This window comes from Acomys minous (assembly GCF_964271855.1).
Source record: "Acomys minous genome assembly, chromosome: 14".
In the NCBI taxonomy this organism is placed as follows: Eukaryota; Metazoa; Chordata; class Mammalia; order Rodentia; family Muridae; genus Acomys; species Acomys minous.
Genome location: NC_140496.1, coordinates 71435251 through 71579429, shown reverse-complemented (window position 1 = coordinate 71579429; position 144179 = coordinate 71435251).

Here is a 144179-nt window from a genome sequence, read left to right as displayed (position 1 = left end):
ATCTTTTCACTTACTTTTTATGACACCCAGCATAGTTTTAAGTTTTCCTTAGAATGTAGTAGCATATCTTAGGAATTTAAAAATTTCTCCTGGAGACAATATCTTCCCATATAGCCCAGGCTAGGCTCAAATTTCTGATCCTTCCACCTGACCCTCAGGAGTGTTGGAATTACAGGTGTTCATCACTGTGTGCAGTTTGTCTTGGAAACACTTAGCAGATAACCTGCCATGGGCTTGGACATATAGACTGTACGGCCATGAGACAGATATAATTTTTCCCATTTTACAGATTGAGAAATAAGGCTTAGGAAACTTGCATGATTACCATAAACTGACTCAGTAAGTCATAGTTAGGATATTTATTTATTTATTTATTTATTTATTTATTTATTTATGTAAGGCAGAGTTTTCCTATGTAGTTTAGGCTGATCTTAAGCTTGTGGCCTACTCACATTCCTGTGTGCTGGAATCAGAGTGTGCACCAGCACTCCTTGCTTTCTGGTAAAGCCCAAGATTTCATCACTTCCCCTTGGTGGGGCAGCCTTGAGGGCCACAGAGGAAGGGGGTGCAGGCTATCCTGATGAGACCTGATAGGCTGTGGTCAGATGGTGGGGGAGGAGGGCCACCCTTGCCAGAGGACTAGGGGAGGGGAATAGGGCAGAAAAGGGAGGGAGGGTGAGAAGGGGGGGAGGCATAAGAACAACAGGCCAACAATCATGATATAGTGTGAATAAATTATAAAAAATTAAAAGTTAAAATAAAAAAGCAGCTTTAAAAAGATTTTGAGAGACGTGCAATATGTTTGCATTTTAACACAAGTTCCTTATCTTAAAGAAGTTGCTAAAACAAAACAAAACAAAACAAAACAACAACAACAATAACAAAACCCAAAACTAATGGAGTACTGCCATAGGCCTAAAAATTGCCCTTATACCAAGAATAGCTTGGGTAATGCTGCTTAAGTTAGAACCTTGTTTCTTCAACCCTTGGTGACTTATACTGTGAATTACTGAGGAAGCTTCTCAGCTGGCTTGTTTGTACACAGTCTTGTCTTCAGTCAATTCTCCATCGTTCAGCTGTAGAACTCTTTCTCACATGAATATCTGTCTGTGGTACTCCCCTAGTTAAAATCTTTAACGACTCTCACAGTCTGTGAGATAAATATCTTCACAGGGTCCAGAGCTCCTGCACAGCATTATTTATTTCTCTCTCCCATGCTTCTGTGTCTTGAGGCTTGCTAGGCCATATGCAGTTCCACAAGTGGACTATGTTATCCCACAAGGACATCTTGATGCTGTAATGGTGTCCTTGGGCTGCCACTGTACTCTGATCTTTGATCTTATACACACACACACACATACACACACACACACACACACACACACACACACACACACACACACACACATTTACTTCCTGGTTGATACCATCTGATCTTTGAAACAAGTAACATCCAAGAGGATGTTGGAATAAAGGTGGAATTTGAAAGATTTTATTGCAGAATGAGGGTTTGATTATGCTAAAATGCCAAAGCCAAAAACAACCTCAGGAGGAAAGGCTTTATTTCACCTTATAGGCTGTGGTCGTAAAGGTAAGTTAGGGCAGAAGTTCCAGGCAAGAACCTAGATACAGGAACTGGAGCATACATCATGGAGGAATGCTGCCTACTGGCTTGCTTCCCATGGCTCACCCAGCCTGTTTTTATATACCACACAGGACCATTTTCTGAGGGGCAGCACCATTCACAGTGGATTGGGCCCCCCCACACTAATCATTAATCATGAAAACGCTCCACAGGCTTACCTATAGGTAGCCTGGTGGTTGTAATTCTTCAATTACAAATCTGTGTTCCCAGAGAACTTGTGTCAAGCTGATAAAAACAAAAAGCAAAAGACAACAAGAAGACAAACTAACCAGCAGAGACTTAGGAGGAGAGAAACAAAGAGGAGTCCGCAGGATGCAGAGCAGGGCAGAATGAGGGATCATCTGGAGGATCATAGTGATTGCCAAGTAAGGAAACGGTGTGGGGAGAGCAGGACTGGTGCTCGATGGCCCACGCAGAGTGGCTAACATTCAGCAAAGAGGTCATGCATCACCATAAACTGGCAGCGTCTGCTGAGAAACTTCTTAGAGTGTTTTGGAAGTAGTCCTTGGAGAAGGGCTTTTCACCGTAGCTGCTAAGTACTTGTAACTCGGAAAGGCTTTGTCCTAGTTTTATCTCTGTTATTGTGATAAAATGCCCAGACAGCAAGCAATTTAGGGCAGAAAAGGGTATATATTTCAGCTTACAATTCCAAGCCGCCATCCATCATTGTGACTAAGTTAGTGCAGGGACTTCGAACAGTTATTCACATCACAGTCAAGAGTGGAGAGAAAGGCACGCACGCACGCATGCTCATTTGCTCACTTGCTCTCACCTTGATTTCTCCAGTCTTATACAGTCCAGGATCTTTTGCCTAGGGATGTGATCTGTCCACACTGGGATGGGTCTTCTCGAATTAATTTAATCATGACAATCTCCCCCAGACATCTCCCATGAGCCAACCTAATGTAAAGAAAGTTTTTCATTAAGAGACTCTTTTTCTAAGTGAGCCTAGGTCATGTCAGGTTGGCAATTAAAGTCAAACACCACGGGTTTTAAAATAAAGTGCCCCCTCTCCTTTTTGAAACAGATTCTTGATATGCAGCCCAGGCTGGCCTCAACCTGGAAATCCTCCTGCTTCAGCTCGCAGAAGATCATGATTGTGGGTTTATACCACCATGCCTAGCTAAAACCTATTTTCTTTTGAAATGGGGTCTTACTGTGTAGCTTTGACTGCCTGGAAGTCACTATGTAGACCAGCCTGACCTCACACCCACAGAGATTTGATGCATCTGCCTCCTGAGTGGTAGGATTAAAAACATGTCTCATTATACACAGGCCTAAAACACTATCATTAAATAAGAAATGGTTCCTTGTTAGTCCAGGGAAGTGATGGTGGGCTAGATAAACAAACATTATTCCTTCTTTGGAGTAAAAGGCTGTGGACAACCAGAATCCTGGAATCTTAAGAAATACTCTGTGAGGTATAATGGTGCAGACTTTTAATCCCACACTTTGGCAGGCTGATCACTATGATTTCAAAGGCCTGGTCTACGTAGTGAGACTCTGTCTCATACAAACAAGTAACAAAAGAAATACTCAAGCGCCTTGCCTGGTGGCTGAAGAATGTGACCTCAGAATTCAGGATGTAGAGACAGGAGGGTTAACATACGCTTGAGGCTAGCCTGGGCAATATTGTTACATAAGAGAAGATGAGACCCTGTGAAAGAGAGGGGGGAGGGTGGGAAGGGAGGAGAGAGGAATAAAGAGAGAAGAAAGCCAGCCCGTCCTGAGGAAGGAAACTCAGTGTCAGTGCATGTCACAGCTTCAGCTTCTTTCTCGCCTCTGTCAGCCTGTGGTACACACACACACACACACACACACACACACACACACACACACACACACTCAAAACAAAACAAAAAAAAGCAAAAACAAACAAAACAAAACAAATGAACAACAAAAGCAAAAAACCAAAACTCCTCAAATCACAAATTTCAATGAGGAGAATTCTTTTGGCTTTCAACTTAGACACAGCAACGTGTGTCCTTTACTCATCTCTAAGAAGATAAGATTTATTAAACCTTCACATTTTCACCTTCAAGTAAAACTTAGATAAGCAAGAGGCCAGTTTCCTAGCATGTGCTTCATCTGTGGGTGAGTTCAAGGAAGAAATGAATGGGAATTTGCTTGCACAGTTTATGTTATCCAAATACTCTATAAAAAGCATCTCACTAATCCCCATTGCTTCCCTGGGAGGACTGTTATCCTCATTTCCCAGCTGTGCTACTCAGTGGGGTCTAGCCCAGGGGTATGCACCGGTTGATGGCGAAATCAGTAGCGGACTCACACGCAGCCTTTCTCTTTGAGGCAAGGAAAAGCCCTGGGCATTGTTCAGCATAGTTGCTATAACCAGAAGACAGGCTCAAAATCCCCGTGCTTCTTAGAAAGGCAAAAAGAACTCCAAGCAAAGCTCAGTATGGGTGCCAGTCACTGAGGATGTGTGATAGCACAGGTGGGCTAAGGGGAAGTTGGCCTTCCAATGATCAGTGGCAGCTATGGAATGGGAGTCAAATTTGCAATGCTAAGAGCATCATATGGGAACGCTTAAGCCATTTGTGCAGAGAGCATGTAGATGGTTATCAAGAGTATCGAGCGGCGAATTTGTGTGGTACTCTCCAGTTGTAAGTGTCCTCTTACATGTATAGTCATTTCACAATAGCTCTTCGACATAAATAAAAATAAGTGAATTGTGCCTCATTCCTCAAATCTGTAAATCGAAGCCTGCACCCTGCCTGCCACCAGTATTGTGACTGTGTTTGAAGATAGCAGCACTGAAAGACGTGATTAAAACGAAGCCCTCAGGGTGGGCCCTCACCCAGGCTGACTGGCTGATAGAAAGAAATTAGATATACCGAGGAAAGACTATGTAAGGACATAGAGAAAAGAACGAGGTCTCAGGAGAAACCAAACCTGTCCCCACCATGACTTTGGACTATGAGGAAATAAATTGCAGTTGTTTAAGCCACCCACATTATTATCAATTGAGTTATATAGCAGACCTCTTAGGAGCATCTGTAAGTAGTTTAGATCTATTCATTCCTAACCAGAACATTTCTTTGCCAGTTAGATTACTTTTACAGGCTCAACAATAACAGCTATAATAACAATGATGGATTATGGCTTACACTTACTCAACTTTCACCATGGCCTAAGAACTGTTGTATCTCTTTTTATTCCTTGTGAGACTCCTCCAATAGTAAATGAGGGGTAGAAACAAGTCTTTTATTTTCATTTATTTTTTGAGCCAGGGTTTCTCTGGGTAGCCTTGACTGTCCTGGACTTGAATTGTAGACCAGGCTGGCCTCAAACACAGAGATCCACCTGTCTCTGCCTCCTTGAGTGCTGGGATTAAAGGTGTGCACCGCCACACCCAGCTAAACCTGTCCTAGTAGAATCCCAATGTGTGAATGTTGAAGAATAAGAGAAATAGATTTCTGTGGGACCAACACTTGTAATAATTAGCGTGGATAAGCACCATTGAAATGCACTAAAATTAGCTAGTAAAAGTATCAGAAGTAGGGCACTTGTATTTGTCTCAATGTGTCTTCCTAAAAGTTGTCTATTATTATCAAAGAGGAAAAAAAAGTAACTTTGCAAATCCAGCAGATGCCTGTCACCCAAAGGGTCATGGTTAATGCAATCAGTAATAATAAAAACATAACAAATATATATGGATATATATATACATGGATATATATACATCCAAAGATCTGATGTACTAAGATGGCATAACATGGATAACCACATTTACTTCTGAAAAAACGTGAGAGGCATTTTGAAAATAAGTAGTCTTTACTTTTCTATAGTACCATAGACTGAAGGAGGATGCAGAAGAGGAGGAGCAGAAGGAGGATGAGGAGGAAGAGGAGGAGGAGGAGGAGGAGGAGGAGGAGGAGGAGGAGGAGGAGGAAGAGGTGTGCTTTGAATGAGAAATGTATTATCCCTGGATTCATCTATTTCAATCCTTAGTTCTCAGTTGGTGCTGTTTCTGATGGAGAATGGATTTGACTTAATAAAAAATGTGTGACCCAATAGTAATGGGCTGAGGGACAAAACTCAATAAATAGTTCAGGTTCTTCAAACTGTTCTTAGCCTTCTGTGTAGCTTTCCTTCTTTCTAGGAAGAGGCAGGGCTCTTGGAAAGATGTATTTCAAGAAAGATGGGTTCCTGGGATTTATGCTCTGTCTCTATCTCCTTGCCTTTCTGTCTCTGTCTCTTTGCCTTTGTCTCTCTGTGTCTCTATCTCTGTCCCACCCTCCCTCCCTCCTTCCCTCCCTCCCTCCCTCCTTCCCTCCCTTCCTCCCTTCCTCCTTCCCTCCCTCCCACCCTCCCTGTCTGGCAACTGAAATACATAGTTGCATATGATGTTGAATCCCCAAATCTCCCTGTTTCTACCTTACTAGTACTCAAGCAAGTGGCTTCTGAAAGGCAGACACTTTCCAATCTGAACTATATCCCCAGTACCTTACTTCTGATGTCCATCAATTGTTTAGGAAGAATGTCAGGCAAAAAGACAAGGAGACAGGAGAAAGTCAGGGAATCCTTGCTTCTGAAGCCTTTCGACACCCTCCAATTAAAAACACTCAGCGTGTCCACGAGCTGTGCTTTGGGATATCATGTTCTGAGTTCCAACATTGAATTTAGAAGGTTTTTAAGGGAAGAGGTACCATGTCAGATTCTTTTACAACTAAAAAGGCAAATGCAAATCCCCATGAGTTAGGTGACATTAATATTTGCTTATTTTTAAAGTGAATTGATATTCTTAATGTAAATGAACACAGCAAAACTACCACGGAATGAAACCACTCTCTGGATAGAAAAACAGCGTGTTGGGGACAAACTGCCAAGCTGCTCAGAGAGTAGAGAGCAGCGGCTTGGTGGGAAAATGAGCAAATTTGTATGGTAGTCAGAAGGGTGGGGGTTTTTGAGCTGATGCAGGGTGTCTAGGATAACTGGCACTTTGCCCAAGGCAGTTGACTGTTGAGACTAAAGAAGAAAAGTGGCCACTGTCCTGCCAAACAGAAACCCACACCATGAGGCTTCTGAGGGATGCTGAGTTTAAGTTTCTGTTTCCTTGATAAGAATCTGGTCTGAATTGGGCCTGGGCCATCATCTTCTGACTCTGCCAGCAGCACTGTCATTTGGGGGCCTGTTTTGGACTCAACACTTAGGACAACCGGCTTGTTAAGGATGGGAAAATATATTTTCCAATCTGTCCTACTGTACAGCTTAGGCAAGGCCATGCAATCTGTTCCTCAGTAGCTTTATGAGACAATGCTATAGTTGTCTCCTTTTAAATTTTCTTATTCCTTCATTGATTGTCTGTAAGATGTTTGTTCCTCCAAACCATAATTAGTCCATATTAAAATGGTAATGGTATAGTTTTTGAGTTGGAAGAAATAAAAACACAAAGAGGACACTATATTAGATACCACTGAAAACTATCAAAGAATCACAGAGGCTCCTTCCTTACCTTGAGAGAATTTGAAATGAGCTGATGCATACAAAAGTAGCTTCAACACAGAATAAGAAAAAAAAAAAGTATGTGGTAGAGGCTCTTTGTACTGTGGGTGGTCAGTGGGTAGACCAGCATTGTTGCATGATGTAACTAAGGAAGATGCTGATACTGCTCTTTTTGCCTTCAAAAATAAAGAATGAATAGAAAAAGGAAATGCAAGGAAACATTTAAATATTAATACATAGAAGTATATGGACTCCGTGTGTGCATTTAAGAAAAGGATATGTAAGCTGGGATTCCAGTGCCTTTGTTAGCCAGGCAAATGGGTAGCAGTCTCTGAAGGATGATTTCATATGCAATTTCAGTGCTTGATAGACTGATGCAGGGAAGGCTATGTTGAGTTTGAGGTCAGCTGGGGTAACCTGCTGATTCCTTGACAGTCTGGGCTCTATCATGATCCCTCTCTCAAAACAAAGCCCAGCACCCCCTCCATCAATTCACTACTATTATAGTGAGGATCTAGCCAACCAATTGTGATCTAGCCAAGCAGAGTGAATTGCTTGGAGCCTGTTCTATGGCTGTGAGTCAGGCTGGACAATGATTTGGGAGTTTGTTCATTCTACCCTTTTTAGGAGCATTCGCCTTGTTTTTTTGGTTGCTGTTGCCACCTAGTGGCCATCGGGCCTGTGCCAGCACCAAGAAAGAAAGAATTGCAGGCTTACTTCTACATGGTGGAGCTTTCATTGTGTAAATCCTTGTCTCTGAACTTAGCTGAAAAACAACTCAAATGAGTAAGCTGCAGAATGCTTCGTATAGTGAGGTCATTAGTAACTCTGTCTTTTACAAAGGGTGAGACTTTCTATTGTCCTTTTGTACAATGAGTCTGAGGCTTGGGCTTGTTTAGGTAGTGCATTTCCTGTGCCACTGATGAGAGTCTGTAGTCATGGTATCTATTTGGCCATGGTTGTAGAAATTCCACCAGGGCCCAAGGCTCCATGTGGGAGAGATGAAGTGTTTGAGTGATCAGGAAACCGTCGAAAGCCCACGGGAGATTTTTATAGGTTTAGTGGCCTCCATTGTGGTTGTTAAACACTGCAGGTTTGTGCAGTATGTGAAACATGCACTCATGGACGTGCCTGGACTATGTAGTGCAGAAAAATAAATAAAATAAAAGCAAGTAGGGTTAAAACAGCTCAGCGTTTCTCCAGTAAAATCTTCTGAGGTGGCGGTTAAGCTCAGGAATTTCATGCGATTGTACATAGCAAAGTGTACTCGCCTGAGTGTGGAGCTTTGGGCTAGGGGGACAGGTAACACTATCTAGAGATATTTTCCTATATTGTACTGATTCCTTTATCAACAGAAAAAATAATGCATAACTGTAGTGCTCTTGTGCCTCCTTTTCCGTGTTTTATTTTGGCATTTCATGTAAATGTTTACTTATACTTTACCCAGATGAGTCAATAAATACTTATGTATATTTGTTTAGGTGGTCTACAGATCTCTTTGGAAGGACATTCCATTACAGTTGTGGTTTTGTTTGTTTAGTCATGTATTTATTTTTGATTTTTTTAAAAATAAGATTTATTTCTTTTTATATGCATTGGTGTTTTGCTTGCATGTAAGTCTGTGTGAGGGTGCTGGATCCCCTGGCAGTGGAGCTATAGACAGTTGTGAGCTGCCATGTAGGATCTGGGATTTGAACCTGGGCCCTCTGGAAGAGCAACTAGTGCTGCTAAGCACTAAGTTATCTCTCCAGCCCTATGTTTGATATTTTGTAATTGAGTCTTTAACAATTTTTTTTTTTTTTAGACAAGGTTTCTCTGTGTAGCCATGACTGTTCTGGACTCGCTTTGTAGACCAGGCTGGCCTTGAACTCACAGAGATCCATCTGCCTCTGCCTCCCAAGTGCTGGGATGTAATGGAATCTTATGTAGCCAGGCTAGCCTTAAACTGGCCATGTAGTAAAAACGGCTGTGAATTCCTGATCCTCCTGCTTCTGTGTCCCAAGTGTTGTGATTACAGATGTGGACAACATACCTAGCTGCTCTTGCCTCTCAAACTCACATTTTTGGAGGTTTAAAAAAATCATTCTTTGAGAATTTTGTGCATGTACTCTCTGTGTTATGACTATATTCATTTCCTATATCAGGCTTTCAAATCCCCATGGACTACTACTATGTGTCTCTGTGTCAACTTTATTGCAATTTATTGTCCTCCTCCTCCTCCTCCCTCCTCCTCCTCCTCCTCCCTCCTCCTCCTCCTCCTCCCTCCTCCTCCTCCTCCTCCTCCTCCTCCTCCTCCTCCTCTTCTTCTTCTTCTTCTTCTTCTTCTTCTTCTTCTTCTTCTTCTTCTTCTTCTTCTTCTTCTTCTTCTTCTTCTTCATCTCAGATAGGTCCTTAGGTCACTGTACAGTCACTGCAGCCTGCTGATCAAACAGGGTGTTTTTTTCGGTGCCGCCATCTTGGATTCCCCTACCCCCACTCCCTCCTTCAATACCTCATTCCCTCTGTGTTGCTTTAGTTTTGTTTTTGAGGCAGAGTCTCACCCCATAACCCAGGCTGACCTAAAACCATGGCTTGTGCTGACTTCAAACTCATGGTGCTTTTCCTGTCTCAGCCACCTTAGTGCTGAGTTTATGAGCATGAGCTACCTGCCCACATTTTGGTACCACACAAAGTAAATGACACAGAGACTTGCAGCTACTCAGAAACAAATCCCTTTGAACTTCCCCTTAGCATGAGACCTTGAGGAGACAGGGTGAGAGCAACCCCAGGAGAAGGGTGTTCGCTGTTCTATCAGGGAAGGCTTGTTGGGCTGAGATTGAGAGAAGTCCATAATCATGATCCACAGCTGGCAAATAACACAAGGGACTGCGCATGCTCAACTCTGGATAGCCCCACAGTAACAGATGAACTTGATGGACAGCAAGGAGGTAAGGACCAATCATATATTAAATTTTAAGATGGCAGGGCCACTCCTCTAATAGATTACAGCATTTCTCTTTCTAATAAACAGGATCCAGCTTTCTTTAGATTTGTAAACTTCATTTCTAATTGTGCATGCAAATTAATTAAGTTCTTTAAAAAAAAAGAGAACCCCACTTTCAGGGCTCAGCTGCAGCGATTCTGCCTTACTCTGTGGATGGGACTCAACACCTGGCATTTTTGGAAATCTCAATCAAGGCTGTAGAGTAGACGGACCTTCTTTCTTGGTTTCTCTGCCTTGTAGCTTCACAGGGCTCTGTACTGGGCTCTTCCCATACTGAGATCACGCACTCCAGCTCCAGCCCATCTCATCCCCACATTCCTTTGATCTTGGAAGAGAAGACTTCAACTGCTTACGCTAGAGACAGAGTTTCCCAATGTGCTTTCTTGGAAGAGTTTGCCTTCCTACTTAGCAGTCTCATTTGACCAACTGGCCAACATGACTGAGCCTCCTCCTCTGTGGGTACGCCTATGTCATTTTGTGGTCTGAAGCCTGATTTCTCAACTCATTGGTGCTGGGTTTTCTTCTACAGAGATTCTAAGATTATCATTGCGATTATCAAGTAGTATGAACTAATTTGGTTTTAAGTTGTCTGAGAGCTTAAGCATCGTAGCTGATGCTATCCTTCAAAGCAGACTCAGGAAGCCACCTACTTATTCCGATGAGGTTGTCATTGGTCAGGAATGTGACTCTGGGTTGGCTACCATTCCAGAGTCTTAGATTCGTGCTTCTCCATAGTCTGGTTTCATCTTCCACTACCATCTCCCTAGTGCCCACTGCTCCAACCACAGAAATGATTTGCTAGTTCTTCAATTTAACCCTGTACTTTTGCATCTCATTGCTCTGTTAGTATTATTCAGTTTGCAATGCTCTTGTTGCGTCTTAAAATTCAATTGATCTTTTAATTGCCAGATAAGATGCTGTTCTTTCCACAAAATCATTTCTTTTCTCAAGTCAAAATCATGGCTTTCTCTCTCCTCACATGGCATGGTGTTTTGTTTTGTTGGCTTTAAACTTGTTTGCTTAAGTAAGTATTTCCCTCACAGGTCAGGAGGGACTGTGGAAAAATCCGTTCCATCTGAACATCCAACAAAGAATCAGAGATCAGTAGCTCTCTGTAAAGAAGCACCCTGGGAGAAATAAATGCATTTAGTTTATTATACTAATGACATTATACTCAGTTTGATCACACATCTTAATCACCTGTGCTATAACTGAAATGTTTGTAGCTATTTTACATAATAATCCACTCCAGAGGTAAAGATTCAATGCACCTTAGGAATAAGAAGATGCACACCTGAGTCCTAGCAACTATAACCAAGCACCAGACCCCTCAGTGAAGTTCACCACTGTGACATTAATGCTGTGTATCTATCCTATGTCTTTAATAATTTTATGTGTGTGGGTGTGTTGCCTGCATGTATGTCTGTGCACATGTGTGCAGTGCCTATGCCTGTAGCGGGTATCAGATGCTCTGGAAGTGGAGTAATATGGTTGTGAGCAGGCACGAGGTTACTGGGACTTGAACCCTGTCCTTCGGAAGAGCTACCAGTGGTCTTAACCACTGAGCCACCTTATTCATTTTAAGAGTTTTTTTTAACTCCCCAGGTAAAGAAGTGTTTTCAAGTATGGTATCATGGTAGAACACTGGGATAGTTGGCTTCAGGGTTTTCTTTGTCACCGACTCTCTGTGTACACACTTATGGCTAGGCTGAAGGAGAAATTGGATTTGGCAAATGCAGTGACTGAAGTATTCTGGGTGAACAATACACTGAAAATCTTATGTTTCAGTTGGAACAGAGAACTCAATACCAGCATTTATGATTGTTCACTGTGGTATTTGGTCTTCTTTTTCCTTTGGGGATCATTTACCAATTCTTCATGAGAGCATTTTAATTCCTGATTTCTCTTCCCAGAATCTAAGCTGGCGTTGACTCATTCGTGATGTGCTTGGGTTTCCAGAAGAACTCTCCACACCATAAATTTGTCTTTCTGCCATGCTGTGGAACATCCTGTATGTGGTGTCCCACATCTTGACCTTCCAGCTCTTCTTCCCAATACATGACTCACCGCTTCCTGATTGTATGCCCTCTCTTGTTCCCCTGTGATATACCATTGAGAGAGTTGGCCCTTCTTTGTTGGGAAGTTTCTATCTTTCTCTATTGGTTTGAAGCATCATTCAAAATCCACTACTTATTACAGAAACACTTCTCTGATAACTTCTACTCCATTGAATCAAGTCTCAACTTTGTATTGTCTTTAAATTTGTACATTTAGTTTAGAAATTTTATTATAATTTTTTTTGAGACAACATATTGCTATAAAGGCCAGGCTGGCTTCCAACTCATGATCTTCTTGTCCCACCTTTCGCTGTGCTGGCATCACAGGCATAAGCCATAATGCTCTACTTGATTGTGTTTTCGGTATGATATTTACATATCTATGTATGTATGTATTTATGTATGTGTATATATGTATGCATTTATTTATTTATTTATTTATTTATTTATATGTATGTATGTATGCATTTATTTGACAGGGTCTCACTGTGTAGCTTTGGCTAGCCTTGAACTCACAGAGATTTACCTACCCCTAAGACCTCTCAAGTGCTGAGATCAAAGATATTCACTGCCAAGCCAGCCATGTTACTATTAGACTCAGATTATCAGAATATATTCATGGAAGCCCAAACTGAGAGTCAGAGCCCAGAGTCGATGCAAAAGCAGAGGAATTTTATTAAGCTGACTTGCCGGGGTCCAACAAGCTCAGAAGAGTTGGAAGACCTCCTTCTATAAAAGCAGAGAGTTTAAATACCCTTTACAGAAGGGGAACTCAGCCACCATGGTATGTTATCAAGTGGTAGACTAACAATAGGCCACCTTTTAGGTGAATGGGGGTCTGAGGTAGTAAATTACAAGTAGGGTGAGATAAGGACAGTAAATTCCGAGGGCATGGTGGAGTTGGAGGCTAGAGGAGATTTTTAAGTTCAGCTTGCAATTCTTAACTTGCTTAACAATGTTATTATTATGATGGCTAAGCCCAAGCCACCTGGACTCTCATATGACTTAGCTAACACTGTTACTGTTATGATGGCTGAGTTCAGGGTACCTGAAATCTTACATTATAATCATTCTTGAAGTTAAGTTTTTACCTTATATATTTTATTTCAAATTAAAAAAAGAAGTAGATTAGATCCGTACTGTTACATAGAATATGTTCTCTCTCTCCTCCTCTCTCTTACACATAAACACACACCATTCACGCTGGACTTATAAATCTTCAGAATTCAGGACGATGGAGGAGGAAGGATCACAAATTGTCATTGTTTTAAAGAAGAGTGACCCCATAAAGCAGGAGATACCTATATATGTAAGAAGGTTAATTGGTTGTAGGAAAAAATTTTGTAACTCACGCTCCCCTTGAATTCTTTCTGATTATTGGAAGGTTCCTGAGTGTACAGGTCATGTATCAGAGCACCTGGATGTAGTAGACATCTATAGAGAGATGAATTATTCTTTCTGTATTAATCAGTACAGTAAATTATTAAGGTGGTAGTTTTCTTTAACCAGCTAGTTCTGCAGTGACTGACACAGAAAGACTACCATTTATTTTTAAGATGTAAGCACAATGCTGGGCAGATTCTGAGCTACTCTAATCCTAGTACCTTTAAAACCCACATAAAAATTTACCAATCTGATGACTCCCAGGGTAGTTTCTGCTCTATCAGTTTGTTCCTATAGCCGTGTGCTCAGTGCTATTTTGCCTTCTCCTGACTCCTTTCTCTCTCTCTCTCTCTCTCTCTCTCTCTCTCTCTCTCTCTCTCTCTCTCTCTCTCCTCTTCTCCTTTTCCTCTTCCATTTCCTCCTCCCTCAAACCCAAACCTTGGCACCTAAAACTTCACCTCCATCTCTTCTACCCAGTCATAGGCTTCAGCATCTTTATTGAGCCAATCAGGGATAATTGGGAAACGTTCCTTACAGGGATACAGGGAATAGTTCAACATTCATAACAATGCCCATGGAACTAAATTAGCATTTAAAAACACAGTTGCACCCTCCTCCAACAGACATGTCTAAGGTGTCATGTACCTGTGTCAATTTTTCTCCCAATACTGGGTTGATAGGACTGCTGACGGTGCCAAAGTGGATGAAGCATGAAATTTGACCTTGGAACTCAGCACAGAAAATCTCAATTCATGCTTAGTTGCAGAGGAGTAAAATAAATTGATTGAATTTGATTTAAAGACAGAAAATACACACACACACAAAACAAAACAACAAAACAAAAACAAAAACAAACAACAAAACTATAATAAAGACCTCAAACAAAGAAAAAAAAAGCAGCAACATGACATTTCTTGCACCTGAGTATAGTGGAGTAAATAATGCATACCCCATGTAAATTCTTGGGAGAGCAACCAAACCATTCTCTGCCTGATCCCCAGGAATTTGTTTATTTAGCTGAAGAGCTGACTCTCTGATGTTCATCTGCTTGTGGGAAGTGTTAAGTAGGCACTATGTGTGGGTCCAACACCATCAGAATAGATTACAAATTGTCATTGTTTCAAAAAAGATGGACCCCATAAAGTAAGAGATACCCATACATGTAAGAAGGTTAATTGGTTGTAGGAAAAATTTTGTAACCCAGGCTGCAGATGAATTTTCACAATGTTTCTGTACTTTAAATGTGTCACTTCAGGTACTTACTGCTTCTGTTTCCTTATAATAAGCTATGCATCAACAAATATTTATTGAATGTCTACAGATTGCAAAGATGGGTGTGGGTTTTCCAAAGAAGCTTTCATTCTACTAGGATAAACAAAAATAAAACAAGCATGAGTAACAGCAAACACACACACACACACACACACACACACACACACACACACACTCACACACACACATACTTCACTCGCACCCACCCACCCACCCACAAACACCCTCTCATCACACACACTGCTGTGTATCATCTTCTCTGAAATGAAAGATAATATTCTGAAGCAAATGTCATGAAGACTCAGAAAGTTCTAAAGGGAGGCTTTTTAAGACTCAGGAAAAAACAACTCAGAAGTCTCAGGATGTCCATGATACTTTCTAGATTTATAAGTCCCCACCCTTCCGAAACGTTGTATAAGAAGCAAAAACCATTGAGAAGAGAAGATTCTCAAACATGTCCTGCTTCCTATAAGTTGTGCAGAGAGCTCCAGGGTTCTACCTTTGAACAGTTGCCATCCATGCTGGGGTGGTATTTAATATGGTTGTCTTTGAGTTGTCTATGCTCCTGTAAATAACCCTGTGTTCACACTGTTACCATATAAGCAGCTTCACAAGCCTGTCTCCCAGGCTGCCTAGAGAGTTATGATGTCATTGCCTGCCACCACCATTATAAAAGGAACAACTTACCACCTCATCATTCTCTTACTCTTGCACTTCTCTCTTGCATTTTCTCTAAGGGAGCACCCATCCCCACCCCATCGCTCTATCCTCATAGCCCACTTAAGTTCCAACTCCTTTCTCCTTCCCTTCTCCCCAAATAAATCTCTCAATATCATATTGATTGCATGGTATGTCATTTTTAATAAGAGCAATACTTCTATAAAGAATGCCAATAAATTCATTGGTTTTCCAAGTTAGAGTTTGGTGATATCATTACTTTGGTGATGTCCTTAGTTCCCTCTCTGGATTTGGTAGGTATTTGTTCACATCTCCCTAGGAATAGTCTCCTCATGCCCTAAATACACACACAAAGAGAGTAAACAAGTTAACTATGACATGTTATAAAATACCTCACAGACAGGGTATGATCTATCAATTCTTTATCTATCTGTCTGTCTGTCTGTCTGTCTGTCTGTCTGTCTATCATCTATCTACCATCTTTCTATCTATCATCTACCCACTCTATATCTATTGATACAAGGTATCATTTGTTCCAGAAACTTCCAAGATGACAAATATGGCTGACACAGAGAGTAGTAAGACAGGAAGTAGGAAAGATAGTGTCATTGTCATCTCATGTCTGATATGCTGCTGTAAGGACTTTGTTTTTGTTTTTTTTCCCCTGATATGGGAATTTACAAAAGAGTATTGAGCAGAAAACATGACACAATCTGACCAGTGTATTTTTTAGTCCTCCTACTCCACTCTGAGATAAAGCTTTTTTTGTGTGTAAGTTTGGCTGTCCTGGTTTTGTAGACCAGGTTGGCCTCGAACTCACAGATATCTGCCTGCCTCTGCCTCGCGAGTGATGGGATTGCAGGTGTGCTCTACCGTACCTGTCTCTGATCAGTGAGTGTATTAAAGGATGATACTTTTTTGTTGTGGATAAAAATGAGAGTGGTGTGAGGAAGAGAGGCAAGGGGAGGCTTATGGAGGCCAGTCAGGAGTCTAATGCTGTCAGCACAGGCATGGACACTGCAATACTCGTGGGGACTTTCAGAAGCTGTGGGTTTCTTGATTTGCTTTATGGAAGATTCCATAGGACCTGTCATATCAGGTGTAGAATTTGCAAGAAATAGAGAAAGCAGAATGAACTCAAAAAATTATTTTGAGATAGAGTCTCACTGTATAGCCTTGGCTGTATTGAACTCGCTAATTTATCAAGCTGGACTCAAACTTGCAGAGATTCATCTGCCTATGGCTCCTAAGAACTGGGGTTTCAGGCACGTGCCACCACAACCGGCCTGAAAATGTTCTTTGTTTTGAGATGGATGTGTCTCACTACCCGGGATGGCATCAAATTTTTGGGCCAAAGCGATACCTTCGTTTTATCCTCTTGAATATCTGGGACTATAAATTCACATGAGGAAAAATCCAATCCTAGGGACTGAGAAGCTGGAGGGACAGAATTGACTTCAGGTGAGATGAGGGAGAGTGTGGGCTGGAGTATGCGATTTGGCTTGAAGATGTTGTCATTTTATGCTGTCCCCATTTTGCTCACATGTCTGATATTTACACACGTCCTTATATACATATAAACAGTGCTTGTACTGCAGGCAGAGACAGACAGCCTTATTTACTCCCGGAGCAGTATTCCCCTGGTACATGCAGCAGGCACATAATAATACTAAATAGAGTTGGGCACGTCATCCCCTAAGTATTATCTGGTTTGAAACTCAAGGCTTGAAGTCACGTTTAGCCATTTAGGAGAAGCTTTCAGAGAAGGAAACACCCTTTTAATCTTATGAACTTTTAGGCAAACTGATGCTACCAACCCGAGGAAGCCATGATTAAGTCTCAGGAAGTAGGAAAGGAAAACATTGTTTCATTTAAGGAGTCCGGATGGGTGGGCCTGACGTTAAAGGCTTCTGATGTCAACACTAGCCTGACTCATGAACTGTGCATGGAATAATATCCTTTTACTGCTCGGAGTTTGTCCAAAGAACCTACCTTGATGTCCTCTCTCCACACCAACTTCCATGCCTTGTGATGTTTTTAAGGGTTTGTAGAATCGCTCCTCAGATTCTTCAAAAATGGCTGTATGGTAGCCTCTTACAGTACCCAGATAAATGTACTTGATTCTGGAAGCTATTCCAGTTTCTAAGGGGCAAATACCTACCATTCATATTTTATATATATATATATATATATATATATATGTGTGTGTGTGTGTGTGTGTGTGTGTGTGTGTGTGTGTGTGTGTCTGTATGTTGCATGTGTGTGAGTATTAGTATATAGGACAGAGGTTAATTGTGGACACCATTCTTTAGACACTAGCCATTTTGTATTTTGAACCAGGGTCTCTCAGTTGACCTAGAACTTGCCAAGTGACATAGGCTGACAGGCTACCGACTTATGACTTGAGCTCCTAGATTGTAAGCACAGGCCACCATGTCCAGATATTTTACATGGACTCTAAGGCTCAACTCAAGCTCCTGACATGTATGTGCCAAGCACTCTACAGACAGTCATCACTCCACACCGCCATTCATATTTTAAGGCTGTAGACTGTAGATGAATATATATTTGCCCTACTCTACCCAGGGGTTCTTTTGTCTATGTACTTAACTAGATGTGAATTGAAAATAAGTCATAAAAATTGCATCTGTATAAACAGGATAGAGAAAAGAAGCCAAGCAGTTACACATGCCTTAACTCAGCCTCTTTCTTTAGCATGTGACCAATGTGTTTGGCTTCATAAATAAGTTGGTCTAGATAGTTTCTGTTTCCTTAGTCAATTCTTCTGAAATTAACCACCCCAACAACTTTGCAAAAGTGTGAGAATACACAGTGGGCTCTTTGACTTTTTAGGTGTTTTTTGGGCAAACATGGGAGGGATTGGAAGAATGAATAGTCTATATGGAGAGAGAGAGAGAGAGAGAGAGAGAGAGAGAGAGAGAGAGAGAGAGAGAGAGAGAGAGAGAGAGAGAGGTATGCCTGTTTGTGTGTGAAGGCCAGAGGTGCTAAGTGGATTCCTTATTTGTTTTACACCTTTTTTTTTTCTTTTAAAGACTCTTTGTCAGGGACTCCCCCTGACCCTAGAGACATGTCAGTGAATAATAATAAAAAACAACGAGGCAAGGTGGCACACGCCTTTAATCCCAGCACTCAGGGAGGCAGAGGCAGGAGGATCTCTGTGAGTTTGAGGCCAGCATGGACCATGAACCGGAGTCCAGGACAACCAAGGTTATACAGAGAGACCTTGTCTCAAAAAACAAATAAAACAAAACAAAAAGCCCAGCCCTGTCCTGAGGGATCATATACTGTAATTGGGAAATGCCTCCTGTTACCCATTTCTGACTCCTTTACCAACAAGAGACAGACTGTCCAGACAAACATGAAAAAGAAAGAGATTTACTCCCTCCTTTGCCTCAGGGTCTATCACCCTTTTCTCTTCCATCCACTATCCAAAAGCCCATCATTTCCATAGACAGTACCCCTGTGTGTGAATAACAGAGAAAGCCATTCCTACCTCTGCAATTTCAAATGGGTCCTCAGAAATGGCATACTATTATAGCTTGTTCAGAAAGATAAACAAAAGGCATAATTTTCTCTCTCTCTCTCTTGTTCCTTTCTGCACTCCTCTTTCCTTTCCCTAACATCTACCACCCTCTTTCTTTTTCAGACAGGGTCTCATGTAGCCAGGGCTGGCTTTGAACTCATTAAGCAGCAGAGAATGATCATTCGATCCTCCTTCATCTACCTCCAAAGAACTGGGATTTCAAGCTTGTACCATCACACTTAGCTTTCATAATTTCTTGGAAGAGCCAGGGTTTTTTTTTTGTTTTTGTTTTTGTTGTTTTTTGTTTTTTTTGTTTTTTTTGTTTTTTTGGTAAGCAACTTGGTACAAGATCTTTCAAATTGAGGGCTAGTTAATTTCTTTTCACATCCAAATCAAATCACTGATCAAGATTTGTACATTTTACATCTAATGTCTTTCCTATTCTGCTCCAATAGTAACTTAATTTCTCATCTATCCTATTAGGTATTCCTTCTAGCTTCTTTGTTTCAGTCTCAGCTTTTATATATTGTCAGGTTTACCACTCAGGAACAGCATCACTTAGGCTATTTTATTACCGTCCATTTAGCTTTTCTGGTTTTCTCCTTTATTTATTCTAATCATCTCCCAGCTCTTTTCTAAATATCTTCAATTAAAAATTTTTTTTCAAATCTTAACCTCCTCTCCCTCCCCTCTCTCCCTCCCCTCTCTCTCTCCCCTACCCCAAGTTTCTCAGTTTCTCTCTCTCTCTCTCTCTCTCTCTCTCTCTCTCTCTCTCTCTCTCTCTCTCTCTCTCTCTCCACCTCTGTGTGTGTGTGTGTGTGTGTGTGTGTGTGTGTGTGTGTGTGTGTGTGCATGTGTGATATCCAGAGCTTTGTGTGTGCTAAGTAAGTAGGAGCTCAGGAGCTGAGATAACCACAGCCCCAGCCTCTGTATTAATTTTTTTTTTTGTCCTAAGTTCTAGCTTGGGAAGATGACACACGTTTCCTGGTATTATGTCCTGTGCTTTCTAGAAGGTAAATCTTTGCTCTCACATTTCCTTCCTCCTAGAATTCCCCTTCCACATTCTTGCCATGTGATACTCTGCTCATTAATTAATTTGAGGTTAAAGTTATTTTCTTTCCCCAAACCTTTCCTGCTTTTCCCACTGACTTGTATTTAGGGCTGAGCGCTTGCTCCCTCCTAGCAACTATCAGATGATAGCTTTTCTTCCTCCTACTCCTTGAAGCAAAATCCAGGACCTCATTTTTCCCCTTCTCTTACAGCTTCATATGCCAGATTTAAACCGACTGCTTCTGAGGCTATTATTGGACACATCTGAGGGGCCAGTGGGGTGAGGGTGTAGCTCTCATTTGAGGAGAGTAAGTTGAAAGACTATATTTTTGTCATGAGGTTTTAGAAGTTCCTTCTGCTAGGATTAGGGTCAGCCAATCTGAAACAGTTCCACTGGGAAATCAAACGCAAGTGTCAGTATCTGTGGAGATAACAGAACAGTCTTTTGTAGTAATCCTGATTTATGAGGAAGACTGGCAAATGAGCGGTATTAAATAATACTGTCTAACATTTCCCTGGGAGTCTGCCAATAGAATAGTGGAGAGAGAAAAACGAGAGGGTATGTGTATCATGCTACACGTCTAGACTGTTCAATGTACATAGCTCTTACCATATAAAAGCAAAACCAACACTATTGAAGGTTTGAACACACACACACTTCTACCTGTGTTCACGCATTCATTTTTCATGAGGACACTGTAGGTAGATGGGATCACTTATTTATTTTTTGCAGACTAGAGTTCCTGTATTCCAAGTTAGCCTCAAACTCCTTCTGTAGCCAAGGATAATCTCAAACTCCTGTGTGTGTGTGTGTGTGTGTGTGTGTGTGTGTGTGTGTGTGTGTGTGTACACTACATGTGTGTATGTGTGTTCTCATGTATAGTATACAGATGCACGTGTGCATTTCTTGAGAGCTCTCCACCTCATTTATTGAGGCAAGGTCTCTTTTTGAACCCTCGTTAATCTAGATAGTAAATTTTCTTTGTGGGGATCTGTCTTTGCCTCCTGACAGTTGGGGTCCCAAGTGGCTGCCCTAGTAGATGTTGGAATCTAAACTCCAATTCTCAAGCTTGTGTAGCAAGCTCCTCATTCCCTGAGCCATTTCCTCTGCCCTGATTTTGAACTTCTAATCCTCCTATCTTGACCCTCTGAGTCCTGGGATTACTGGGGTGCACCAGCATAGCCAGGTAATGTGGTGCTGCAGATGGGTGCCAGGCTTTTGCAGGCCAAGAACTACTCCAACCACTGAGATACATCCTAGTCTCTAGATATAACCATTGTGGGGGAATTTGTAGCGCAGGGAAGAAGGTGATTAACCCATCTGGACACATCGACCTGTGTAACTGTTGGAAAGGTAGATGACACTGGTATCACTTACAGTGAGAAAACTAAGTCTCCAAAAAGTTAGACAGTGCAGATGAGATGACTCAACGTGTCTAAGCGTGTGCTGTGTAAGCCTGACAACCTCAGGTCTATCTTCAGGACACACATTTTAAAAAAAATCTGATGTGCTAGAAAACATGCATCTGTAATCTCAACCCTCCTACAGCAAGACGGAAGAATTGCCTAGAAGCTTGACGAGCAGCTAGCCTGGAGAACACAGGTCGGCAGAAACACATGAACGTGCTCCAATAAGGTGGGAGGATTGAACTGAAGAAAGAGCCTGCCTCAGTCAGACGGGAGGAGAGAACCGACTCCCCAAAGTTGTCCTCAGAACTCCATGTGTACCCCCCAACAACAAAATAATAAACCAAAAGACGGAAACCTTAGACAACTTTCCCAGATACGGTCATGTAGTAAAGCAATCAATCTGGGATTCCAGTTCAATGATATCAATTACCATTGGAACGACACACGGTTCTCTTCACTCCCAGTATTGTCAGTAGCAAACCAAGGGTCTTTTTGAGAAGTTATGAAGAAAGGGAGACAGCTCTTCAAGGTTGATGCCTGGCAAATAACTCCAGAACCGGGCAAATTAAGTTTCATCTGTAGAGTCTCATGCCCTTTTCTTTTAAACTTATTATAGTGACTGTGATTCAAGCTTGATACATTTCCTGGAAATGAGTGTCTGTCTTTGAGTTAATTGTATGACATGTATAATTGGGTCAGAGAGTGGCCTGGCTGGCTGTAAATCCCCAGAAATTCTTTGGGAATTGATCATAGCTGCTCAGAGGATGCCCCCCTGGTCATGTTTCTATGTGTGTTCCCAGAGGACTTTGGAAAGTCAGTTTGATTCATTTCTTAAGCTGGGAAATGCTCCATAGCTTCTGCCCCATTAGGCACATGTCTCCTGATAATGTGTCCCAGATGACATCACACACCTATGTGTAGCACTCCTGTGCAACACAACTGAATGGCCATTACTTATTAGATAATGAAAAAACCTCTTCTACTCACTCAGGAGCTTGAGAGTTGTTTTTAAATATAGTTTCTCCTCTGTTAGGAAGGCGGCAGCACATCCCTGATTAAAGGTGGCCCATGAAGTCCGTGCTCTGTTAGCTGTCCTTAGAGCCCCAGAGCTCTATAGAAGCCTAGGGACATAAAGAATAGACCTCATTCTAAGCTGTGTGTGACAGAAGGAGCTAAAACAGAGTTACTGTCTAGTTCAATGTACACCCCTCAGTCTGCTTTGATTAAAACCTTTTGCTTCCGGAGCCAGATGGAGTAACACATGGGCATTTCGGCACAAGTCAGAAATCCTATGATGCAAGAAACATTGGCGACCTGGACCTTATAGAGAAATCTTCACTCAAAATAATGAGTGTTTGGCTTTCTCTTTTGGGGATTCTTTGAAAGCTATAGGGACATATCTGCGGATAGACATCTCTTTGCTATTTGGGCTAGTTAACAAGTTGGATTTCCAGTTGGCAATGTGGCTAATGTTTATAATCCCAGCACGTGTGAGGTTGAGTTAGGATGATTGTCATGTGTTGGCAGGCTGGAGTGGGCTACATAGTGAGTTCCAGGGACAGACTCTGTCTTAAGAATATATAAATTCAAATCTGAAACAATTTGGACTGTAACTCTGCAGGGTGGATTGGGGCCATCGGGAACATGTAACGTAGGGTGGGTTTCAGGGTTCGATTCCTTGGTTATTCTCAAGGGCCCCTTTGAGTGACAAGAACTACTCTGTTCTTGCCTGGGATGAGCTTGTTTCTCCTGAACTTTGTTTTGTGTGACATATGTGTATATGTGTGATCAGTTGGCTGGTTGTTTTGAGACAGAATCTTTGTAGCTTAGTTTAGTTTGAAATGTACTTTGTAGGCCAGGCTGGTTTTGAACTTACAGCAATCCTCCTGACTCCACCTTCCAAATATTTTATTTACAGACATAAGCTTCCACTTCTGGGTTATCATGGGAATCTTGAAAGGGTCTCCACTTTGGAGGCTGAAGCTGGAGAAAAACAAGGGGTACAGTTGTCATCTCCTGTCATAAGCATTGTATGTGACTTGCTAGAGGACAGACTGCAGGAATGTTTGGAAGATATTCAAGAAGGTTTTCCCCCAACTCCTTTAACCTTGAGGGTATATTATGTCATGGGTGCTGTACTAAAAGTGAAAGGACAAAAGCGAAAAGGTCAGAGATCCTGGAGGGGGGGGCAGGCTTATGGTTCCTGGGGTCAGGTTTAGAGAAGGCACTGCCATGAACTAGGCAGTGCCAGAATGAATTGCCATAAACTCAGCCGCTGTGGAGGTTGGTTGTCTCTGGGCATTCCACTCTGGAAGACAGCATCTTGACATCTTGGAAAAACAACAGAAACAGGTCATGGACTCTAGAACGGATTCCTCTCTCACTCCTGCCTCTACCTCCTGAGTACTCTATAAGTCCAACTGGCTAGCCCTTAAAATAGTTCATAAAACCCTCGTGACAGAGTGGGTCTCCTTTGGTCTAGAGGGATGCAATATTGTTATCTCCAGAGACACAGAAGAGCACAAAAATGTCTGAGTAAACAGGCCTGGCTAAGCTCCCTACAGTTTACCATCAGCTCACACTCCTTTATCCTCTAATTACACTTCTGCATAATTGTTCATAAGAACACACAGATTTTCCTGTTCTGAGGACTCTTACTTTCCTTCCCTTCCTCCTTTCCTCCTGCCTTCCCTTCAGTCTTCCTTGCCCCATCTCTCTCCCAGGTCACATATAGCCCAGGCTGACCCTGAATCCTCTATGTAGTTGAGGATGACTTGGGTGACCTTGCACTCTGGATGCCACTGCCTCTATCTCCCAAGTAGTGGGGATGTAGGCTACAGTGCCCTCTGGAGTCTTAGTTTCTGATGTCTCCTGTGCCACACAAAACTTTCTTTAAATAAATTTGTATTCATCTCTCTAATTAATCTGTCTTTCATTGTAGGGTTTTTTAGTCATGAAATTGATGATGGTGAAGAAAATGGTCCCACCCCCCAAAATCTAAGCTGAATCCTGATGGATGAGTCCAAGTCGTTCAAAGTGGTGATGGTGAGGGGCTTCAGAGGCTGGGGTAGATGACACAAAAGGTGCAAAGGTCAGAGAGAGAGAGAGAGAGAGAGAGAGAGAGAGAGGATATAATTAGAGTAGGCAAAGGAAATAATAAGAAAGGGGAAGTTAAGGGGTGTGACTGCACTGCAGTGCCAAACCCAAAGAGCCTTCCCTCAGGCCCATAGAAGGCACCAGATGGTTGAGAGCAATAACAAAAGGTCTCGCTTTCCTGCAGTTGCCGCTGCCCACTGCGCAATCCTTCCAACCATCAGAGTCTCATAGGCCATGCTTGTACCACTGGGCGTTTGTGCCTAGCTACTTGTCTGGGTGATGAGTGATGCTGAGTGGATGAAATCAGAAGGCAGTGGAGGACTGCTTGCTGAGTCAGCCATCTCAGCAGTGTTCAGAGGAGCCTTGCTTTCCCTCCTAGGTGGCCATACAGGAGTGACTGGCATCTGCCTTGTATTAGGATTAAAGCTCAAAACATTGTAAAGGAAAGTGCACTGGCTTCTGGGTAAGAGACGTGTTCATGACCTTGATTGGAGTTCAGGACACATTCCCTAAATATGGGCAGCTGGGCATTTGATAAAACAGAAGCCCGTTGTCCATTCTCACCTCTCTCGATAAAGATCCCAAAACCTACAAAGACTACTCCGGCCTTTCTCCCAGGCAGGGTATGGGATAAGTCTTCATTGTTTACTGGGAACAAAGAAGCTGAAGATGCAGAGGTCTCAATGAGAATCCCAACGAGACTTGCTGAGTTTCCCCTAGTTTATTATTAGAACAGAGCTCCTGTCCCGCTCTTCTCCCCTCCACTGTCCACTCTTTTTCATACCTACACATTAAAACACACACAGGTTTTGGGATCTGCGGGGGATGATCATCGAGAGGTTAAGAGTGCACATTTGCTCTTTTAGAGGACCAGAGTTTGATTCCCAGCACCCACATCGGGTGGCTCACAACCACCCGTATCTCCAGCTCCAGGCCATCTGAATTTCCTGCACACAGACATACATAATTTAGAAAATCAATTAAAAAAACAATTCTTTAAATAACACACAGGTTTCCCACTCTTGTGGATTGCCATCTCTGAAGATTCTCAGGCCACACAGACCCATATCATATAAACGGGTATGTTTTCTCCTTAATCTTTGTTAAATGGGCCCCACTCATGAGCTTAGTGGTGTTTGAGGGGACACTTCTCTTGTTACAATACCCTGGCCAGAGCAACGTTTTTCATTTTGCTCATCTCCCAGTGTCCTTCTACTACAGAATAAGGGCCACCTGGCGCCCGATTTAGTAAAGTGCTCTCTTGTCCTGCCCAGTGACTTGTGTACAAGGAAGTGGTTCTGAGAGGAGCACCTTTGCCAGGCTTCCTGGGAACGGCGCTAGAAATGCAAACTACTGGGCTCCACCCAAGACCCAGTAAATCAGAAACTCTGTGGGTGGAACCCAGGTTTTTAGTATTACGGGCTCCTCCCAGAGATGCTGGCTAAGGTTGAAGTTTAATGACTGTACCTAAGGGGGTAAACTTGAATAAAAATTGCTGAACCAAATGAACTTCATCTTCTCAGACCTCCTTGCCAAAGTTCCACGGAATCACCAGGAGATGGCGCCCACGGTCCTGCCTTCTCCCTTCCCAAACTGCAGAGCCCTACGTGAAGGTAAACAGCAGCCACAGCAAGTTCTACCCGCTGCCCAAGTAAATCACAAATATATAAAAAGATACTTCAAAAGGCCGTGGTATCAAAGCGTCAGTTAAAGAGAAGGCGACATTCAAAGTCACAGCTGCGTCGACGCAGGCTGCATCAGCACCTCAGATTCCGAAGTATTTAGGGCTGAAACATTTTCCCCCCAGTATTTCTTCGAGTCCTTTTCCTTTGATATACATGAGCCTCTCGACTTTCCTTTGTTCTTTTTCCACGCGTCAGGTTTCCGTGCCATTTTCGAGCTGATGAGCTTCCCCCGCAAAGACGTTAGATCTGCAGCATCATCTGTTGGGGGATCCGCAAAGCTCTGCAGCCCTAGCTGGATTCACCACCAAGGGCAAGCAGGGACTGTCCCTCCTCCGCATTTCCCCCACAGGACCCAGCCACCTTCTACACAGTCAACATTTTGACCTCTGTGTGGCCTGTGGGCCCAGCTCCTTTCTCCCCCTACTCTGAGCTGCCATTGTTTCCAGGTCTAGTTTCTGCACCGGGGGACTTTTTGCAAGAGCCAAGCTACACTGGGGCCGAATCAGTCACTGAGTGATGGGACAGTAAGTGGCAGGAAGTCTGAGTGAGACCTCCCTTTTTTTTCTCTCTGCCTGGCCAGTATATCTGGCATTCGGACCAAGCCATACTACCCCCACCCCCCACCTCCGGGTAAGGTGTACAGGATGACTTGAAGGTTTGCATTTGCCTTAACCCATCTCCAAACGAAATGCGTAACTTCTCAGAAGAATGAGCTGCACTGGTATCTTACAGCGCGGGCTCATGGAATGCAGTTTAGGGAATCCTAAGCAATTACATTCTGCACATTTCAGGCCAACACAAGTCAAAAGATTCTCCCTTCTGAAAAGTGTAATTAAAATAACAGCAACAACAGCGAGGTTTCATTAGTTTAAATTTACTTTAAAAATTTTAATTAAGTTTTTTTGACAGATCATTTTTATATTTTTTTCTCTAAGGTTCAGGAAACACCCAGGAAGAAGGAACAGAACGAGTTCAGGCAGGAGAGGCGGGGAAGGGCCGCAAAAACTCTATCTCCAGGGCACCAGAATGCCACTGCGAACATGATCGCACTGCAGAGGAGGCTGCATGTACCTGGCCTGCACAGGACTGGGCTTATCAATAGCCAGCTATGCATAGGAAAAGGTCCATGGGGGCCTACTGTCTCTGCCAACTACTAGCTACGGATGGATTCTGGGTAAGGGATAGTCATTGTCTTCAGTCCTGTACCTAAGGTGAGCCAGCTAGGCTACGGTGGATAGTTCTGCAGTCACACAGATAGCCCTGGTTAAAAATCAACGGGTCAAACAAAACAAAAATGCATGAGCTGATAAAAAAAGAAAAACTTGTAGGGAGAAGGAGGGATGAGAGAGATAAGAAGATATGGGGGAGGGGATGCAAATAATCAGGATGAATTGTGTACATGTACACAACTGTCAGAAAACCAGTTCAACCAAGAGAAAAGGGAGAAGGAAGACACCAGATGGTATGCTTGGGGGTAGAAGGAAAATAAGAAAGGAGTGTTGTGTGACGGTCTTTTCTTGTAGAGACCTGAGCAAACATTTATGCACCCCGATAGGGAACAAACAACAGATCAAAGTTCGGATACCAGTAAAGCCCAACTTGATGAACCAGTGGTTTTTATTAAGGTTCCTTATTGGAGTATGGTAAGCAGTTATTTACAGAAAGAAGTGACTCAAAGATGGCTGCATCACTAAAGCCCATCTCAGCATGGGAGTCAGCTTTGGAAAGCTGGAGCACACTGCAGCTCAATAGGTTAGGGGGCGTCCCTTCGGGTGGCTCTGGTGGTTGTTTTGAGCCTCTTCCTTCCAGACAGCTAGGCTTGTCTGAGCATGACTTTTAGTAGTCTTTACTATTTCTATACTTGGGGTGGAAGGGGAGCAGTGAATCTGGTCAGTTTCAGGAGCTTCCTAAAGCTATTTGAGTTGCTTACTTTCTGTCTTAATGAGTTTCCATGCAGGATGGAATGGTTCAATTTTGAGGACACTGCTATACAGCAAAGGGGAAGGGAAAGGGGCAAGATGGGAGAAGACAATGGGAATGGAAAACACACACACACACACACACACACACACACACACACACACACACGTGCACAAATATACGCAAATATATACATGCATATATGTATAAATGTGGGAATATCGCAATGAAAATAATTTATTTGTATGCTAATAAAATCAATTTAAAAACCTTAAAATGATAAAATAAAATACCACTAATAGCGCCAGGTGTGGTGGCACACACCTTTAGTCGCAGCACTCTGGAGGCAGAGGCAGGTGGATCTCTTTGAGTTCAAGGCCAGCCTGGTCTACAAAGCAAGTCCAGGACAGCTAAGTCTACACAGAGAGACCCTGTCTTGAAAAACAAAAACAAAAACAAAAACAAAAATAAAAAATACCACTAATATATATGGACTTGGTTTCTCTATGTAGCCTGGCTTGAAATGGCCTTTTAGGCCAGGCGTACTTCCTGGGCACCTGCTTTTTCATTCATTTTTAGCATTAGCATACAAAGTAATGTATTTCATTACCATTTTCAATGTAAATGTTCAGAGCAATTCCTGCTCTGGGGATGCCGCGGTGGGAAAGGGGTCTGCCTGTCAATATAGGAAGGGTAAGAAGACATGTTTTACAGCTTTAAGCCTGTGTGAGAGTTTTCTATATTTATAGTGAGATCTTCACACATCTCTTCTAAACCCAAGTTCAGACGGAAATGGTCCACAGCTCCCAGCCAGTGGAGGACGGAGAGGAAGGAAGAATAAAATCATTTAAGCCTGTTTCTGTGCTGACAGCTCTGAGGCAGTAGGCGCACAGGAAGCTTTTTGCCTCTTAGGGCCAGGTTGCTTACAGTTTGTAAGGGCTCATCGTAAAATGATGGTTTGCAACTGCTGAGTTGTCATCCTGACTTTCAAACAACAAGGGAGAAAACACAGACAACGCGCTCAAGGACGCCCCACAGCTGCCTTGATTTGTCATTATGATACAATCGGGTTTTCTTTTTTTTTTTTTTTCCTTTTGGAGGTGGTTTGTCTACTGTTCTGCTTTGTTTCGTTTTCTGCTGTTTCCTTGGAATGATCTGAAATTCTGAGCCTGTCTGAGTATCTGAGGGCGGGATTAAAATGCAGGGAAAACTGGGGGGATATGAAAAGAGAGACAGGGGAGCCCCACATGGAGGCATCTGTTTGAAACCTTTCACCAGGATCTGATGCTCAAGGTCTGTTAGCCTTCCCAGGAACATAGCCGAAAACTCCTAGCAATCACCCCAGAAGCCAATTTACAGAAAAAGGACAGGTATTGCCTCTATTGTGCAACCTAGTTGGTTTCTGGGTGTATCTTATCAGATTATATTTCCATCCAAGGCATCTTTGGAGTCACCTCTTACCAAAGGGAGAGAGGGGGTAGTTCTTAACAACAATATGAAGTGTAGCTTTAGGGGCACCAACATGGCCTCTACAGCTAATGATAAGACAATCATGGCTTCTCTCCCCTTGAGAAACCCATTCTTATACTAGGCACTGGTTACTTTCCCCTTTGACCCCTTGGGAAGCACATGACCTCACTTGGGCATGTCATACTTTCTTTTGAGAGCCTGGCCTTTTCTTAACCCTTATGTGCAATTAAAACATCCTTAATGAAATCATCACGTTGTTTCCTAACCTGACTAGTCCTGAAATTCTCTTCACTCTCAAGGCTACCAAACCGTGCTTGGCTGGAGTTGAGGTTCTCAAGAGTTAGGAAACCTCCTCAGCCTCCTAAGGGTCCCAGTGTCGAGCCATGTCTCTGTTCCCTCACTGCCCTGCCGACAGGTCTCTTTCTTTTCTAGATAACAGAGACTTTTATCTCTTTATCTTTCACTTTGCTGGGTCTCTGCAAACTCCATGGCAAGCAGTGGCCATCCAGGAAAGGCAAGAAGGCTGTTCAGTACAACAGGATGCAGCCGTGTTGGTACGAACTTCAAAAGTCTGACTTCCAGTACTTTAACTTTAATTATATACATGTATTTTGAGATTTATTTATTTATGTATATAAGCACTCTATTTGCATACCTGCCTGCATGCCAGAAGACAGCATTGGACAGAAGAGGGCATCAGATCCTACTGTAGATGGTTGTGAGCCACCATGTGGTTGCTGGGAATTGGACTCAGGACTTCTAGATGAGCAGCTAGTGCTCTTAGCCTCTGAGCCATCTCTCCAGGCCCTATTTTAATGATATTTAAGCACAGCACACTTTGGAAAAAATTTCCTGGTGATAATTATTAGTTCAATGTCACGTGCACAGCAAAGCTTTAGATATGACTACGTTAAAACTCTTGCAAAGTGCAACTGGCATCTTCCAGAAAGACTGGTTGTATAGGTTAACTGAGAGAGCAGGCTCAAGGTAGGGGTCTGAGGGAAAGGGAGGGATATAGACTAACAGAGATGAACAAGCTCAAGTCAAGGTTCTGTTTGGAGGATCTGGTGTGGTCTGGCCACACAGCACAAAGGTCACCAGGATAGTTACCGAGTCGCCTCCCAGCCTTCCAGGTAGAAAACAGGTTATATATCACTCCCTCTGGAGAGACATCCTGTGTGTTTAACGTTTTCGGTTCTCCAAGGCCTTATCTGTGAGCACAAGGCCTGACATGCCTCCTACACTATTTCATGTTCACTTCTAAGATCTGAGGGTCAAGATACTTTCCATCTCAAGCCAATAAAATAGCATATTCTGTAGTATGTGCAAAAAAAAAAAAGGTGGTGTCTAGTTGTAGCTGCTAAGGGGTTGGGGACGTTTAGGCAAAAACTACAGTTGTGTGTGTGTGTGTGTGTGTGTGTGTGTGTGTGTGTATGTGAGTGTGAGGGGAGCTATTTAAAACAGTGTTAATGTACCTATTGATGTCTTGTTTCTGTTATTTTGGGTAAGATTCTTTGTAGAATGCTACAATGAAGGGTTGAGTATGTGTCTCAGTTGGTAGGATTCTTGCCTAGCAAGCAGGAAGCCCTAGATTGATAAACCTGGTGTGGTGGCACAGGTCTGTAGTCCCACAATCCAGGAAGTACAGTTGGGAACATCAGAAGCTCAAGGTCATCTTTGCCTATACAGGGACCTCAGTCTGGGCCAAAGACACTGTCAAAGGAATGGAAAGAAGGAAGGAAGAACCAAATAAAGGAAGGAAAGAAAGCAGAAAGAAGGAACTTCATGAGAAGCCGGCTAGGGTCTGGAGAAGCCCCGTTCATTCTTTGCTCATTATCACAATTAATTTGTGGAGAAGCACCCCTGTGTGCCACTTTTCCTTTTAAGCCTGATTTTGACTAACAGTTTCAGAGGGTCTCACGACATCCTTGTTTACATCATGGTAGACTGGGAAGTGGACAGTAGACAGGGCTCCGGGCTAGGCTATTAACCTTCAAAGCCTCTCCCCCTAGAGAACTACCTCCACCTTGAAGCACCCCATACTGTCTAAACAGTGCCTCCAGCTGCAACGGAAACATTGAAAAACACGAGTTCATGGGCAGAGAATTTCAGGACAGTCCTTACTGCGGCATGTGCTTTCCTCTACAGATATACATATTCATACCAATAAAAACCCAAGCCAGTTCCCTTGTTTCACAAGGAACGCTAGTGCACTCCGTAGTTGTTGTAAGTAATAAATCTCTTCCCACACTTTTATCTTCAGGTTGTGCTCATTGGCTTTGCACTCCCTGAGATGCCGTCCCAATTGCACTATTACAGTAGAGGCTAAGAAATACTTGCTAAAAAAAAACAAGCCCCAAACTTGTGATGCTTCTTGTGTCCTCGGCTCTGTCGTTGCTGCTTGCCTTTCTGAGTAGGAGTGGAGTCTGACCCTCACTAATCTCTCACCTGAGCTTCAAACTCAAGCCTAAAGGCTGAGGCCCCTACTTACCGTATCAAGGTGGATCTCAGCCCTTACCTGTTACAGGGTCCTCCTGGCTGCCATACCCTGCCCTCTACCCTAAATGTCCCTACATAAAACAGACATTTTCATTCCTGTTACCACTATCTTTGTACCTTTGGGCCTCTTTCTCCTGTCTCCCTTCCCAGTCTCTCCATATGGCACAGCTCAGTCGGGTCAGGACCACTCTGGGCTCCTCCAAATGTTCCTGCTCCTAACTATGCTCTCCCTTTCATCTACGATAAACAGTTTCCTCCACCATACCTAGGAGCAGCCATGATCTTTCTCTCTCTCTCTCTCTCTCTCTCTCTCTCTCTCTCTCTCTCTCTCTCTCTCTCTCTCTCTCTCTCTCTCTCTCTCTCTCTCTCTCTCTCTCTCTCTCTCTTCTCTCTGTGTCTCTGTCTCTGTCTCTGTCTCTGTCTCTCTCTCTCTCTGTCTCAATGACGAGACCATGCTGTTTGACTGAGGAGCTCTTACGCGCTTGCTCCACACTCTCTAGCTGTCATAGTCCCTGTGGGACACTGTCCACTCTGGACTTCTTCCCCCAGCCGACATGTTATAGCCTGGATGCCGGGGGTCTCTTTGCTCATGTTGAATGGAGGAAGATATGACTCTCAGTGGCTTCCTGGTCTTGAGGAAAGCCAGAAGAAACTACTTCCCTTAGCACAGGAGCAGGCACAAGAATGGCTGCTTGGCAAGGCAATACTAAAACCCCGTTTCCTGGCTTTAAGGTCTTTAATAGTTAATTTCACGTGTCAATGTGACTAGGTATCCTGAAATTCAAGACTCATTATTTATGGTTGTACCAGGGAGAGTGTTTCCAGAAGAGACCAGCATTCAGAGCAGTAGACTGAGCAAAAGCCTCCCTTTCAACACAGGTAGGCATTGCCAATCCTGCCAGGGCCTGGACACAACACAACAAACAGTTGTAGGAAGGTGAGTCTGCTCCCTGCTTGGATATCATATCCAGTTGCCTTTTGATATTAAAATGTCTGAACTTGGGCTTGAGCCCTTGAGTCGGAACCAGGTCACCATCTTCCCTAGCGTTCAGCTCACCGTGGCTTTCCTTGGCCTCTGTGATGCTGTGAGCAGATTTTCCACAAGAACCCCTCTGTGCATGCTCCTGTTTCTCAGCAGAACTCTTTCCCAAGATGCTTGGGCCCAGATGTTCCACTCTTTCCAGCGGTCTCTCTCAGATACTTGTATTTGAGCTATTGTTTCAAGTGTCTAGGCCCTGAAAACATGTGAGTGTGGCATTTCAGGGCGCTTATGCTTCTGATTGTGCTAGGATTCTGGACCATGGACCTCTCCTTCAACTCAATCAAGACCCTGAGCTTCAGCATAATTTCAAATGCCTGTGGAGAACCGAAGGCCAGTGGGAGCTTCAGGCTGGACGTTCAGTGCTACTGCACAGTCAGTCTCTGGTGCTTTTGCTGTCTCTCATACGAATCTAAAACCTCTCTGGAGGGAATGCGTTCTTCCTTTCCTCAGGGTCATAGCCTCTGTTTGGGTGACCCAGTCCTTTATTTTCTGCAGGGCCTGAGCTCCAGATGTTTTGCCTTGCTCAGGAAATACAACCCTTCATAGCTATTCTGGGATCAGGGTTTTGCTGCAGAACACAGGACACTGCTCTGGTTTCCCTCATCCCCTCCATGCACGTTGCAGCTCTGCTTACTCCGTGCTCCCTGATAGTGCTCCAGGTGCCCAGTTGCCCTGTTGGGGGCAGCTGGACTTCGTCACATTGACTTTCTCAGGTATCTGCTCCTGGTAGGGACTTCAGGCAGAGGTTTGTGTGCTGCCAGGGACCAGCTGTCCCTAGTTTTTGCACATCACTCTTATTTCACTCTCTCCAGGTTTCTTTACAGCCAGCCACACACCTCAAGAGAAACCATCTAAGGACAAATGTGTTCTTGTCATCATTCAGCTTAAGCTCAAAATCCTTGAAGCTCTCTGTGCTGCCCTTGGTGTTCTATCATAAGAACGTATCCGAGCTTGCTTCGGACTCTTTTGAAAACTCCAGCTCAAGGTCCTTGGCCTCTGGCAGTCTGTCTTTTCAGTGAGCTCACTCAGATTATTTCTAGATTCCAATTGAGTCGCTGTGTCCTAGGTCCTTTGGTACAAAATGCCAATGCCTAGTTGTAGCTGTCCTTTGCCAGTCTGTAGCATAGAATAGTGCCACACCATGGGTAAAAAAGCTCAGAATGCAGAGTGTGACCACCTGCATTCAAACACTGGCTCTAGTGAAAATTAGCTGTGGGACCTCTCTTTCTGGCCTTCAATTTCTTTGTCTGTGGAAAGGTCATATTTACTCAGAGTTATAGTGAGGATTAAAGACGCTAATGTGCCTAACACATTTAGGACACGATTTGGCACACAGTCGTCATCATTTAAATGTTACAAGTTATTAGTTGTCAAGCTTGAGTCTCCAAGACTGAGGGTTACCACATAGTCTGTTCGGGCCGCAGTGTCAATGTTCCCTGGTAACATTTTGTATTATATTTACATCTGTGCCAGACTCTTCCCAATCATGAGGTGCATTTTCTGTTTCTGAAGCTAGCCTGAGTTCTTCCTGAATGTCAAAACTTAGCAGGACTTTTCCTTCCTCCTTGGTGATTCAGAGGAGTCCTTTACCATACACCAGCAACAGCGACACCTCCTGTCACATGTTCTCCTACCCGCTAGCTCCCACATTGTTTCTCTTATACCACGGGAGCCTCATCTGAGGATGCACAGGAGTCCCAGCCTTTCAATCTCTAGGCTGCAGAACAGCCTTTGCAGAGAGTAAACATTCATTGATGGGCCTCACTGTTTGAGATGTGGCTATTGCTTTACCGTCACAAGAGGCCATGGAAGCCAAGGTTGACCACTTAAATTTCAATGTGGTGGCAGTCTTGACTGGTTCCAGCCCCCAGCCACTCTGACATGGATGCAGACCCTTGGTTGTGATGATACACTGTAGGAGAGGGAAGCATGCACTCTTGTTTCTCTATTTTGCTATTTGGAGTGTGTTGTGATGGCTATAGCTACCATAGGCACGGCAGGCCATGAGGCCAAGACCCTCCACCTAGAATAGGATGTAAAGTAGAAAGGGACTTAGATAAAAAGCCTTGCTACCATCCTTGGCCTTGGCCTGGGTTCTTTTTCAGCTTTCTGTCTCATGCATCTCAACTGAGTCCAGCTGGCTTAGTCCTTGCAGGAGCACAAGGGATGCTTCTGGATGCATTTTAGACCAGGTCTCAGAACCCAGCCTCGGATCAACACCTCTGCTATTTTAGGCTCTGTTGACTCTCCAGGTCTACAGAAACCTATCTCACCCCTCCTTCTCTTCTGTGATACCTGACATCTTTCCTATACTCTTTAGTTTCTTTTAACCCTTCATTTGGACTTGATAAATTTCAATAGCATCACACCCGCTTTTCAACTTGTACCATCGTGGCTTTGCAATCAAAGCCTGAGTCTCTAATCCTGGCTTGCTCATTTGTGTCTATAACTTCCGGACACTCTCATTCTTGGTGCCCAAGAGAAGAGACTGTACCCAGGAAGGTGAGAATCCTGGGAAATGAGCTAAAGGCAACTTGTATGGGAGCCATGGGAACTGGGTTTAAATGATTTAAGGTAGCTGTGCACCATCTCTCAGGCAGATAATTTCTGCTCTAGGTGATCCACCCGGGACTGCTAGGCCCTGAGAACCCACTGTGGAAAGGTGCCAGCTATTGATTTGTGATGGAAACCATTTTGAAGTAGTCTTAAAGAGGCCATCAGCTGAGGGAAAGCCACAGCCACCTGGCCTTCTACTCCAACAGTGTGGTTCCCAGCAGCTCGGTCTCCCCCTTGGGATATGTTCATTTCCCAGTGTTAATCTTAATTGCCAGCTTAATTGTCATTTCTTAAAGATGATTATGGCTTTCTCTGATGAGATCAGATCCCATCAGACCAAGGGCTTAGCCTCCTGTACCCTGTTGCTCCCCATGGGATGACCCCTATCTATAAAGGTTACAGATGCCTCATTAGATCTCAGAGAGGTGAATCTTGGGTTGAGTAACCTGTCTTTCTCAAAGTGGTTCTCCATCTGGGACTGTACTTTAATTAGCCTTCAATTCCCTGCAAATATTTGACATCACACTTGAAGGGTGCAGATTTGCACGCATGGTCAAAACTTGGGGCTCCCTTTTAAGCTGACGTTTCTCAGTCTGGGCCTTTGGACAATGGTCTAGCAGCAGCAGCAAGCCTGTCTTCTATACTTGCACAAAGGTGGCACAAATTGCTATTGTTTCTATGACAACTGATGGCTTTTTTTCTTTCTTTTCTTTCTTCTTCATCTTCTTTTTTTTCTTCCTTTCTTTTCATTTCCTAAGAGCTGCCTGTGTGATGGACAGCATAGTGTGGAGGAGGCTCTAGTTTACTAGATTGCCCAAGCACATCAACACAGCGATTTTATTGTCTTCAACAGCCATGGCTCTTTGTCTCTTTGTTCTGTTCCTTTATTTGCCATGCAAGTCACACAGAGGCTGGGACAATAGCAACTAGGCTGAGAGCAGAGAGACCTCTGCAGTCTCAATTGAACTCAGGGGGCTGGAGAAGGCAGCTCTTGCCCCCTCCCCTTACTTTTCTAACTGCTGTTCAGCTTCTTGTGCTTAATGAGGCTTTTCCAAAAGGAAAACCAGCAAACACACAAAACACAAGTTCTGCCCTTTAAGCAATTGCATTCTACATTCTTCATCAGAATACAGCTGTACAATGAAGGTGAGTTTAAGGATGTCTGTGTTGCAGTCGACAGCACCCATGGCAAACGAGTCAGACTGGGTGCTTTCCTTAGCAGACACACTGTTTAATATCTCCTTCCATTAACTGAGAAAACTATTGGACAAATTAACTTTCTGAGGCTAATGATTACTCAGTTAATTAGATACCTTTTTGGTTAATGGTTCCTGGTCTGGAGACTGAATATCTTTGGAAGAGCCTTAGTATCAAGGCAGGGCATGCTATGTCTCACAGCCTCAATGGACAGAGTAGACTCCACAGCCTGAGGCTTTTCATTTTTTGTATGTGTAAGGATGCTGCTTCAGATAGTGAAGTGAAATTCCACCACCAAAAGGTAGCTAGATGGGTCCTAGGGAGATGTCTCGTGAACAAGCTACTGCACAAGCACCGAGTTCAGATCTCCAGCACCCAGGTAAAAATGTAGCTGTGCATACCTCTAACCGCAGTGCATGCTGGGGAGTGGAGACCAGCAGGTCACAGAGGTCTCAGTGGCCAGCCAGTCTAGTTAGAACACTGAGCTCCAGATTCGGTGCAAAACTCTGTTTCCAAAGTTCAAGCACTCTGTAATGGAGGAAGACCCCCACATTGTGTGTTCTTCCACACAAGCACATGCACCCACTCACACACACGTTTATTTGTATAACACCTTTGTATAAGTGCGCATGCACGCACACACCCTTACCTAAGTTAGTGGCAGCTTTTGGGCATATTTTCACTCAGCAGATACTAAACAAACATCTATCATAATTAGGGTGGAGTCTCAACTTTTTATTTTGTTTTGTTCTGTTTTGGCTTCTTGAGATAAGGTCTCCATGTGAGTCCTGGGATTGGTCTGGAACTCCTGATTCTGTCTCAGTCTCTTGGCTGCTGAGATTCTAGGTGTATGCCCTACGCCCGGCCCTCAGTGCTTTCGTGTATTATCTGAGAGCTCTTTGGGGCAAATGCTTTGTAAAAATCTCTGTATGTTTTTTTCCCCATTACTCAGAGACGTTCCAGGAGCATTTGGGTGCTGGACTAATGGATACTGAATGGATCCTAGAGACGGCATGTGTTAATGGGCGGCAAACCTTAGAGATCTATATGGAAAGATTTAGGCACATCGAGGGCAAGTTCTGGGTTCAAGGTCCCAAGTCCAAGATGGCTATGTACATTCTTGCATTACAATCTTGCCTCTTTTTGGGTGACGTAGAAGTTGGTGTGAAGCAGAGAAAAGTGCTGTGGACAGAGCCTGACTTTAAAGGGTCGCCCTGAGTTGAGTTTGATACGCCGAGCTTTGCACCATACCGTGAGTGCTGCCTTGCAGTTACTCCTCATTCTTTTTCAAGCAAAAGCAACCCCAGGAAGCCGAGAGGGCGAGAAGGTAATTTGACCGTGCTGTATGTTTGTCCTCCAGCACAGGTTTGTAAAGATTTCCGGGTTTGCCTTCCCTGAACAAGGTGGTAGGACTCTTGTTCCATACAGGCACTAACATTACATGCAGGGTTTATTGTGACTGCCGAGCAGAGCTTGCTAGGTCCCCAGCCCATCATCGCCATTGGATCACACCCTTTGCCTCTAATCACACTGCTACCCAGTGCCTGTAAACATTGCCCTTTCCTTATTTCTGAAGGCTTCCGTGTCACATTCATTTTTAATTATATAAATCTGATACACTTTCCTCTTGCTCTCTATTATTTGTTAGAGCCCCCAGCTTTGTGACGATGGAGGAAATGATACCATTTTCTTCTCTGTTGCAGAAGAAACAATGGCAAGCTTTCCCAGGCTAAACAGCCTCTGTTCCTGACTAGAAAATCTATGGCTTGGGAGCGGACCAGGGGTTTCATTCATTACGATGTGTCAGGATCTGCTCAAGAGCCACCTTCCTCTCCTTTGTATTCATAACTGTATGAAGCAATGTTTGAGGCCTCTGGGCTTGAGACAACCCTCAGTTCCAAGAATGGAAGGTAGACATTGCAAAGTATAGGGTAGAGATGCTGAGGGACTGATCATAAATCATCCAAAATGGCCTTGGCATGTATGCCTGTAAAGAGCTCCTGAAGCCAGAGGCTCCTGCTTAGGTTACTGGTGGTGAGTGATATTTTGACACTTAGAAGCATTTTACCCAATAAGTGACAGCCTTTAAAATGTAGTCATAAGTGTGTAGAACAAATTTGTTCTAAAATATATAGAAAGTAAGATGGTTAAGAAAATTAATGGCTATGTTGTTTAGTTTTATGTCCACTTGACACAGGCTAGAGTCCTCAGAGAGAAGAGGGAGCCTCAATTGAGAAACTATCTCAATAGGACTGGGCTGCCAAGAACACTGTAGGGCATTTATGAAATTAGTGATTGATAGGGAATGACCCAGTCCATTTTGAGTGGGGGCCATGCCCTAGGCTGGTGGTCCTGCATTTTATAAGAAAGCAGGCTGTGAGGAGCAAGCCAATAAGCAGCACCTTTCATGGCTTCTGCCTCCAGGTTCCTGCCCTGTTTGAGTTTCTGTCCAGACTTCCTACAACAATGTGATACGGAAGTGTAAGCCAAATAAAGCCTTCCCTTCCCAACCTGCTTTTGATCATGGTGTTACTCACAGCAATAGTGACCCTAAGTAAGACAACTACTTGCCCCTCCCTCTCAAGGGGACAATATCTCACTATGTAGACTAGGCTGGCCTGGAACTTATAGAAATTTCCCTCCCTTTGCCTCCTGAGTGCTGGGATTAAAGGTGTGTACCACTGCAGTGCTCTTAAATTACAAATTTTATTGATTTCTTTTTCTTCAAATGAAAACTTTTCATATTAGTATCAAACTCACATCCTTCATATTATTCACAAGAATTGACATAAAAGTATTGCTAGTTTGTCTATTGAGTTGCTAACCTTTAATTTACCCAGCATTCCCTTATAATTAAGAGAATTTGCCTTTAGTGGGCAAATGTTTGCAATGAGAACTATATAATCACTAATTCCAACTGAAATTAAATTCAGTTTTGTCAGTGTTCACACATATATAATTATTCACAAGTCCATGAATACAATAATAACATGCATGCCTTCTAAAAGTGAAATCACTTTTCTTTTTATTTGGCTTTTCTCTGCTCTATATTCACCTCCGTGTCAACAACTTCATAAGTTATCTTTTTTTTTTCCTAATTTTTCTACTGACACAAGGTCTCATGTAGTCCAGACTGGTGGTTAAGTAACCAAGGATGACTTTGAACTTCTGATCCTCTTGGTTTTATCTCCTGAGTGCTGGGATTATAGGTGGTGCTGCCCTGTCCCATTCACTCAGTGCTGAGGCTGAACTCAAGGCTTTGTGTGTATTACCAAACATTCTACTAACTGAGCTAGCTGCTCAGTTCCTTATATACCTCCTTCCGTTCTACATACACAGAAATCCAACTCTATCCGTGGGCATTTATGTCTGTGTGGATTTTTAGAGCACTCACTTTCCCATTGGAGACAGCTCTTGCCTTCTTTTTCCTTTCTACTGAGTCAGGGCCCCATGTTGCTTAGGGTGCCCTCAAACTTGACTTACTGCCAAGGCTGTCCTTGAGCTTTTGCTCTTTCTGCCCCTGCCTCCCAAGTGCTCAGGTTACAGGTCATACATCACCTCATCTGGCTTGCGCTTTACTTTTTTTTGTTGTTTTGTTTTTTGGTTTTGTTTTGGTTTTTTGGGGGGGGGGGTTTCAAGACAGGGTTTCTCTGTGTAACCTTGGCTGTCCTGGACTCATTTTCTAGACCAGGCTGGCCTTGAACTCACAGAGATCCACTTGCCTCTGCCTCCCAAGTGCTGGGATTAAAGGCGTGCACCACCACTCCCGGCTGTGCTTTACTTTTTTTAAATGACCTCTGCCTACAAGCAACAGTGCTTAATTTTGTAGTTCAGTTTCTGTGAGATCTCCATCGATAAGGAAAGCAACTGCTGCTGCCAGTAGAACTTGTATCATACGTTCTAAAATACAAAAATACAACAAAGAAAAACTTAAGTACTCTAATTTCAGGGTGAAGCACTTATGGACCCCTTTATAGATCATCCAGTGAACAAATGCCGTGATGTTTTTCAAATGTATGAGTGCATGATCTTGTCCAATGGCATTAACTTAAAGACATAGGTTCCATCTTCATTTTTAGCGCATTTTCAGTTTTAATATAGTTCCTGGGGTGAGGATTGGCCTTATGCTGTTTCATTCACTTAAAAAAAACTGCTTCTAGAGCAGTGCGAAGGTGAGGTGACCCCAGAATCAAGTGTTCTTACATTCTGCATGACATTCAGTCTTTGTTAAAAGCCATGCTGGGTGTGAGTGCACATATTTGTAATCCCAACAATTTGGGTAGCTGAGGCAGGAGGATATCAAGTTTGATAGAAGATTGGGTCACTTAGTAAGACCCTCCCTGTCTCTGGATAGGCTGGGGCTCCACAATAGAGAGGACCTAACATTCGCAGGGCTCTGGCTTTGGGCCAGAGTTGTTGTGTGTTGTGTGTTAGGCTCTGCTCCACTGGCCCTCATGAATATGAAGCTGCACTGCATTGCTTCAATCTCCTTGTCTGCATTCAGGTTGCTCTGTCTTCTTGCCTCCTTCTTCTTTCTTTTTTTTCAATTCAGGTTTTCTTTATGTACCTTTGGCTGTCCTGGACTCCCTGGATTTGTAGATCAGGCTGGCCTTGAACTCACAGAGATCTTCTTGTCTCCTGTCTCTGCCTCTCTGAGTATTGGGATTACAGGTGTACACCACCACACCTGGCACTTCCTTTTTTTTTTTTTTTAACTGTTGGGAGCTCATGCCCTCCCACAACATTACATTAGCTATGAGGGTGTGTGTGTGTGTGTGTGTGTGTGTGTGTGTGTGTGTGTGTACTTCTAAATATTTATGTCTACCCTTCTCTATGTTTCCCACATGAGCTATGCAGCAGACATTTCCGTTCAGAGCCTCCTCTTTTGTCTTTTCTTTGACAGGTTGTAAGGAAAAATTGTCAATTAATTAATACTCCTGCCGCTTACCTCCTCTCCTCCCCGCTCCTTGTTAGCAATGATTATTCCCAGAACTGAAATACAAATTGTGAGAATTACTCTTCCTGTATCGTCTCATCTCTACATCTGACCCTTTACTTTGTTAGTTAAGATAATACCAACTGATGTGAAAATAAACGAGAGCACGACTAATAAATAGCCCCTGCTAGCAGTGCACTTCTCAGTTATTGAAGCTACCAAGCCCATTCTCCTTTCTTGGTCAGTGGGAATCTCGGCTGCGTATCAGGGGAACGGACTGAAGCCGAACCTATGCCTCACCTCTACCGTGCCATAGGCTGTGTTTTCACCACAGATGAGGAAAAGAATATGCAGTGAGGTGTAGGAGGTTTCTGGTCTGATCTGGAAGTGCTTTCTGGATTCTTACTTAATCTTAGTCTCCTTTGGCTGGAACTCTTGGCACTTGGCCTGTGTCACTGTCGAGGTGGCTGGGAGACACAGCTTGGGATGGGTGGCCTGAGAAGAAGTAGTTGCAGAAAAGGTGGCCGTTATATACCAGCTTCTGCTCTCGGCTGATGGCTTTCTTTGGCAGTGTTTCTTACGGTAATTTCTTTTGCTGTTTTTCACTGTTGCTGCCCTAGGGTAAGCCACTGTCCCAATGAGTACAGATCACTGCACTGTGTATTGAATTATTTATCTCAATTTAACTTCTAACTTTTAGGCATCCTTTCTCTAGTACATCATTATTATGATAGTTTAGATTTTACGTTTAATCACATGTATATGCATGTAGTCTCTGTTTAGTGCAGTGGCTTCAGAGTCCAGACGTGTTAGATCCATTTAGAGCTGTTGTGAGTCAGTTGTGAGTCATTTGACCTAAGTGCTGGGAATAAAACCTGGGTCTTTTGCAAAAGCTCTTAGCCATAAAGCCACCTATCCATCCTTATTTCATGACGTATGTAAAAAACAATGCGTGTGACAAATTCACGTGAGTATTATTGTTCTCATCTTTTCATCGTCCTTTCTTGTCTTCTCTGATGGTTCCTCTCTCTTTCTAAAATAGCAGAACTTCTGTTTTCATGTTTCCTATATATGTGTGTTGCCAAATCTATCTTCTGTATATGACAAAACATGTGGATGCTGGTCTTCTTTTTCCTTGTATTATTCTTTCTTACTTTCCTTACCTTCTTTCCTCCCAGTTGTCCTTTTTATTTTTATTCTCTCTCTCTCTCTCTCTCTCTCTCTCTCTCTCTCTCTCTCTCTGTGTGTGTGTGTGTGTGTGTTTACTCATGCACACATTTTAAATTAATCATTTTTTTGGTTTGCATATAAACAAACAGGTTTCACAAGCAACCAAGCAAAAAGAAAAGTATATTAAATCAGGAGGAAAACTGGCAGGAAGTAGTGGTAGACAGACATGATCAAATCACTTTGTACAAATGTGTGAATATTTCAAAGCAGAAAAACGGTTTTCATTGTGGTATTTTCATATGGTATTGATTTGAAACATGTACACATAACATTATACATTGTTCTTATATACTCCTTCTGCTTCCTTCCATGCTTCTTCTAACCCTCCAACATTTTAAACTTTAGATTCTTTATACACATAAGAGAAAATGAGATGTTTGTTTTTTGTGTGTCTGGCTTGATGATCTCTGGTTCCACTCCTTTCTCTGTAAATGATATAGTGGCATTCTTCTCCACAGTTTAAAAGTACTCCACTGTGTATACACTGGTGAATTGTACCCTATATCCAATGGGCATTTTCATTCACTATATGCTTCATGATGTGTAAAGCCTCAAATGTATCCATAAACCCTCATACCTTTTGGTTCATTTCCTCAGTTCCTTTATGTGCTCAAACTGAAAAAATTCCTGACACAAACCATCCAAGAAATTAAGGATTCCCTGAAAAAAAACTAAGCCTAAGAATAATAAGAAGAGAAGAAAGAGAATATTCCTGACTCCAAAGACCAGAACATATTTTCAAGAAAATCATAGAAGAAAATAAAATAGATTTTCAACAAAAAATTAATCAAAAGAGATGGGGAAGGACACTTTATTCTCATCAAAGCAAAATCCACCAAGAGGACACCTCAATTCTGAACACCCAAATACAAGGGCATCCCCATTAATTAAAAAACATTATTGAAGCTTAAATCACACATTGATCTCCACACATTAATAGGGGAGAATTCAACACCCTACTCTCACCAATGGATACATCATTGAGACAGAAATTAAATAGAGAAATAATGAAACTAACAGATGTCATGAATCAAATGGACCTAATAGGTGTCTACAGAACTTTGCACCCAAATACAAAAGAACATATTTTTTTCTCGGCACTGCCAAGAACCTTCTCCAAAATCAATCATATAGTTGGTCACAAAGCAAGCCTCAACTGATACAAAAAAATTGAATTAACCCATTGCTTTTCATCAGATCATTGTAGATTAAAGCTGGACTTCAACAACAAAATAAATAACAAAAAGTCTACACATTCATGGAAACTGAATGACTTTCTGCTCAATGATTACTGTGTCAGGGAAGAAATAAAGAAAAAAATTATTAAAATTCAATGAAAATGAAGGCAGAACATAGCCAAAGTTATGGGACTCCATAAAAACAGTGCTAAGAGGAAAGTTCAGAGCACTAAGTCCCTTCATACAGAATTTGGAGAGATCCGTATTAACAACTTAGCAGCACATCTGAAAGCTTTAGAACAAAAAAGAAGCAAACACAGCCAAGAGGAATAAACTGCAGGAAATAATCAAACTCAGGACTGAAATCAATAACTTAGAAACAAAGAGAACAGTACAAAGAATCAATGAAACCAGAGCTGGTTCTTTGAGAAAATCAACAAGATAGACAAACCACTAGCCAAGCTAACTAAGAGGCAGCTAGAACATAAATGAAAAGGGGGCATACCAACAGATACTAAGGAAATCCAAAGAATCATTAAGCCTTATTTTAAAAGCCTGTATTCCACAAAATTTGAAAATATAAAGGAAATGGATGACTTTCTTGATAGATTTCACTTTTCAAAGTTAAATCAAGATCAGGTAAACAGTTTAAACAATCCTATATCCTCTAAAAAATAGAAGCAGTCATCAAAAGTTTCCCAACCAAACTTTTAGCACAGAATTCAACCAGAATTCTAAAGAAAAGCTAATACTAATCAATACTCCTCAAACTATTCCACAAAATAGAAATAGAAGGAACATTGCCAAACTCATTCTATGAAGCCACTGTCACTCTGATACCTAAACCAAACAAAGACTCAACAACAACAACAACAACAACAACAACAACAAAAAAGAATTTCAGACCAATTTCACTCATGAATTGCAAAAATATTCAATAAAATACTGGCAAACCAAATCCAAGAACACATAAAATACATCATCTATCATGATCAAATAGGCTTCATCCAAAGGATGCAGCGATGGTTCAACATATAAAAATTCATCTATGTAATATACCATATAAACAAACTGAAGGAAAAAAAATCACAGAATCATTTCATTAGATGCAGAAAAAGCATTTGACAAAATCCAACACCTCTTCATGATAAAAGTCTTGGAGAGATCAGGAATACAAGGCCTATGCCAAACATAATAAAGGCCACATGGAACAAGCCAATAGCCAACATCAAACTAAATGGAGAAAAACCAAAAACAATTCCACTAAAATCAGGACAAGACAAGACTGGCCACTCTCTCCATATCGCTTTAATATAGTACTTGAAGTTGTAGCCAGAACAATAAGACAACTTAAGGAGACCAAGGGTATACAAATTGGAAAGAAGTCAAAGTATTGCTGTGAGCAGATGACATAATAATATAACTTAGTGACCCCAAACATCTACCAGAGAGCTCCTACAGCTGATAAACACCTTCAGAAAAACAGCTGGATAGAAAATTAACTTAAAAAAAATAAACACCCAGTAGACCTCCTGTATACAAATGACAAATGGGCTAAGAAAGAAATTAGGGAAACTAAACCTTCACAATAGTCACACATATTATAAAATATTTTGGTATAACTCTAACCAAGCAAGTCAAAGACCTGTATAACAAGATTTTCACATTTCTGAAGAAAGAAATTGAAGAAGATATTAGAAGATGGAAAGATCTCCCATGTTCATGGATTGGTAGTATTAATATAATAAAAATGGCCATCTTATCAAAAGCAATCTACAGAGTCAATGCAATTCCCATCAAAATACCAATGTAATTCTTACAGACTTTGAAAGGACAAATTTCAACTTCATATGGAAAAACATCATCATCATCATCATCATCAACAACAACAACAAAACCCAAAATAACTAAAAAAACAATCCAATACAATAAAAGAACTTCTGGAGGTATCGCCATCCCTCATTCAGGCTGTACTACAGAGCAATAGTAATGAAAACTGCATGCTATTGCCATAGAAACAGACTAATTGATCAATGGAATCAAATTAAAGACCTATAAATAATCCTACACACTTACAGAAACTTGGTTTTAGACAAAGAAGCCAAAATCATACAATGGAAAAAAAAAAAAAGAAAACATCTTCAACAAATGGTGATGGTCTAACTGGCTATCTACATATAGAAAAAATGAAAATAGATCTACATTTATCACCCTGCACAAAACTCAAGTCCAAGTATTTCAAAGGGCTCAATATAACACCAGATACACTAAAACTATTAGAAAAGAAAGTGAGGAAGAGCCTTGAACTCATTGTCATAGAACACCAATAGCTCAGGCCCTTGGATCAATAATTAATAAATGGGACATCTTGAAACTGAAAAGCTCTATAAGGCAAAGGACACTGTCAATCAAATGAAAGGGCAGTCTACAGATTGGGAGAAGATTGTCACCAATCTTACATCTGATAAAGGGCTTTTATATATATATATATATATATATATATATATATATATATATATATATATATATATATAAACATTAAACCCAACAAGAAAAATAATCCAATTAAAAAATGGGATGCAGAGCTAAAGAGATAATTCTTAACTTAAGAATCCTGAATGGCCAAGAAGTACTTAATGAAATCCTTAATGTCCTTAGTCATCAGGGAAATACAAATCAAAATGACTCTGAGATTCCATTTTACACGAGTCAGAATGGCTAAGATCAAAATTCAAGTGATAGCATATGATGTCAAGGTGTGAGTAAGGGCAAGTACAGGCTTGTACATCACTTTGGATATCAATCTGGTGTTTTCTCAGAAAGTTGGCAATAGTGATCCCTCAACACCCAGCTATACTTCCTGGGCTTATACTGAATAGATGCTCCACTACACAAGGAGATTTGCTCAACTATGTTCATAGCAGCTTTATTTGTAAGAGCCAGAGTCTGGAAATAACCTAGATGCCCATCTACTGAAGAATGGATAAAGAAATGGTGGCACATTTATACAAGAAAATACCACTCAACTATTAAAAGCTAGGAAATTGTGAAATTTGTAGGCAAATGGAAGGAACTAGAAGAGATCGTTGTAAGTGAGGTAACCCAAATGCAGAAAGGCACACATTGTATGCTCTAAGTTATAAGAGGATTTTAGCCAGATAGTACAGGATAAAAATACTACAACGCAGAGACCCAAAGAAGATAAGTAATAAGGAGGACCTAAGAGAGAATGCTTAAATCTCACTCAAAAGGGGGAATTGAATAGATAGCAGTAGTAGATGAAGACAGGGAACAGTGTAGGAGAGGGAGCACAGACATAATGAGGTGCACATCAGACTTGGGAAGAGTAGATGAGGGAGGACAGAGGCCTCAGAGGAAGGAGAAACTGCAGGCAGGGACATCTCTGGGACAAGTTGGAGACCTAAGTCAGGGTAGGCTTCTGGGAGGAAACGAGGGGCACTCTAGCTGAGACTTCTAGTATCAGGAGCCAAGGAGGCTGAAGACGGACACCCTCTAAATAGACAAGACAAGTGTAGAGAGAGAAACACCAACTCACCCACAAAAACTTTGACCCAAAAATTACCCTGCCTACAAGATGAGTCAGGATAAAAATAGAGCAGCTAGAGCAGAGATTGAGGGAATGTCCAATCAATGCCTAGCCCAACCCAAGACCCACCCCATGGAAGAGAGCCAACCCCCTGATACTATTAATGCTCTTCTGTGATGCTTGCAGATGGGAGCCTAGCAAAGTTGTTGTCCTCTGAGAGGCTCCACCCATCAGTGCCTTGAAACAGATGTTGAGACTCACAATCAAACATTGTGGCAAAGAGCAGAGAGTCTTCTGGAAAAGTGGGGGGAAGAAGATAAGGACCTGGAGGTGACAGGAGCTCCACAAAAAAAGACCAACAGAGCCAACTGACCAGGGCCTAGAGGGGCTTGTGGAGTCTGAAGCACCAATCAAGGACTATTGTTTTTTTAAAAATTATCTGTATTACCTGTAGGCCCGGCTAGCGATCAATCAAGACACAGACACTTGTTATATTTTAAAATAGCCTTAGTTAACCTGGGGCAGGGCCGATATCTATCTTCTAAACTACCTCCCATGATGTGGCAGGCATGGGATCCTTTTCTCAATCCCATGCCATCTGCTTCCAATAACTTTTATCAAGCTACCTCTCATCTATAATCCCAAATACTTGTTCATGTTCTTCATCTGGGCTGGATTCTCTATTCATGCTGTGGGTCATGTGCTTCAGCTATCCCATGGTGGCCTTCCTGTCTTCACTTTAGGTCTCCTTCTCCTGGTGGCAGTCCTTCTTCTTCCCAGAATTCCTCTCTCTCTAAGCCCCACCTATCTCCTGCCCTGCCCTGGTGGGATAGCTTTTTATTAAGCAAAAGGTGGGTCACAGTAAAAACAAAACAAAACAGAACAAAAACAGTAATTAACATTAAAATACATCAAACCATCCCCCAACAAAGGACCATGCATGGACTAGACCTTGGCCCCCTATGCAGATGTAGCCAATGGGTAGATCAGGTTTCATGTGGGTCCTCTAGTAAGGGAAACTGGGGCTCTCTCTGACATGGACTCCATTGCTAGCTTTTTGATCACTTCCTCTTGTCAGGACTGCCTCACCTGGCCACAGGGGATGGGGGAAAGTGTTCTGACATGACTTGATGAGCTGGGCAGGCGGGGCTTCCTTTTTCTGAGGAATAGGGGAGGTGCTAGAGTGGAGGAGGGAGTGAGTGTGGAAGTGGGAGGGGAGGAGGAAGGGAGATATGAATAGGATGTTAAGTGAGTAAATTAATTAATTTGAGAGAGAGACAGAGGGAGAGAGAGAGAGAGAGAGAAAAGAAGAAGAAGAAGAAGAAGAAGAAGAAGAAGAAGAAGAAGAAGAAGAAGAAGAAGAAGAAGTAGGAGGAGGGGGAGGGGGAGGGGGAGGGGGAGGAGGAGGGGGAGGGGGAGGGGGAGGAGGAGGGGGAGGAGGAGGAAGAGGAGGAGGAGGAGGAGGAGGAGGAATGGTAGAATGGAGACTGACTTTGGAGTTACAGTATTGCCAAATTATGACTTTGTCACCAAATAACTGTGTGGCTTTCTCTACCTATGCCTATACATTTTTCCCTCGGGTGAAAACAAAGATATAAAAGCTACTTGTTGCAGACTGGAAGTTAAACAAGGTATCATAACGACCAGCCCAGATTGATTGGTTCTCCCATAATTGCTACCCAGCATCCTGGTGGCTTGTAATTATTGAGAACACCGTCTTCCATCGGTAACTGCTCAACCTCCCCTCTTTCATCACGATTTGGCTTAAGTATCTTTAAAATTGTGAAGTCTGCTCAGCTCACTCCAGCCTAATGCCATTTCTTACTGTTCTGAACTGTCGAGTCTACTTATGTGGCAATTAATCTTGTAGTAGCTTATGATTTTTGTGTGTGTGTGTGTGTGCATAGAACTTTTAATGATATCTTTTGTTAGAAATCACTTTCCCGTGGAGTTTCTGCTGCTTGCCTGTGAGATTTGGAAACTTGTGACTGTGTCTTATGTATCCTTTAATCTCCACAGCCCTTCTCAGTGATGGATGGCTTCTTTGGAGGCCTATCAATCAAAGCCGCTTGATTTAATAAACATATTTCCAGAGCTGACTGCTATAGTCCTAGCCAGGGAGTGAAGGGGACCGGTTTGCAACATGTAAACATTTGATGTGACAGGTTTTAAAGTGCCCATTAGGAAGGAGGACTGCTCAGCATAGAAGCTTACATTTAAGAAGCAATTGATGAGATGGTGAATATGGAGCCTGCTGGCATCCGGCCCCCCCCCCCCCTGCCACTGGGACCATTTGAACACTTGCTATTAGTTATAAGTTCCTTGCAGGGTAGTGTGGGCTCCCCATGAACAGTTAATTATGGGGAACAGGTTCATTACTGCAAAGTGGTTGAGTTTAGAACAAGCTAAATGAGAAGATTAAAATCATTTTAGAAGGAACATTTCATGGGATATTAATACATGGGCCGTAAATAGTGAAGGGTAATGAGAACATTGGATTCCAGCAACAGTGTATGAACTGCAAGGGGACTAATTTGTAAATGAATGTTTTGCTTCTCTCAGGGACAGGTTTTCATTTACAGAGAGGGATGCTGAGAAGGACCACCTTTGAGATCCCTTTGGTGCGATTCGCGTGCAGCTCTTAACAGCTGAGTTCTTGTGGGTCCGTTGCAATGTTTGGACTTGGATTTTCCCCCTTGTGCTGAGAATCAAACTCAGGGCATTGCGAGAATATTAAACAAGTGCTTTACTACTGAACTGGGGCTTGGATTCTTCAACAGTAGTGAGAGGAAAAAAAAACAAAACAAAACAAAAAAAAAAAAAGAAAGAAAGAAAGAAAGAAAGAAAAAAGAAAAAGAAACCTAGAATGTAAAAAGAGTTTTTATAAAAATTATAGTTCTTTAAAAGAGTATAAAAATTCACTGGGTGCTTTCTGAAAGTTTGTTTTTTTTTTCAAGCATTTTAATTTTATTTTTTAAAAAATTTCTGTTTTAAATTGAAAATAATTTTCCTCTCATCTTGACCACAGTCTTTCCTCCCTCCACTCCTCCCAGGCCCTGCCCCAAGTCACCCCCTCTTTCCCTCAGATTCACTCCCTTTCCATTTCTCTTTTCAGACAGTTTATCTTTATGCTATTTGGGAAGGGGCCAGGAGAGAGGGCCAGGGGTGCTTTTATTCCCCACATTATAATGTTACATTAGTACTCCATGCTGCAGAAGGGAATCTGCACAAACATGCTGTTAAATAGCCTAGCATGCTCATACCTACTTAGCCTCACCCTCATCCCAGATGCCCTTGGTGGAGAAAAAGGGCTGATAGTAGCAGACACTGACTAGACCAAGCATTTCCAGAAGTACCTGAGCCCAAACATCCAGACACAGGGTAGAGTGCAAGTGAAAGACATAAGGACAGCACATGTCTCAGAGAGAAGTGTGGGTGGCCTCTAGTTCAGAGGGAGAAGAATGAACCATGCAATTACTGGCTGAAACTTGTCTCTTCTCTCCCACTAGAGCCTGCTTGCTAGAGATGAGAGGGAAGCTGGTATACTTTTGAAAACTGGTTTATGTCAGGCATGGTGGCACATGCCTTTGATCTCAGTGCTCAGGATACAGAGGCAGGAGGATTTTTATGAGTTCAAGGCTACTCTGGTTTACATAGTGAGTTCTAGGCCAGCCAAGGCTACATAGTGAGACCTTATCCCATATAAATAGTGTGTGTACATATGTGTGTGTGTGCACATGCATGCGCTTGTGTGTGTGTGTGTGTGTGTGTGTGTGTGTGTGTGTACATGCATATGGAGGTCAGAGGACAATTTTATAGAATTTGTTCTTCTCTTCTACCTTTTCATGAGTTTCAGGGATTGCACTCAGGTCTTCAGCCTGCACAGCAAGGGCTTAGCCCATTGAGCTATCTTGCCAGTCATTTAACTATTTACTTATTTATTCACTTATCTATTTATTTATTGTTGTCACTCTGCTGCTTTCCTAGGTTACTCTTTAAAATGCACCTTACAGATTCAGTTCCTGTTTTTTCTTTTTGGTGACAGGCATCATGAGCTATGTTTTAGCTACGATTCCCAAGAACAGATGCGAAATGCTCTGCTCTTTGATGGTGGTTGGGTGTGGCACAGAAGAGGCACTAGCGATGGCAGTTTTCTAGGAGGTAGCCTACCCTCCTTAAGATAGAGTGGTATAGAGAATGGGAGGATATTTAGAGATGAGGACCTGGGTGGACAATGGACATGACACTAGAGTCTTCTCCATTTCACCTTTCACCTTATATTTTTTGATATTATCTCACCAGGAATGCAAAAGAAAGTAAGAAAATAAAGTGAACAAGGATAATGAATGGAGGAGAAAAGCAAACTATTTCTTTGTGGGGCTAGCCTTTGATAGCTTTCCTTTCCTCCCTCCCACGTCTCCCTCCATCCCTGCCTCCTTTGCTTTCTTCTTTCTTTCCACTAACATTTTAGGCCAAGATGACCTTGACATCTAGTTAACAGTTCTTTGTAATGAGAAGGCAGAGGCTGGTCCCTGGGGATTGCCCAAAGACAAATAGTGTTGCAGGAAATGCTGTATTGGTAACTAAGGGCAGTCTGAGCCCTTTTGACATTGGCCTTTCTTCCTTCCTTCCTTCCTTCCTTCCTTCCTTCCTTCCTTTCTTTCTTTTTCTGGTATTTGAAATTTTTAATTATTTAATTAATTTATTCCGATTACATCTAAATTGTTATCCCACCCCTTGAATCCTCCCATTCCTCCCTCCCTCCTGCTTTCAGCTTTCATCCTATTCCTCTCCCCTAGGTCTGTGACCAAGAGGGACCTCCTTCCCCACTATATGGTCATAGGCCATCAAGTCTCACTTTGGTAGCCTGCTTAAGGATTGGGTATTTCCTGTTTCTCAGCCTAGTCTGACCCTTTGCTCCTCTTGCTAAAATCCCACATTTCCTTTAATGCTGTGGAAAGACAGCTGGAGTCAAGAAGGTGTACAGTGATTTACCAGGACTATAAATTAGTAGCAGAGACAAGAATAGAATACAAAAAGGGGAGAACAGCTATTTCCTTTAACTGCTATTGCTCTTTGTCATTGGTGAAGCACTGTTATGTTGCTAGGATACCTGTGGCCACTGCTGAGGGGCATTGTTCTTCATACAATGAAGATGCTTGCCTTGATTCACAGCCTCTTGGTCTTAATAATCAAGTAATTACTTTCTCCAATTCACAAAATTTTATAATTTATTCTAGGAGTTTTAGCCAGGTACAGATTAGAAAGCTCCAGTGGACTTCAAATAGTTTCTTACAGCAACTGCTTTGGTAATTACGAATCCATTTTCAGAAAATGTTGGGGATTTTTTTTTGTTTGTTTGCTTGCTTTTGTTCTGTGTTGTTTTTAGACAAGATCTTGCTATGTAGCCCAGGCATTCTCTGGTTTCCTGATCCTTCTGTTTCTGCCTCTTAAGTGCTGAAATGATAGGTTTAGGCTACCATGCCTGGCTTTAGTTTTAGGAAATCATAAGAATAAAGAAGTTACAAAAAAATCATAGAAAACCTCACATTTTTTCTCAGCTTCTGATATTCATTTATTTGCGTGCGCTAGGACACTTACATGGAGACCAGAGTACAATCTGCTGGAGAGGGTGATCAAACTCAGCTGTCAGTCTTGGGGGCACGTCCTTTACCTTGAGCCATCTCACTGCCCATATTTTGCTCATTTAAAAACTATCACTGGTATAAGCAGGCAAATGTCTATTATCCCAGCACTCTGAAGATGCAAGCAGCAGCAGCAGCAGCAGCAGCAGAAGGAATTCAAGGCCAGATTGGCTTCATACAACATCCAAAATTGACCTTAAACTCTTAAAACGACAACCAAAAATTGCCTGGTGAATTACAGACTCCAATACACCCAGGTAGCATCAGAAACACAGAAAAGTGATCTCTAAAGAAATGGATGGGACTAGAAATGATCATAATGAGTGAGTTAACCCAGAAGCAGAAAGACTCACATGGTATATACTCACTTATAATTGGGCACTACCCCAAAAGGCATGGCCCTTGAACGTCTTTACTTACCAGGAGATTGGGATAGAAGTGAGGACATCCTACTGAGACTCTAGGTTAGAGAAATATTGGAGATGGGGAAATAGAAGGACCCAGAGGGTCCTAGAAACCTGCAAGAAGAACATCGTTATGGGTGGATAGGCGCCCTGGAGGCTCTGCTCAAACTATTGCACTAACCAAGGACAATACATGTAGTAAACATCGAACCCCTACTCTGATCTACCCAATGGAAAGGACATTCTCCACAGTTACGTGGAGAGCAGGGACTGACTCTGACATGAACTCTGGTGCTCCAAATTTGACCACCTCCCCTTGGTGGGGAGGTCTGATGGCACTCAAAGAAAGAATAAGCAGGCTACCAAATGAGACTTGATAACCTATGACCATATAGTGAGGGAGGAGGTCCCCCTTGGTCTTATCCCTAGGGGAGGAGAATAGGGTGAAAGCGGGAGGGAGGGAGGAATGGGAGGATACAAGTGATAAGATAACAATTGAGTTGTAATCTGAATAAATTAATAAAATTAAAATTAAAAAGAAAACAAAAGGAGAAGTTTTGGCAATAAATTTTGAGGCTCTTTTGGTCAAAGTTTCTATTAAAATGCCATTTTTCCTCCTCAAATTCTCAGACATTGGCTTTATGTTTTAACAAATGTCCAGACATTATATCAATTGGTTACTCTTCATTAATTATCTTTTGGAGAATTGTGGATCAAATACAGTTTCTTGAGTGTACTACCTTCATTTCCAGAAGCAGAGAGAGAGAGAGAGAGAGAGATAGATAGAGAGATAGAGATAGAGATAGAGATAGAGATAGAGATAGAGAGAGAGAGAGAGAGAGAGAGAGAGAGAGAGAGAGAGAGAGAGAGAGAGAGAGAGAGAGATGTGTAGCCCTGAACCTTTCCTTTGCATCTTGAATCTCAGGCATTGCAAACTGGCAAAAGAACATCTGACATCACAACTTTTACAGGCGACATCACAGCTTATTTCCTGGCAAGAAATCCAAATGTAGATCTGTTTTGTAATCAGATTTTATTAAAATCTATCACATCTTGATTTACAGTATTTCAAAAATAGTATTAACTATTTCTGAATTTTTATTTTTGAGGTAGGGTAGCCAAGGCTGGACTTGAACTCTCGGCAATCTTGTTGCATCTGGTTTCTGAGTGCTGAGATGACAGGCAAGAGCTAGCATGCCCTGCTACTCTTTCTGGTTTTGATCTCCCCATTTGTTAAGTAAGGACCAGCAGACAGTGTTTTCTCTCCCTGTGAAGTACAGAATAGATCCTTACAAACACATACAATTATTAGTATCATTTAGAATCTAAGATGTGAAGGGTTTGATATAATTAACAGACATGAGCTGCACCAGAGTTTCCCAAAGTGACATACCATGGATGGTGTATCACCCCCCCCCCCACCAGTTTGGTAACATTAATAAACAAGTGCTTTTAATTTAAGAGTAATTATGAATCCATCCATGTGTGATTTTTCTAACGAAGTCAAATAAAGAAATCAGCAGTTGGGAGACATTTTTCAGTTCTTAATTAGGAAACTAGCAGCACATTTAATGGTCTTAATTGTCATCTGAGCCTTCCCAGAACACTGCTCTTGTGTAACACTATGATAAACTCAGAGCGTGCCGAGCTCAGTTTGACAACACAGTTCTCAGAGTGATGAAATTCCTTCTTCTGCCAGTTCCAGAAGTGGTGTTGTTAATCACATAATGTACAGGCTCTTGGCAGAAATAAAATGCACTGGGATCCTCAGAAAGAGTGAGCTGTATAGACTGTGAGGAAAACTTGTGACATAAACATCCCTTCATTTGCTTAATATTGAGGAGGGACCTTTGACAACATGACTGATGTCAAAGCTACATTGTAAGGGAGTGATTCTCAACACTTTTAATGCTTTGACCCTTTAATACAGTTCCTCATATTGTGGTGACCTCCTCCAACCATAGAGCTATTTGATTGCTACTTCATGGTTGTAATAGTACAGCTACATTTCATTGTGATATAAATATTTGATATGCAGGATATCTGTTATGTGACCCCTGTGAAAGGGTTGTTTGACTCCTTGCCCCAAAAGGGAAGGCAACCTACAGGCTGAGAACTACTGCTTTCAGGTGAGAAAAGAACACAAGCGTTGACCCTTAACACTCCTTAAAGACCACTTACTCAAAGCTGAGATTATTGCTGACATTGGGAGCATATTCCTTTAATAATGACAAATATCTTCAGAGAGATAAACTAGGGGCAGAAGCTATGATGGGTTGCAGGTCTAAGGAAGGTAAGTGGAGTTTCCATGTGTGTTGGGGTAGCAGAGAGATCCTAACTGAGATCAGGGAAAGGCTTTAGCTTATTGGATACAGGCACCATTCTTATCTTCCTGGGTAGGAACTTTCTGGAACATATCAACATAAGAGCTGTTGTTGTTTTTTTTATTCCTGATGATTTAACCATGAAGTACTCAGATTGGCTCAGAATTATACCCACAAGCTAGATCCCCAGGTGATTCTCTCATTTCTCTTTCCATACATTTATCTATCTTCCTTTTCAGTCAACACCCCTGCAGCATTTGCTATTCCTTAAGCACTGTACTTGACAGTTATGGGTACAGAGATGAATAGCAGAGTTTTGCCTTTAACAGGCTTCCAGGTCTAACAAGGATAAGAAATACCTCCAGACTCTGTTATAATAACTAATATTTTATTGGTAAAAGTAAAAAATAGAAAGATATGAGGCAGGAGGTATAGATTGTTGCCTGATTGAAAATGGATTTAAATACAATCCTAAAAGGATTCACCTTTACGAGGCAGACAGGAGATTTATTTCAGCTTTGGTTGCACATTAACATCACTTGGAAACTGGGGAAAAATGGTGGCTCCATCAAAAGCGATGAGTGTCCAAATATCTGGGATAGAGCTTGCTTTGGTCATTCTACTGTTTGATAAGGAGTTTAGATCCCTGCCAGGGTGATTGGGTGCCATTGTAGTTTTCAGTGATGACATTGACAAATACTGTATAAATGACGGGGGGTGGTGGAAGCAAGTGGAGACAGAGATCACTTGTGGGGTTCTTACAACATGTGAGTGAGTCTTAACTGAGTCAGCAAGAGAAACTGCAGAAATAGGCAGATTCAAGTGACATTTTTGAGTAATTTTGGTGGTCCTTGTATTGTATTACTTCCACTAGTCCTGAATTTTCACCATCGTATCTGTTGAATACTTAGTGAGTCTCAGGCTTGTCTACACTATGTAAGTAAAGACCAGACTAAAAATATAAATAGAGAAACCGGAGAAAAGCTGGGTAGGGAAGTGTCAAGGGATTTTCTCTAGATCCAATATAGGGCTCTCCTAATATTCATCTATTGGTTCTTTATTCATAAGGTAGTGGTGGTAAGAGTTGGATCTCTCTGGAAATGTTGAGCAGAGTCCTCATGGGTGGGACCAATGTCTTTGTAAAAGGCTTGAGGAAGCTAGCTAGTTTTCCCCATCCCTTCCTCACAGGAAGATTCAATTTCCATCTATTCTGTAGCATACAGCAGACATCATCTTAAAAACAGAAAGCAAGAATTCGCCAGATACCATCAGATTTGCTAATGCCTTAGTTGGAGGAGAAAAAATTTGATGCATGCAATAGTCTCTGGTCAGACATAGCGGTATACACTTTTCTAACACATGAGAGATGGAGGCAACAGGGTGAGGAGTTGGCAGTCATTGTCAGCCACACACGGCTCTTAAGGCCAGCCTGGGCCACATGCTGTCCTGTCTCAGAAAACCAAAATTCAAATGACAAAAGCAAAAATGAAAACAAGACAATAACACCAATGCCAATACTGCCTTGTTTAAGCTTGTCTGAGATAGTTGGTTGGAAAGTCATGGGTCAGGCAGGCTGAACTCTAAACATATTCTTTGGATTTATTGACATATAATTCAGATGCTGAAAGGCACACTGGCCACAGAGGCCACAGAAGTGTGACTTACTGAGTGGAAGGCGAGAAGTGGAAACCGTTGGTTTAGGAAGCTATTTTAGGAGAATTGCTATAAAGGGCAGTAGAAAAACTGAGTGTTTCAGAGCGACAGATTTTTTTTTTATTGGTAAGGTGAGATAATGTTTAGAACGTATTACTGTTTACAGGACAGATCCAACTGAAACAGAGATGTTGGCCGTGATGGGAGACAGAAAGTTCCATAACAGGGGTACACAAGTTGGCCTGGGGAGAGGGTTATTTCTCCATGAAGAATGATATAATATAATATATAGAATGCAGATGTAGGAATTCATTGTTTATTTCTTTTCCATATCTATTTATTGGGTGTAGCTCTTCCAGTCATAGGCCTCAGGGAAGAAGAATATTTCCCCCCGGTTCTTTTGCTTTTCTTTTCCCCCTTTCCTCTTTTGAAGTCCACTTTCAGGCTCCAAACCTCCTCACAGCTGCTATGACCCTCATTTTGATCCCAGCAGCTTCATTAACAGTTTCCTTTATTTGAATTCTCACTCATGACCTTTCGTATGGAACTGCGGTAAATTGCTTAGCACCTCAGAATTAACCTTTCTAACAAAATATTTATACAATTTCAAAGAAGGTACGGAGTAAGAGAGGTGTGTTTAAAATGTAAGGAACTTGTGGTTATGACAGGAGATTAAAATACAGGTAAATTATTAACATCAGTTCCTACATTGAGATGTGGTCTTGCAGGTTACCTATCAAAACTAATGCCCTGCACAGCATTACTGAAAACAGTCATGTATACGGAGACAGGACACATGAGTTAGAAAATTGAGTAATTTGAAATACATGGCACCTTGATCCTTTCTCTGTATCTGTGAGGTCTCCTTGATTTTCTGTGATAGGTGCTTCTGCCTAGAATTTTTAATAACTTTGTATCCATAAGCTGCCATTTGCAATCTAGTCAAATTACGATTTTCAATTTGAATCTTGAGCCATTAGTAAGCTCTATTCAAAGGTGAGTCACTCTGCTTCTAAGACAATATAGAACAGGACTTTAAAATTACTATTTATCGTTTCACAATTTCTCACACACATACATACACACACACACACACAATATACATATATACACACATATATGTATACACACGCACACATTTTGATGACTCCCCACTCTCTTCTTTTGGCTCATTCCACATATGCTCAACCCCTTCTGCTTCCCAACAAATTCCCCTCCTACTTTCATATCTGTCTGTTTTTAAAGGCTCCACAACATTTAAGTAGGTTTGCTTGCATGAGTAGGGGTGGGAGCTATTTACTTGAGCAAGAACAATTACTGGAGGCCACACAACTGAGCAATATGAACAACCGTTCACTGCCTATGCTCCTTGGAGAGAGGGTGGGGCCTCATGAGCCCTTTCTCCACTCTTAATGGACTACTGATGGGTGAGTTTTGCATATGCTTTGTGCAGTTACAATTTCTGTTTCAAGTTCATAGGGGACAATTCCTTGCCATCCTTTCATTCATTCTGCCCCTTTCTGCCACATTCCCTGAATGTTGGAGGGGGCGATACAGATCTGTTATTCAGGCCTGAGCACTACTTACTCTTAGCAATTTGATCAGTTGTGAGTGTCTGCACTAAACATGGTCCCGTGAAACAGAAGCTTCTTGAGAAAGGCTGCAGCAGCACTAATCTGTAGGTATAAGCATAAACATTTCGAAGGCTGTTTGACACTATTGACCTTTAACATCATTGATCCAGTTGTTTTGTCTACTGTAATGGTGAAAGTAGATTGAGATGATCACGAATGCTTGTTTGGTCTTGTTCCAGCGGAGGCTCTAAGCTTTTTCAGCCAAGGAGACGTCACAGGCTGCCTTTACATAGAAAACACGTGAACTCCAGTGTAATTTCCTTTCTGAATTTCAGAATCTGAAAAGTAGGCTGAGAAACAGGCCTCAGGTTGCTGACATGTTCTGTCTCAAGTGCTCTTTTTTTTTTTTTAATTCTATATGGTTTCCTTAAAAAAAAAATCACCCAACTGCAAAAAACCGATTACTCAAGGAGGCACCTGATTTCATCTCCTTTCTGCTCTTGACAAACCATGCAATGTATTTCCAAAGAGCTCATCAGTTTGTAGCCTTTTTTTTTTTTCTTGAATGTTCTCTCAGGCATCCTACATTTTACAGAGAGTAAAGTGACAGGTTGTTCCACGCTTGTCCGTCCGTGTCCTGTTACACTGACAGGAGAGATTGTTCCTGATTAGTTATTACATTACACGGTCATTGTGTTTCTTCTTTCCCCAGGCTGACCTCAAACTTGAGGTCCTCTTGCTTCAGCGTCAGAGTTTGGGGGCTACAGGACTACACCCCCCTAGCCTGCCTCCTCCATCCCTCTCCATTGACAAGGATACATCAAGCATCAGCCGATGAGTTCACTGGGACAGTGAAGAGCAGTGCAGCTCACAGTACTCCAGAATAGCTCCCTTGCTAACAATTCAGTTTTGTGACATCCAGAACCAAGGCATACACCAAGACAAAGGTGGGAGCGTCTTTGTTTTAACCAACCTATGCATTTATAATAATAAATAAATAAAAAACCTCAGGGCTGGAAAAGTGGCTCAGTGGCTAAGAGCACTGACTGTTTTTACAAAGGTCCTGAGTTCAATAGTCAGCAACCTCATGGTGGCTCACAACTATTTATAATGAGCTCTGATGCCCTCTTCTGGCATGTAGGTGTACATGCAGATAGAGCTTTCATATACATAAAAAATAAATAACCTTTAGGCTGGGGAGATGGCTCAGAGGTAAAGAGCACTGCCTACTCTTTCAAAGATCCTGGGTTTAAATCTAAGCAACCACATGGTGGCTCAAAACCATCTATAATGAGATTTGGTGCCCTCTTCTGGTACGTAGGGCAAATACTGTATAATAAGTAACTAACTAACTAACTAACTAAATATTTTTAAAAGCCTTGAAGGGATAAGTGAAATCACAACTGCATATTAATGAATTATGTTCAGAAGAAAGAATACAATTTTGTGAAGCTGAGACTTCTTTCTGTAAAGGCTGGGCTAGTTTTGGAGGTTGAAGTATGTATTTTCACATTAATTTTATTTCAACTCTGCAAATGTCTTCTGAGGCTAACTCTACACCTCCTACTGTGGTAGGTGTTTTGGATCCCAGTCTTAGCCCTCAAGGGACTCACTGCCTTCTGGGGAAGAAAGACAATTAGCCAGCCATATGATAGTGTGATAACTGCTGTGATGCACTGAACTACAGAATGCTTTAGGGGCTGAGGAAGAGAATACCAAACTGTAGGAAAAAGGAGACACTCATCAGATATTCAAAGAGCAGATGGCATGACATTAAAACTTCACCTTGAAGGGCAAGCCAGAGCTACAAGTAGAGAAACAAGAGGAAGAGGTTCCAGGTCTAAGGAAAGCATGTACCAGGCATAGGAACATGTGCATTTGAAGAATGGTAAATCATTGCAGACAACTTCAGCCTGAAACGCCTCAAGAGGTTATGAATGGGACAGGCCATCACAGTGGGACCTTCCAGGAGAAGTCTTCATGGACTTCTTGTGGACTTCTAGAAATTAGCCACAAGGAGGTAAAACAAAATGAGATATAAACATCCGAGAAAAACCCGAGGCATCATCAGAGACAGTCTCCTGAAAGCTTTGGTTGTTTTCTCATCAGATCTGAATATCTGAGTGCTCATTTCAGATGCACTCAAGCATCACTGGCACAATGTTGTCAAAAGACGAAAGGGAGTTTAATGTCAACTGCCAAAGCAGGACATTGGCTCTCTTGAAAGGGTGAAAATTGTAATTCTACCTCAAGACAACAAATTTAGTATGCAATTTTGATTTTAGGCAATTATTTTAACATAGGAAGCTACTTTCAGTTTTATTGGCATTGGGTAAGGGTTGTGACATAATAGTCTGGGGATGGCAGAAATAGCAAGGGGATATTTTTTTAAAAAATCATCAAATATTAATTGTATAAAATAAGAGTCTCATTGTTACAGTTTCATACATGCATATTCTAATTTGTGCTTTTTAAATACTTTATTTTTTTTGGCCAGTGCAAGTCTCTTGTGCAGGGATGGTATCCGTGGTGTTGGTTTGGGGGAACTTTGGGAAACTGAAACCTATAACAAGAGAAGACAGATGCTATTGCAGCTGGATATAATCATAAGAGGAGAGGAGTGGGATGGCAACAAGGAATAAGATTGCCTCCTGGCTATCGAACTCTGAAGTAGGGTCTGAAGTGAACATAGAATCATGCCCTTATTCTCACAGCTTCTTCATATTTAATTATCTAATCACCCCCTTTCTACTGTCATGTCAACCTTTTATTTTTTTTAATTTATTTTATTTTATTTTTTATTTTTTTCATTTTTTCTCCTTTATTAATTTATTCTTGTTACATCTCAATGGTTATCCCATCCCTTGTATCCTCCCATTCTTCCCTCCCTCCCATTTTCCCCTTATTCCCCTCCCCTATGACTGTGACTGAGGGGGACCTCCTCCCCCTGTATATGCTCATAGGGTATCAAGTCTCTTCTTGATAACCTGCTGTCCTTCCTCTGAGTGCCACCAGGTCTCCCCCTCTAGGGGACATGGTCAAACTTTTAAATATTTTTTTATTTATTTATATTTTCAGGTTCTTCATGAGTGGAGATATATCTCTATATCTATCTATCTATCTATCTATCTATCTATCTATCTATCTATCTAACACTTTTCTGATTGGGCAAAACATGTTGATATTTGTCACGCCATGTGAATGCTCACAAATTGCTTCAGTAAAAAAGAATTGAGATAGTCAAGGGGGTAAGATAACCTATTCTATAGATACAAGCCAGCCTCATTCCATCCCTGCATCTGTCATTGACTTTGTTTGATGAGCCAAAGCTGAAAACAAAGCTATCATCACGGCAGGAATGGAGGCCCTGCTTGGGTTCAATGGCATGGACTTCCACTAGTGAAGGCCAACGTAGTTATGGCTCCCCACTAAGAGCTCCATCTGCCAGGAACAGAGATCAATACTGAATCTCTGCTATGGCACCATTCCCAGGGGGGTGAACATCCAGCTTTCTGGCAATGAGTTTATTGTTTTCATTGTGGAAGTGACAGTGTTTTGTTCTTATTAGGATAGATACCGTAGACCGGGCTTTGCTTTCTTTGTTCAGAATGCTTCTGAGAAAACTATCATCTCTATAGTTACAGAATTATAATAGCCAGCAATTATAATATTCTACCTGGTCTTGCTTCTGATGTCATAGCCTAGAAGTCATGGCAATGGGCCTATGTAGAAGGCATTCACCGGACTTATTATGCTGTCTACCATCCTGAAGAAAGTGGGATAACGAATGATAGAATGGACTTTTGGCGTTACAGCCTCAGTAGATACATAGCAGGGCTGTGGGTGAATATTTCATGAAGACCACACATGTCTCAAATTAGCAACCAATATAAATTATTGCTTCTCTGATAGCCAGTTCACATGGGCCTGGGAATCAAAGGTAGGAAATGAGAGTGCTAGAGTTAACCATTCTGCCAGGTGATGCACAGCCGAAATGCTTTACTTCCTGTTCTCGTATCTTCCTTGGCCCAGAGCACATAATTCCAGAAGGAGTAATACTTTGGCTAGGAAGAACAGCAATGATCTTGCTTAACTAGAAGTTATGACTATCACATGCCTTGGACCCCTGATGCTTCTGAGTCAATAGAGAGTTATCATCTTGGCCGGGGTGATTGCTTCTGATTGTAAGGGGGGAAATTGGACTACTGCTTCCCAGAGGAGGTAATGATGAGGGCATCTGGTGTGCAGGATATCTTTTACCTCTTTCTGTCACTCGGCTTTGTCACCAAGCTCCATGGAAATAGACAACAATCCAATCCAGCTCCAACAGAGAACCATTCAGTCTTCATGAATGAAGGCTTGCATTATAGCAGCAGGCAAAGAAAGAACTATCATCAGCCAAGCACCTTGCTGACAACAGAATATAGAACGGGCATCAAAATAAAGTATCTATAATATCAGCCACATCCACATGCCAAGTTAAAGAAATGAGGACCATTAGCTGTGATGAACATTTTCTCCCCGATTCTGTTAAGGTTTTTATACTTTATACATATATTACATATTTTTGTTGATTTATTTTTCTTTGACAAAATATCTGAAAAAATCATTTTAAAGGAGAAAAGGTCTGTTTTGGTTTTGCTTGAGAGTATGTCCATCTTGGTAGGGAAAGCATTACAATGGGAGCATGAGGTGATTGGTCACTTTGCATTGTTCGGAAGATGAGAAAGATGAGCACTGGTGCTCAGCTTGATCTCTCTTTTACTCTTTTGAGAACCCTTGTCCATGAAATGGTACCACTTACATTCAGGATGGTTTGTCTTCAGTTAAACCTTTCTGTGAATAACCTCATCACTACACTTAGAGATGTGTTTCCATGGTGATTCTACATTTAATTTAGTGGTGAAGTTTAGCTGTTACCGATAGTATTTTTGTTTCCTTTCATAATACTCTTGTCATATAACATAAGATGTACTGACTTTATGTCAGTATTTAAGTGCTTTTAAACATTTATAATATATTTTATATAAGAACAAAAGGTAGCTGTGGATAGGTATTGTTTGAATTTGTTTTTGCCATGGAATATTTTTTTTTTCTCCGTCAATGGTTATTGATAGTTTTGCTGGGTAGAGTAGTCTGGCCTGGCATCTGAGGCCTGGTGGCACTCAGAGGAAGGATAGAAGGCTATCAAGAAAAGACTTGATACACTATGAGCATATATAGGAGGAGGAGGTTCCCCTCAGTCACAGTCATAAGGAAGGGGAGTAAGGGGAAAATGGGAGGGAGGAATGGGAGAATACAAGGGATGGGATAACAACTGAGATGTAATACTAATAAATTAATAAGATATATTTTAAAAAGAATAAAAACTATCATGCATGAACCTTCCCTCTTCTTTTAGGGAGGAATTGGTGTTTCTTTTGTTGTTTCAGGATGGTGAGATCCTGTTAGGTTGGATGATTTGCAGATTAAGTATGACTTAAGAAATGAATAAGGGTACCAATTTGTTACAGTAGACTTTATGTCAACTTGATTGGACTAAGGAGTGCAGTGAAAGCTGGTAATACATTTCTGTTTCCTTACAGGGATAGAAAGAGAACCTGGGCTTTGGGAAGGGCTCTGCTCTGAGCTGTGTCCCTAATCTTAAAACATAACTTCGTGTGTGTGTGTGTGTGTGTGTGTGTGTGTGTGTGTGTGTGTGTGTGTGTGTCCATGTTTCTTGACTTATATACTGAGTCAAGCCTGTTCGCACTAATGAGGATCAGCATCATTCAATTTGCTGAGGGCTGGAAAAAACCAAAATGTGTGCATGTACATGAGCTCTTTCTGAGCTACAACATCTCTTTCTCTTTCAGAGATAAATCAGGTGAAACATTCATCTTTTCCTGCTCTAGGGTATTGGAACTTTCCTTCTTGGGCTTCTTTTGGATCTGGGTACTTAGGCCATTATCTCCACTGGCTCTCAGGTCTTTGGAGGTGGACTTAATCACCTCACACTACCTTGCTTTGATCTTCAACTTTCAGACAAAAATTTAGAAGACTTCTTTGCTTCCACAATTACACAAGCCAATTCCTGTACTAGGGGAAGATTCCTATATCCTACCACTCTTGCTAGTCCTGTTTATCTTGGGAACCTTGATTAAGGCAGTAAGTGAACACACAGAATGATTTCTGGGCTCACAGGGAAGGGTCACAGTCAGAGTGACTCATTCAACACTTTGCTAGCCTGAGCTCTCTCTGCTGTACAGGTAGGCATTGGTGCTGGTGGTTACAAACAGCTCTTCTGTCCAAGTATGATGGCGTGTGCCTGAAGTCTCACTGCTCAAAAGCTGAGGAGGAAGAATTACTTGAACAGAGGAGTTTAAAGCCAGTCTTAGTGAGAGTCCCATCTCAATGGCAGAGGGGGAAATCAAGAGGTGTAGGCTACCTACAGAGTGAGAGTGGGTCTAACTTGTGTAGTCATGTACGAACCCTGGGCTCCATCTTCAGGGCCACATACACACTGTGCATGTATAAAAGGCAACCATCCTGGGAGAGCTGGAGGAAAAAAGATGATAGAGAGACCTGCATCTAATCCTATGAGACATGTTCCTTGTACATTAAAAGCATTTTCCAATTTGAAGACCTGGTCTGTAGGTTGCCTGAGTGACAACTTCTAGAGCAAGAAATTAGGTTAGAGTAACCACAGTCAAGTTATCAATATGACATTTAAACAATAAACACGACTAAAACGAGAACCCCTGGGTTACATGTAAATTTTCAATTGAATGTCCGGTACAAATGCCTGCTGGAATCCTATTGATTTTTAAAATGGGTTTGGTAGTGTTTACAAAAGCTATTTTAGTTACCTAGTCTGCCACGAAGCTTTCTACTGCATAACAAAGGGGAAATAAGTGAGTATTCATGCATAAATTGGCATAGATTCTGATTTGACATGGAACCAGGGTGGTTGAGGCTGACAAACTCAGATGATTGACAAGACATGAACAAGGCAATTATTTTCAGTATCTCTACTTTGCAATTACCTTAAAATGTGAAAATGGGCAATTAGTGACTAATTCTTTAGTCAATATATGAAAAAACAAAAACCTTCATCATTGAGATAAGGCCAAGCCTGGTGGTGTTATTTTGAAGATTTCCAGATGCTTCAGTTAACCTTTCATATGCCAATGTCCACCCCAGATTAAATAGAAAGTGTTTTTTATTGATTTCGTGGGATCTTATACCAATACATGAAATCTGTGAATTGAATGACTATTTGAATTCTGCTGGCACACTATTTCACACATTTGTTTGAGTCTATGTTCATTGCACATACAGACAACATTTTATTTGTTTCTTTACCTTAACTTACCTCTCTCCAGTCCTACCCAGGAGAAGGTTGTGACATGGTGCATCCACCCAGACGCCTTTGTGCTGAGAGGACCATATGGATACAGGAAGTCATAGTAACATCTTTTATAGATTTGTTTGTACTCAGGAAAGAATGGCATATGTAAAAATCTAATTTCCTTCTCAGGTTCTGATAACTGTGATTTGTAGATTGTGTGTGTGTATGTGTGTGTGTGTGTGTGTGTGTGTGTGTGTGTGTGTGTGTGTGTGTGTGTACATGCATATATGCATGTGAGTGTATCTGCCTGTTTCATGGAGGCCAGAGGATGGCTTTGGGTGGTAAGGTTACAAGCCGGTAACCCCTAGCCTTCTTCTCGTTTCTAGCACCTAGAGGAGTGGTGTTGCAGGTGTGCAGAAGACCATTCCTTGCTTGTTATATGAATACTGCAATCCAAATTCAGGCCCTCATCTCCGGGCAGTAAGTGGTCTTCTGTGAGCCATCTCCCTAGGCCTTAATTTGTAGAATTTTAACTGAGTACTGAGGACAAAAATGAAAGTGTTATCTTAACATTTTAGGCTGCATCAAAGGTAATTTTTGTAAAACATTGACACAGAATTAAAAATCAGTCAAGACATCAAGGCATTTTCTTTAATTCTCTTTACTTAACAATTTAGTAGCAGAGACTCAATGTATTGTATGACATATGTTAGAAATATTTAGCATGCATTAACAAGGACTGACAGTAATATAACATGCTGTATAATTAACTCCCTAAGCAGAAGGTACAATTCATTTTGAAGAAAGTGAACTACATCTGTGACATCACTTACTAAGTTCCAAGTTCCAATTTTTAGAACATGTGATGCCTGTCAATGCAAGACCCTAATTTCCTAGTTGCTTAATGTGGACCTAATAATTTAAAACTTGAAATATGTTCATATCATTTTACCTTAAAGAAAATAACTCCTTTAGGACAAATTATTTCAAGTTTTGCTTCAATTTACTTCTTTAAACATTCTTTAATTTTTCTTTATGTTTCTATTTTATGTTCTTTTTTTTTTTTTTGCCATTGCTTGCCTATTCTATCCCATTACTTGGGCCTCTTCCTCTTATTTGTGTTTAATAACTAAATAAACTCTCAACTAGAAAAACCAATCTATGTTTCTCACGGGTACTTAAGTCTTTAGCAAGAAAAATGGACTTGGGTATGTAGCCCTGTTGTAGGGTGTTTGCCTGATCTCTTAAGTTGCAGAAACGGGGCACGATAGCACACGCCTGTAATTCCAAGATTGGAAGCAGGAGGGTCAGAATTCAAGGGCATCTTTGGCACTGCACAGTGGATTTGAGGCTTGCTGGAGACACATGAGACCCTGTGGATGGAGGTAGATTCCCTGAAGAATGACAGCCAGGTACTTACCTTCTCCTGCTCCCAGTCTTAGGGATGCTCCAGTGCTTGAGATGCTATTCCCATGTCTGCAAGCCCTTATGCTCAAGGCCTGGGAACAGACCAGAACTCCATTAGACTTCTCATAAGGTTAAATGTCATTTCAGAGAAATTCAGAGTAAACCATTTAAACATTTTATCAGAGATGCTATATATTTCTCAGAAAGGATTGTAAATTATGGCTTGAATATCCAGTCTTTTAAAACAAAATATAAATATTTTGAAATCTCAAAACTTCCCTTCATTAGCCCATTATTTATTGTAGTATTATGATACTTTCACACACACATACATATCATTATATTTTGCTCCTCAGCCGCCCTCCTCTTCCTATTTTCTCTCCTCCCCCAAGGAGTTCCTCTTTTGCTTTTGTATGGAATGCATGTGCCCTCTCCTTTGTGCTTTTGGCATCTTGACTATGGCACACTGATTGTTTCTCTGATTGTGTCTGGCTGAGGTTTTTAGCATCTTGACTGTGGCGGACTGTGGAGAGGTTTTTCTCTGATCATGTCTGGCTGAGGATTTTAGTATCTTGACCACGGTACACCGTTGACAGGTTTATCTTTGATCATGTCTGGCTGGGACCTAGCATTTTGACAATGGCACACTGTGGACAGGTTTCTAATCTGATTGTGTCTGGCTGAGGTTCTAACCCTTTGACCATGGTGCACTGTGGGGAGGCTTTTCTCTGATCTAACTGAAGTTCTCTCAACTGTGCTTGGGTGATCATTTTTTTCCTTAGACCTGGGCAATTCTCAGTTATGATTTCATTTGGTATGTTTTCTATGCCTTTGCTCTTACTTCAGTGCCTCCTTTTGCCCCATGGAGTCTTAGGTTCAGTCTTTGATCATTTCCCAGAGTGCTTGGTCTTGCGGTCGTGCTAGTTCATCCCCTTCCTTTACTTATAATGAGTATAATAGTTTCTTGTTCTTCATCCCTGAGTTAACCTCATCTGCTTGTTCTCATTCACTGGTGATGCTATATGCTGCTTTTTATTTGTTTGTTTTGTTTCTTTTTTAAAGTGTTTTTTTGAGACAGAGTTTCTCTGTGTAACAGCCCTGCCTGTCCTAGACTCGTTTTGTATATGAGGCTGGCTGTGAACCTACAGAGATCCACCTCCTGAGTGCTGGATTTACTTTCTGGTGTGTTTTTAAAAACTGGATTTATTGAGTTTTTATTTTCAACACTGTTCTTTTTCCAAATTCTCATATTCCTTGCTTCAAATTTCCCCTTTCATTTTTGTTTTTGTTTTTGTTTCCTTCTTCTTCTTCTTCTTCTTCTTCTTCTTCTTCTTCTTCTTCTTCTTCTTCTTCTGGAATTTCATTCTATACTGCTGGCCTTTCATCCTAAGTTCCAGATGAATTTTCTTATTTAATTCACTTGTTTTTATGTATTTTCTTTGGGATCATTGATGATTTTCATAAGCAAACTTTTGAATTTTGAATCTGACATTGTATCCACTCTGATACCTTTGAACTCAATAGTTGAGAAATTATGATCCCTGAAAGGAATCCTGTTGCCCTGTGTTTTCACATTTCTCTGTGTTGCAGTTTGTAAGTCTGTTCATGCAAGTCTTCTCTCTCTCTCTGTTTTACTGGGACATTTTCTTAGGGAGTATCCCACCCTCCAGGACTCATTTCCCACTACCACTCAGAAAGGAGGAAACAAACTGTTGTAACAGCAATAGCATGAAATTGAATAAAATATAGAAATACTTAGAAAACTCGCTAAAAGTGACTTTGCAATACCAGAGATGGTAAAGTTTTGAGTGTGCTGCTATAAAGTTAAAATTATTTAGTGTAAATGTAGAAATAGTGAATGAGAGAGATCAAATAAGGCTTAAAGAAAAGAAAAATGGTGAGACTCGAGGTTAAATAAAAGAAAGGAAAAGGGCTAGGGCTGTAGCACAGTGATAGATGTTTGTCTAATGTGCATAAGACCCCAGGCCTAGTCCCAAACCCCCAAAACAAAGAAACAAACAAATAAAAAAGAAGAGCAGAAAAGAATGTTATAACAGAGAAAAAAAGTAAAACATAAAAAAGAAAAAAAGTTTATCTACAAATGAAAACAATGCCAACAAATTTGCTATAAGAAGAGAGATAAATAACACTAGCTTAAAAATAAGATGAAGTCAAGACATTGCTGACAATATAATAATAAAAAGAAAACACAAGATGCAAAGAAAAGAGTAAACAGTGAAGTATTGGGACTACCTGATTTATGTGTCTTCTAAGTTTTGAGTTTCTCTGGTGGACAGGGAGGGGCAGAGAGTCATTTGAATGTATGGACTTTATTACACTTATGACTTATGTTAGTGCTGAGCCTGTACTAGACAAGGTCACGTGCTTGCCAGAAATGCCCTTCCTTCAGGAGCGTCTCCTCCCTGTATACCAGGATTATCTGCTGCCCGAATGGCTTTTACACTCCATCAGCTAGGCAGGTTTTCCCATGATCCTTCAGAGGACTCAAACATGATTTTTCATGTTGTTGTTGTTGTGACTTGTGTGTTTGTTTGGATACATCATTCAGTTTTACTAGTATGAATAGCCTACACAGCAGGGACCCCTTGAGTTCCTTCTATTTTAGGTAAAGTATATTTCTCAAGAGTGTTCACAGTTGAGGGAGGCAACCACAGCTTTAAGGTTTATATAGGTGGACCTATCCCATAAGTTCAGGACCCACTAAGCATTAAACCCTGTGCTGATGGGATGGGGCTGCCCATGGCAAGATGTCCACTGTTCCTTGCTTTAGACTTCTCGTCTCTACAGGCATTAAACTTCACAACAGATAAGTGGCTAATTAAATTAATCTGGTCACTGACCCAGGCTTCAGAATTACTCTCAGCTGATCTTTGCTTCTAGTGCCTGACCTGTGGCTATCTCTTTCTGTACACCTTACTACCTAAGTAGGGTCCCCGGCTGCCTCTGTTTTTACCTGTCAATATCCAGCCCTGACTCTTTTCACATACACTTCCAGTGGTGGTCTTTTATCCAGGTGCTGTGGTAGGTTCACACTGGGCTCCCTGACTTGTGATTGTTTTATACTCTCAGTTTACTAAATTAAACAATAAATTTCCTCTCAAGAGGAAACATGGCCATGTTTCTCCATGACATGGAAAACATCCAAATGGACCTCTGCTCCACCACTGCCCATCCTGTCAGAGAAATCATGGTTCCCCCAAATACTCACAACTGGATTTGAGGATATTAATAACCTTGGGCATGTCCTGTGGGGGATGATGCAGGTCTCTTTTCACTAGGGATGTCTGGTTTACCCTTTGGATGAAGCTTCTGCAATCTCCTTTGAGGGAACCATTCTACTGAGCCTGTGGTGCTTGCCTCTTTTGCTTTTCTATACCCCAGCTATCCTAGTACAAAATTTGTGAATTTATGATGTGCTTCCCCCATTTCTGTCTTTGGAATAGTGTCTAGTATTTGTTATTCTGACGTCTCAGCACAGAAACAGCTCCTTATTGGCTGTATTATTTAGAAGTTTCTCCTTCATTTGTAAAGCCTAGATTCTACATGATTTTCCTTTTCATAATAGTTTGTTGCTTACAGTACACAAATCACCCTTATATAATTAATAATACAATCCACATCCTTAAAAGACACTATACCTCTAGAAAATATTTCTCTATCATGCAGTGCCTCTGGATTCCCTGTGATTTCTCCTTGTATTTGAGCATGTCAACCATGCTTTAGCTCCCAGCTTTGTACTAGCTGGTTCATCTGCCTGAACCTCATGGTAGAACATGTATGCCTTTTCTTTGTATTTGTTCTATTTCTGTGAGAAAGCATGTGTGATTGCAGCCCTATCTCTTATCCTCTATTTCTTCTTTCTCCTGAGATTTCAACTGGTGTCATAACACATATTTACTATTTAGTGTTTTAGACTTGTGGCAATGCTATGGCCCAGAGTGTAGATAAACCTCATGAGGTCAAGGGCTTCATCCTTATTCACTATTATAGTTTCATGGCCAAGAGTGGTGCTTGGCTTACAGCAGATGTGCACTCATCAGTCTTTAGTCTTTGTGTTCCCTCAAAATTTCTAAGCCCAGAAATTGACCACAGACAAATTGGGGATCGAATCCTTATATAGGTAGTTAAATTATATTTGGGTTCTTAGGGTAGGGCCATGATATGGAACCTGAATAAAAGGAGAAAGCTTGTTTTCAGATGCATACAGAGGGCAGGCCACATGAAGGCAGGTGGGGAGGATAGTCATCTGTGTCGAGGACAGAGGCCTGGACCAGAACTTTCCCTTAACATCCAGAAGAAAGAAATCCTGATTCTTTGCTGACAAGGCCTCCACTCTCCAGAATTGTGAGGAAATTAATTTATGATAAAATTATTTTAAGTTAAATTTTGACTTATTATTATCATTGAGTGAGACAGAAAGAGAAGAGAGCGATCTTTTAAAAATATTTTAATTATTATATATATGTACATTTATATTATTACACACATATAAAATAAACTGCATACAGCAAGAAATACCATGAAGTAATTAGGAATTATACTCTTGGGAGAGACTGTGTGTGTAACCTTCCAGCCTTAAATTACTGCTGTTTAAAGCCCCTACTACATACGCTAAATTAGTAAATAAATACTATGTGGCATTTTGTAAGAATAACAGGTAATGGGAACCTACTGATAAATTCTTAATGGAAACTTTAATGAAGGCATGGAAATAACATATTGATTTGGTGTGAGGAATCACAGTACAGCCATTGAGAGTTTTAGTCCAACAATATAGACTTAAAGACTGCTGTCTTGCCAATAATTTCACCTCGTGGAACTCTGAAAATTCAGTGCTCTACAATTTTGGAGTTCTGAAGATGAACAGAAAGAAGACGGTAAAAGGAAAGCGACAGTGATGTGCAGTTTAAAGTGACCCATCATTGCAGAGTTTAGGGTAGTCACAAATGCCAGTCATTGTCAGACGTATCCACTAGATAGACTTGGGGAGATCAGACTGAAAACTGGCAAGAGAAAACAGGTATGAATACAAGCACCAAAAAACTGTATCTGGGAGAGACATAGATGGGATTACAAACCATAACCCTGACATTGTAATTACAGCTGGCTTCGAGGAGGGTGTAACGAGAATCTTTTCAGAAGGATCGCAGGCAGCATATTCACAAACACAGCGAGGAATGAATAGAAAAGTGTGGCATAAATCAATAAGTAACACGCTGGCAAGGCAGTAGACCAGAATGCCCCGGGGCTCTCCCAAATGCGAAGGGTCAGATAGCACATTTCGATTTTGATTGAATATGTTGGAGACAAAGACACAAGGGCTGCTTTTGACCTCCCTGCAGCCTGTCTCTTGAAACAGATGGTATAGTGCTGACTGCAGACAACAAAGAGAATGCAAAGCATCTTGGTATTGTTTTGCTTGCATATTCTTTACCTGTAAGAAATAAAAATCAGTTTGAAATTGTAAAGACTTAACTAGAAACATTGTGATCCTTACAAGGTCAGGATAGGTTTGATTTTTTTTTTTGGAGTTGTTTTTATTTTGTTTTCTTGTACCAATTTTTTTTTTAATTGGCCAAATCTGAGTCCCTGATAGATATCTCTGGACTGTGAGAGGCTGTGTAAATGTGAAGGCAGAGTGTTAGCATCCATCTTTGGATGAAAGTAGAAATAAGAAGGTGAAGATGGTTGAAGATGCACAGCATTGCATCAGTTTTCCAAAAGGCCAAAAGAGACTCCGTAAGAATTATACATTATTGGGCCAGCCGTCTACTATTTTTAAACAGGTTGTTAAGCAGATGGCTTACAAAGGCTGAGGAAATAAAGTGCTGGTCATTCATTGGCATCCATTGTCACCACCCGCTGTTGCGTCTGTTTTCATGACATCCACATCACTAAAAGTGATTCACACCAAACCAAGCTCATCTCTTTTTGGAAAAGTTACCAACTGGGGGATGAGCATAGCATTTGAGACATCATTCATCTTGGATTTATTAAAGCCTTTACCTAATCATACCCATTTAATTACGTACTGAATATTTCATTCCCCCAACGCCGCATGCATGACCCACGCTGATTTTATAAATCCCCTCTCCTCCGGAAGATTTTTTTCTTTGTGATTTAGTGAGAAGACCTGCTTATCAGCCTCCTTATACAGTCTTCCTAGTAAACCTTGGTGCTTTGCTTTTCTTTGCCTTTAGACTGCTGTGATAATGCTGTGATGAGGTCTTGCCTTGTTCTCAGTGTTAGAGATCTGCACTCTTGCCTGAGTTAGAATCTTCCTTCTTCTTTGATGTTCATGGCTATTTGAGTTGCTCTGATTAGAGCTGCAAAGTCCCCTATAGCCTGTTCCTGATTTTCTCAGGAAAAAGTTTCCTTTTAACACTCTCCATAAGCCTGTGACTTTGTTACCTTAAGCCTTTCCTTACCCTGGTTTGAACATGCCATATGTTTAGTTCTTTACCCTTCTGAAGGCTCCTCTTGCTTTCTGCGACCAACTTGTTTTCTGCTTATCATGTTCCTCTTATGACTCAAAGCCAAGCCAAGCGTATCTTTAAAAAGGTGGATCTGACTGCTTCAGTCAGAGCCGGCTATCGTTTTCTTTTTATGTGCACACAACAGCACATTCACATGACATTATTGTGCTTACCAGGTGGGTGGAAGGTAGTACTCTGCTGTTTTTCTTCCTTTAGCCACTGAAATTTTCAAGAGAGGTTATCAAAAACATTTCTCTTTCTTCATTTGCCTCCTAGAACAATGTCTATGCTCATTGCCCAATTGATGTTAGAAGTCCAGGCAGAAAGGAAACATTATTTTTTTTCCTTCAAGATAAAGGAATTTAGATTCAGGCCTGAACGGCGACACCCACAGAATAAAAGTTAATTGGTTACCGAAACCATCAACCCTTCTCTCTCCTTCCTCCTCTCCTACCACCAACACCTCTTCTATCTTTTACTTTTTTGTTTCTGAGACAAAGTCTAGACATATAACCCAGGCTACTCTCTAATTTTGGCTCATCGTGCATTAGCTTCCTGGGTGCTGAGATTACAGGTGTGCCCCACCACACCCTGCTCCCAGTTTCCTTCTTTTCTGACTCAAGATTTTTATTAATCAACATCCATCCTTTTTAACATTGTTTCAACTCAGAATAAAAGGATCTCACCACTATTTTATAGTGCTTTTTCTTTCATTCTGTATTTGGTTTTTGAATATATATATGTGTGTGTGTGTATATTGTTTGTGCTATGTGATATATATGTATCATGTATATATGATACATACACACTGAAAAAAGAAGCTTTTCTGACAAGTTGAGAGCATGAGAATAAACTTAAACATTTAGAAAGCAATTTGACAACAGGTCCATTTAGCAAAACAACAGCAGTAGCTTCCTCCCAGGGCCCATGACCTGCCCAGCTATGGGCTTTTGACTAGAATTTCAATTCCATGCATGGATTCTTTTCTCTGGATGAGTTCTCAAATCAAATCTGAAAGTAGTTGGTTATTTCCATAGCTCTCACATCACTGTTGCACCACTTGCCATGTCTTACTTAAAACCACTGATGACTTTCCCTCCACGGCAACTTGCATAGCATCTCCTGATACTACAAAAACTAAATCAGCAGGGAGCAAGTTTCAGCTCAGTTCCAGCTTTATTTTTCCATGTCTTATGATCCAAATGTGCTGTGTCTTCAGCAATAAGATGCTACCTTTCAGTTCTGGTGAGCAACTGAGGGCATTAGCTATAGCCTGCATTGTTTTGGGGCCTTGGGGGCCTATATCTGAATCCATGCATAGGGAGATACATATGCCTCACATGGGATTCTTATTTAATATTTCATGGCGTTAGAGAGTAACAATCATAACTAAAGAAGGGACCGTGACTTTGAGATGGAGTTGGGGGACACAGGAAGAGCTGTAGGGAGAGAGGAGGTACAACTGATGGAGATATAGTACTCATGTTTGGGATTCTCTAAGTAATTTAATTGAAATATATATTTAATTAGCTTACAAAGTAAGTGAATTTTCATATGGTTTTTAAAATACATTCTTAATTTTAGTTAACCCTCTCTCCTCCCTTTCCTCTCTTCTACCACTCCACCCTCATCTCTGTTTAAACTTTTTCACCCCCGGTCCACTTCTGCTTTCACATCATGTATGTTTTACTATCCCCTCCCACTCCTTACAGCCTCTTCCTTCCTCTCCCACCTATTCTTGTCCTCTTCCAGCTTCCTGGCCACTAGAGGTATTCCAAGCCAGACACACAAATCTACACATCCAAAGCCAGAGTCCTCACGTCAGAGAGAACACACGGCATTTGTCTTTCAGAGCCAAGGTGACTCATTCGGGAAAATATTTTTCAGTTCCATCCATTAAGAAAAAAAATTTTTTATCATGATTTAATATATGAAGACAGAAACAACTTACTCTTCTATATCATAAGTGTCTGTCAATTAAAATATTTAAATGTGTTCTTCAGTGGAATTGACTATAGTTGTAATGTTATGAGTGATCACCGTTCTTTCCAAAAATTTTTCATTATTCTCAGCAGTGATTACCATTAACAATAATGATTCTTTAGTCCACCTCCAGCTCCCAACAATCTCTAATCCCCTTCATGCAGCTAACACTTTATGTTACACTACTTCATGTATGTGAAAAACTAACACATTTCCCCTTTTGTGGTTGGCTTTTCTTACTCAGCATGTCCTCAAGGCTCCCCATAAAAAGGAAAAGCTTATTTCCTTTTCAAGGCTGAATAATATACCATAAATTTGGCTTGTCTACTCATCTGTTGATCTTTGCCGAATCTTGAACGACCTCACATTTAATATTTTGTTACCAGGACCTCTGAAGAAAAGCTAATGGACCCTTTTTTGAGGGATTCTGTGTGTACTTTGTTCACACAGCAGAGAAAACCAAGGGTGTACAAACTCCATCTGTTCTGCTGCTCAGGGTGCATTTTGGGCAGCAGCGCTACAACCTTCTCATTAAGGTCCCTTGCCCTAACATAGACTTATTCCAGTCTTCCTTTCTTCCTCCCGACACCTAAGTTAAAGAGCCTACTGTGTGATTTGCTTTTCTCGATTCTATTCTTAGCCTTTCTTCCCGATGCTCCTACTTTCATGTCTGTAACGCTGTGTCTCTGTCTTCATGACAGTCAGTCTCATGTGCTTAATAAATCTGGAGGCTTGGAGATGCAGTTTCTACAGGGTAGATCCAGGACTAAATTTTAGACCTGATTGCAGAGGCTGAGCCTAGCTCCTATTGAATCACTGCATCTTAGTGTTAACCCCTGGTCCATTCCACATGCTGGCAACAATCTTCAGTTTACTTATTCTACTGTCTGATTTTAGGTCCTTGGCCACTTAATAGAAATATTATCTAGAAAACATCCAGGTTTTGTTGCCTACACTTCTTCAACATTTATTCACTTCTTAATGCCCTTGAATGCTCTCTGCCCTATTATTTCTCCAGTAACAATCCTAAGGGTCACCAATAGAAGCAGCTACCCTTTCTAATGGTCAGGCTTTCTAGGCTTCTCATTCTGTCTAAATCTTGGGACATTATTTATACTTTTCTATTATCTGTATATCCTCTTATACACTGTATACACTGTATATACTCTTATTTGGTGTGATGAGAAAAGTAACCTTTTATATTTGACACAGATGGCTTTTGTGTGGAAATCCCAGTATTGGTGAATTTTCTTTGTCATCATTTTTTTTGGTGGGGGTGAATTTTCAGGTAATGCTTTAATGTTGCAAGGATATTGCTCTGCCTGTCACATTAGCCTTCTGAACAACGATCCACTGCAGTATCGTTTTTCAGCAGGCCTTTTCTTGCTTCTGTTCTCCATACTCTAGCTACATCTTCCACTGCTGTGCAGACATCTCCACTACCAACAGCCTTGATGGCATCCTCCTTTCCTGGGTACTGATGGCTTCTGTTACTGTCTGTTGTTTTATTCTTGTACTGTCTTAGGAGGGAGCTGTTCCTTGTCTTACCCACCTCCTCTGAAATGAAGAAACACCCTTCAGTAACTATTAAAATGATTTCTCCAGCCTGGCATTCAAGGAATACCTTGGGCTGATTCTCAGGGAGAACCTTACCCCACAAAGAGGGCTCCTTTGGGAATTCATACTTTCACCAATGTTGCTGTCATTACCTATGCTGGGCTTTATAATCTCTTGTCTCTACTGTTGTGTGTTTGCTATCTAGCTTAACGGGCTCATGGGAAGGTAGTATGTCTCTTGGCCATTCCAGAGCAACCTTAGAACACAGAGAATAAGGAAAAGCCCCTCTGCTCCAGTTTTTGTTGAAAGGCTTCAGGGATATTGGCTTGGCTTGACAGGATCCCATTTGGGCTCCCACTGAAAGGAAGTTTTAAAGTGATTGTGTTTCCACAGATTTTGCTGTAGTTTGGATCTTGAGTGTTCTTGGAAGTTCTCCATGTGTTAAAATTCTGGTTTCCAGTTGGTGTTATTGAGAGGTGGTAGAAAGCTTAGCAGCTGGACCTACAGAGAAATCTTAGGTCATTTAGGGAATGACCTTGGAGGAGAGGAAATAAAGGACTCTATACTTCCTTTCTTTTACTTCCTGTTACAAGCTGAATAACATGTTCTATCATGCACTACTGCTGTCATATACTGCCTTGCCACAGACTCAAAAGCAGTAGGGCCAGTAGACTATGGAACGGAGCCTGTAAAGCACTAATCCCCAAGCAGAAGGTTTACTCTTTCTCAATTGTTGTAATTCTGGTAATTGAACTCCAACTTTATACATGCCAAGCAAGTAGATACCACTTATCTATATCTCAGCTCATCATATTCTTTTAAAAAGTTGACTGTCTCAGGGTTTGTTACAGTAATGGAAAGCCGAAGCATATAGACTTCATTTTTAAAAGATTAATTAATTAAATAATTAAAGTAATTTACTCAGACTACATCTCAATTGTGCACATAGATTTCATAGTATAAAGACTTATATTTCCTCTTCTTTACATCTCTCTATTATTTCCCTCCTCTTTCTTTTTACTTATTTAGTCACTAATAAAACTGTTCTTCATTGTCCTTTTTTTCTGTCATGTCTGTCTTTATTCTGTAAAAGCAAGCTCCTTTCCCAGCTACTCTTGCCTTCATTCTCCATAGGTCACCAATTCAAATGCAACTCTGTGAGACTGATTAGGTATATATAATTTTGACCTTCTCCTTTAGATAATCACCGATGGATGTTCACTTACATCACCTAAATGTCTGTCTTATGAGCTCTTTCAATCAGTCTTATCTGGAGGCATTCTTTTCCAGGCTCAGTTGTCTGGTACACTGCATGTTCTGAGGCTTTTGAAACTATTATACTATATACAAGCATATTGGTTGCACTAATATTCATTGCAGGAAGGACATGTCCTCTTGATAAAAACACATGTAGGGTTGAATCAATGCATCATCTTGCCCTTGACCACAACTTGGCTCGAGGATTTTTGGGATTGAGGCTTTTGAATTCTGGACTTGCTCATGGCTTTGTTTGATGCCATAGCTTTACTTAAGATTACTTCAGAGGGAATTCTTGCAATAGTGAAAACTCATAATAAATTACCTTGAAGATTCCTACCAGCTTTGAAAATGGGTGATTTTGTAGAATAAAACATTTAATGTTCTCTTAGATGGCTATAATCTCTTGATTTAGCTGAAGCTCTTTTTCATTTATGCTCGCAACTGGGCTGATGTTAAATTTTCTTTATGGATCTTTTGAAATAAATGGCTTGCTATTTGCAGCTTCAGTGGTTTTCGACTTACATGGATTTTAGTGGCTTGGATACCGGTGTTGGTAGCAAACCTCCCGATTATCACCGTGGCTGAAGCTGTCACTTACCGTCAGCCCTGTTCCCTCCTTTCTCCACACTAATAGCATTTCTAGCTGGATGCCCAGTAGCCTCTCCAACCCCCTAGCAGACTTTGGATCTGGCTGTGACTGGTTACAAATATGAGGGAAGTCTGACCGGGGAGGCTTCTGTCAGCTCTTAAGGGAAGGTGGCTTATTTCTCTTAGCTTTTTCCTTTCTTTCACACCTGCAGTGCAAAATGGGAGGCACTTAGACTATAAAGGTAATTAGAAGAGTCTTGGGATGGTTGAGAGACAGCCTACAAGGACCTTGCGTTGCTACATGAGTTGGTCTTCTCTCAATTTACTACTCTAGATAACATTAGCTCTTAATATTTAAATTTGTGTTGAGAAATATTCAACAGATCTCCCCCCTTTCCGCCATAATCTTGTAAGAAAGAACTTACCATCTGGTATTATGTTGGTAATTGCTATTTCAATAGGCAAATAGGTATAGAAAAAATTATAGTCAATGGAGAGTCCTGGGACCTGGACAATTACAGGTTTTAGAACAAAAAGTCAGGGTGTTGACAAGAGATAAGACAGAGTGTTAATGTGAGCCTCCAGACATAGATCTTGGCTGTGGGTCTGAACATTTACACATCTGACCTAAAAATATAATAAATATATAAATGGAAATCCACACTTATTTAGTTAGGGGAAAAATCATGGAGAAAGAAATACTCAATCTCTGTGTTAGCTAAAGCAGTTTTATAATTTGTAGGACACACACACACACACACACACACACACACACACACACACACACGCACGAACTAGGAAATGCATACACATAGCTTTAGTTGTATGATTCAGTTAACCGAAGAGGAAGGTTACCTTTCTCCTGGGAAAGAAGTCTCCTTTCCCACTGCTAGGGTTCTGTGAAGGCATTTTCACCCCAAGCATGGCATTCCTGCAGACATCCCAGTTCTCGGGACTCCCTTCCAGAAAGAGGTAGCAATTTTGAAGCTTGCTCTGTGCACCAGGTACGATGTAAGAATCTTTGTCCACATCACCCATCTACCCCTCCAGTTAAGTATCATTGTCCACACCTCCCGTCTATCCCTCCAGTTAAGTATCGTTATGCCTGTTGTGTAATTGAGGACACTAAGGCTTATTGGAAGAATTCAACTTGTACCCAGCCGAGGTGCAGTAAGAATTCTGGAGCAGGTCTGATCCCACAGCCCGGTCTTCTGCCTATCTTCTGCCTAGGAAGATGGTGGTGAACAGCTCACAGGCACCGGATAGAATGGAGCCATCATCGATGCCATGTTATTTTTCTGAGCACTTCCTGAATGTGAAGGAGATGTGAACGTGACTGCTGCCTAAAGGTTGTCCCCGCGAAGCCAGCATTTACTTCCAGGCATTACTTCAAAGGTCCTGTCCTTGGTCCTGTTTTATGAATCTTGTGCGAGAGGCTCTTTTTAATGCAGCCAGTTTCTTATTCAGATACAGAAATGGGAAAGAGGGAGAAGATTCATAGAGAAAGCTACCACTGGAGGTAGATGGCAGGTAGAAGTTTCAGTTTTAAATCCAGGCGCAGGTGAAAAGCTGCCAAGGAACAGTGCCACCAAGTGACACAGAATGGAATAGCAATAGCAACACCTCGGAACAGACCGTAGAGTGCCAGAGGCCTTTCTTTTTTTTCTTTCTTTTTTTTTTTTTTTTTTTTTTTGTGTGTGTGTGTGTCTTACTTATTTGTTTTTTATTTATTTTAATATCTGACAAATAGCACAACTGACAAATATTTACCAAGATCTTATTCATGTAAAGTGGCCTTTCTTGAGGAAAGTTCCTGGTGAGCCTGGTAAAAAGAGACACCCTAGAAATGCAAGTCAGATGGAGAATGTTTGCTTTCTGCCACAAAGCAAATGAGAGCTCAGTGTAGCTTGGGTATAATAATATAATAGGAGTATAATATTGACACGGCCACTTGAGCTTTTAGCTATTCCCAAACCCCAGGAAGGCGAAGGAAATCCTTTGCCCAAGGTCAGGCCAGAAAACCAGGAAAAGCTCATCTGATTGATTTTCCTCGAGTGATTCTCTCAGCCACCACCACGAATCCCAAAGTACTCAGGAAACTTAGGAGAAATCTACTTTGGGTTTAAGAGAGAGGGCAAAGTGAGTAAAGAACGCCTGTGACAGAGGTCCATGCAGGCGGAAGGCACAACATTAAGGAGCGGAAATGGCTCCATGTCTATACAAACCCGAGGTGTCTACGGCTGGGCTCCAATTTCATACTGAGGTAAAACTTCAGGCTCAGGCATAGTTCTGATACCTCCTGGTCAGAGACTCAGTTCTATCTCCACATTTGTGTCTCAAAACACAATTGTTTCTTGAAATAAACTGACGTCATTTCTTCCTTGTATCTTAAGGGGTTGAGGCCAAAGGGAGTTAGAAAGGCAGGAGTCCTTGAGATGCTAGCTCAAGAAGGCCCCTGATTCCTTGCACCATGAGAGCTAGGTCCCTTGAAAGGTCATATTTACACCTGGCCAGAGCTGTAGAGTTCTGGGAGCTGTGGGCAATTCTTGGCTATCACTGGCTTGGTTTGAATAAAGATCTTAGAGGAGGGTAGAGAAGACACTGGAAGGGTTCCCTTCTCCCTCATACAAGAGTTGTTCTAGAGCCTTAATGCCTACTCTGAGACACATATATGGTAAATGGTGGGGATGTGTCTGGGACATAAGTGTCTCATCTTCAGTCACCTGACTTTTGCTCATTAGGCCAGGGTTTGGGGGTTATGATGCAGAATCACCTCTGGTACTTCTGGTATGTGCCTTTGCCCCAGCCTTTGAGATTACGAATCAGTAAATGTGCGATGTGTCTGAGACAATGTGTCTTAAAGGTCTGCAGGGAATATGAGAAGCATCCCCTGATGAGAACCATGCAGGCTCAGGAGCAGCAGGTCTATTCTGGTGATACCCACAAGTTGCCCTGAAACTGTCAACCCCAAGGAAACCCCATAGGGTGGTGGGAGAGGGAAAAGTGAGGAGGGGGAGGGTGGTGGGGGATGGGGAAGAGCATGCTCAAGCTACATGGTATACATACAGGAAAATGGCTCTGTGTAACTGAGTTGACTACAATAAAATATTTTACAGTTTAGTCAATATATTTACAACCTTTGTCAGGCAGGATGGTGCACACATGTAATTAGAGAGCTCAGAAGGCTAAGAAAGGAGGATTGCTGTGAATTTAGTGCCAGTGTTTGCTACAGAGCAAGGTCCTCTCTCCAAAAATCAAGTTATATCTGGGACTATACATACATACATACATACACACATACATACATATATGTAATATAAACATGCATATACATACATACATACAAAACATAATTATACATACACACATACTTTGGGGCTATGCATATGCTAGCAAGTGCAATATCACTGAGCTATAGCCTCATCCCCACAGGTACTTCCTGATCTTGTACCAAGCTACAATGTTAAAATCCCTAGACCTACCTGAGTGCAGACTGTGGAAGGACAGTGCATCTTGAGTTTCTTCTAAACAAAAGGAAGCAAAGATACTTGATGCTGAGACAGTACAATCATGACAGGAAACTGCTCAAATAGTGACAGGATCAGAGGAAAGAGAAGACAAAAGGAGTAAGGAGGAGAATGTACAGTTGACCCTTCCTCCAAAGATCTCTCCTAATCTCACCACTGTAACCTCATTGGTCTCACCATCTACCTTGCAGTCTGTGTTTTGTTTTTGTTTTTGTTTTATTTTTATTTTTATTTTTATTTTTATTTTTTTATTTGCAGGGCTAGTGTAGCTCCACACAGGCTTCCCACAGGAAAAGCATCGAGGAGGAATGGAAACAGTTAGGCAAGCAGGAAAAGCTCTCCTGGCCCGCCTACATTTATGAGTTCTGCTTGCTTGGGTGCAGACATGGTGTGAGAGGCTGGAAGAAAGTTGGCTTTGCAGGCGATAGGATGAAGGCAAGTGACAACATCAGAGAAGGGAGGATAATCCAAAAGCAGAACTTGGAGGAGATGCCAGGAGACTCCAGAACACACAAGCCATAACCCGGATGTCAGCTTTAGAAGCCAGCAACCTAGCAAGGAAAAAAAAAAGCATTAGTTCCAAGTATACCTTTAGGATTTTCTTCACTCCCCTCTGAGCTGTTCTCACTTTCTCCTGTGCTAAGGAGAAAAATAAACAGAGGCGAAGGCAAACATCTGACTTCTGCTGTCTAAAGGCTTTGATGGTTTGAGTTATGGGAAGGTTAGGACATGTTGCTTCCGGTGTGTTAGGGTTTGAAAGTTGTGTCCTTGCCAAAGTTCATCTTCAGACTCAACCCTCATGTTGCTGGTGCTGTGAATGGAGGCCTCTGAACACTGAGGAAGCTACCTGGGTTCTTATCGCAGGAATAGTTTAGCGTCTTAAGGCTTTTTCTCTTCTTCTTACTTTAGTGCATGAGTAGGATGGCAGTAGTAGAATGCCATCGTGGTAGTGGCAAACAGTCTTCACCAGATATACTGCCTGTAGCTACCTTATCTTGAACTCCCCAGCCTTCCGTGTTTGGAGAAATAAATTTCTATTGTTTGTGTATCATTTCTATTGTCTATGTATTATTGTTCAGGGTAATATGACTCTGGGATGTAGCATCAGACATTTATAATAGCAGCACCAACAGATGAATACTACCAGACAAAGGGGATTTGGAGAAGGAAGGATTTAATTTGGGTCCCAGTTGTTGGGTACCGTCCATCTTGGAAGGGATGTCACAGCTGCAGGCACTTGAGGCAGCTGGCTGCATTGACTGTGTAGCCGGAAAATAGAAGGAGATTGATGACATCTTAGCTAGGGTTCTCCTTTTTATGCAGTCATTATTCAATCAATCAGGCCCATGGAATGGTGTCACCCACATTTAGAGTTCATCCTATTTTAACTGTATCAAGCTTATCCCTCACAGGCATAGCTAACAGTCAGCCAAACCTAGATAATACCTCACACCTATAGGAGTAGTTCTGTAGTTCTCATAAGTGATTCTAGAATCAGTCTGGTTGATGATCAGCATTAGCTATCACTAACACTAGTGGTCCTGGCTGATCTGGATTAAACTTCTGGGACAACCTATGTGCATGTTTTCTTAGGTATAGTATGACCCTTAAAGAGATAGACTGAGAGATAAAATCATTGTTTTTAATACTGATGCTTACTTAGTTTGTGTGTGTGTGTGTGTGTGTGTGTGTGTGTGTGTGTGTGTGTGTGTGGCATGAGGGCACATGCACATGTAGACATCAGAAGACAATCCTTAGGAGGTAGTTCTTTTTCCACTATGTGGATTCAGGGGATTGAACTCAAGTCATGAGCCATTTCAACACACACACACACACACACACACACACACACACACACACACATTTTGGAAGGATTTTTAAAATGTAGTTCAAGCTGGTCTTGAATATATGATTCTCTTGCCTTAGATGCAGAGTGCCGGACTTATAGGCATGCACCGCAGTACTCAGGAGACATGTTTTATATATTCTACAATGTTTAAGACTTGTGCTCTGTCAGCACTACCCAGCATTCAGCCTTAATAAATGGAAGCAATTGGACTTAATGGTTCATGTCTGAAGGCATGAGGAACTTGAAGCTCTTGGTGGGTCAGAACATTAGGGGTGGAAGTGTTAACTTAAAGTTTTTGTGTGGATAATTATGTAATGGGGTTATAGGAGCATATTTCTATATAGCTTAAATACACTTAGTGTCAGCAGAACACAAGTGAGGCAGGTCACGTGGGAGGCCTCGCTACTGTAATCCATTTTTCTAAGGGTCAAATTTGTTCAACCCATTTGAGCTTGCAGTAGCCATGAACACAGAGAACTACTTGACACTTAAAAGGTCAGGGAATAGAAGCCAGAGCATTGGGTGGGATTCCTACAACCTTTGCAGTCCCAAGCCAGGCGAGCACCTTGATTTTATATATGTGTCCATGACTTATACGCAATGTACCAGTTTGTGATGACTAAGAACATTTGCTATACTAAAAGAAAAGTCAAGGGGGGAAGCCAGCATAGGGAGACAGGCGTTACAGAGTAAGATCAGGTATAGAAAGGTGCTTGTGCTTAACCTGACTGGTTTTGTCCTGTATTTTCTTTTTGTTCAGTTCACATCCTGATTGTAGCCCCTTTGTTCCGCTCCTCCCCGTCCCACCCTTCTTCCTGTTTCTCCTATACCTCATTTCCTGCTCATCACAAAAAGAGAGTCCCCCCAACCAGCCCACCCCATCACATCAATTTGCACCCATACTGAATGCATCCTATTCTACTGAGGCAAGGCAAAGCTGGAAAGGCAGCCCCCCCAGGGGGAAGTGATCGAAAAGCAAGTAACAAAGTCCATGTCAGACACAAGCCCTGTTTCCCTTACTTGGGGACCCACATGAAGACTAAGCTGTCCATTGGCTACATATGTGTAGGGGGCCTAGGTCCAGGCCATGCATGGTCCTTGTTTGGTACTTCAGTCTCTGTAAGCCTTCCTGGGCCCTGGTTAGTTGTTTGTCCTGTATTTTGTACAAGGATATTTGTGGTAATTGTATTATCATTGCGTCTATCACTTGTTAAGTTTTTTTTTTCTCCGTAGGACAGTCTGGCAGGCACTTATTAGAGGGCAATTCAACTGTAACTTTATCATGCAGAAAAAAATAGTGTTTTGGGGAAAATAGAATTTTGCCAATGAGACAGCTTGGTTCTACCCACCAGACATTGTTTCTTTTGAATGAATTAGTGATTTTTTCCCACAAGAAGTCTTTGAGAATTAGAGAGGGTCTTCAGGGGGTTTCTTTGTTTTCTTTGATTAGATTCTTAAAATAACCAAGAGATATAGAAAAATCAAAAGACTGTTAGATGTCAGAGGGTCTGAACCCTAAGTTACTGGTGAGACCAGGCACTCTGGTTATTATCTCAAATTCTTGAATTACTAGAGTTTGGGCTCTTTAAGTTTGATTTTGAAAGTATTGGTGATACAGTCAGACACATATTTCATAGCTTAGGTCAGGAACTATTCTAACTACAGGCTAAAGGGCTGGAGTTACTATTTACTAGTTACTATTTAATATTTAGTGTGTGCTATGAGCTGTGTTAGTATAAAGTCAGTTGCGTAAGTCAGGCGCATGGAGTCTCTGGGATGTAGCTTAGTCAGAAACATATTCAGCCAGGAAACAGGAGAGGCACATAACTCCAAACCCATCATGTCCCAAGTGAACAAGAGCAGAACTTTACTATACCCCTTTCCAACTCTCCTAGTCATTTCTGTTTTTTATCTTTTTGAAAAGGATGCAATGTTCGAAGTGAGAGGGGAAGGTGCTGATTTGCTGTTGGATAAACCCATACACAGAGCAGAGGAGCAGGGAAGGCAAGTCAGATCAACAAGTGCTGGGCAGAGTGCACACTTTCCAGGCCATCTGACAGCTCCTCCTGAATTTGGAAGGAGAATTTCTGTTGGTCTCCTTGTCGTCATGGATGTTAGCTTTCTGTTTTCTCTGCCTTGACTTGGGCATCTGTTGAAACTGAGAATTCACAATGGAAATTAAATACAAGGGCATGGCGACAGATGTTCCCTTTTGCCTTGAAGGAAGATAAACACGTAGTTTAATAGACCAAAACCAACGTTTTAGATTCTTCAGAGGGTGGCATGTGGATGCTCCCCAGGCCTTCCAAATAGATCATGTTTGTCTAAAGCCTTGTTTGTGCCTGTTGTTAATTGCCGGCGTCAGGCTCTGCTTTCCCTCTCTGTACTGAGTGCCTCTTTATCCTGCTGGAATCAGATCTCACTATGGCAGGTGGGAAGGATGTGGCTTTGCTGCAGGAATCTCATTATTGTCTCCTAAGCCCCAAGTTTCTTGTTTCTTTACTCTCTGACCAAATATGTGGCTTGTTTCAATGTCTTGACTGGGGCTTGACACTCTCTGACTCCAGAGGGTCTAGGCCTGGCTACTGCACCTTCAAGTGCTAGTTTTTCACTCCTCTAAAATCTAAAAGACCGTTCCTGCATCATATGGAGTGTGATGAGTGGAAGGAATCTGTAGCTTCTGGTTTGGACTGCGCTCCATTTTTGCTTGCACTGGAGAACTCTGTCATTTATTTCTGTTCATTTGTATACTTCCTGTTTTTCTTTCTTTTACATTAGTTTTATCTCCCAGTCTTTCCCCGAATAAATATTTATTTCAAACATCAGCCATATTCTTCTATTTTTCTGAGAACTCCACTCTCCATGTGTCAGGATGAATGTTAGATCCCAATGGACCAATGATTAGCAAGTCAGAGCCTCCAGAATCAGCTCTGTCTGAGAAAGCAGTTAGAACCTGGAACAGTTAATTAAGATATAATCTACTAAGAGCAAGGACAGACATATGTATGAATTAGACATTAACCAGTGAGGTGGGATATTTAATTCAGTCACCCATATGACACAAGAGAAAATTTTGGGTATGAAAGGATAGGGCAGAAATCATCTAAAGACAGACAGAGAGCAAATGTGAGTGTTCTGCATGTAAGAAATGATAGCACTTCTGCTAGGGAATGTAGGTGACCAGAAACTAATGATGAATGATTTTGGAAGAGTGGCAATGCCTTATGAAGAAAGTGACAAATAGGTGACTGTATCATTTCCTCCCAAATTCAGGCATTTTGAAGAATAACTATTCTAGGAAAGAAAAAGGCTAGAGATGATCAAAATGAAGACAAATCCTCATTATCTGAGAGAGGCAAAGACTCGGCTTTATTGTGGGCAATAGAGATTTACTGAAGAGAGTTCTGCACTAGTGGCTGCTAAGCATCACATTCTCTCCAGAACCTGGAGGGAGAGGTCCTCTGGTTTAGGGGTAGGGCCCACCCAATACAACCAGGCAAATCAGGGGTAGGTGTACGAACCAGGCAGTCTGATTGGGTACTTCAGCCTGGGCACTTCCAATCGGGGAGGTAGAAAGGGAGAGTTCAATAGGGATAGTGCCTGGACTTGCGCTCTAAGCCGACCATCCCTGGGTCTGGGGTCTGCCTTCCTTGGTGTATGTTTGAGTTGTGTCCATGCCTCTCCAGGTGGCAAGCTGATTCTCTAAACTCTCTATGATTCTTCCAGTGTGTTCTTTATTCTTTCTTTTTTTGGTGTTTGTGTCTGTTCTGTGTAGTTGGCAGCTTCTGTTTGTGAAGTGGACTTATAGCATGGGAGGACTTTGGTTGGTCCTTGGCGCAGTCCAACATACTACTGCCCTGGGGTGGAATCATCTTGTCATGTTCTGAGAGGAGCTGCTAGGAACCTTCACAATCAACTTCCCCGTGGATCAGAGAAAGAAGAGAACAAGGTCTTCCACTAATGTCCGTCTCAGAAGCCTCAGAGGATGACCATGGGCTGGAGGGGACTCCAGATGGACCTTCATTTCTGTTGCTATGCATGATGATGACACAGGGCAGGGAGTCTGGCAGAGGACCACAGAGCCATTCAGTGTTATCTTTTCAGAGTCCTTCAAATTGCTCTGGCTGGAAAGAGAAACCACAGCAGCCCTGTCGACTCTGAGACGGTCCTGTGATCTCCTCAGGGATGGCCCTCATGTGAGTACCAAATTTTCTTCAAGAAGAAGAGCAGGAGGTTTAGATGCAGAATTTAGTTAAAAGAAAAATTCCATGTATGTTTTCTTAACTTCCTTTAATTAGGAGAGTCACCAAAGAGGGGCTCCCCATAGTGTTCTTTGCAGTTTGTGTGTTCCCTTTGTAATCCATTAAATTTTATGGTATTAGTCGGTATTTGCAGCGCCAGATTGAATCAATAGTCATTTCTTCTGCATCAGCTCTTTCTCACAGTGCCCTGTAATGTTAAGCAGTATTTTTGCATTCTGTCTGACCTTTCTCTCTTAGACTGAACCTCCAAATTATAAAGTCTCCTGTTTTGCTATAATATATATCTAAGGTCAAAGGTATAAATAGTGCTTGTGAATTTTCCCCAAAGGATTAAAAAAAAATTTCCTAATGTGTGCAAATCAGCATTGTCCATGTGCTTCTGGCTTACAGTCTAGGATACTACATAACCTTAAGAATTTTTTTGAACTGTTCAATCATCCCAAATGTTTAATATTCTGGGTCACCTCTGGATGCATTCTAAGGTGCTAAGATGGACGCACTAAGCCATGAGAGATGAGGAAAATCATTGGATTTCTCTGCATGCCCATGTGCTCCCATTGCAAAGTGCTGCTGATCACCCGCACTTGGCCTCACTGATAAACTGTCATCTGATGACAGACAGTAAGCTCGAGGGACCCACTTCCTCTTTTCTTTCACAGCAAAGGGGCTGCTCGTGGTGCACACAGGATTGTTAGCTTTTTAAGTGGTCAGCCTTGTGCTGTCGGTCAGTAGATCTGTGTCTGACAATGTGTTAAGAGGCTAGTCCATATGGCCTATGTTGTCTCTCTGAGTCACACAGGAAGGGTACTCTAGGCTCACAGCCTTGGCAGCGGATGGGACTTGTCTATTTCTAGAGCAGCATTTCAGTGTAGTCACATCTGGGAGTTTGGCAGGCCACCTTACTCACAGCTCACAGTAGTGTGCCTCAACTGCCTATCAAGCCTGGTGTCGGTGGCAGTAATAGCCTTTGTGATTGCATCTCTGCCTCATCCTCACCCCATCATCTGATTCTGGTTCCCCTCTCACTTCCGCAATCTGATCTTTTTCTAATAACTCCTCTGAAGTAGAGTCACTGAATAAGGCACGGCCCTCCCAGCATTCTTATACGTCAGGAGTGTAATGATGTTTCTCTTATTTGGAGCTAAACCTAGAGGTTGGCCTCCAGAGTGGAAAGTCACTCATTTTATTGGGAAATCTCTACTTGTATCACATCTTACCATGCTGGTTCCAGTCCTGCAGGTAGCTCTTATCTCAGAGCTGTACTCTTGCATATTCCCTAGGACCTTCCCCTGGCTTGGAATGCACAAACAGCAGTGGAAAATGAGTGAGGGAAGATAAATCATGCATTCTTGAGCAAGCTCTTAAACATCTTGAAGCCAAGAAATCTTTACTCTAAAACAGACATACTATGATTATGATATTGAGACATTTTAGTGAAGTCATGTGTATAAAACTTTTCTGAAATATGGGAAGGTCTGAGTGAGATTTGACAATCACAATTATCTTGAACTCCCTTTCTCACAATGAAAAGCTGAGGGCCATATAATGTCTATGCATGCAGTGAGTTGTATTACAGAAAGAATCTATGACCTTAGGGGACCTCATTAGAAAATAATGGGGCCAGTAACATTGCATGGCATGTAGAAGTGCACAAGCCTGACAACATGAGTTCAAACCCAAGAGCCCATAGCCTAGGAAGAGAACTGATTTCCGGATGCTGTCATCTGACTTCCACATGCATATTGTGGAAGGGGCCTGCACACTGACAAGCACACATCCACACACATACCCCGCCATATACACAGAACACACACATACACAGAACACATTCACACACAGAGATAAAGAGACAGAGATAGAGACAGAGAGGCAGAGGCAGAGAGGGGGAAGACGGGGAGATGAGGGAATGAACTTCTAGAGGAAAATTAACTTCTAAAATGATGGAAAATAAGAAACCTACTCTGCTCTGGAAGAGTGCTATCCTTCAAGGCTAACTATGCAAACATCATCAAAGGAAATTCCAGAACAAAAGCAGAAAGGTTTCTATGCAGGAATGCAAGTGACCTATTTGATAAGATCACAGAGAGCTGGCTGTTGTTGTCTCTGTAGGGGCTGAAGCACTTCATGAAGGACCTTAAGTAAAAATAATCAGGAAGATGCTCACTATTAAAAACTGAACCTCCGCTTATCTCTTATCCATCATAGGGATTATCTTTGGGAAATTTCATGAACATGTAGAATTTGTCTCAGAATCAGATCCATAGCAGACATCCTGCATGTCTCACTGAAGAAATGAGTAGTTATCATTTCTAAAGCACAACATCCAATATAAAGTGTGAACATCAGATTTTGAACTGTCATTTTCTCTTCTTTTGTGCATATTTTCCCAGAATAGTTCCATTATATGAAGCTCTTACACACTAACATCTGCTGATTGCTATCCCTGTAAATCATTGCCTAGATGAAGCTCCATTCTCACCAGAGAAACAATAGATTGGAATAGATTGGAATTTACAGAGACACTCATAAACTGGACAATGAGAAGAGAGTGCGAGGCCTTTGGAGCACTCAGTCCTAAGTGGGAAGTCTTCATCAAACCCTTGCCCTCAAGGCTCAGGGAGGAAGAGGAAAGATGGTGAGAACCAGAGCTTACAGATGACTCAGTAAGCAATGTTTTCCAGACATAGAAGAACTGATGCACAGAGGAACTCACAGGGACTGTGGTAGCACAGACAAGAACTACACAGGTCCAAGCCTGATGGGTCCCATCACTGTGAGCAAGAAGTGGACCCAGCATCCCACCAAGAATCTATCTTAAAGGGGAAATAATATTTTCCCCAACAGAGTGTCACAGGATATAAAAGCATATTCCACAGACGGCTCTAATGCCCAGGGTAGTTGGCCAATGAAAACAAATTCCATGGGTGTTGTGTGATAACACTTTTCATGGGGAGATGCAGCACATAGGTCTACTCACCACAGATAAGGAGTCCATGACAGGCTGAAGTACAGATACGACCAAGGTTGGTGAACCAATGAGTTTCTTGGGGTTACTTACAGGAGTATGGCTGAGGGGTAACTTACAGAAGCAGAAATGACTCAAAGATAGCTACATCACCAAATCCCATTCCAGCCTGAGTGACTGCTCACTATGCTGAGAACCTGGACTAAACTCCACAGCCTGCAGGAAGCCCAGCAAATTGTTCATTCCAGGTGCCTTAGTTGCTTTAAACTTCTTTCCAGGCAGCTGGTCTGGTCTCATAGTCTTGGTTGCATCCTTGAGAGTCTGCTTTGCAGTTTGGCTTTGCTTCGTGTGAGTGACTCTCAGCTGCTTTTTAGGCAGGGAGGAAGCTTGTGAATCTGGTCAATTTCAGGGACTCCCTGAGCCTCTTTTTGAGCTCTTCACATTCCTGCTTAAGGAACTTCCCTGAAGGGTATACTATTTCAATCTTGGAAGATATCTCACAACTATGTTGTCTTCTAGGTGCAGGCTAGTTCCACTCCACAGCTACTGCTATCCTTGGTGGTCATCATCCCATGGTACTGGAATCCTCAAACTTCTGTGGTCTTCTGCTGCACAGCGGCACAGCACTTTCACCAATAGCCTCTCCTAGACTCTCTTCATGATGTAGAACATCAACTTACCTTCAATTCTGGGTCTTCTACTGCTACTCTGGCTGCATCTTCAACAATGGCTCTTACAATGGCAAGCCTCATTACTTTCCATGACCCCTTCATGCTTTCAAAACCAGTACCACCAGCGAGACCCTTACAAAATGACCAAGTTTGGTACAACCTTGGCGACATATGGTCAGAGCTTGCATGTGCTGACTCTGAGAAGCCCTTCCCAGATGATTTCATGTCAATGATGCTATATTTTCTTCTTTCTTAAAACAAAAAACAAAAAACAAACAAACAACAAAAAAAAACCATGCTCTATTGTTAGGCCCAGAGGCTCCACCCAGCAGCAGATTGAAACAGATGCTGAGACTCACAGCCAAACATTGGGCAGAGTACAGGCAGGATAAAAGGACCCAAAAGTGACAGGAACTCCACAAGAAAACCAACAGAGCCAACTAACTAGGACCCAGACGGACTTGCAGGGACTGAAGCACCAAAAAAGGACCATGTATAGACTGGACTTAGGCCCCCAACAAAGGTGTAGCTGATGTCCAGATCAGACTTCATGTGGGTCCCCTAGTAAGGGAGCAGAGGCTGTCTGACATGGACCTGGTTTTGATCACTCTTTTTGGCGGCACTTCTTCACCAGGCCACAGGGGAGGAGGACTTGCTCAGTCCTGATGTGATTTGATGAGTTGGGGGTGTGTGGGTGGGTGGGTCACTCACCTTTTCTGAGGAATAAGGAAGGGGGGTGGGAAAAGCGGGAGGAAGGATAGAACCAGGAAGTGAGGAGGGAGGGTGCTACAATCAGTATGTAAAGTGAATACATAAATAAAATTTAAAAACCATTTTTCTATTAATTTTTTTTGTGAATTTCACATCATGCACCCAATCCCCTTCATCTTCCCAGCCCTCCACATCCACTCTATGCCTTGCAATTCCCCCCCCCAAAGAAACAAAAAATAAAAATAAGACAATCTCATTGTGGAAGCTATGGTGTGTCATACAGTATACCATTTTTTCCCAAACAGCTTTACTTGCAAATGTTCATTCCAATAAGTCATTGGTCTGGTTTGAGGCCTCTGGCTTCTCCTACACCATCCATTATGGATCCTCATGGGAACTCCTCTTGGATATCCTGTTGTTGCCTGGTGTCATGGCAATGCTGTAGCTATGGATCAATAGTATGTCCTCTTCACATGATCCAGCAGTTCATACATGGTGTAAATGTTGGAGTGGGTCAACTCAAAGCCCTGGATCTGGGCTTGGGTGGTAGCTGAGTTGTTCAGCCCACTGTGCCACCAGGGCCAGCTCTTCTGCTTTGCCCAGGGCATAGACAGGGCTAACTCACCCAAGTGCTACAGCTGGCAAGGGACAGGACCATCTCTCCCAGACTCACATCCTTGGAGCCGGTTCACCTACACCCATACCACAAGAGCCAGCTCTACTGTGCTGCCCAGGTGAGGCGTAGGAACACTCTTCCAAGTGTTGCAGCCATTGAGTGTAAGAGGTGGAGTCAGCTCTCCTGCCCTTGAGGCCAACTCTTTAATGTTTCCCAGGCAAAGGGCAGGGCCAGTTGTCCTAAGTGGTGCAGTCAGTAAGGGAAAGGGCCAGCTGTTCTCAGTCCTTGGATATCAACATGGCCCCAGGCTGCAGCACAGACCAGGTCCATCTGGCCTGGTGGTAACATGTGCCATGGACATTGACATGGACCCCTGCTGCTGTAGGGTTATGGACCCAGGCATGGCCTTTGGTGGCCGCATGGGCCAGGACATCACCATGGCCTCAGATGGTAGCACATCTGGCTGTTTCTTCCCTACGTTTTGTGTCTCCAGTTCCACCTCTTTTTATCATGCTCAAATTCTTCTGCTTTTCTTTCTCTCTCATCTCTCCACCACATACTTACTCATTGTCATGGTGGCTGGGACTGTCACCACTAATTTCTCAGCTTCAGCTCATCCCTACTGATTATCCCAGCAAGTCAAAGGTTTCACTTTGACAGTTCTGGTATCCTGTTAGTAACAACCCCAGCTATCCAGAGCCACAGATTCTTAACTTAAAATATGCCAGATAGAGTCTTTGAGTGACTTTCAAACTTCCCTATGGAACTTGATGAGCCAGGCCTCCACGTTCAGCTTTTTTTTCTTAACATTTTTGTCCCCGATCCCACTTAACAGCTCACTAAGCTCTTAAGACTCAGTGGTTTTCTAGCCTGAAGTTCCACAATCCTCCCCAAAGCAACTTGGTTTGGCCTGTCAGCAATAGCTCACAATTCTGGTACCTAGTTCTGTCATAGTCAGGCATTGCTATGGTGAAACATCATCACCAAAGCAACATGGGAAGAAAAGGGTTTATTTGGCTTATTCTTCCACATTACTATTCATCATCAAAGGATTTCAGGACAGGAAGTCAAACAGGAATTTGGAGGCAGGAGTTGATGAAAGACCATAGAGGAGAGCTGCTCACTGGCTTGCTCTTCATGGTTTGCTCAGTCTGTTTTCATAGAATCAGGACCAGCAGCTGAGGGATAGCACCACCCCCAAGGGGCTGGACCCTCCCCCATCAATCACTAATTAAGAAAATGCCCTACAAACATGTTCATAGCCCTATTCGATGAAGGCATTTTCTTAATTCAAGTTTCCCTTTTTTTCAGATGACTTTAGCTTGTGTCAAGTTGCCATAAAAGTAGCCATCACATACGGTATTGAGCTGATATAAAGAAGGAATATATTTTAATTTCTGTGCATCTTCTAAGGACAGAGATGCATTCCTCTATGCACTCTTGTAGATGTGATGAGGACATAAAATGGTCTAATAGGTACTGAGGAAAAGAGAGGAGAATTAAAAATATAAACAATTCCCAAACTGGATAAGTGGCTCTGAAAGAAATTGAAAGTTGATATAAGCTCAGAAACAGAACTCTTTCTGTTCCCATGGCCATTTACCAAAATTCATATGCATTTCACAATGAAAAATGCCCACTGATCACTTCTCCATAAATCTTCTTAGCCCCCCAAATTAAAATCTCCAAGGAAAACTCAGCAGTCATATTAAAACAATGGCTCAAGCGAGGCCACCAGTCTCCCATGTCTGTATATAAGCAGGGATGTAGGGAGAGTCCAGGCTGGTGGTGGGTCAAGGAAGTTAAGTCACACTGGGCCTGTTTCTCACCCTGTGCCTTTTCTGCATTCTGGGGAGGCTTTTTATTGTTATTGTTGTTGCTGTAGTCAGCTTCTACAGATTTTATTATGTGCAAACCTGGATGGAGTATATATGCTTTCAAAAACATGGTAATGGCTGTGGTGAGGAAAGCCCAGAAGGGCCTGGTGGTATTATTATAGAACAGATTTGGTATTCATAAGGTCACAGCATTGGGCAGCCTCATCAGATTTTTGGGGTGCTTCTAAGGCAAGCAAAGAATAGAAAGGAATAATGTGTTATATGCTTTCTGTTCTTATGTAAGCTACAGTCAAGTTTTGCCTGATAATTTCTTTCCCATTAATCCTTTTTTTTTTTCTGTGTTAGAAAATCTTTGGAAAATTGCTGAGCTGGCAGCTGAAAGTATTTTCTTGGCAAGCCCTTTGAAATTGTAATTGTATTAAAAAAGAGCCCCATTTCTTATCTTTGCCTTTGAATAACTGTTTCTTTTTCTTCTTCATCCTCCTCTGTTGGAGAGAAGAATAAAATAAATGGTGTGTCTTTATCCTCAGCACATCATTATTTCAGATCATCCAGAGGCTGGTGAAAGTCCCCATTGTCAGTTATTTTTGACCCAAATCAGTAACATGTTGAGAAATATTAGCTGGGCACAGCAAAGCATAGCTTGCATATGTGGGTGGGTCTGGCGTCTCAGCTGGTCATAGGATGTAAATGAGCTGCAAGCAAGCCACTCTCCAGAATCCAGAGTCCTTAATTGCTGCTGCCCCATCCTCATGCATTTAGGCTCCAAGAATGTGATGACAAAATGCCAATTATAGTAAAGCTGTCTGACCTCAGCTTATGAAGCAACACAAAACTGTGTGCTCAATATTTTGTGGAGCCACCTTTTCAAAATTGATTTTCAGACAATGTTTACTTGTGATTCCTCTTGCCTCCATTGGGAATTTTGGGTTAGGAAGAGCAGTATATTTCTTCTGGTGTCTCTCAGGGATAAATAAAGTGAAGATAGGAGACCATTTTCTCGTTGGCCTCAGGGTCTCTATAATGCATCTTGAATCATTTTGCCCCACCCCTTTAGGGCTAACACTTGGCCAGGAGACCACAAAATGAGAAAGCAACAAATAGCTTGCCTTCATTTCTGAGTCACCTCTGATCCAGGACAAGGGGTTTCTGCTATGGTAGGGCCATGGACATGACTCTGGGGCACGTAGACAGAAGAAGCCCAGCAGTCCACAGAGAAATGATTTTTCTGTTTGTTTGTTTAATTGGTTGGTTGGTTTGGTTTTTTTTTTTTGTTGTTGTTTTTGTTTGTTTTTTGTTTTTTTGTTCTGTAACGAATGTGTCCTGGAGCCCTTAGAGCAGATGTCCCAAGGAAATCAGCAGAGCTTGCAAAGGCTTCTTCTACAACCTACTTTCTGAGCTTAAGGGATGGATTAGATTTAAGGGCTGAAATGAAGGTGAAGATCATGACTGCGTCAAATATCAGGGGTCCAACCCCGGGATTATGGGAATCTGAGGCACCACATAAAAGGGTGGTGGGAATTTTCTATTTCTTTGTTGCTTATCTATAAATAAACTTGGGAAGGATATGAATTCAGGTCTGGCCACTGTGTTTTATTAGTTAAATAGTCTTGGGCAAATTATTTAAATTTCATTGTTTGGCTTCTTCATCTAAGAAGAGACAACAGTCATCTAAGGAGGCATTAAAAGATGAAAATGATTGGTATATAAATTGGAAAATGATTGGAATATATTGGCTCAGGTGTGGAGCAATGCTTAGTTGATGCTCCCATTAGTTTCCTACCACTCTCTGAATGGCCAATCAATGGCCAATGGCCATGCTAGACTGGTCCTCTAGAAGACTGGTTGGCACTCCTCTTAGAATGGGCCCCCAAAACAGTTGCTCTGGACTTCACTGGAGACTTTAGCTAGTTTACATGCCAAATGGCCAACTTCCTGAAAGTAGACAGCAGGTGGTAGGCTTTGGGGAAAGGGGAGGCACCTTAGGATTGGTCCTAGAGAGTGAGACCTTGAGAAGGACATAGGTACATGTAATGATAGACCCACTCAAGATAAATGAGCAGTACGTTTCAGTGGTTGAAGTAGAGCAAGGAAAGGACTTTGGAGAATAATTGAGAAGGAGGTGACTTATGCTTGTTTGGAGGTTACGCTGGGTTTTATTGCTCTAACAAAATATCTGAAGCTGAGCACTTTTTATTACAAAAAGGTTTACTTAGCTCAAAGTCTGAGAGACTAAAAGTCGAAGATTGAGAGTTTCTATCAATTTGGCCCCTGGTAAGACCCTTCCCTTCTTGAGTGGATCTTATCGCATCAGATAAACCTGTATGAGAGGCGATCACATGGTTAGGCAGGAAGTCATGTGGAAGAGGGAGAAATCCCACAGTGACACCAGAGGCCAAAGAGTGCTGAGGTGCCAGCCTTTCTGTTTGTAGCAACTCACTGGGATCCCATGATAAGAGAGCCTATTTAATCCTCACAAGAAGGTACCAGCCCTCCTGGCAATACCTTGTGTCTTGATAGTCAAGCTCCATGAGAAAAGTAGCTTGGCGAGTCCTTAGCCAGGAGAGACATATAGACTCACAACACACATATCATGAGTACTAAGGGGCAACTTCCCAGTTGTTTTATTTTCTATTTCCTATTTTAATTTGGAGACAAGATCTTACTCTGCAACCCTGGCTCGTCTCAAAATCTTAGCCGACCTTCTTCTGCCTCAGCTTCCCCAGCATTGGGATTACAGACATGAGCCACTGTGCCTGGGCTGAGGAATTTTAATGCATGTCCCACCATGCCGCGTATATAGCAATTTTTCATCTGTCTGTGCAAGGTAGGACATCAACATTGCCCTGAGCCAGTACAGACAAACACCAATAAGAAGTAATTTATTTTTGCATTTACTTACTGCCAAATCAGTTGGGAGCTTTTTTTTTTCAACCCAAGGCTGTCCATTTTCAAAAGGGTACTGCTGCAGTAGCTTGAGACTCTCTCTGGCTATGACAAGGCTACCTCCTTTTATTCATGTTTGCTGTGGTATCAGGGCTGTTTAAGACATTTCTAGAAAGCTCTTTCTTGTCAACAATGTCTTTAGGTGGCATTCTTACTATGTTCCATCAGTTCATTCCTCTGGTCTATAAGGTACTAAATTGCCCCATGTACAGTCTACTTTCCCACCCCCTTGTGTACTATTGACATTCTCATTAAATTCACCTAACGATTTGCATTAGAAAAATTTGTCAAATATTAAACAAAGTAGAATACGCATGCCATTTGCTCCATCAATACAGTCACAGTATAATCCACTGCTGTTAGTAATTCTTTTAAAAATGATTTTTATTAATTTATTCTTGTTAAATCTCAATGGTTATCCCATCGCTTGTATCCTTCCATTCTTCCCTCCCTCGCATTTTCCCCTTATTCCCCTCCCCTATGACTGTGACTGAGGGGGACCTCCTCCCCCTGTATATGCTCATAGGGTATCAAGTCTCTTCTTGGTAGCCTGCTATCCTTCCTCTGTGTGCCACCAGGTCTCCGCCTCCAGGGGACATGGTCAAATATGAGGCCCCAGAGTACGTGTGAAAGTCAGACCCCACTCTCCACTCAACTGTGGAGAATGTCCTGTCCATTGCTTAGACCTGGGTAGGGGTTTGAAGTTTACAGCCTGTATTGTCCTTGGCTGGTGCCATTATATCCAGCTTGCAGCCCCATCCCTCCTCTCCTCTCCTCCCGGTCTCACCCACTCTCCCATCCTCTTTCTCCCTCTCTCTCCCCTTCTCCTCAGAAAAGGGGAGCCACTTCTGCAAATCAATCCACCCTAGCACATCATGTCGCCTCAGGCCTGAGCATGCATCCTCTTCCACTGAGGACAGATCAGGCAGCCCTGCTAGGGGGAAACAACCCAATAGCAGGCAACAGAGTCCATGTCAAAAACAGCCCCTGTTCCACTCCACTTGCTAGGGGACCTATATGAAGACCAAATTGCCCATTGGTTACATATACCTAGGGGGCCTAGGTCCAGTCCATGGATGCTTTTTGGTTGGTGCTTCAGTTTTGGTAAGCCCCCATGGACCTAGTTTAATTGGTCTTCTTGTGGAGTTCTTGTCCCCTCCAGGTCCTTTTATCCTTCTTCCAAATCTTTCATACATTACCCAGGGTCTACCCAAAGTTTGGCTGTGAGTCTCATCGTTTGTTTCAACAGGCTACTGGGTGGCGCGTCTCAGAGGACAATTATGCTAGGCTCTGTCTGCAAACATAGCAGAGCATCACTAATTGTGCCTGGGGTTGGCTCTCTCCCACAGGCTGGGTCTCAGGTTGGGCTCCAGCCATTTTCCTTTTTTCTTTCTTTCATTTGGGCTTATTCCTTTTTTTCTGGAATCTCCCCTGAGTTAAACTCAGCGTTATATACATCTTTAAGTTCAGAAACTTAAAAACTGGCACAATGTTTTTGAAATTTGCTCGTGTTATTGCATATTTCAGTAGATTGCTTCTTTTCCTTGCTGAGGAATATTTAATGGTATGGATAGACCACATTTAGTGTCTGCTCACCCCCTGAAGTATATTTTGGAGTTTTTCTCATCTGGAGCTCTTGTGCGTGAAGTGACTGTGAATATTTGTTTCCATAACTATGCAAGTATGGCTTCATTTAATTAATTATTTATTTGTTTATGATCTATCTATCTATCTATCTATCTATCTATCTATCTATCTATCTATCATCTATCTATATGTATTTATGTATCCTATCTATCTATCTATCTATCTATCTATCTATCTATCTATCTATCTATCATCTATCTGTCATCTATCTCTATTTATTGTTTGCTTCTTTGTAGTACTGGGGATTCAACCCAGGTTATTGCACATACTATGGAAGAGCTGTACTATGCACTCACTGAGCTCTATCATCAGTCCCCAAATCCTTTCACCTTTTAAAATAAATAAGATATATAATAAGGAAATCATCATCACCATCATCAGCTACAGGTAAGCATGCATTTAGCCTTATACTAAATTAACAAACTATTTTACATGGAAGTACTATTGTACATTCCTATAACTGCCACACAAATGTCTTATTTGTTCTATTACTTGCCAGAAGTCGGTATTAAGATTTCTTTTTTTTGAGACAGAGTGTGTGCCATGTAGGCCAGGTTGGGTTCATACTGAAGATGAACTTGAACTTCTGATTCTCCTACTTATGTCTCTTCAGTGCTAGAATTACAGATGTGGAGTATCATACTCAGTGTATGTAGTGCTTGGGATTGACCCCCAGGGTTTTGTAACCACTAAGCAGATACTCTATCAACTAAACTACATCCTCATCCTTATTTTTCAATGTTCTGAATATTGAATCCAGGGCTTTATGCATGCTAGGAAAAATGGTCTGCCACTGAGCTCAACCCCCTGCTTCTTTGTAATTTGAACTACTCCAATGGTTGTTCTGTCAGATCCCACTGGACTTTTATTTGTTATGTTTATGGACATACAAGTATCTTGTCCTGTAAAACATGGATTGCCATTTTTAGCTTAGTTTTAATATTTCATTGATTTGAGTTGTATCATTTGTCTGTGTTTTGTAGGTATGTTTTTTTAATTAGATATACAAATTTAAGTATTCTATCTCTGCCTGTAGCTTGATTTAGTATTTTTTAACCTTGATTTTGATGAGATGTAATTTATTATTTCTGTCCTTATTGCTATTGTAGTTAGTTAATACATATTAAGTGATGTAATGCTCTACACACTTAAAGTTCTGGAGGTCACAAGACTAAGTTAGGCTGCTCAGGCTGCATTCTTCCCATTCCCTTGTGTTTTGCCACTGTTGGGAGGAGGTTAGCTGCAGCCCTCATCCCCACATCTCTCTGACTCCTGATCTGTCTCTGACTCTGACCCTTCTGCGGCCATCATACAAAGTCACCTGTCACTACAGTGGCACTCTCAGTGAAACCAAGATAGTTTTTCCTATTTCAGAACCTCCAATCACAGCTTCAAAATCACCCTTGCAACGTACAGTAACTCATTCACGGGTTTGTTAGAGCAGGGCGCGGTCACTTTAGGGGCTACTATTCATCTTACTACATGCAATCCTCTCTCCTTCTCTCCTCCTCTCCTTCTCCAGTTCCCTCCTCCTCTCTTTCTTTCTGTCTCTTAGTTTGATAAAAATTTTTTTTTCTTGCTGAATTTTATACATTAAGCTATAATGTTTAGGTTAGATTTCTGATGTGTTTTAAATTATTTTTAGAGACAGTGTTGAGGGGATGGTTGTATTTTAATTGTTTTCACTGCTTTTGTCAAAAACCAATGCAGAAAAGGCTGTCTTCCTCCTATTGTTTACCTTAACTTTTTTTTTTTTTTGGCCAAGAATCAGTTGATTACTTATGCATGTATTGATTTCTATTCTCTATTCTGATTTTTTTTTCTGAATGCAAACATGATTGCTTCAGCTCGTTGCTTAGATTCATGAGTTTGTAACACCTTAATTTTTAGAGGTGACCTCCATGGATTTTCATGATATGAGTCTTTTTTCAAACCTACCCCCTGCACTTTTGACTCTCATAGTTTCCTGCTCAGCTTTTCTGAGTGCCTAGCAATGCTTGAAAGTACCATGTTATCTTGACCTTAGGTCTCTCCAGATGTTTCTTCTTGGGCCTCGGACACCTGTTCCTTTCACATCGTCTTATTTACTTAATCTTCAGCCTGCCACCACTTTTTTCTTTTCTTTGGTGATCATCATATGGATTGTATTGCATCCAGGCTGCTGTTAGGCATTCCTGTATCTCCTCTTCAAGTATGCTCCTAGATTGGGAGTACCATATCTAGTCTACTTATACTGTTTGGCACTTTTCATGTTTGTTTAGTAAGGGACTATAATTAACTTTCTGTTGCACAGTACAGGATTCTTCCTTGTGCACAGTGACTAACACTTTATTATGAAGAACTGAATGGATGAAAGAAGGGTTGTAAAGACCCCACCCACTGTTTTGCATACGTATGTGGGTGCTTGTAGAGGCCTGAAGTGGATATTGGGCACTATCTTTGATTTCTTTTCATTTTCTTTATTTATTCAGCAAAATCTTTTGCTGAACCCAGAAATTGCCACCAATATTAGACGGTCTTGCTAGCTAGCTTGTCTCAAGGATATTGTCTCTGTCCTGAGTGCTAGGATTGCAAGCAGCCATCACATTTGCCTGCTTGGCTTCTTTATGGGCTCTTGGATATGAGTTATGGTTCTCACACTTGCAGGCAGAGAGCTTTATCCACTGAACCATTTCCCTGCCTGACCTTTAAAAAAATTAGACAAATAATCCTGCTGAAAGGATATTCTAAGTGAAGTAGTGTATCAACGTTATAATAAATGAACCTTAATATTTGGCACAGTGACCTTAACCAGTTTATAGCAATCTGATTGATTGTTTAGGATAATGAAGATCATTGGGTATGTTTTCAATTTGGTAAGAGTAAAGGGAGACATGGGGCTAGTATTTATTTAAGATGTTCTATGTACTTGACACTAAACTATAATCTTTATAGCAATTATTTAATTAAATTCCTCAAGAGAGGAAGGACAGCAGGTTACCAAGAAGAGACTTGATACCCTATGAACATATACAGGGGGAGGTAATCCCCCTCAGGAACAGTCATAGGGGAGGGGAATAAGGGGAAAATGGGAGGGAGGGAAGAATGGGAGGATATAAGGGATGGGATAACCATTGAGATGTAACAAGAATAAGTTAATAAAGGAGAGAGAGAGAGAGAAAAAAAAGAAATACGGGATATAGGAACAAATATACCAATGCCCAAACAAGTATGACTCACAGAGTTAATCAAGGAGACTATAGTTAAATATGAAGATATTTTAGTGTGTGAGCATTATCTACTGCCCTAAGCTAGCCCCAGCTTGATCTTAATCTTTGCAAAGAATCTATGATCTTGTAGTTATAAGGGCATCTTTAGGCATCAGTTGCTGTCTGTTACTTAATAACCTTTTTCCTGGTTATTAGAATTTCTCACTATATCTTTAGATAGCTTGATACTACATTAATGTAGACCTTATGTTGGTATATTTATGCTTTAGGGTGATTCTAAAATGCTGTTCGTAGACAAGGCATTCAGGAAAATGACAGATTTGGCCTCCAATTGAGGTTTTTCTTTCTACCATGTTCCCCAAAGTAATATGTGCAAGAAGAAAAAAGGAGAGGAGCTAGGATGTCAGCTATGCCTGTAATCTTGGGACAGAACACCAGGGAAATATGGCTCTAACTTTCTGGGAACTTACTTTATGTTCTCTTACTTCTCTTTCTTTTAAATCCATTGCAGTTTAACAACCAAGTCTTGTTTGTGAAGATGCTTTTTTGGGGGGAGTTATAATGATAATTTCCTTGTCTATTCTACTATTGATGGACATTTCAACTGATGAGCCAATCCTTTTGATTTTTATCTCTTAAAATTGTAATATATTCATATATCTATATATCTATTATGCATGCAAACACATACACACACACTATGCTTATATACATATATAATGTATGGCAAAGTTTCTGAAGCAATGAGATGCCAAAATTAGGAAGATATCCTAAACTAGAACAAAGTATAATTATTCATTTCTTGTTTCTAACTAAGGTTAAGCTCTCCAAGTGAAAAGATTTTTCTACTAGGAAATTAGTTGCAAAGAAATGACCTTTCAAGAGTCTAATTTATCTTGCAATGAAGCTTATAGGTCTTCTGTTGCATTCAATTTTTTGTAGCTATAACACAATGCCACAGAGCTGGTAATTTAGAAACAATAGAAGTTTATTTAGCTCACCATTTTACTGGCATCTTCTCAGCCTCTGATGAGGGTTTTCCTTAAGCATCGCAACATGGCTGAGGGCATTCATGGTGAGACAGAATGGCTGTTCTAACTTTGTGTACTATCTTCTTACAAAGCTCTTATGGGTGCTTTGATTTAATGACCTCATCTAGCCCTAAGGGCCTGGCAAGGCTTCAGCTATAATTACTATTAACATACGAGTGTTAGACTTATTTTTATTCTGTTATTTTGGAGACAGGGTTTTCTTGTGTAGCCTTAGCTGTCCTGAAACTCACTCTGCAGACTGAACTGTTTTCAAACTCGGGAATATACTTACCTCTGCCTCCTGAATGCTGAGGTTAAAGACATGTGTCACTATGCCCACCTCTATGTTTTTAACAAGTGGTGGTAGGAGGACAAATGGAAACTAAAGCCACTAAAGCCTGGTTTCACTTCATTTCTATTGCTGGTTCAACACAGCAATTTATCTCTCAGATGTTTTGTATTTCCCAGATCATGCAGTGTGAAATAAAAGCATGACCCTGATTTCTGCATTGATAACACCAATTAATCAGCCAACAGATGAAGAAATAACATATACTGTATTTTAAAAACTTTGAGAAAAACATTGAAGTTTAAGCAAGACACACACACACACACACACACACACACACACACACACACACACACACAGATAAATATTAATGTTTTGGACAATTCAGATAGAAAAGAAACCATCAATGAGAAATTTGGTCCAGGTAGATGCAGGAGTCAGAATGTTATGGACAAATATGTTAAGCAGAATCCAGAAAAGAATAAACCAGAAATTAATGGCTTTAGAGCGTCAGTTCTCAACATGTGTCTTGTGTTGCCTTTTTTGGGGTGGGGGAATATGTTGAATGACTCTTTAACAGGGGTCACCTAAGATCATTGGAAAACACAGATATTTACATTATGATTCATAACAGTAGCAAAATTACAGTTATGAAATACCAATAAAAATAATTTTATGGCTGGGGGTCATCACAACATGAAGAGCTGTATTAAAGGGCTGCAGCATTAGGAAGGCTGAGAACTTCTGCTTTAGAGAGTTTCTAGGTTGGGTGTATTGCTTTCGTTATAAACAACATTACTTTAAGCCAAATGGTTTGAAAAAAAGATAATGTGTTGTACCACAGACAATGGGAGGAGGAAGATGGAGCAAGTCAGATGGCAGTGCAACTTAGAGTGTGTTGATATTGTGGAGGATCTGACACCCTCCTATCACCCTGGCCTGTCTCTTAGTGTGAATGGTATTCATAGAACTATCTGCTTGCTCTAGCAAGATGGACAGTGGTTTCCATGGTGCTGTTTACCCTTCTGCTGATATCAACAGGGAGAAAGAGAAATCCTTTTCCTGAAGCAAGAGCATTGTTTATTTTCTTTAATTGAATGGCTAAGGCAGATTTCATGCTCATCTATGGCCCCAAGCCATCTGGGGGCAATACATTAACTGACACACTGGCTAATTTGTAATAGGTTCTGCAAGTGGAGTAGCTTTCTGAACAGAAGTGGAGCTCTGTTCAGAAAGGAGGAAAGAAGAGATGTGGAGTAAACAACCAAGAACATTGACCTTAGAGTCCAGGCATGAGTTCTGGTATGAACTACAAGAGTTCTCAAGCTATCAAGTGAAACAGGATAATGACACTCCATTTAACTCGAGAGGCATCCAGCAGAGGTCATCATGGGGTGTTGTGAGAGAGACATGAGAGCCACAGCATGAGTAGAAGGCAATGGAAGCAACAGCAGCAAAAATGAAAAAACAAAAAACTGAGTGTCAGGCAAATGGGAGTAGAGAAGACAAAACTACAGGCCTAGAACACAGGGGGATAAGAAACAGGGCAGAGTCTGTGACAAGAGATGACATGGTGGGATTGGTTGAGAGCTTATGATAAAACCATGACGATGTTAACAGCTTGTTTTACACAGTGCCGAAAATGCAAGTCAGGCTGATCAACGTTGTCCTACTTAGGGTTTCTCTTGCTGTGATGAAACACCATGACCAAAAGCAAGTTGGGGAGTAAAGGGTTTATTTGGCATCCACATCCACATCTAAGTGTATCATTTAAAGAAGTCAGGATAGGAACTCAAGCAGGGCAGGAACCTGGAGGCAGAACCTAATGCAGAGACCATAGAGGGATGCTGCTTACTGGCTTTCTCCTCATGGTTTGCTTAGCCTGGTCTCATTAAGAACCCGGGGTTAACTGTTCAGAGGTATCCCCACTCACAATAAACTGGTCCTTCCCCCATCAACCACTAATTTAAAAAAATCCTCTAAAGGCTTGCCTGAAGCTCAGTCTTATGGAGGCATTTTGCCAATTGAGGATCCCTCCTTTCTGATGACTTAGCTTGTGTCACGTGGATGGAACACTAACCAGCACAAATGTCAAGATCAGGATGGATTAGAGTACTGGTTTGTGTGTACCAAAGTGGATTGGGGAAGTCTCGGGAGACGGCTTTAGTGTGTAAAGTGCTTCAATTCCTAGAAATTGAAAGAGCCATATGAGGTGGCATGTGTGTAATCCCAGGACTTGGGTGGAGGAGACAGGAGGACCCTTGGTACTTTCCAGGAGGCTGACCTACCTAGATTGGAGGGCTCTGGGTTCAGCGACAGATCCTGCCTCAGAAAGTAAGATGGAGAATGATTAAGGAAAGTATCCAACATTGTTGTTTAGATTGCCATGTACATACAAGCATACATAGCCAAATATAAGTAACATTTACCCCTTCAATCATCTTGGTGCATTTTCTAATTAATAGATCACCTGTTTCATCAAGGTAGTAGGCAAAATCTTTATATTTTAAAGTTTTTAATTATATTTACTTATTGATTTAGTGTGTATGTGTGTGTGTGTGTGTGTGTGTGTGTGTGTGTGTGTGTGTGTAGAAGTGCACACCTTGTCAGAGGACAATTTTCAGAAGTCATTTCTCTTCTTCTACTATGTGGGTACCAGGGTCAAATTCATCTCATCAGGCTTAACAGAAACCTTTTTACTCAGGGAGCCCTCTCAATTGTCCAAGAACTCATGTTTCTAACAAGTGTTCATACATTCCTTGTGCTGCTGGTCTGGGGCACTTGGCTTGGAAACTGATAATTAGGAGAAAAGTCTGTCAAAAACTGTTATATCCGTGTGTCTTAGTGTGTTGTATGCTGCCTATTTACTAAGATTCAGCAATGGAGAGTGTTAAAAATGCTGGTTTGTCAAGCATCATTCCCAGAGGTGTGCATTGGAGAAGAACCTAAAGACATATTTTCTAACAAGTTCTGCAGATGAGCCTGAGGTCTTTTGAACCATGGATGGGGTCTTTTGAATCATTTTGCTAAATTGTGTGAACTTCTTTTAAGCTATCGCCTACCTCTGTGTACTCTGTGAAATTAGCAGGTTGCTGCAGAGATGTGTCATCCTTCACTGGGACCGTGATTGGCATAGAATTAAATACTGGCATTTTCAGAGGTTGATAGAGAAGCACTCAGATCCTGTGTGTGCCTCACTGTATTGCATGACCTTGAGTAAAGGTGCTTAACCATTGACGCTTCCATTTCTTAATGTGAAAGATGAAATGAAGAAGTGAGCACATGCAATACTCACTTAATATCTCATCCTTTATAAATCTTCTATGAGCATGGCTAGTCTAGATCTCTCTCTTTTCCTAGTAGTGTGATTGTAGTAGCTACTTTTCTGTTACTGTGATAAAATACCATGACCAAAACAACTTCAGGAAGAAAGATTTTATTTTGAGTTTATGGTTCCAGAGGGATAAGAATTCATGATGGCAGGGAAGTGGCAGACATGGTAACAGAAGCAGATAAGGAAAGCTCACATCTTGAACTATAGCAGGAAGCCGAAAGAGCAAGCTGAGAATGATGAGTGGCTTTGAAACATCAAAGTCTATCCCCACTGGTGTACTTGGATCCAGCAAGGTCACATGTCCTACATCTCCCTAAACAGTGCCACTAATTTGGGACCAATTATTCAAATATCTGAACATATGGGGATATTCTCATTTAAACCATCACAATGAGATTCCAGCTCACTCACCAATACCCATCTTACTGAGAGCAGTTTATCATGTGAATTAAGGCAAGGAACCAATTGAAAGAAAAAAAATAGAAAAAGATGGGGGAAAGGACTTTGGTTCTTAAAAAGCAAGTAGAGAAGACTACTTCTCTGATTAGTGGTGGTAAGATGTCAGTAGCTAGTAGCTTGATTCTGCCTATATGGTTACATATGACCTTTGGCCTTATTCAAAATGCCATGGTTCTGTAATGCTTTGTGCCATCATATCTACAAAGACACACATGCAGTACTGATGGACTACTTAGTATGTATTAGAGATGTGAGACTAACAGAATAAATGAACAGAGTGCTGGTCAGGGCAGACAAGGAAAATGCTTTTAATCTAAAAACAGACTATGAAGTCCAACAAAACATGGGCAGATTCTAAAGGAGGCCCTCAAACCTGGCACTATTTAGTCAATTCATTTTATTTTTTTACATCTGGCTATACACATGTGATCGGATAATATTTTTCCCCGAGTTACTGAAGGACAAGGCCAAGTAGTCAAGTGAGTAAGTGAATGTTTGGTCTCATCTGTTCAAGTGCTCTTTCTCCATGATCTAAATAGCCTTTCTTGAAAGCTATTATTCTCTCTGTCTCTCTCTGTCTCTCTCTGTCTCTCTCTGTCTCTGTCTCTGTCTCTGTCTCTCTCTCTCTCTCTCACCCCCTCTCTCAAAAATGTATGTGGAATATAAACAATGAGTTATCCTGCTACCTTTGGCTTCTCAGGCAAAGCTCAGCGTTTGCTTGTCTGTAACCTTATCTTACCGAATTTACTACCATAGTTAATATGTTTCCATGTTGAGCCCCAATCAATACTATTTCCAAGTGGAACTAAAATTTCAAACAATAACAGCAAAACAAAAGGAACAAACAAGCTTCCCTGCTTCATTCCTAAATTCTAGTGTGTCTCACGGTAGCACGGGCTGAGAGCAGTTAAATTACACACTTGGTATGTACCCACCTATACATGACTGTTAGCCAGATAGTACAGAATTATCATGCTAAAAGCCACAGACCCAAAGAAGCCAAATAACAATGAGGGTCCATGGGAGGATACTTGAATCCCACTCAGAAACAGAAAGAGAATAGATCTCAGAAGTGGAGAAGGTGTGTCAACTGGGTGGGAGAGAGTGTAGGGAGAGGAGTGTGGGCGGAGATCAGCTGTGGGGAGAGAGGGGTGAGAAGGCTGGAAGAGAGAAGGAAAACTAAAGAGAGGCTTCTCTGGGACATGCTGGAGGCATGTGACAGGATTCCTCCTGGGAGTATATGGGGGGTGATTCTAGCTGAGATTCCTAACAGTGGGGGACATAGAGACTGAAGTGGTCACCTCATAGACAGGCAGGGTTTCCAGTGAAGGGAATGGGACACCAGCCCATCCACAAAATTTGTGACCCTAAATTTACCCTACATACAAGAACTGCAGGGATAGAGATGGAGAAGCGATTGAGGGAATGGTGATCCTATGACTGTCCCCACCTCATAGGAGAGAGCCAACCTCTGACACTACTAATGACACTCTGCTATGCTTCAGACAAGAGCCTAGCAAAACTGTGCTCTGAGAGGCTCCACCCAGCAGCAGAGAGAAACAGGTGCTGAGACCCACAGCCAAACATTCGCTGGAGCTTGGGGAGCTTTGTGGAAGAATGGGGGGGGGAGATAAAAGAAACTGGAGAGGACAGAATTCTAGAAGACTAACAGAGTCAACTAACCTCAGCCCATTGGGCTTACAGAGACTGAAGCACCAACCAAAGAGTAGGCATGGACTGAGCCTAAGCCCCGCCCCCCCTTTCCCCAGACACACATGTAACTGTTGGGCAGCTTGGTCTTCATGCAATTCCCCTAGCAAGTAGAGCAGGGGCTTCTCTGACATGGACTCAGTTCCTTGTTTTTAGATCATTTGTCCCAGCTGCCCCTAGATCATTGCCTTGTCTGGTCTGAGCAGGAGAGGGTGCATGCACTTAGTCCTAATGCATCCAGGGTGGGGCTCCCCTTTTCTGAGGAGAAAGGGTAACGGGGAAGGGGATGATGATGGGATAGTGGGACCAGTAGGAAGGGAGGGAGTGCATTTGGGATACAAAGTGAATAAACAAATACGTTAAAAGAGTAGTACCACTTTAAAAAGCTGGCACCACTTCCTCCTGGTGCAGAGACAAGGTGCTACAGTTTCTACTATTTCAGCAAGCTGCATCATTTGATGTATTCTCTCTTACCTCCTAGATCATGTATTTTCTTCTCTTTATGTGTCAAGAACAATGCTTTACAAATTAAAACTTAAGTTAAAAAAATTCAGAACATTTCAAGAAAGCCCCTAAAGCGCCAGGGACAAGGGCATCACGACTCAGCCTATCTCTGCATCATGCAGATTCCAAACCTATCACCATCCGGGCACATTTATCACTATTGGCTTCCCTTCCCTCTTTATCTACGCCCCTCTCTTTCCCTCATGCTCCTCCTTTGTGTTTCAAAGTAAATCCTGGTGTTTTGAGTTAGCGTATTGGATGGGCTGCCCTTCAGAGAGACTGTGCTCTGGCTACACAGTCACAAAGATCCTGATGGTGCCCTTTGTGTTAATGAGCTCCATAGGGAGACGGTCCCTGGATATTTCAGTTACGTGAATCAATTAACTTCCACCTTTTAGGGACAGGAACTTGGGACATTCCTCTATTTTTCATGTGGTCTAGGACACTAGGGTTTTAAAATAACTTACTGTGCAGGTAATGGCTTTGTGACATCCGTGTGTGTGTGTGTGTGTGTGTGTGTGTGTGTGTGTGTGTGTGTGTACTACCTCCCTCTAGTTCCTCAGAGAGAAATCCCAAAGCTTAAGCCTTCACTGCTCCAGAAAAGTATTGGGTTTGAGACATTTCAGATAACTGAACACAAGTTACTACCTAAAGGACGGTGTGCTTCAGATCTTTTGTTCCGTTTATCTCGCCTATCTGGCTGTAAATCTTCAGTCTCTGCTGCCATGTTCTGTATCATTACAATACACTAGCAAACATATTTTCCTGGGTTCTGGGAATCTTTGATTATTAATTGTTCACATACAAGTGTGGGTGACACAGGGCTATTTGCAGTTGGTATATTCGTGTGGAACTAAGTCTTTAACCTTGGGATGTGACTCCAACTCCAGATATAAAATTGAGTTAAATATAAGATGCTCATCTGCGTCTACAGGAGGACTGTTTGATGTGTATGGAAAAACCTCTGTATATGTGGTGTCAGAAAGAGAGTGTAATTAGTGGGAATATAGGTAGAAAACCTGTATCTTGTGACTCTAACACAGTTTATAGTAGTTGGAGTAGCAGGCCTTCCCCCATGGTCTTAATTCTGGTAATATTATCATCTTTACACGATGAACTCCAAATTTTCACATGTTATTTTTCACTTCTCAGACTGAGAAGGCTGAGGGGCTGTCTATGCAAATTACCACTATTTCAAAGTAACTCTTGAGAGGAGCTGGGCAAGAGACAGGTCATTGAGTTATGGATAGGAGCCAACACTAGGCAGTGATAATATAGCCAACCACTATCCCCAAAGTGTATAATTCCGTTCACAAAATAAGAACATTTTCTCTCAGTTGCGCTTATGTGGTGACAGGAAAAGGAACAAAAGGAAGCACATGGAAACATCCCTGAAAGTAAGGTAAAAATGTTGTGGCGGAGAAATGAAACCCCATTTTCTCTTGAATATCTGTAGTGTTCCAATCTTTTTCATCAAGGGTCCAAACAAGTGAGAGAAAGTCAGGCTGAGAGCTGCTACGCATCAGATGCAAGGCCTGTTAGCCATCGATGTCACAAGACTGTATGCAGAATCAGATGCAACGCACCGTGCTTGACACTTGTTTTTATCCATCTGTGTGCTCTGCTTATTTTCTTATTGCCACCTGAGACTGCAGGAAGATGACCATATGGATTGTGGTTCTCATCGCGTTTCTCTCTCTCCATGCTCTGCATATGAGGTCACAGTAATTTATGCTTACATTACAGCTTTTTTCGGTCCTGCTTCAGGTTTCTGACAAAGTGTTGATGCCAGAAAGATTAATTTTTTTTTCTATTTTCAAAGAAAAGAAAGCTGCAGTTCAGGCAGAACTGACCTATACAACCTTCTCACAATATCAGTGCTAGAATTGGGTTTATGTTTCTCTCCCTAAGAAGATCTATTTTCAGAATTAAAATAAATAAATAAATAAATAAATAAATAAATGGATTTGTCCTGACTGCTCATCACTTGTAACCAGCATATGGGGGTTTTGATTTGACTTCCATAATTTTCAGATAGTCTTAACATATTTCTTTTGTCTTGTTTTGCTTGATTTTTTCTAAGTTAAAAATTATTGAAAATAAAAATATACATACATATTTAAAAGTGATTCACTTTCAAAACAGAACATTTGAAAGATGAATATGTTATACTATTGGCTTAGAACTCCCTGAGTTCCAAAAGGCTGTTCTTCAAGAATTCTTTTAAATACATAAGGTTAAATATACTTAGGATTTTTTTTATAGGTTAAAACAAAGAGGTGGTGGAGGCAGAGAAGAGAATGCAGAGCAAGAAAGTAATGGGAAAGAAGTTGGGAAATTGTTAGGCTTATAGAAAAATACTAAATTTTGTAGTAAGTTTAGGAAAACTGGGATAAGCAATGAAAATCTTTATGGTTTGTGAGCTATAAGGCATCTTTTGCTGTGCCATAAAACCTATGTTTTTGCACACAGAAAGAGTAATGATTCTGTGCTTTGTGAAAGCAAGAATGGTGTAGGGCTCCATTTCAGCAAGTCATGGACACCAAACAAGGTCTGAGTGATTAGATAGAGCCACAGCGTGGCTCACAGCAAGGCCCTGCTTTATTATTCTGCATACACTCAGAAAGCTAAACATTATTGCTGTGTATAAAGAGGTTATTGTACATTTGTACTCTGAGCTGCATGCATTCTTAATGCCTTTCTGTGATTCTGTTGTAGGGCTGTATTTAGCTCTTTCTTTTGCTTTTATTCTAGAAGAAAATTAAACCATCCATAAGGACCTTGACAGTTAAAGCTTCTCCTTTCTCTCTGTTTATTAGACATGGCTTAGGCTCTAGGAAATACACTATCCTCGCTTGTTTTCCATAAGATATGAGCGTTGCCCAGATGGCTGCTGATGTGCAAGATGCACAGGAAACTCCAGGCTCTAGATCATGGGAAAACAGATCAAAATAGCCAGGAATTTGTATTTTTATTTGATTACATAGGCTGGGAATTTGGCCATGGCCTTAGGTCAGAGATAGGGAAAAAGTGTGTTTGTACCATAAGCTCTTTACAAAATCTTCCTCCCTTTTCTGGATAGAGACATCTTTATTTTTATTTTCTTCCAAGTGTATAAATATTATATCCTATTTAGAAAAAAAATAATTATATATAATTTAGAAAGTGACATTTTCTTCTTGCCCACAGTGTCATTGCATCTCAGAAATAACCCATGTTGAAATTTTTCATTATCCAAAACATTATAAAACCCAAGAAACACTCTTTTAACCTTCCAAAACAAAGCTACATAGCAGTTTTGTTTTGTATCATTAAATTTCACCTTACTACTATGTTTTGAATATGCTTGGGGCTTACTAAAGCAACCAGATAGCTTTTCTTTCAAACTATATGATCATGAGAAATTAAGCAGTCCTTTTTTGGTTCGCACGACCCTCACTGTACCGAGTGCTTAAAGAACTATATGCTCACTCACACACTTCTCTGTCCAGCCTTTCATTTCCTATGACAAATTTCTCTACGGTCTGTGTTGGTTATTTTCTTGTCGCTGGGCTGAAGTTCCCCGACAAAAGCAGTTTAAAGAAGAGTTGTTGTTGGTTTTTGTTTGTTTGTTTGTTTGTTTTTTGTTTTTGTTTTTTTGTTTTTTGGTGCAGTTTGAGGGTAGAGTCTGCCATAGCAAGGGAAGATGTGGCAGGTTTGTGAGGCAGCTAGCTGCATTGCATCCACATTCAGAAAGCAGAGAAGGAAGGATGCTGGTGCACAGGCAGCTTCCTCTCTTATCTATTGTAGGACTCAAGCCCAGAGAATAGTGACACAAACATTCATTTAGCATGGGTCATCCAAGCTCAACTAATCTAGTCTAGGTAATTCCCCACAGACGTGCTCAGAAGCTTGTGTCGTCTGGATCTGAGATTCCCAATTGAGGGCATAAAACATCACAGACCTGCGGCTACTGAGTCAAGGTGTGTTTGTGATTTGCATTGTAGTTCTTTTTGTTACACATGCACACATTTGCCAACACCGGATGCTATTAATTTTTAAACATTTCTCTAACTGCTGAGAGCTGTTATCACTTGCATAGGGAGGACTGTGGTCTGCAGAAAATGGCTGTGTGCTTTGCTCTGTGATTCTGCTTGGCTTTCTTCCCCAGCCCTCTCTCGCTCATCAGAGTTAGCTGCTGGGCACTGGTGGTCTTTGCTGAAACCTGATTCTCCCACCATACTCTATTCACTATGTTTACACACACACACACACACACACACACACACACACACACACACACACACACACACACACATGCCCACACTCCACATTATATCTAAATATATAGTTCTAAAACACATGCATAGCATCAAATGCCAAGTCACATGTGTGATTGCATTAGGTACACACTGCGTCACATTGCAGGGTGTCATTGTGAAGCAACTTTAAATGAAATCCCTGTTGTGGCCACCAAACCTATCACTTCAAAACCTCCCTGATAATTGCGGTCTTTCTTGGGAGCCACCTCGCTTCATCTCTATGGAGTCTCCTTCGTGGTGTTTCTGAAAGCTGAGGGCTTACTACCTGACTTTGAACATATGACACTTTCATAGGTCAAAGTCTGTAGGTAAAATGGTGAGAATGGACATTCCAGGGTACAAAGTACAAATTACAAAAGATATAGTTTAAGTCAGTGTTTTCTTTCTTCCAATGGCTGTGTATAATTTCCTATTTGTAACCTGGGTTTTAAAGAATGAAAGCAAAAATTATGCATATATACAATTATAATAATGCTACCCACTAAACATATATAATCAAGCATATCACATCACATGCAGTCTCCCGTGCAGAGTGTCATATCACACATTCCACGTCATTTTACAAGGCATCACTGGGAAGCACTCTAATGTAGATTGAATTTTGTCTAATTTTTTTTTTGTAAAAAAATCTCTGATTTACTTAAAGCTCAATGTTCTTTTCTTAATGCACGGTTTTATTGATTTTTTTTTCTTATGTCACCAACATTGCTCAAAACAGAATTACTAAAATATGCTGACCTTGTTTTTTATTTCCTCCAAGTTCCTTAGAAATAAGATTTACTTGGGACGTATCCATCAAATCCACTATATAATTAAAATACAAAGTTAGGACTGGAGAATGTAAATAATAGTGCGTGCAAGGAATTAGAACACAAACACGGCTTTCTCCTTTAGTCTTCAGCATTTGAGCCAGACTCTTACCCTCTAGAGAAGAAGGGGTGCTACACAATGAATTCTGAGCCAGACAGACCTGAGATTCATCCTTTGTGTGCATGACTGCAGAATAATTTACCTCTTTGAGCCTTAATACTTTTTTTATTTTGCCTATCAAATAGGTTTAATAATGGTACTGTGAGCTATCAGAAAATAAATAATATATGTATGCCCAGAGAATTCCATGTGTGTGTGTATATATATAAATAAAATTTTGTATGGGTAGAGAAGTTGTCTTTTTTTTTTTTCTTCCACCAATCTCTAGTCCCCATGCGGTAGTCACTTCAATCAGCTCAAGTCTATCGACTTCTGTATTGAACGTCTGTCATCGTGGTTGTGTTTAAATCTAAATTGACCACTTGAGCATCTATTAACCTTTCAACATTGCTTTGTGGTGAAGGCATAATCTCCAGTCTTTCCCTATGCAGTCCTGCAAGTTCACACCTTCTGTGCTATCAGTCTAGTGTGCAGGAAGTTAAGGAGATCCCTTTCCCCCTGCATTGCCAAGGGGCTCCGGCTCTCGATAGCACCTGTTACATGGCGCCCTTGCATATCCTTTCATGCTCCTTCCTGTCGGACACCATGTGAAGAAGCTAGAACTCCAAGAACACAGTGGAACAGCTACAGGAACTTTACCCTTGTGTCGGTGGAAATGTCCTTGCCAGGAGAGCTCACTTGGAATCCTCACTAGACTGACCATTTGGTCAATGGGGTGGATGGATAATAATGGACAACCTCTTGGAATCAGAGACGAGGGGACTGGGGCAGGATGAGCAAACACTCCATCAAAATGATGACCTTGGCTTTTAGAGCACTGACTCTATAATTTAAAAATAAGAATAGTGCACATGTGACAGCACCCACACACAAACCGGCCTTGAAATGATTGTGTAACCAAGGATGACCTTGAACCCCTTTAACTGCCTGCCTCCATCTCCTTGGCAGTACTTAGCTTTTGGACTTTTCTTTACATCACTCTGACTTCAGTTTTCATTATAATCTTTCTCTTACCTCGCTCTCCTGATTTTCTTCTACAAAAGCCCTGCAATTGCAGTGGACTCATTTGGGTAACAGGAATCGTCTTCCACCTTGAGAGCTGTGATTCAATCTTCAGGTTTAGGGAGTTAGGTTACCTCAGGACCCAGAATCCTGTCTTCCACAGATTAGTGCTATTTCACTCTTTACCCAAATGGCTGCTTACTGATTGCTGAGCTGAGGTTTCGTGTGTGTGTGTGTGTGTGTGTGTAATATGAAAATATAAATTAAATACATATATATAGTTAAATCAGTAGCTTGCAAGTTTTCGTGGATATTTTGTTTACATTTTGAATGGAAAGCATGAACTACACTTAGCTTTTCAAAGAGGACAGTAGGAGGTTTGGGAGACGATTAAATTTAATTGCCTTGGAAAGTAAGTGAATTATTTACTACATAAGTACAATGCATATTTGCATAAATAAAGCACTTCTCAAATAAGCCTAGTCATTGTCCTCTGCACATGTTAAACAAAATGACTGAATTCACTTCTTCTAAATACGTGATTTCTTCACCTTGTGCAAGGTATAAAGCACTCGAAGAGTTATAATATATAACATATCTGAATAATTCAACAAGAAATACAAATTTTTCAGAAAATCGTCCCTCCGCAGCTGTTTTTTAATTAATTGTATCATCACTTGTACCAGAGGCATCTTTCTCCCTCTTTAAAGTGTAACTTGCCTTTTGGCCAGAGTGAATATAAACTTAAAAGAGAAAATATTTTTCTTTTTTTTAATTTAAATTTATTTTTGAAAAATTTATTTACTTTATATCCCAGTCATAGCCCCTCCCTCATCTCCTCCCAGTCTCACTCTCCCTCATTTCCTCCCTCTCCCACCCGTCCTCCCCTTTCCCCCCATTCTCCTAGAGGTCCTCAGAGATGGGGCACCCTTCTCCCCTACCAACTGACCCAAGCCTACCAAGTCTCATGAGGACTTCCTGTATCCTCCTCCTATGTGGCATGGTAGGGTACCCTGCCAGGGGGACATGATCAAAGTGCAGGCAAAACAGTCCGTGGCAGGGGAAGCCCCTGCTCCCCATAATAGGGGAACCATATGAAAACTGAGTGAAGTAACCCAGACCCAGAAGGACACACATGGTATATACTCCCTTATAAGTGGATATTAGCCACATAATACAGGATCACCATATTACAGCCCACAAACCTAAAGAAGCTAAGTAACGAGGAGGACTCTAGGGAGGATGCTTAATTCTCATTCAGAAGGACTTGCATGGAGAGGACCTAGGCCCCTGCTTAGAGAAGAATTTTTTTAACATGAGCAATATACCCTTAATGAATTGCTGTCAACTTCTAAGAACCAAGTTACATTTTTCCATGCTCTGAAACCCGCTGGAACCAAGATACCTCATTGTTTGAGCATAAGGAGTGGACCCCACAAAATACTATTGTTCTGATATCTTTAGAGTAATTGAATATACTCTCAAATTGGTTTGGTTTTATTTCTGTTCTTTTTTTTTTTTCACTACAAAGTATTCCTTGCTTCAGTTGACTTGCACTTTTGTCCTTATCTCCTGGCCTTCAAGATTTCTGATTACATTGTTCTTTCAGATTCAAAATATCATTTAAGAAAGCATGTTTTACCAACAACAAGGTAGGCTTCTGGGAGGATGTGAGGGTGGCTCTAGCTGAGACTCCTAGTAGCAGGGGCCATGGAGATTGAAGAGGCCACCCTTTAACTGGACATGACTCCTAATAGAAAGAGGGGAACATCAAGTTACCCACAAAAACTTGGAACCAAAAGTTACCCTTGCCTACAAGATGTACAAGGCATTGGGGGATCAGAGAATGAGGTAAAGTGAAACCAAATTCCTGACCCAATCTGAGACCCACCACATGGGAGCCAGCCAACCTCTGACACTATGAATAATACTCTGCTATGCTTGCAGATGGGAGCCTAGCATAGCTGTCCTCTGAATGGCTCCACCCAGCACCTGAAACAAACAGATACAGAGACCCACAACCAAACGTTGGGTGGAGCATAGAGAGTCTTGTGGAAGAGTTGGGGGGAAGGATAGAAAGACTCAGAGGGGACAGGAGCTGCACAAGAAGATCAATAGAGCCAACTGATCAGGGCCAGGGGTGCATGCGGATACTGAAGCTCCAACCAAGGACCATGGTCCCATACACAGATGTAACTGATGGGCCACTTGATCCTCATATGGGTCCCCTAGTAAGGGGAGTGGGTACTGACTCTGACATGGCCTCTGCTGCCTGTTTTTTGATTCCTTTCCTCTGGTAAGTCTACCTTGCCAGGTCACAGAGGAAGAGGATGCCCTCAGTCCTGATTCAATTTGATGTGCTGGGGTGGGTGGGTGGGTAAGTAGGGGGACTCCCTTAATCCGAAGAGTAGGGAAGGGCGGATGGGAAAAGAAGGAGGAAGGGTGGAACTGGGATGAGAGGAGGGACGGGGCTATGACCAGGATGTAAATTGAATAATTAGGAAAATAGAATAACCATATATATATATATATATATATATATATATATGATGAAATATGATCATGTTTATCCTTCATTCTCCCACCAGCCCCCTCCTACCCAATTTCATCTCCTTTCCATAACTTTAAAAACAATCCACTATGTTTAATTAGCCAAAGCACTTATTTTCCTATAACTTTCTTTGGTTTACATTTGTTTTCTGACAACAGCATATAGGTACACAGTGCCCTCTGTCTACTGTTTCTTTCCATCTTCTCCCATTTCCCTCCCACCTCTTCCCCACATTCATGTCTTTGGTTTGCTGACTTAGTGATTTTGTGTGTGTGTGTGTGTGTGTGTGTGTGTGTGTGTGTGTGTGTGTTTGACTTACTGATTTTAACTGGGGCCTTCTCTTTGACAATATGTTTGGAACAAGTCACTGGAAGAGCCTGGTAAAAAATATTCACTGGAGCATGTAAAATTCCAACCTTGTCCTTAGTAGCTGACAGCAGTTCGTTAAGGGTACATTGCACATGTAAAGAAAAATACATTTTTAAATTGAGTACACAGCTAAAGACCCTTCCCCAGAAGCATCAGGAGCCAATAGGTCAGCAGGGAGCCTTTATGCCCTAGGAGCCTTGGGAATCCAGGACTTGATGTTGCATTTCTATGGCTTCCTCTGTCTTTAATTTGCTGCTGTGACTTAGCACAACACCTAGGGTCCAGTGCATAGTAAATGTCTAGAAAACCATTATGTTACCACAAGTCTTTGTTCTGGTCCTTCTGATGGTTCCACGAAGGCTGTGGCTATATTGCTGAAATAGTTTTGGGATTTTGTTTTTTTTTTTTTATTTCTCCTTTTCTTTTAAATTTCTTGTTGACTTTTTGAATATGTTTAAACCTCCCCTCCTTTCTGGTTAGACACCAACCTCCACTATTTTTGCCACCCATTCTCCAGGAACCCTTACTAGGCTCTCTCTTCCATTTGTATCTTGCCAGCAAGACCCAAGGGCTAAGATAAAAGACTCAAGTGACAACACATGCTGGCGAGGATGTGGAGAAAGGGGAATACTCCTCCATTGCTGGTGGGAGTGCAAACTTGTACAAACACTTTGGAAATCAATCTGACCTTTTTCCAGAAAACTGAGAATAGCTCTACTGCAAGACCCAGGTTTACCACTCCTGGGCATATACCCAAGAGATGCCCCATCATACAACAAGTACATTTGCCCAGCTATGTTCACAGAAGCTTTATTCATAATAGTCAGAAACTGGAAACAACATAGATGTCCCTCAACCAAAGAATGGATAAAGCAACTGTGGTACATTTACACAATGGGATACTACTAAGCTATCAAAAACAAGCAAATGGATAGAATTAGAAAAGATTATGCTGAGTGAGGTAATCCAGACCCAGAAAGACACGCACGTTATGTACTCATAAGTGGATATTAGCCATATAGTACAGGATAAACATACTACAATTTACAGACCTAAAAAGCTAAGTAACAAGGAGGAACCAATGGAGGGTGATTGAATCTCTCTTAGAAGGAAAAGTAGAATAGATAGCGGAACTGTTTAAAGAGAGGGAACAGGATAGGAGAGGGAAGGTTGAGGAAAAGAAGGGTGGGGATCAGATGTGGGGAAAGCAGGAGCAGGAGGACAGAGGGCTTGCAGATAGAAGAGAAAGCACAGGCAGGAGCATCTCTGAGACAAGCTGCAGACCTACAACAGGGTAGTCTCCTGGGTGGATTTGGGGTTGACTCTAGCTGAGACTCCTAGTAGCCACGGACCATGGAGACTGAAGAGGCTAAGTAGACGGGACTCCTAGTGGAGGGAGGGGAACATCAAACCACCCACAAAGACTTAGACCCAAAAGTTACTCTGCCTACAGGATGCGCAGAGTATTGAGGGAGCAGAGATTGAGGGAATGCAAAACCCATTCCCTGGCCCAATCTGAGACCCTCTCCATGGGAGACAGCCAACCCTGACACTATTAATGGCACTCTGCTGTGTTTGCAGATGGGAGCCTTGCATGGCTGTCGTCTGAGGGGCTCCACCCAGTGCCAGATTGAAAGAGATGCTGAGACTCACAGCCAAACATTGGGCAGAGTGTAGGAAGCTTTGCGGAAGAGTTGGGGGTAGGAGAGAAAGTTCTGGAGGGGACAGGAGCTCCACAAGCAGACCAAGAATACCAACAAACCTGGGCTCAGGGGGGCTTAAAGAAATGTAAGCAACAACCAAGGGCCATACATGGACTGGACCTAGGTCTCCTACACATATTTACCCAGTGGGCAGCTTGGTCTCCATGTGGGTCCCCTAGAAAAGGGAGAAGGGGCTGACTCTGACATTGTCTCTGTTGAATGTTTTTTTGATCACTTCCTCCTGGCAGGGCCACCTTTCAGGACACTGTGAAAGAGGAAGTGCTCAGTCCTGATGTGACTGGGTGTGCTGGGGTGCATTAGTGGGGGGCGCTCCCCTTTTTTGATGGTCAAGGAAAGGCATACAGGGGGAAGAAGGAAGGAGGGGGAGGGACAGAGAGGATGGAGGGGGTTACAATTGGAATGTAAAGTTAATAACTAAATATAATTTTAAAAATTCAGCAACAAAGATGGGTGCAGTGGATAAACTCACAGTCTTTTTTCTTTTTCTTTTCAGTAACGCCTTAGAGTTTTGTCTCCAATCTGTTTTTCCTTCACCCATCGTAGATTTGGTCTCAAAGTCTGCAGTTTACAGCTTACAGATAGTTCTTTCTATGAAGCGGAAAGGAAATGATGCTTTATGTGCAACGAGTTCACTCACTGGACTTATCACTGTATCATTTCCAGGATTTAGTTGCAGTGAGGGTAAGACTCAGGGAAACAGAAGAGACAGAATTTGTGTGAGAACGGTAGAACAATTACTTTGCAGCAAATGGACTTTTAGAAAGCAAATAGGTTAACTGCCCTTCAAGATGTAAATGAGTAAGACTTTGGGACTGACAGAAGATGATTGACTGATAGTCTCACAGACCGATAATTGAATTTGGATGGCTAAGAAGACTATCACCACGGGTTCAGGGCAGCCCTGTTGGTAGTGACGTTCCTTAAGGCAGTGCTCAGAAACAAATGAAGGTCAAAGTCATTAATGAAGCTGAACCCGCAGGTGTGAGGCTTGCGGGTTTCACTTCCAGTTTTACCCGTCAGAGATCAGTGGCATCCAACACTGCAGGCACCATCTGCAGCCCGTGGGAAACAGGTCCGAGAAAGCCCACGTGGGAAAGGAAGAAGCACCCAAAGCTATCTTAATTGTCCTCTGTTTACAGAGTTTCACACCTCTCACCTTTCTCTACTAAAACTATTTTGGCATCAATTTGCCCCAAGCTACTGGTTTCTACTTTCAATTTCTATATCTTGTTGAAAGATACAGATGGCAGGCCGGAAAACGGTTTTTATGGATTTGGAGTCTTGCCAGACTTAGCGGCTATCTTCCATGAGAGCGTGGTTACAGCTCGCTTCTGATGTCTGTGCCCTGTTAGCTCAGTTCTCTATCGATGTAACACACATTCCACCGGAGGCAATTTAGAGGGCTGCATTATGGCAAACGCTCCACTCTTGCATTGAAGAGACAAGAAAAGAAAAACACCCTCTGGCATTTGGGTACAGTCATGTCCTGAAATATGACACTGAAAAATACCTGAGGTCTTTATAATGTTGCTTCGTTCCCTCAGGATGTAGTAGATGAAGCCAAGGTGATTCTATCTTGGCATATAGGTTTTACTCTACAGAGAGAACATAGTATAGTACAAACTCATGCAACATAAACCCAGAGATTGGACACTGATTTAAAATAACAGATGCAAATGGACTGTACACGTCTAAGCTTTCCTGACTTCGTTTTGTTGTTGGCCCCAGATCCTCATGCACATCCAGTTTTTAGTTTTGCATGGAATTAATTGCAGACACTGTAGAAAAGCTTAAGTTGCTATGTATGATGCAGCTGCCCTTGCTGTGCAACGAGAGCACTGGAGTGAAGATCAACTAATGTGGTTTCCTTGCTCTGTTGCTGTGGCCTTTGCTGGGGCAATTCCAGGCACCTCTGGGCCTGAATTCTGTCATCTAACAGATGAGAGTGAGAAACTGTCTTACCTCTAAGACCTCTTCTAGCTTTGTAATTTTTAAAAGTGCAAAACATGTTCTATGTCATGGGGGAAATGGTAGAGAATACTACAGTCTCCTGGTTGGATCTCTGCTGAAGATTTGTTTATTTGACTTTTGAAACTGTGATAATAATTTAAACAATCACATTCAAGCCCTAGTATATTTGTGATCGAAATGTGTAAGTATAGATAAAGAAAAATAATAAAAACTATGTATAAACTTACCATTCTTGGGTAACTACTCAAAACCTTGATACATACATACACACACGCATACATACATGCATACATACACACATGCATACATACATGCATATATGGGTGCATAAATGGCTGCTTTTTATGAATACTTATGCACACACTTTACTTATGAAGGTTAACACATATGTTTAGTTTAAATGACACCTTGAAGTTACAAAATTAAAAAAGCTAAGTCCATAGGTTAAGAAGGTACAAGATTAAGAAAACTTAAGCCAGGTATGGTGGCGCAAGCCTTTAATCCCAGCACTCAGGAGGCAGAGGCAGGCAGATTACAGTGAGTTTGAGGCCAGCCTGGTCTACAAAGTGAGTCTAGGTCAGCTGAGGCTACACAGAGAAACCCTGTCTCAAAAAAAACCAAAAACAAAAAAGAAAGAAAGAAAGAAAGAAAGAAAGAAAAAAGAAAGAATACTTAACTGCCAAATATTCAGAATGCTTAGAGAAAGATCCAGAACGGCCTTTGTTTTCTCTTCTGAGTTATGTGCCAGTCCTTTGGAGTTTGCCTCAGATGGATCTTGATCACCTTACCTGTTTACTTTTCTACTTTTTCTCAAATTTATTGGTTGCACTGTTTTCCATCCTATGAAAAGTGCTATGTGTATATTTGGTCTTGGGCTACTTTAGAAGGAATTGTTGTTTGTTCAGAATTATATACTTATGAGCAAACAAATCTTTGTTTAAAAGTTTGTGTTTTGTACAGCACAAATTCAATTCCTTGCCAGGCTAACAGATCCTCTGTCTCTTTTTTCTACTTAAAGATAAACAGTGCACACTGGAACTGGGCAATTGCTATAACAACATGAATAACAATATAAAACTCACCACCAAACTCCTTGTAGGAAAGGGTAGAAGAGAACCCAAGGGGAAGGAGTGATCTGTTTTGAGCTGCTTTAAACTTAGATATAGAAACACTAGGTTCCTCTTTATTGTCCCTCACTAACCTACTTGCAAGCTGTGATTATACTTTATCATTTGAAATTCAATCCTTCATATAAGTCCACCATAAACATCTGTATTGTGTAATAAATGTAGGTAGATAATATTTTAACTGTCAAATATTGCTGCATTAACTACATGTACCTACTCACAGTCATTAAACAGTAACTTGTTTATTTTTTTTCCAGGTATAACAATTCTAGTAGATGAAAAGATAAAGGTAATTATATAACTACTGTGTACAATAATTATAATTTTGTATACTAAATTATAAGTTACATTTTGCTGAGAACTTCTACATCACTGATAGGTATGTAGTAAATACATGCCCACCACAGATATTATCAATAAATGATGACAGCATGGCTGAGCCTCCACATAGCGCACCTGTGATCTCAGCTAACTGATAGGTAGGACATGACAAACTAAGTGCAGTCTAAGCCACTCTTCCTGCAGTTCTTCCTACTGGAAAAGGCAGGACTAGAGAGGTTTATTACTATAGCCCACTTTATTCTGAGAGCCATAGAAAATTATTTTATAATGCATTTATATGCATTCTACAGAGTCCACAATTTACAAAACTAGATGACACAAGTAGTTGTAGACTGTATATTTATGCTTTCCTCATAATCTCTATGTTGAAGACTCGGTCACCTACGTACTATTATTTGGAGATTTGATACATATGGCGGCACTTAAAGTTAATTGCGATCATAGGGGTCAGTCCTATTTCAATACTGATTGAGTTTCCATAAAAGAATGACAGGAAGGGAAGAGAGAGAGAGAGAGAGAGAGAGAGAGAGAGAGAGAGAGAGAGAGAGAGAGAGAGAGAGAGAGAGAGATCTGAGGAGGAGAGGTAGGGGGATGAGAAGACATAAGAGTGAAGGTACAGCAAGAAGGCATCCCTCTACAAGGCAACAAGAGAGTAACATCGACAAAAAACATACGACAGTTATAACCTACATGAAGCTGTCACTCCAGGATAGAGATGCTAACCAAGATAAAAGTAAATATAGTATAATGGATTACGGTTAGGATGGTAAGATGGGAGAAGTTTAAAGAAAAAAAAAAAGAGCACTGAATTTTGTTTGGACTTGGATTTTTCTGTTTTTGTTTTGTTTTGTGGCAGAGGTGGGATGTTGATTGTGACATGGTCTCATTATGTAGCTGAGGAACTCACTCCTCTACCTCCCAATAACATATATGAGGCCTTTATAAGGTCAAAATGGGAAGACAAGGATGGTTTGATGCTGTGCACCCGATAGCTGGCATGGTTCTCTAGAACCCACATCTGTGAGGAATGAGCTGTCCATTGGCTAGATCTGAACAGGGATCTAGGTTTAGAGGGATCTTTGGTTAACAGTGATATTATGTTTCAATAAACTTACTGTAAAATTGAAATGGTCACAATTCAAAAATGCATCTCTATCCTGGAGTGGCAGGTTCATGTAGGTTATAATTCTCACATGTTTTTGTCGATGTTACTTTCCTCATCTGGAGTAGTGCCATGGATGCACAGGTGATTTATAACGATTGTCAAATAATACAGTGACGGGAAGTGCTGGAATACTTCTGCACATTCCTGATTTATTTTCAAGCTAAATATTCAGCTTGAAGAGTCACTTTTGCTCTGCTTTCACATCTTCTGTATTATCAACCAACTTGACATTAGCATATATTTCATATTAAATGTTCACCTTAAGTGATCATTTTCCTTCTCCGAATCTACAGTGTAGCCAAAGCTGACCTTGAACTTGGGATCCTCTTACCTCAGCCTCTGGGGTTTGAAATTATAGAAATGTCCCACCATGCTTGGCACAAGCACCGACAGCTTTGAATAATCAATTGTGCATTAGAATTAGGAAAGCGGTGAGCTTTTGTGTAAGAATTCTGATTGTGATAACAGTCATGCACATCTGAGAAATATGAAGGATCTCAGATGTTTTTCATTTACTCACAAGGTAGGATATGGGAGCTTCTCACAGTTCCATGGGTGTTTGCTAAGGATATGAGAAACTTGCCTTAGATACAGGGACTTCATTCTTAGGACATATTATTAGCACCAGCGCTAATGAATTTGCCTCAGTTCTACTGGCCTCCGTGTCCCACAGAGTTAGTGTAAATGGATATAGATGTTTATCTATATCAACAGTAAGTTGCATTTTAAACAAGTGTATTAGTTACCTTTCTGTTGCTGCAATAAATCACCATGTTCAAGGCAGCTTATAAAAGGAAAAGTTTCTTTAGGCTTACAGTTCCTGTCTGTCACCATTATGTCAGGGGAGCATGGCAGCAGGTAGGCTGGAGTAATAAGTTGAGAGCTTATATCTTTTTTTTATTTTTTCCTTTATTAATTTATTCTTGTTATATCTCAATGGTTATCCCATCCCTTGTATCCTCCCATTCTTCCCTCCTTCCCATTTTCCCCTTATTCCCCTCCCCTATGACTGTTCCTGAGGGGGAGAGAGCTTACATCTTAAAGTCCAAGCAAGAAGCAGAGAGAGCAAACTCCAGATGCTGGGAAACTGAAAAAATCCAAGTCAGCCCCCAGGGATACAATTCTTCTAGCAAGACCACACCCCCTATGGCTCCCCAAACATCGCTAGCGTGGGATCAAATATTCAAATGCCTGTGAATGTGGGGGTCATCTCTCATTTAAACCAGCACAAATAAGAACCTTGAATTTAAGAATTTTGAAACTTTTATAATGTGCAGCAAACACAGCTGTGTTTTGTTCTGTGTTCCTATATCCCATATACACATATGTAAAAGTTCAGCCGAAGGAAAATCCCTTAGTACTTTTTTTTCTCACAGAAAAACAGTGCCCAAGATCAGGATATGTAATCCCAAACATGCCATCTGGCATGAAGATTACTTTGAACTAAAGGAAGTTCAGAAAAATCACAATGACTCCGCCATCTCCCTAACAATCAAAACCACAATCATGGAATGCCCTTATTAAGATGCATACACCTGACATTTCCTACGTCAGAAGAAAGACGAGATGGAGCTGAGGAAGAAACAAGTCTTCCTTCCGAGTCTATGACCAGTTCCTTGCTTGCATTTCTACTACTAGCTACCCCTTTAAGTTTTCCTTAGTCCTTTTGTAGTGCTGTCATAAATCACTGGAGACTGGGCCATTTATAGAGAATGGAAGTCTAGGCTTACTGTTCTGGAAGATAAAAGTCTAAGATAAGGCAGCGGCCATTCTGGAGTCTAAAGCGGGCAGCTCTGAGCTCCCAGGATGCACCTTGAGCAGGCCGTCATAGAAGCAGAAGAACCATGTGATCACACCTGGCAGAAGGTGGAAGGCAAGAGACACAGTTCCCCACTCAAACCCTTTCACAGAAGGAGTCATCCGCATGACCTGGTCACTACACTTGAGAAGTAAGTTTGAGTGTGGTGTTCAGAGGAGGAGAAAACATTGGAGCACCTCAAAGCTCCTTTTCTTGGGTTATTATTTCTTTTCAACATTTGTAACTGATCCAAAATCTTCCTCCCTTACATATCTGTTTGGAATCTCCTCTTTTTAGGTGATGCCCCTTTTAGCAGCACATAAATTCCTGAGCCTTTTCTCTTGTTAAGCTAAGTGCTGGTTTACTCTGTAGACCCAGCCAGAGAGCTTAAATATGTGGAGAGAAAAGCTTTTCTTTTTCAAAAGATACATAAGATGACCAGAGAGAATTACCTCCTAACAAAATGTTCATTTGTTTGTTTATTTTTAAACGTTTTTTATTAATTAAACATTTTTATTTTTTACATATACATTTATATTATTATACATGTATAATAAACTACCTGTAGCAAGAAAAACCATGACACATCAGGCAATCAGGAATTACATAAATGTTACATTCTTAGTGTTTTGGCTATTTGTATTTGACAGCCTTGAAGAAAACATCTTTCTTATCTTAGATCTAGATAGATGCCTTAAGTTGATAATGACAAGATGTGATAGAGACTGATTCATTTTTAAACTTTTTGTCAGTTTTTTTTGTTTCATATCATATACCCCAGTCCCGTCATCTCCTTGTCCGTCGTATCCACTCTCTGACCTTGCAAAAAGAAACCAAACCTCAAAAGAAAACAAACAAACAGAAAACCCATGTTGCCATGAAAGCTGTAGTGTTTTACAGTGTGTCACATTGTATACCCATTTTGTCCACAGATCTTTATGCGCAAATGTTCATTGTAATGAGTCATTGGTCTGGTTTGAGGCCTCTGGCTTCTGCTACACTATCCAAACTAGATCCTTATTGGGACTTCTGTTAGATATTCTGTTGTTGCCCTGTGTCATGGAGACCCTGCAGCTTTGGGTCTGCAGGATTGGCTCTTTCACCCGCTCTGGCAGTTCATAGATGAGGGTAGACGTTGTGGTTGACAAACACAAAGCCCTGGATCTGGTCCTGGGTGGTGGCTGAGTTGCTCAGCCCACCAGCTCTCCCACACCCACACCAACAGGGTGAGCTCTCCAGTGCTGCCCTGACTCGCTCACAAAATGCTACAGCTGATAAGGGGCAAGGATTACCTCTCTTGCTCTTATAGCCTTGGAGTCAACTTTCTCACTGCATCTGACAAGGGGTGAGGTGGGGAGAACATCTAGCTCTTGTCTGTGCCACCTCATGGCAGATGAATGATGGGGTCAGCTCTCCTGTGCTCACACCTTGGGGCTGGCTCACTCATGCCCCCATCACCAAGGCCAGATCTACTGTGTTACCCAGGCATTGTGCTGGCCTGCTCTCTTGAGTGCTACAGGCATCGAGAGGCAGGGCCAGCTGCGTACAGCCCTTAGACACAGCCCTTAGCTGTGGTGGCAGCCCTGACCAGGGACCTCCGCATGGCCTGTGGTGGTATCATGAGCCACGGACATAGACGTAAACTGCTCTTGCATGGCCATGGATGCTGGCATAACCCTCAATGGCAGCACAAGCCAGGACTTCACTACAGCCTCAGGTGGCAGGGTAGGCTACTCGAATCAGGCCGTTTCTCTCCCCTGTAGCCTCTCCAGTTCCATCTCTCTTCACAGTGCTCAACCCATTCTGCTTCTCTTTCTCTCCCATCTCTCTACTGTATTCTTGCACATCATAGTGGCTCTGGCTGTTGGTGCCCACATGGCAGGTAGGACTCTGGGTGTCTTCAACCTGCCTTCCCTGCATTGCAATGGGCAAGCCTCTCTTAGTTTTATGTTTTTTTTTTTTATGCTAAGCTAAAAGTTGTATAGACCCAGGCACGTAAGTCTTATAAAGTGTCAAAATACTTGAATCTACTTAAAGTTACACCTGAAGATAACACATAAAAAAAAAGAACCATTAGACTTTATGCTTGTGTGAACATTATGGAGTATTAAAGAAACCTAGGTTGCATACATGCCTTCGCTATGCTATATCGTTTAAGGCGACCGCTGTTATGTGGGTAGTCCATCAGTGTTTGATGTGTCAGCATGTGGCACTTGATTGTGTAATTGTTACCTAATTATATGGAAAAGTGAATTAATCTACAAATAAGATAGTATAATGTAAATATTTTTAATATGCCTGATAATTTTGTGTGTGTGTTTGTATATGTTGAATGCATGCGTGCATAAGGATGTTTTCCTCTGTCAGATTCCATCTTACTCTCTTGAGACAGGGTCTCTCCCTGAACCTGAAACTCACCCTGTTGATTAGACTGCATGGCTAGCCAGCTCCCATGATCTGTCTACCTGGGCTCCTTAGTGCCAAGGTTACAGACATGTATAGCACTATTTGGGTGTTGAAAGGAATTTGAACTCAGGTCCTTCTGTTTGTACAGCTCTTAGACACTGACTTAATTTTTAAAAATGGAAACATTGAAGTGATAAAGGAAATGAATACAACTACATCTATTTATCTATCTACCTATCTACCTACCTTTATACCATCTACCCTTCTGTTTACAATCTATTTTCTCTTAATTAATATGCCATGAGTCAAATCACGCCCTTTAGCTGCATTCTCTAAAGATATGATATAACATTTACAGCTTAAAGATATTGAAGATAATTCTATCTTCAATATTGGCAATAAAAAGTTTTCATTGAGTGGATAAATGAAATAAAATACCTTTAGGAGGAACTATTGATTATAGTGTCACAGAACTCATGAATCTAGCTCATTATAATTATCTCTACTTTAGAAAAAATTGCCTCTAAGACATCAGAAGGAAGGATTTCTTTTAAAAGATGACAGGAAATTAGTTCTCTGAATTATGAATGTGCTTATCTAGCCTTGTCTGTGGTCTCCCAAAATGTAATCTGATTCTGCTGAAGGAATAAACACAGCAGCAGAAAATATCAGACTTCGGATGGATCACTTCCTTGGTGAGACAATGGAGTATACAGAGAATAACATTTTCGTGATAATTGGAATATTTTAAGATGCTGTGATAGCTTTTATGTGACTATCATTGAATATTAGCCTATGTTTACCTTTAATTCTCTTTTCCTGCACAGATTCCCCCAGAAAGAATGACTTTCAACTCAGAGGATTCTATTTGATATTTACCTTTTACAATGAAATAATTTCTAGCTCAGCCAGAGCATCTCCTTTTCTGTAAACGTTGAACAGTAGAAAACATATATTCCATTTGAAATTTATGACATTAACATTAAAATGATGCAGATTAAATCCATTTAAGGCTGGAATGATCATGGGCATGTCTTTTCAAATTTAATAATTTGATGTAGCCCTAAAATTTTTGATGCCACACCCAAATTTGTTGTGTTGGTAAAGGATTCCTTCCACTTAAAATGTTAATCTAGGGATTCAAATAAGAGGATGTGAATTGCTCTTTCCTGGGGTTGACAGGCTTGGCATTTTTAGACCTCGTTGCATTCCTAGGCTGGGATAAACAGAGAGGATCAGATTAGGGAGGCCCTCGATAGTATTCCCGTAAAATTCTATTGTTAATGGAATGCCCAACTGAGAGCCATCATGCCTGCAGACAAGGATGTAAAGGACACGGAATGTTATCTCATTTTGTCTTCTGTGGCTAAAGTCCTACGCCATGTAAGAAAAGTGATACTCAAGTTAGCAGTATGCTTTTCTTCAGGACTACTTGCATTAGAATCTTCAAGGTTTCTTGTGGTACTACAGAATACCTCAGGTAACCAAAACAATCCCAGAAAGAATGAGAAGAACAAAGCTGAGTGCATCATTCTTCTTGACTTTAATTACACTATAAAACTACTGTTATTAAACCAATATGCTACTGGCATAAACATGTACATAGATCAATGGAATAAACTGGAGAGCCTGGAAACACCGTTATGTTTTATACCAAATTAACAATTTTGTTTATTTGCTTTGGGTTTTTGTTTTGTTTTGTTTGTTTATTTGTATTTTTTACATATACAGTTGTATTATTATACATATATACAATAAACTAAGTACAATAAGAAGAACAATGAAACAGTCAAGAATTACATAAATGTTACATCCTTAATGTTTTGGCTATTTGTATTTGCAGTCTTGAAGAAAACATCTTTCCTGTCTTGCTGCATGTAAAATTCTGAATGTAAATCAATACCCATCATATCTCATCATTATCAACTTAAAAATATCTATCTAAACCTAAAAACATATTAGCCCCTAAACAACTAAGCTTAATCGTAAAACTAAACTATCTGGTCTTCAACCACATCAGAGGCTTGAGAAGGAATAAAATTAATTACCTGAGTATACAGGGGGTGCAGGTTAGCAGCTTCCCAAATGAGAAGATGATAGAGACAGTTTGCTACTTAAACAGTAAACCAAAACTATCTATAATGTTGGAGAATCATCTTCAGCCTTCTGGTGCAGTACATCTGACAGATGTATTTGTGAGGCAGGAACTATTGAGGACTTACTTATCCTGTCTTGGCAGAGTATGTCTGTTGATTCTGTCTGCATCCAAGTTTGACCTCCCTTTTTGGGGGGTTCAGATTCTGTCTATGGCAGAAACAGGGCATTTTGTCCAGTGGCTTGTTTGCCACATTTGAAGATATCTCTAAAATGAGGTTCTTTGATGCTCATCATCTTCTTTGAGGTAGGCTGGGTGTTGCCAGGAGTTAATCTGTCTCATTGTCAATCAATCTTGAAAATAATAAAAAACATTTTAAATGCCGTATTCTGTATGTCTCTGAGCTTTTTGAAGACCTTATCTAACTATTTTACCTTATCTTTTTATAGAATCATATCTATCTGCTGCACCTAAGATGTGTATTCTTGTGATAAAAATAGACTAGTGATTGATATGACCATGATTTGATCAACTAGCAATTAACTTGTATATATCCTAAACAGCCTGCAATAGTACTTTTAAAATATTGGAAGTAAGCTGTGTATTATAATTGAGTTATATGGACACAATACTGCATATTGAGTGTATATATCTATATCTATCTATCTATCTATCTATCTATCTATCTATCTATCTAGTGTATGTGTGTGTGTGTGTGTATAAAGAATAATCTTAAATTTGAATTCTATACCACTGTACCTAATTCTGTTTTGTTTTGAGACAGAGTCTTACTATGTAGCTTAAAGAGATTTGGAAAGGCTATGCAGGCTGTCTCATACTCCTAACTCTCCTAACTCAGATTCTCAAGTGCTGGGATCACAGGCAGACACAATCATACTTCAGCTAATCCTTGACAAGGGAACCAAGTATGCATGGTAGGAAAGCATTGTTTCTTTAGTAAAAGTTTGTTGTTGTTGTTATTGTTGTTGTTTAAGCTGTATATCCACAGGCAAAAGAAAGCAATCGAAACAATTGTCCTTCTATGCTTTACCAGGCCTTGTGCATGGTAAATCCCAAATTCAACAAAAAGAACATTAAAATCTTATGTGTAAACAAGCTCTTATAGATGCAAACATTGCAGAAATGGAAGACTTGGCAATTTTTTAATGCTATGATACAAAAAATCACGATACCAGTAGACAGATAAAATTGCCGCAAACTAGAAAGTTTTTGTACAGAATAAAAATATCAAATCAACCAATCCATCATCAAAGTGAAGAGACAGTCTACACAAAGCAGGAAAATGTTTGAAAAACCTGCTTGCTTTATAAATAATAAATAATAAATAACATTATTTCCTATTGGAAGACCATTATATGGTTTCATTATTAGAATTTATTATTGTTTTTTGTTGTTGTCGGGGCCAGTAGAGAATTCGAAGTGACATTTATGTTTTAGTGTGTTTTTGAAACCGAATATCTAAACTTTTATGCAGGAGTTCCAGATAAAATGCAGAAAGCCTAAACACATTTGTATTTCAGAGAAGCAAAGTATAAGTTTTAAATATATGCAAGTCCTCAAAATTATAGAGAGATAATTATGTTTATCTTCTGTTGTTTGCCTGATATACAAATTTAGCTTGGGGGGTCCTGTGATTTCATTTGCTAACTGTATAATATGAAATTTGAGAGGATGCTTGGTGAGGTTCAAGTTGTCTTAAAATTAAGTTCTCTCTCTGTCTCTCTCTCTGTCTCTGTCTCTCTCTGTCTCGCTCTCTGTCTCTCTGTCTCTGTCTCTGTCTCTGTCTCTGTCTCTCTCTCTCTCTCATATTCTGGCATTGGGTATATGTACGTGTGTGTGGTATAGAATGTGTGTAATATGGGGTGTATGTAATACTATGTGTGTGTGGTGTGTTGTATGGTTGGTGTGTGTATATGTGTGTGTGTTATAGGGTATGTGTATATATATGTGCGTTATGGGGTATATGTATTTTGGTGTGTGTGTGTGTGTGTGTGTATGTGTGTAGGTAGGTAGGTAGGTAGTTGGGTAGGCCATGCTTCTTAGCATCTGGAGGAAAGAGAAGTGAGGAACAGCACATGCTAATGAAATGTCTGCCTTGCATTTGAGTCTCCTTTCACATTGTGGTCTGTCACCAGTACCTCTATGATGCCCTTTGATGCCCTGCTCTATAGATCTCTCACATGTTTGTTGATATATATCAAACTGTCTCAGGTGATTCCTTAGAAATTCAGAATAGCATTAATGATTTACAGTGGGAGATACGTTTGTCTCCTCGTGAGTCCGAGTTTTCCTATGTGGCTGTATTTACTTAGGAAGTCAAATGACATATGCTGATGCCACAGGAGTTTGGAGTTAGAGCAAAAAGAATGGGTAATCTTTAGGAATAACTTTGGTTGGTGGTGTAAAGTATTACAAAATTCTCTTTAGGATTTTTTTGGATACTATAATTTAGATTGAATATGCCCAGATTATTTTATTCATTAGATGTGACTGAAGCACACAGCTAAAATACTATTTCTAACTCTTTCTGTTGTGCTTTCACTTTCCTGGATCTCAATTCCTATTTCAGTTTTCTACCTCACTACAACATCTTCCAAACAGCATTATAACATTAGCATCCAATTTTACAGTGCATACCGCATCAATGGACTGTCTCTCGGTTGCTTCTGAAATGTCTTCTAGATTTCGGTCCCTCTCACTCATTCTGTGTGGATCACTTCCAGCCTCTGAGGCTGTGTCCTTTTCACATCCTTGCTCTCCACTTTAATGAGCATGGCAAGAAAATAGTGGAGAGAGATTTATTTTTTTGTATTAAATTGTCCCTGTCTATTATATATGATGTGTTTCCTTCTTTAGTTTTCAGGTGGCATATAAGAGGCAGGGGAGATGTGTGAGTAGAGAAAGAACTTGCTGAATGGCCATGAGGACCGGAGTTTGGGTATCCAGAACTCACATTTGAGATGGGCAGTTTGTTGGCCCACTGGTAACTCTGGCTCTCTGAAGACAGAGACAGAGGGTAGAGCTTTGGGGTAGGTTGACTCCTACTTGCGTTAGCTGAATCAAGAAGCTTTGTGCTCAAGTGAGAAATCCTACCTCAGTACACAAAGCGGAGAGAGGCTGCTGAAGACACCTAATGTCGACCTCTGGCCTCTGCATGTTGGTGTACACGTGTGCACACCCTCCCCCCCACTCGTGCACCCACATACATGTGAACATGTGCACACACACACTAATAAAAGATAACATATAAAATCAACTGCATAAAGCTGGGATTCTGTGCTTGTTTTTCATTAGAGTTTCTCTTTTCTTATGATCTAGTTTCATACATGAATGGTTAGGATGTGGCCACAGAGGAAAATTCTGTTCCTTAGCAAGTACATTAAAATCCATATGACTTTTGAATTCTGTTCTTTCTTTTATGGGTTCTCCAATCTACATTAAAGTATAATTTAGGTGGTAATTCAGAGGAATGTGAGGCTATTAAGGTAAAACCAACCAAAAAATTAAAGATATTTTACAGAGGAGAATAAGAGTATCCCACTTAATAGCTCCTGATTATGTGTGCCTTGAAGGGTTCACCGTGGAGCATGGAGAATTCGAGGATGACAGTAGTTTCACAAATATTTTAATGGATACTTGGAAATTGTCTTTCACCACAGCAAACTGAATTTCCTTCCAGAGTTCATATTTAAAAAATAGATATTTTCTGCGATACCTAAGCTGGATTTATTTAATCATCTGAAAGATTTAGGAAAGACAGAAACAAATACTACAGAGGATGGCCCCCAAAGCCTTCCTTCTCACATATCTTTGCTACTGTAATAAACACGCATAAACTGCAAAATTATACAGACACCACAGGCATAGGATCTACCATGTTCCCCAGCCTTGACTCAAATTCATGATTCTTTTGTGTCAGCCTCACAAGTGCTATATCTATATATGTAAAGATTTATTTTTCCTTTGTATCCATGTATGTCTGTGCAACACATGCTTGCAGTACCTGCAGAGGCCAGAAGAGGGCTCAGATCTCTTTGAGCTGGATTAACAGATGGTTGTAAAACTGCCATGTTGACGCTGGGAACTGAACTTGAGACCTCTGGAAGAGTAGTTAAGTTCTCTTAAAGCTGAGCCACCTTTCCAGTTCCAAATTCCTACATTTTTATTTTTCTACTATTTAACAACAACAAAAACACTCAGAGTAAACAACACTTTTTGAAAATGACACCATTTCTCATTTTCAATAATTATACCTTGTATTTGAGAGTGGTTACATTTACAAAGGACCTAGTAGGCATGCAGGACAGCTATAAATATATTTATTTCCAGTTAGTAATATGCAAATTGAGAGCATCTCAGAAGTTTGGTAATTTATTTAATTAAAAAGTGACACAATGAGGATGCAAAAAATAGGTTCTCTTTAAATTCCATTGTCTCTCTCACACTGTGATCACTATGAGGAAAGTCACAGGAAATGCTATGTAGAAAATGCATGGGAAGGTTCTTACAGTGTACTCTCCAGTCCAGTGCTCTGCATCCTGGCTGGCTGGAAGCTTCCCTTGTAAAACTTTTCTCTGAGGTTGTCCCTGAGAAGATCTGATAAAGAGTTAGCATGGACCACAGTTTCCTAAATTCCATTTCCAGAACAACAATTGCCAAGAGATGTCAGCACACTGTGGGTTGTAGATTTACATTTCATCCAACCTGTTACACGCTGACTTCTCGAGGCTTCTGAGCAGGCAGCATACTGTTAATATCTGGAAATTTTCTGGTTACTCGTGTGTGTGTGTGTGTGTGTGTGTGTGTGTGTGTGTGTGTGTGTGTCTGTGTGTGTGTGTGTAGGCGAGTGAGCATGTGTGCGTGTTGCAGGAGGGTGTCACCTGTGGTCTAATGTGATGGCACTGTTGTTTTTACCATCTCACAACCCTGCATGAGGAGGTGCAGGGAAGACAGGAAAGTTCTCCTAAGGACTGAACACTTTGTACGTTGGTGTTATGAACATAACGTTGAAGATTTAGTTTGTTAATGGTACTCCCTCATAGAGATTATATTACTTTGAAGTTTTAACATGGAATGTTGCATTGCAAGTAGGTTTCCATGTGTTCTCTCTCTCTCTCTCTCTCTCTCTCTCTCTCTCTCTCTGTGTGTGTGTGAGTGTGTGTGTGTGTGTGTGTGTGTGTGTGTGAAGAACTCACTGTGTAGCTCTGGTGTTCACAGAGATCCACCTTCCTCTGCCTGCTGAATGCATGAATTAAAGTCACATGCAAGTATATCTAGCTCTATAGCGTTTTCAAGCATCTTTAGTGTAGTTCTTCCTCCCCTCCCCTCTCTGTCCTACCCTCACTTAAACCTTCCCTCCTTATTCCCCCATCCACCTTCATACAACCTGTATTTTATCCCCTCTCCCTTAAGATCTTTTGTCACTACCCCATGAACATTTTCTATTTTCCTGGCTTCTGGAGATGCTGTAAGTTAAACACACAAATTTACTGATTTAATAGTAGGATCCAGAAATGGGAGAGAATATGCCATGTTTGTTGGACTGGCCTTGAGTTACTTCACTCAATATATTTTTTCAGTTCTATCAGTTTATCTGCAAATTTCATAATTTCATTTTTCTTTATAGCTGAATAAAATGTGTATGTAACAAGTAATCACCATCCAGTCATCCGTTGATGACTATCTATGCTGCGTCCATTTCCTGGCTACTGTGAATTGAGCACCAATGAGCATTGGTGTGCAACTATCTCTAAAACAAGAGAGTCGTCCTTGGAGTTCAGGCCCAGAAGTGGTGCAGCTGAGTCATACTGTAATACTCGCCTTAGGCTTTTGAGAAGCCTTTATACTGATTTCTATAGTGACTCTACCAGTTTGCAATCCCATCTACCATGAGAAAGGGCTCTCTTTCCCTACGTTTTTAGTAGCATTTATTGTCAGTTATTTTCTTGAACTCAGCTATTCTGACTGGGCTAAAAATAAAATCTCAAAGTACTTTTGATTTGCATTTCCCTAATGGCTAAGGATATTGAATATTTTTTAAAATACTTCTTAGTCATTTTTTTTTGGTAACTCTCTATTCAGCTCCATGAACAATTTTTAAATAGGGTCATTTATTTTCCTTATGTTTAGCTTTTTAATCTTACCAAAGAAGGATGATGATGATGATGACGATGATGATGATGATGATGTTTGTATGTGGTGCCCTATATGGGATTAATAATACTAGTAAATATACATTATTAAACAAAAAAACCAAGTGGAATACTTCCTTATGAGTTGTTGATCAAGGGATTCTGAGAGACCCACAGAACAACACAGAGAATTGCGATTGCTCTTGATTATTTACCTGAATTTGACAACAAAACTGTGTTGCTAATGGCCAAAGCGTTTAGAGAAATCTAGCTGTTACTGAGCTGGTAGTTCTTTTTTTCTCTACTAGGCCAGCTTTCATAGTTCTAAGACACCATTCTGGAAAGAAAAGTCATAAATAGTTTCAATCAAATGCTACGGCTGGGAGCTATAGCAATGGCCTGCATGACAAGGTACACCCATTGGTGCAATAATGGCATGGACTTCATGAGGGCAACCAACTGCCTCTTTGAGAGATTCAAGACCTGTTCCACAGGATATAACTAATACCTTGTGCTTTAGATCTGACTAAGAATATGTGCCTGAGGAGGTCATAGACCCTAGACGAGAGGGTTTTATTTTACTAAGTGGACATAATACCAAAGTCTTTTCTAAATATTTATCTTTATAGAAACAGATTAGTGTAGATTTCATAAGAGAACACCCTTTTGCATGATATAGTCATTAATACACAGATTCATAACTGATCAGAGCATGGAAAGCAAGCGACTGGTGCAATATATGGCCCCAAACAGGACATCTGAATCACTGCCACTTTTCCCAAGGATCAGGGACAACACAGAGGAGAAGGCAAGGAGACTGTAAGACTCTGAGTTTGAGGAGGACTGTTGAAAAATGGTGTTTCTGTACATAACAGGGCCAATGCACCTGAAAACTCATGGCAGCTGTGATTACCCACACAAGACTGGGCCTACCAACATTTCCTCATGGAATTTAGAAGGGCTCATGAGGTGCACCTCCCCACACTGCCCCCCCCCCTCCAAGGAACTACGGACAGTTAATACTAAGCAGGGGAAGACTTGCCACTTTCTTCACTACTGAAGAGTTGCTTGTGCTCTAGTAATAAACCCCACTTATGCTAATGAAGGCAGTCCTACTCAGTGGATGTGGTGATTTGAATAAGAACAGCCCTTATAGGCTCATATATCAGAATGCTTTGTTAACAAGAAGTGGCACTATTTAAAAGGATTAGCAGATACTGTCTTCTTGGAAGAGAAGGGAGGGGGTGGGCATGAGGGTTCAAAAGCCCAAGCCAGGTCCCTGTTTCTCTAGCTTCATGCTGCCTGTGGATGCAGATGTAGAACTCTCAGCTACTTCTACAGCTCCTCTCTGTTTCATGCCATTGTGCTCATTGCAATAATGATAATTGCTTAAACCTCTGAAAGTGAAGGCAAATCCCAATTAAATGCTTTCTTTTATAAGGGTTGCTGTGGTCATAGTGTCTCTTCATAGCAATAGAACATTGATTACAGTATTGGGTCACACACACACACACATACACACACACACACACACACACACACACACAGAGAGAGAGAGAGAGAGAGAGAGAGAGAGAGAGAGAAAGAGAGAGAAAGAGAGAGAGAGAGACTATTTAGAAAGATCTAAGAACTGAGAGATTTTTCTGTTTAGTGGAAGAAGTTATTTATGGATTTGCACAAGAACTTCACAGGACTTTCTAAAACATATTTTTCCCCAAATCTTAAATACTTCAGTTCATCTTGTGAAGAAACATTTGCTTTTAAAACAGGCTGCAGGTCTGAATAAGGCACTTTGCTTTGATCTCATTTTATGCCGGGAGAAGAACATTTTTAATTTATCACTCAGTGTGTAAAATGTTACTCAAGAGTTAAAGGAGGAGAAAAATAACTGAGACTGGCCATGAATATGTCAGAGCACCCAGGGACTGGGAAGGAGAGAGGAGATGATTCTAGAAGAGACTGGGTAATCCTGAACTTGCAGTTGATATTTTATGCCTAAAGCATCCTGTGGAGATTATGAAGTTGTTTACACAGCTTAACTTTGGAGGAACAACATTAAATCAAGGAAGCTGTGTTAACTTACTCTGCCTAGTACAAAGAAATGTTTTGGAGTCAGTTATGATTCACACAAAACTAGGAACAGGTCGAACAGATGCAGCTTTTCTTTCAGCATGCACAATGTCCTCCTGTGTGCAAGTTATTGAATCACTCTTATTGATAAGACAAGAACATCCTTGTCTCTGAAGAGAAATTAGAAAAATCAATATGTCACATTTCACTTCCTTTGAAAGCAGTGTTGAGTAGCTATAGCTGAAACCACCCACATAACCTGAGATTTCTTCTGTTATGATTAAAACTTAGATATAAGGTAAGATAAGTTACCAAGGTATAATAAGGTACCAGGCAGCGATATTACGTTGTAGAGGAGTTTATTAAACGAGCATCGGGGGAGAAGGATGGGGACTAGGGGTATCCCAGAGAGAGACAGAGATAGAGACAGGATGAGTAAGAGGGGTAAGAGAGAGAGGGGGGAGTGGTAGATAGAGAGTGAGAGAGAAGGAGGAGGTAGAGAGAAGGATAGATAGATGGATGGATGGATAGATAGATAGATAGAGGTAAGAGAGAGAAAATAAGAGGGAGAGAAGGGGATAGAGAGGAAGAGAGAGAAGAAGAGAGAGAGAGAGAAGGAGAGAGAGAGAAGGAGAGAGAGAGAGAAGAAGAGAGAGAGAGAAGGGGAGAGAGAGAGAGAGAGAGAGAGAAGGAGAGAGAGAGAAGAAGAAGAAGAAGAAGAAGAAGAAGAAGAAGAAGAAGAAAGAGAGAGAGAGAGAGAGAGAGAGAGAGAGAGAGAGAGAGAGAGAGAGAGACCATGAGGAGGGTTTATTCTTTTATATGGCCCTGGACAGGGCCATACCCCTGTGGCAGCTAAGTAATGACATCATAAGTAGGCAGACAGAAGCAGAATGCTAACATCTTTTTTGTTATCATCAACACTCTTGGCCTAAAGAAGTAACATGGGGTCTGAAGAGAGTACTCAGTGGGTAGAGTGCTTGCTATAAAAGCATGAACTCAAGTTTGGGTCCTTAGCACCCATGGAAAAAGCCACATGTGGCAGTGTGTGGTTGTATAATCTCAGAGCTGGGAGTCAGAGACAGTGCAGTCCTGGAGCAATCACCTCCCGGTCAGTAGCCAATGCATGAACTTTAGGTTCAGTGAGATAATTTGTCTAAAAAACACAAGGTGGGGATTGAGGTAGACACTCTCGAGGTTGCCCTCTGGCTTCTACAAATGTACATATGAGTATACACATATATAAACACTCAGACTACACTGTAAATGTTTTTGTTTCCTCAGAAGTGGAGGTGAGATGGGAATTGTACCTAAGCTTTAGGTATATGGCTTGGCTGAGCCCAGAACATTCCTGTTTCTGTTTTATCTATCCCTAGGCCTATGCTTACAAGTTTCCAGCCTCTGTACAATCTAATCTTCTGTAATCCCAGACCTTGAAGTCTTCAGCTACCAGCCTCCATCTGCTAACCTAGGCTCAGAATGTTTTCAGCACTCGAGACTTACTGTAGAATGAACTCACCTTTTCTAGTTCTTTCTGACCTCTGGCTGGCTAGTTCAATTCAGCTCTTCTGGCTCAAAATGCCTCTTCAAGCCAACTGATTCAAAGTGGCTTTGCTCTGATTCTTAATGAATTTCTCTGCCTGGAAAAACTGTCTCTGAATTTCATGAACTGAACTGCAGTGACTGCATGAACTTGGTGGGACTGCATCAACTAAGGTGAACTGCACAAGCTCAACTGAATTCCACTGCTTTCAACTGAACTGCAGTGAACTCAACTTACCTCTCTCTCCCTGAATTGCCCTTATATAGCCTCTCCTTCCCGTCTGTTCTCATGAGTGTTGGGTGTATCCTATGTATGACTCATTCTGTCAAATCTTTCTCTGATTTGTCACTTTGTCTGTCTGTCAACTAGACGTCACTTTCAAACATGTCTGCTTCTTTTGACAAACTAACTTCACCTTCATTATTTGGGATTAAAAGTGTGTGCTATGGATTCCAGCCAGATCATACTGTAATCCAAAGTGTGTCTGCATTCCAACAAGATCACATAGACCTTGAAGGTTTCTGGATGTGATTCCTTGCCAGTGCAACCATATTGTTGGATTAAAAGTTCCTTACCTCATATACTTAAAACAAAGAAAAGACTCTATCAATGGCTTTCCAGTGGACTCTGCTTATATATCTATTTACAGTAACAAAGATCAGTAAACATATAATAAGCCTAGGGTACCCAGTATTTCTATCTTCTTTTTTTTTTTTTTAAAGATTTATTTATTTATTATTATGTATACAGTGCGTGTTCCTGCAAGCCAGAAGAGGGCGCTATATCACATTACAGATGGTTGTGAGCCACCATGTGGTTGCTGGGAATTGAACTCAGGACCTTTGAAAGAGCAGGGGGTGCTCTTAACCACTGAGCCATCTCTCCAGCCCCTTTCTATCTTCTTATGGCCTCTGTAGTACTTGTTTCTGCTGCCTGGAATATTATTATAATTCTTGATAAGTGCAGCTTTAGTTTTCACTCAAATATTACATAAAACTTCCAATT